The 125,737-nt window shown below is 38.0% G+C and overlaps 1 protein-coding gene across 1 annotated transcript; it reads left to right on the forward strand.

The window, feature by feature from the left end:
- The first annotated feature begins 23,371 nt into the window (after positions 1-23,371).
- FIGN (fidgetin, microtubule severing factor) lies at positions 23,372-120,922 on the forward strand. The gene is made up of 3 exons (XM_062498486.1): positions 23,372-23,566; positions 80,073-80,127; positions 118,677-120,922. Exon 3 carries the CDS (start codon positions 118,685-118,687, stop codon positions 120,920-120,922), a length of 2,238 nt encoding a protein of 745 aa, XP_062354470.1. The 5' UTR covers positions 23,372-23,566; positions 80,073-80,127; positions 118,677-118,684.
- The last annotated feature ends 4,815 nt before the right edge of the window (positions 120,923-125,737 follow it).

Raw genomic sequence — 125,737 nt, forward strand, 5'->3', positions numbered from 1 at the left:
TGGTAGAGAAGATAATAATGGGGACAGAATACTTTTATCTTTAGTTGTCCTCTCCTGGTCATGCTTTCAAAAACTTTTAGCCCACAACTGGCTCAGTTTTTAAACTATTGCTTATGCTTGATCTTTGATAGAGCCAAATGCTGCATTAAGAAACTTGAAGATAACTGAAATAGAAAGCACCTACTCTGGAGGCTTTTTTAAAATTTTATTTGAGGGAGGGAAAGAAGTCAGTGGAGTATAATGATGTTCTGGTGGACAGTAAGTGAAAATATTATCATTGCTTTGGAGAACAATAGAGTTGGTCTCATTCAAAATATGTCTTTCATGTACTAAAATTCCATTTGTTAAAGCTCTGTGTCTTTCATTACTCCCTTATTACTTATTACATTGTAAAATAATTTTTATGTGCTGTTTATTTTAATGAATATTTAAGCAGACTCTCTAATTTTTTCATAAAATATTTTTAATAGAATTTCTGAATAATAAATTATGAACAACAATATTCACTGCGCTTAGAAAATGTTAAATGTAGTACTATTTGCAGACATTAAGCCATAAGTGCTATTTGAGATGTTTTCAAATCATGACCCCTTTCGAAGACAGACAGCACTAAACATTCCTTCCATAGCAACTATATTCATAGCAGCAAGGTCCCAGAGTCAGTCAAACTTAAAAGCCCATCGGGCATTCCATGCTGCTGATAGGTTGTTGGGGTTTCCACTGTCAGATTTTTTTCCGAAATTACAATACAGGATAAGTGAGTTGCAATTATTTTTATTAGTGGGAGGTTTTTGATCAATACTACAGTTTCTGTTAAGAGGGACCTGTGGACAGTGACGCCAAATTTTACTGTAAAATGCTGCTATGTAAATTGCTTTTTTTTTTTTTTTTCCTACAGAGGCTGATAAAAGACTTTTTTTTTTCTTTTTTTCTTTTTTTCTTTTAATTCTTCCTTGCCTTAACTACCTACTGCCAGTTAGGAAGTCCAGCGTTCTGTATTGATGTTTGAGACTCCTAGTTTGTCTTCTGTGCTGGGGTCAGACTGGAATGCATAATATGCCAGCAAAGCAGCGTGGCTGGTGGCATCATGCATGACAGAGAAGGCATGATCCCATGTAAGCATTCTCTGAAGTGGAGCACTCAAAAGACAAAACCTTGTTAATTTCTAAAATGTAATTTTTAATGTGTTTTCATAAATATTGCCATAAATTTGTGTTTTCATATAACTGAAATATCTGAAAGAAAAATAATATTCAAAACATTTAACAAGAATACAATTTTCTTCATTTATCTGAGGCCTTTTTTGAGAAACATAAAACTCTTGAGGAGTGGCAGGAAAGTAGAATATAAAGGCTTCACATTAAAAATTCAGTTTTGTCTTTCCTTTCAATATTTTTAAAGGAGGAAAGAAAAACTCCCAAATTTTAATTTTCAAACTGTAAGTCTGTTTTTACACAGCAAAGATGTGAAAGCTTTTGTTTACTGCACTCTTTTAGTCATGGCACTGCAGTCTAAATGAGCATTTTATTCATGTTGCTACAGCATGTAATTCAAGTACCTGCCTTTAACTTGTGAAGGATACCAGTGGTTTCAAGGTGCCTCTGAGGCCAGAGGTACATGAAAAAGTTAGTGTGAGATAAGCCACAGTGCACATTTGCTTTGTCCTACTGTGTACATTGCCTCTCTCTGCACTCTTACTTCATTCTAACTGTGTGCTACTTCACTTCTAATAAGGGGCAAGATTTTCTGCTCCCTGATATATAAACATCTTAACGTCACAGATATGTGCTTCCCTCACCAGATTCTTCTCCTAATTGAAATAACTTACATGACCTTGGGTCTGGCTAGTTTCTCACATCTGAAGCAGTACCTAGTGATGTACTTGTAACTGGTGAGATTAGAATGATATATTTTAGAAAATAAGAAGTTCTATGACAACTGTTGCTGTCTTGTGCAGAATCTCCTGCTTTAGTAGGTTCACAAAATCCATAGCTTTTTTTGTAAGTAGATGTCTCTGAAGATTTGTATGTCTTTATGTTAATTAATTACTTTCCCCCCTTCATTTAAGCTGCTATTCTCAGATAGGTAAAAGACTGAAACACTCTAAATGAAAGGTGCATATCACAGAATTATTAATTAATGTAACCAAAGATGAGGAAAAAGAGGCCCAAATACTGGTAGACCAGTCCTACATTATAGAATTTTGAAGTGACAGTGAATGCAAATTGGGCAATGAAACTCAAATTATGTGGACCCAACAGAGTCTAGGTACATAATAGAGGAGTAATAGGAATTTAATTTTCTTTTAGAACCTAATGCAGTAAAATCCCCTGGTGTTATATACAGGTAGCTTAGTGTACTAGATGAGGTACTTGAAGACGTAAACTGGTCATGATTTTAGTTAGGTTTGTGACCTTAAGGATGACTCTTACTTCTGGTAAGTTTGTTTGCTTGTTTTTTTCTTGTTATTTTGCACATTGCTATAGAGAATTAGAAACTTTGCAGGAAGAATTAAACTGCCTTGCTTAATTTTTTACTTCTAAAGTATTGCTATTCTAATTTCGAAGAGTTCTATGATCCCGTCATGCAGAAGAAACATTTTCATTCTTCATTTTTTCAAAGGAATGGTTAAATTAAAGATAATAATTCTGTTTCCTGCTAACACTAAGGTAAAGATTGGAGCTTCTTATTAGATTCTATGCAGAATGTAAAGGTTTATACTTTAACACAGAGAGAGGGTATATCACCAGAATATCCCTCTCTTGTTCACTCAAGGGAAAGAAAATTTTTTTTTTTTTTTGCACTTCAGGATAGTCCTATTTTAAGAACTAGTCCATGGAGCAAGAGTTTAACGTCATTGCTTCAACTGCAATGCAAAGGGAAACTGGAACATGAAAATACGCACAAGTAAAGAAATACAGTTCCGGCATTTGAGTGTTTTGGAATTAATTTTCTATAAGAAACAAATAATTTTCCTTCCCTCATAAGTCTTGTATAAAAGTACGTAGTATCCAGAAAAATAAACAATAACTCAGATGCAGGAAAAAACCCAACTGCATTTCTTGCTTTGCTGGGGCCTGTGCCATAGCCTATTTATTGAAAAAGCAAAACTGTCCCTGACGTGACCCTCAAGAAGCCGTACAGCAGAGCAGTGCTGTTACCTGGTGTACAACATGCCCACCTTTCTCCCCAAACCCTCTTAGAATTTTGGAGTGTGCAATAGAAGGGAGTTTTTTTTCAGAGACTGGCTATAAGATTTCATACAATACAGCTTTATGCTCACCTGAAGATTTCAGTTCCCTGACAAAATTTCTCCAAATATGTATATAAAGATTCTTCAGAGAGTGGGAAAGAGGTAAGAAACCCCTCTAGAGCAAACAATGAAGCCTCTTCATTTCAGAAACTGTTTCTCTTCCCAAAGGCAATAGGGATTTGATGGACCTGGCAGACTTAATTCCCAAGCCAAATTCCTCTTACAAACAAAACCCTGCTGGCTAAGCCATTCTTTCATATTCAACGAGCTCCAACACAGCCTCTGATCCAAAGCTGGCAGTTTGACACAAGAAGAGAAGTGATTTCTCAGGTGAATATATTGCAAACCATGTCTCATCTCTAAACATCTGGAGTTTTTTTCTCACATGCTGAACAAGGGGAGTAACATGAGTCCCTGTGGTATCTTCTCTGTTCAAGGGAGCAATGACTCGTCATTACCTTGTGAGTTTTCACAGAGAAAAGGAATGGAGCCACTCAAGAAGTATTCTCTGTTGCTGGTAACTACAAATATCTCAAAAGAGTATCAGATTTAGATGTCTCAAAGGATAGTGGTTAAAAAAAAAAAAAAATCTGCATTCTAATTTCCTTTTGATCCATAGCAGGGTTGCTGCATACCCTGGATGGTAACATGACTTGTCAGGCTGCCAGAAGTGTAAAGGCTCTAAGCTGTTCGAGTGCCATGATTTTTCAGTGACTTTTCTGGGGAAAAACTGGTTTATTACTTTGTAGCTAACAAGGAAATCATCACATACAGCCGCTTTTGTTTCTTCGCTCATTGTTGATCTGCACTGATAGAGAGAATTTATATCCAGCAGAAGCCATGTACTCATCAGCTTTTTCCAAGTGTCTGTTGGTACCTTGCTGATTTTAAACTAATAATTGATACTGTGGAATGCTGTCATGACAGAGCAGTTAAAATTCAGGCAAACTGCATTTGCCCTATGAGATAGTATTTGTTTCTGTAAGAAAGCACAGTTTTGAGATTACACCTGAGCAATCTGATTTCAAATTCCTCATGGCAATCACAAACCAAGTCAGCTTCCAAATGGAGGCAAGTAGGATATATGAAGTTGTTATTTTTCACAAACTGTCCTGCCACTGGAACTTTTTAGACATTAATATGGAACCATGTTAATGGCTTAATGTTAACGTTTACATAAAACTTTTCCTTGGATATATTCTAGGCATTCTCTAGCAATTAATGGGCTGTTCCATCCACACATGGAGCTCCAGCACAGGGCACATGGACTCCTGCAATGAGAGGGTCTACAGGTCCAGCCCTTCTCTCTACTCAACACTGATCATATGCTCAGTGTTTTTACAAGTTCTGAATATGGCTAGTATTCCTTAAGTAGTTCCTCATTATCATGCTTTCCATTCTAAATGTCTTCCTCAGCTTGGACTTCCCCTCTAACATCTTTCTTTGTGATTTGCTCTCTTAGCTATCTTTATGGCTATGTGCTTTATGTAAATCCACAATGATATTGCTTTTACTTTATTCTTTTCATCAGCCATTAGAAAATATTTTCTGGTGTTTTCAGAAGGTTTCCTCACAGCCTTCCTCCTTTCCTCATCTTAGTAAAATTAATGCTGAATTCCCTGAACCTATTCAAGTCTTCCTAAAGCAGCTTTCCCTTTATGTTGTGTATGATTGGTCATCACAGCCTGTACTTCTCATACTTTCAAATGATGAAATTATGTTTTGATGAAGCATTATTTCCAGGCAAATGGTGATATTGAATCTGTGTTTGTCCACCATGTATTTAACAGAACAAAGCCAGTCACAGGTTTTTTAATGTCATTTGGTGCTTCTTGAGTTTCTGCTTGAGGTTGTTCTGCAGGTCTTTTGAGTGTATGTAGAGCTACTTAATATAACCAAAGGTTTTAAACCAAAGAAAAATGGAAATAAAAATGTGCCACAAAAATGGCAACTAAGAAATTGGACAACTTCTCAATTCTTTATGTCAGTAGTTTCCCTAAGAGCTGAGTAGAGTTTCAAATTCAGCCCAACATGATGAATTGGTAAACATGCTGAGCAACCTGGTCTGATCTTAAAGCTCACCTTGCTTGAGCTGAGGGTTGGACTACAGTCCTCCTGAAGTCCCTTCACAGCTGAATTGCCTTATGATCTTTTACTGAGTTAGTTGATGAGAATGAATGATTGATTGAAATATCTGTGATACCTGGAATGCATTTTCTGGCCCGTGTGCTGCTGTGATTGTTAAGAGGCACCAGTGCTCAGGGGGGAACTTGAAAGGGTGTTTTAGTGCAACTAACTCATTTGTGTCACCAGTTTTCTGCTTAGTTCCATTTCTTTTTATCAATGTAAGAAACACTTAACAAATCACGGAACAGACTGAGAGCTTCTGATAATTTTTTTTTTTTAGCAAAATATGGAAGTGTGTCACTTTGAGTTATACTTTTTTTGAGCTATCATAGCATTACAGTTACATAGAGTTAGAAAATAATTTTCTGTCCTAATCATGATTTTCCCAACAAGGTCCTAATTTCACTCTGTAGAAGTGCAAAAACAACCGGAAAACCATTTTAAATTTTAATGAAGAGAAATGTCCTTCTTTCTAGGAGTTGATCTGCTTTTCTATATGGTGGTCAGCTAAGTGGGCAGAGTTCCATCTTCTATTACACTATTGTCATCCTCAGAAGGTTCATAGGCTTCAGCTGCTCCCATGCAGCACAGCCACTCTAAGTTTCTCCAGGAATTTTCTACAGTTGATCTCCAGAGGTAGTTTATCATTGGTTCCAGTTTCTGTGGATAGCCTGTGGTTTAATACAGTGACATCCTGCACTCAATAAAATTACATTCCATGCACTTTCTTCCAGATTGATAGGTATAAAGCTTACACAAAGATCATGTATGACCACAGGAACTTGTACCTGGTGTTATGTGTTTATGACCTTTGCCACACAATCTGGATAGCTGTTCTGGAGTGGTGGTTCATTAACAGTGACTTCACATTTTTTGGTCAATGTAGTGTGCATGGTTCTTAGGCTGAAAGTATGAAAGATGGTATAGTGGATAGCAATTGAGGCCTATTATGTGAATAATTTTGATGTTTGTGCAGGGCATAATTAATTAATCTTACATTACAGTTTTTGATTGCATCTTTTTACTGTGTCACAGAAACAAGTTACTTGCACATAATGAGCACTTCATGACTTACCAAAATTTAGTTTTGTCTCACACATTGGGTATCATAAAACTCAAAGTCAACACCATGCAACTGAATTTGGCACCTCTATACCTCTTTTCTTATAATTTCCCAAGGAAACGCTTAATGGTAAAAAGACAACTAATCTGTCAAATGCGACATGAAATTGATTTGTCATGTCAAGCTCATTTAAACCAACTTCTCATATTCTACTTCTACAATATTCATGTAACTTTGCACAAATTTTTACACCTAAGTCATAATAATCCCAGGGACACTGACAAGCTGTGCAGTAGGTTACATATTCATTGAGGCTGAGTTCCCTGTTCTGTGAAATTCAACACAAGCAAAGATCAACCCTAAGAATTTACTTCAAACCTTTTCTGAAAACTGAAAGATAAGAATCGATGGAAAGTCCATAGAAGTGGACATTTACATGATACAAACTAATATCCGGTAAGCTTTGTCAAGATCCAGCACATTAGTTGCTTCTGGAATCTGAGCATATCATTTGAAGAAACATTAAATTTTCTGCATGTACATATTCCCTACCCATGACCACACAAAACTACTGGAAAAAATGTATCTGTTATGTTTCAAAGCAGAGAGCTGTATCTGTTTCCTGATTTTATCCATAGTTGCATCCTAATACAAATATCTATTCTATTTTGATTTCATACCCTCAGGCAAATGCATTTAACTGCAGTGCACTGAGTGAGAGCTCTGTTTCACAGTCTGCACTAGGATATAAGGTTTTTAAGAACATACAAAGTGTTCACTTGTGGATTCAATCATGGCAGTGTGCCTGGGAGCAGCATTGCAGCCTCTCCAGAGCAAACTTAAATGATTTAGCGTAAAATTTAGACTATAGCATAAATGAAAACTAGGAGAAAAATGTCAATAAAATTGCAAGGGAGAAGTAAAGACTCTTCTAGCACCTTGAAACATTAGCAATTTTATTCAGAAGAAATTGCAGCATATGCACACTTCCGCTGCATGAAAGGTCATGAATCTGCCTTCTACACTCAGTTGAGCTATTATATTAAATAAGAAAATTCACCCTGGCTGTGGCCGTACTTGTGTACATCCCTGTATGTTTCCCAAGGGAATATTGGAAGAGAGGATGGCTGTAATATATTCTCTCTCACCCATGTGCCCTTGCTAATCACAGCCCTTATTTGCCAAGAAAACAAACAAACAAACAAAGTTGTATTCTTAAGTAATAGCAGAAGTATTTTAAGGACATCAGAAGTAATGCCAAACTCAGCTGAAGTTGCAATTACATGTTCCCTTCAACCAGGATGCCCATATTTATGGGCAGTCATACCTGGAGAGGTATCCAGGCTCTAATACTCCAACTCAATGCATGTAATGTTTCTCTGGCATGCCTACGTTGATGCCCATCTGCTGGAGTGGCATTGTGCCACTTGCAAGGTAATAACACAATTTCAGCTGAAGATACTTGCCAAGCACAAAAAGGTTTGTAAGCTGAGCCTTCAAAACACAGTGGTGTGAAAGATCTTTTCCTCTAAAATCCCTTTGGCAAAACATCCACCATGTTATTCCTACATGCATGGGTTTCAGTACTCAATGCCATGTCTCTTCATATCAAGTATAGGATACACACAATGGAATGCTACTCTTATCTCAAAATACAAAGCATTTTTTTCTTGGTGAGACTGAAATTATAGAATCTCAGCAGCAATTAAGAATATATTGAATGTAATAATAATAATAATAATAACAACAGTAAAAATAATAATGGTAGTACTTTCAACTGCATTGCTAGCAGTTGAATGCAGTTAAATTAATCTTAAATTGCAATAAGGAAAAAATTCAGTAATTTCCAGCCAAAGAAACAGTAACAGGCTGAGGTTGAAAAGCATCTCTGGAGTTTGTCTAGTCCAACTCCTTTGCTCAAAGGTTGGTCATCTCAAGCCAGTTGCTAAGGGCTTTCTCAAGTTGGGAGTTGAGTAGCTTTAAGGATGGAAACTTCACAGCCTCTTTGTACAACTTGCTTCAGTGTTTGACTATCCTCGCAGTAAAATAGTAGGTTTTTGTGTTTAAATGAAATTTCCTGTATTTCAACTTGTGTCCATTGCCTCTTGTCCTTCCACCAAACACCATTGGCCTAATTTACTTTTTGCTCTCCCAACATACTTATGCACACTGATGAGACATTGAGTATTTGTCTCTCTCAGCCTCTCCTCATAAAGATGCTCCAGTGCCTTAATCGTCTTCTTGGTCTGTTGCTGGATGAGCCTCAGGAGGTCTGTACCTTTCCTTCTTTCTTTTCCATGTAGGAAAAAATTAGAGAGGCCAAAGCTTGGTTCAAACTTAATTTGGAAACTCTTGTAAAGGACAATAAAAAATGTATTTACAAATACATTAATGGTAAAAGGGAGGGTAAGACCAACCTTTGATCTCTACTGGATGTGGGAGGGAACTTAGTAACTGCAGGTGAGGAGAAGGCAGAAGTGCTTAATGCCTTCTTTGCCTCAGTCTTTAGTGGGAAGATGGCTCGTTCACAGGACAACTGTCCTCGTGGGTTGGTCAGGGAACAGAATGGTCCCCGAGTTATTCAGGAAGAGGCAGTCAGAGAACTGCCGAGCTGCTTGGATGTTCATTCTTCTGTGGGACCAGATGGGATCCACCCCAGGGTCATGAGGGAGCTGGCAGATGAGCTTGCAAAGACACTCTCCATCATTTACCAGCAGACCTGGCTCACTGGGGAGGTTCCAGATGACTGGAATTTGTGACTACCATTCACAAAAAGCGTGGCAAGGAGGATCCTGGTAATTACAGGCCAGTTAGCCTGACCTCAGTACCCAGTAAGGTGATGGAACAGTTTATACTGAGTGCCATCACAGAGCCCTTACAGGATGGCCGGGGAATTAGACCCAGCCAGCATGGGTGTAGGAGGGGTAGGTCATGTTTGCCCAACCTGATCTCCTTTAATGACCAAGTGACCCACCTGGTGGATGCAGGAAGGGCTGTGGATGTTGTGTACCTGGACTTCAGCAAGCCCTTGGATGCTGTCTCCCACAGCACTCTCCTGGAAAAGCTGGCAGCCCACGGCTTGGACAGGAGCACTCTGTGCTGGGTTAAGAACTGGCTGGACAGCCAGGCCCAGAGAGTGGTGGTGAGCAGTGCTGCATCCAGCTGGGATCAGTCACCAGTTCTGTCCGCCCAGAACTGGGCCAGTTCTGTTGAATATTTCATTGATAACATGGATGAGGGAATTGAGTCTTTCATTAGTAAATTTGCAGATGACACTAAGCTGGGAGCATGTGTTGATCTGTTAGAGGGTAGGAGGGCTCTGCAAAGAGACCTAGAATGGTTGGATGGATGGGCAGAGTCCAATAAGATGAAGTTTAATAAATCCAAGTGCTGAGTCCTGCATTTTGGCCAAAATAACCCCCTGCAATGCTATAGGCTGGGGATGCTGTGGCTGGACAGTGCCCAGGCAGAAAGGGACCTGGGGGTGCTGGTCGACAGCCGACTGAACTGTACTTGGCACTGGTGAGGCTGCACCTTGAGTGCTGTGTCCAGTTCTGTCCCCTCAGTTTAGGAAGGACTTTGAGACACTTGAGCACATCCAGATGAGGGAACAAGGCTGGTGAAGGGCTTGGAACACAAACCCTGTGAGGAATGACTGAGGGAGCTGGGGTTGTTTAGCCTGGAGAAAAGGAGACTCAGGGGATGACCTTACCACTCTGTACAACTTCCTGAAAGGTGGTTGAGGTCGGGTGGGGGTTGGTCTCTTTCTCCAGACAGCAACTGACAGAACAAGAGGACATAGTCTCAAGCTGCCCCAAGGGAAATACAGGTTGGATATTAGGAAAAACTTTTTCATAGAAAGAATAATAAAGTACTGGAATGGTCTGCCCAGGGAGGTGGTGGAGTCACCATCCCTAGATGTGGCACTTGGTGCCATGGTTTAGTTGAGGTGTTTGGGCTCGGTGATCTTGAAGGTCTCTTTCAACCTAGTGATTCTGTGATTCTTGTGATGGGATGACCAGGAGACAAGATGTTTCCCACCAGGGCTGTGCAGAGGTAAAGGATCTCTTCTCTCAACATGCTGGCAACACTATTCCTAAAGCAGCATAAGATACCATTGGTGTTCTTTGCCATGAGGCTGCATTGCTGGCTCATGTTCAATTTGTTGTTCACCAGGGCCCACAAGTCCTTTTTTTGCAGGGCCACATTGCAACTGCTTGACCTTAGCACGTACCCGTGCACAAAATCCAGATGCAGGACTTTGCATTTCTCTTTGTTGAACCTCCCGTTCCTGTTGGTCCATTTCTCCAGTCTGCTGAGGTCCCGCTGAATGGCATCCCAACCATCTGGCGTATCAGCAACTCCTAGTTTTTCATCCTCTGCAAACTTGAGGGTGTTGCTCTTCTGTCACCCACTTAGCTAGTCACTTCATCATAGAATGCTATCAAGTTTGTGAGGCATGATATCTCCTATGCAAATACATTCTGTTTATTCCAAATCACCTTATACTTAATGTGCCTGGAAATGGCTTCGGGAATTAGATGCAACACTATTTTCCCAGGGACTGAGGTGAGGCTGACTACTCTGTAGTTCTCAAAATCCTTCTTGTTGAAGATACCTGACTTTTGCTTTCTTCTAATCATCAGGAGGCTCCCTTGATCACTATGATCTTTCCAACATTATTGAAATTAACCTCTCAGTGACATCAGCCAGCTCCTTTAGAACTCGTGTGGGCATTCTACCAGGTCCTATGAATTTAAGTATGTCCAGTATGTTTAATGATCTGCTTAAGATGTTCTGCTATACTGGGTAAGTAATTTTTCTGGAGGTTCCCATTGGTTCTTACCTGCAGGAAGTATATTTGCTGCTTCACAGATCATCATTCTTGGGTTGGAGCTTGCAGTGGGAGCTTGCAGTTCAACTTACTGGAAACATGATAGATTATGAAATAGCAAAATATTATCACAGTTCAAAAACATGACCAAGTCCAAGATGATGAGACTGCATTCTTACCTTCAGTTTTAGGGTATAGGTTTTTTTCTCAGAATTTATTTCAAAATACTGCCCAGGATGTATCATCTAAAGCATGTCCAGCATCGGAACAGGGTGCCAAAGGAAGTGGTTGAGTTGCTATTCCTGGAGGCATTTAAAAGACATGTAGATTTTGCTTCTTGGGACATCCTTTAGTGGTGGGTGTATGGCTGGGCTTGATGAGGTCTTTCCCAAACTTAAAGTTCTATCATTCTAAGTTACATTGCAGTATTCACTATTTTAGATTGAAAAAAAATTGCTATATGTGTTGAGAAGGTTACATTAAATATATATATTATAAATATAAACATGTCAAATGTTATGAAAATGAAAGTGAGTGTTTTAACTACTAATAACCAGCTAGTTATCTAGCTTGCTGATTTTTGCATACAGTCACACACTTAGCCTTTCCTTGCATATACTTCTGTGGTTAATTGCTCCTCCTGTAACGTTAAAAGTTACTAGTTAAAAACAGAGGGAAAAAAAGAGAAGCAGAAGCTGGATTCTCTCTAGTACAGAATGTATAACTGCTAAAGACAATGACACATAAAGAGTTCCATTTTTTTCAGGATTAAGTCCTATATGCCACAATCTGATCTTTCTCAATGACCCTTATTGCTCATTACTGTAATATTCTTTTATTCCATATAAACTTCAGACTCTCAGAACAAACTCAGTGAGGCACAGGAGGCTACAATGAAATGGGTTGTGCATCATAAAATGATGGATCGAGAGGATGAACGTTCTTGTGTATTCATTTGCAGTGAAGCTTGAGAATGTTATCCTGTCAATAAGTCTTCTCCAAAGCTAAATTTTTGCAAGCTGGAACAGGACTTAAAAACTTCTATTTTGCCTACTTTAAGTGAAAATTAAAGTCAAATATGTATTTAAACCTTGGTAGCTATGGAATGTGAAGAGGGTGGTCTAGGTTCATATTTGTGTATGCATCTTCCTCACTAAAATTCAAACCACCAAACATTTAGGAACTTGTATTCTTGACTTTTTCTTCATAAAGATATTTCTTGTTTTGAGAGAAGACACAGATATGCATATCTTCCCTGAATAACGTTTAATGAAGTTTTTATCCTGCTTGGTTCTTTCAGATCCTGACAAGCAAAAGCAAATTTCAAGATTTTCTACAGTTTTGATGTAGAAAACACTGTTGTTTTTTTATGGCTCCATCACAGAAAATCTAGAACAAAACCCCATACATATTAAATTAAAAATAAAAAAAAATCTGTACAGGAGAGTAACACAGGACTGACCTAAAGACTGAGCAGGGCTTGGGAGGAGTCACTCACCATATACAATAACTGGCTCTCCAGAGATGGAGAAGGCATGACCCCTGCATTCTTTGTGGGGAACTGGATATAGATCCTTGATCCAGTGACTATGAAAGCAAGCTATTGAACACGTTTCCAATAATGGCAACTTTAGCAAGTGAAAAAAATGTTTACAAATAAGTACAGAAAAAATAACTAGTTCATTTGCTCTATATGTAATAATTGATGAATTACCAAGATTTTCTTGCATATTACATTTATTTAAGTAAAGGTGCAAAGATGAATTTGAAGTAAATGATACGCAAAGGATGGATTTTGACACACTTCTTGGACCTGTGGACTTGGTCTAACCCAGATGACAGTACACATTTCTTTGTCTAACTTGAGTAAAAATGTATTATTTGTACATACTCTAGCCTATCTAGAAGAAAAATTAGAAAGAGGATTGTTAAGAAATCTGATTAATTCAAACTGCCATGTCAAATCATTAATAGTGGCCAGTTTGGCAATGGTCCAAAATAAGGAATTCTGCAAAGTTCTTACTAGTACTTAAAATGGAGGAAAGGCATTAACAGAGGCAGGAAATTAGTCTGGGGTAAAAGGAAGGGGGGGTTGTGGTGATGGAAAGGTTAAAAGAAAAGGAAAAATGTGATGGAGAATTATTTTGTTTAAAAGCTGGCATTTGGTATTTTCAAAGGGCAAAATGTATTTTTTGTTTTATGACAAATGAATGTAAAAATGTGCGTGCCTTGTGGCCTAGAGGACAAAACAGTAGGATCAATGTTCTTTTTTGTACTCTATGAAGCTTGAGATTAAAGTTCCCACTGATAAACTGAACATTCTTTAAAAGTGACCAGAAGCAAACAGTGTCTGTTTGCTGCTACTTTATTAGAAAGATACCACTGAGAATAGCTAAGAATACTATTTGATCTTAAACAGGTTGACCAAATTATTGCAGTTGGCTCCAGTACATGAGATGCCTTCTGCAAATTATTGTTTCTGGTTATAAACCTTTATAATATCTCAGAATGAATTATGTATGTATTTCATGTTTTCTTTTCTTTTATCAGCCTTGATGTTCTCATTTCAAGTTTCACCCTAGCCTCCTAATAATGCAATATTGAGGCCATTCAGACACTAATTATGCCTCCATGGCTTTCTTGAAATGACTAAATCAGCATCAGTTCTATAATTATCATGAGTAAGTTTGTATCTGTGCCTCACGCCACATGAAAAGCACAACTTTAAATGATTTATGAATATATGCATCTGTAACATGGAATGTGCACTTTCTAACACTATACATACAAGAGGCATAGAGATACTTCAAACATATGTGCACCTGTATGTATGTTCTCAGCTTCACTGAACTCTGCTGGGTATCTTACACAAACACAGCCTGACTGTATAAAAATTACTGCAATGTTATTTTCTTAATAGATGTATGTGTGAGATACCACCAAAATGTGTATATTTAAGCATTCTGACTATTTAAATAGAACAAAATATAAGCAAGTGTTTATCAGGACTAGTGTTCATACTTGATATTTTCCTAATTTTCTTTATGTTTACATGAAGTCTAGCAAGAATGACTGGCAGGACAGAAAGAAGTATACATATCCAAATGCAATTCCTCTATATTTTCATTGTTTCTCCCTTTGAATTATTGATGTTGCCAGTAGTCATTTGTCAAGAAATCAAGATACATATACTACAGTGCTACACTTCTGTATGTTTGTAAACTGTGCTGCATAATGCTTTTATTTCAAGAAAAAGCAAAAATAAAAGAATACTGTAAAATTAACAACTAAACTATTACTAAATTTTTAATAACAAAGTAGTGTAGAATAATAAACATACAACTTTAAAATAATAAATAAAGTATAGACAGTTTTGAGTCACTTATACCCTGCAGAATCACCCATGCATTTGGGAGGTGATAAAGATAAGTAGACCTACACAACATGGCATCTTGTGAGATGGCACAGAACCTCAAAGCCCATTTTGGTCTCTGATAGCAACTGATTTCTGAATTTCTCTCCTCCCTCCTTTCCTCTCTTTCAATACACATTTTTGTTTTGTATGAAAAGTTGTGCTGATCACTGGTATTTTATGACCTACATTATTACCCTCTAGGTAGCAGAATGATAGTGCCAAACTAATTATTGCATTGTCTAATTTTAAATCCAGGTCTAGTGAGATTAACAACTTGCACATTAATTCTGAGCATCAACAGCGTACCTAACATAATGCAATTTCAAATGAAAGAAGCCTGCTTTGAAAACTTTTATATACTTTCTTCTGGATCATCAGCTAATGTAAGTTACTACAGCACATTTGACTTCAATGGAATTATGCCAGTCTTCCCAACTGGATGATTTGGCCTTTTTTTTTTAATTCAGGAAATGTTTCTGGTTTGAGCCATGTGAATGTCAGAGGGGAAAACACTGATTTCACTTATAAATGTAAGATCTCATCTACGTAAGCCCAGAACGTGCCTGTTAAACTCAGTGGATTAATTCCAGATTTTCGTCCCTGTAAATGAGATCAGAATTGGCTTGGAATGTGCTTTTGGTTCCTTGACATCCTCCTCCCCCAATACAAACATTCTCCGTATAGAGAAGGATTTTTCAGTTCTTCCTAATTAAAATTTAAATGATTTTAAAAAAAAAGATAGAAAAAGAAGGACAGTCACAGTCATGGAAAGTGTGAAAACTGCTTTGTAGATAGGTAGAAAACCAGACTTGGCAACATGTTCTTACTTGCTGTTTCATCCTGCTAATTTTTGTGAAGAAACTTATGTGTTGGAAAAACATAGAAGCTCTCTGTATCTGAATGCTGTCAACAGTCAGGCAAATTTGGATCTAAAATGCAGTTTCAGATTCTAAAAAAAAAATATTAATTTCATGTACTGAAAAGAGAAACAGTCCTGGATAAGTGCTGAACTATGTGAATTTAGCCAGAAAATTAAGTAATTGTGTAACACAGTGGGTATAAAGTTTCATTTCATTAGAAAGCTGCTGAATTGAAGAGTCTTAGACAATTTAACTATCTTTTCAGCTGCATGGAAAGAAAAAAATGTCATCAACAATCTCCTTCCCATATGTTTGCCATAATAACTGGCAAAAAACATATAGTAAAAACATTTAGTTTGGCATATTACATCCCCAGAATCAGAATCCTACACACCCAAGGTTGTGGTACTAATGGCATCCTGTGCATGGCTGCTGTAGGGTTATGTTGACACCCATGATAATATTCTGTGGTACTTTGACTCATGTTTAATTCTGATTAAATTGTGCAATTGTATCAATTTAAGGTCAAGGTCTTGAATAAATTTTTTTGTGAGAATGACTAGCAGGTCTTTTAAAATTAAAAAGACTCACGTGCCTACTGGTCTCATGAGAATAGAATTACAAACGATAATCTTTAAAATAAATTGTAATTTTATGGATACTTATTAGAAGAATTTATTGTATTGGTAATTTGCTATGTTATAAGTACTGCTGCCAGTTTAGCGACTTGTAACAGAAGGAAAGAATGCAGCAGCTACTTATATTTGTCCTTGCCTGTGGTACTGTTGATTTGAAGTGAGGAGAAGGTTTCTACAGGATATTTAAGGTTTCTGGTGTCTTACTGTGCAGTAAGGATGACCTGCAAGTTGTCATGCTCTGGCCCTGATCCAGCAAAGCACTTAAGTGTGTGCTTAACTTTGAGCATTCAAGTTCCATTTACTGTAACATGATTACTTCTGTGCACAAAATTAAGCACATACTTAAGTGTCTTGTTGACTGCAGTCAGTGCTGTGTATTTAGCAGATTTGATCTTTCTAAGGAAGTTAGAAGAAAGTACAAGATAGCAAGATTTAATTGTTATATTACACACAGTGGTGGAGGATACTTTTTCTAATAGCACAAAACCCAATAGTTTAAATTTACTTTTTAAAGTTCTTTACTTTCTAAGTGAGACAATCTATTTCTTGCAATGGAAGAATAGCATATGTAGAACAGCTGTATTGCTCAGGTTATCTGAATAGAGAATAGTTTTTTCTTTTTTCTTCTTCAAAAATGTCTTGTCTGAAATGTTGGGGCTTTTGCATGTTGGAAAGTTACTTTATTTTGAATATTTAATTAAGGCTCATACACATGATATTCTTAAAAATTAATACCTAGCAAGAATTAAAAAAATATTTCACTTGTTTGAAAAGCTGTAGAGAATTAAAAGCTTTAGAGATGACTGTGCAGATAGATTGATAATGTTATTTCAGGACTTAAATACACCCACATCAACACTAAAGGCAATGTTTAAAACTGAATGCATATTGCATTACAAGTCATAAACCTTGTTTTAATTTTACTATTAAAATAATTTCGTACTGTGAAAATCAGTAACATGGTGTTGGGGTGTTACTTAGAGGAAGATATTTGTCTTAAAGTAAGGGAACTTTTAGACATTACATGAAAAAAAGTGAGTAAAATTTTGATTCTAAAGCAACAGCAAATAAAGCCCTGTGAGTATTTTATCAGACATGAAGATCCTATAGCATGTAATTCTTTAGAGAAACTTTTTCATGTGCATGTGTGACTTTGAGCAAGTCCACTGTTCTGCTAAATTTTGTCCCCTTTGATTTCAAAGTTGATTCCATTGCAGGGTAAATGAGAGATGGTTTTAATGTACATTTGGAGATGAGATACAAAGACTTTTTGATATCAAATGCTTAAAAAAGCACTTGGAAAAAAAATGCAGTTTCACAAGCATACTATTGTTTGATTTTTACTGTTCTCTGTTCTACTCCCTCTCCAAAATAAAGTCTTGGGGTGGTTTTTTTTTTTTTTTTTTTTAATTTCTAGGCTCTCTCTAAATGAAGTCATTGCATACTAAGCATTATGTAAAATACATTTCTGTTATTGATAATCATTAATTGTGAGTTCTCTAGTGGGATATTTAGAGTCAAAGTTTCCTTGTAAGAACCTGTTTCCAGTTTCTTGTTAGTTTGTCAAAAATAAACAACTGGGAAGCAATTTTCATGCCAAATATCTGCCTTGGGCTATTTTTCAAAACTTTCAGCAACTATGGTCAGCTGATTCTTAGAAGGCACTGAGGGAAAATCTGGTTGGCTAATGTTAAGAAATTTTTGAAATATTTTGTTGACTAATGGCTTGTAGTCAGTCAGGCTTGGTGCTTGGGAAGGCATATTCCTCTTCCACCAGCCTATGAAAGTCTTCCTCTGTCTGGAGAAATCTGACCCTCTGTAAAATTGTTTGCATATTTCATTTACCACTTCTTCAAAGATTCTGTGTGCAGTAGGTGTATTCTTTCCTGGGGCTTGCAGATCTGAGCAGGACTTGCTCTCAGTTTTCTCTTCTCAATTGCCAGTGGTGCTAAAGAGAAATACAAAGAGAATAAAGGTGTCCATCAGATGTTCTCAGTCTTCTTCCTGCAAATCACTGGAAAATGTGGAATAAGAAGCAGCTTGGTCAGAATGCAGAAAAGGGAGACAATCAAGGAAAGTGAAAAAAAGAAAAGCAACAGAAGCAAAGTCCAGACACAGGAAAAAGGCATAAATCAAAGGTCATAAAATGTGATGGTAGTTTAGGACAAGGACTTATGAATGAGACTGGTATTAGACAGGGGTGCAAATCTCAGACTGTGACTGAGATAGGGAATCAGAGTGAAGGATGCTGGCACCAAGGCCACGAAGGAGTTAGAGACAGGAAAAAGAGGAAGAATGTATTCCTAGCTATCATTCCCGTGTCTTGGTCTTGTTGGACTGTTAAATGTCTCTGAATTCTCCTGGCCTTGTGTGGGCACCTCATCCTCCTCTAGTTCAAATAAGGAGAAGGTTTTTTAAGTGATAACAAGTTATTAATGTATTTGTTAAGTCAAATTACATGGATTAGTGTAGTTCTTAACCACTTAATTAACAAGACTGTGGAAAACAAGACAGAGAACAAAAACCCTAAAAACATTCAATTCCTTCCTAGAGTTCCCCAAGAGGGACTTCTGTATTAAAACTTGCTTTTAAAAAATGGAGAAATTGTAGTACAAATGCATTTGTGACCAGGGTAAAAAGTATTAAGCACTCAAAATTCAAGAAATGCCAGAAGGCATATGTCTTTTCAGATATTTATATGACAAACCTCTATATATTGTTCTATTATACAAAGCACTTGCTAAATTAATATTTTTTGTTGGATATTGTGAACAACTTCTCCTCCAGGACTAAAATGCAAACAAGAAGTGATTTCAGTGGACCAATACTTTTATGATGCCAAAAGCACTGAATATTCAGCAATGTTGTAGAGAATGACCAGTAAAGGGTTTGTCTAAAAATCTCACTGAAATCAAGGTGATTGATTAAAACAGAAGTATTGTGTGGAAATGTACAAAGAAGAGAACAAAAATATTGGAAATGCTATCTCTTTAAAACCCCAGAATCTAACACAAAGTCAGAGAAGTTACCTATTTTTACACTGGCACAGCTAAAGTGCAAAAGTGCCTCTATAGATGGTTGTTCTCTATAGAATTATTTTTCTTTCTGACACAGTCAGGAATTACACTAAATATGGTCTATGATCATAGAATCACAGAGTGGTTTGGGTTGGAAGGGGCCTAAAAGTTTGTCTAGTTCCAATTCCCCTGCCATGGGCAGGGACACCTTCTACTAGAGCTGGTTACTCAAAGCTTCACCAAGCATGGCCTTGAATACCTCTGGGGATTAGGTATCCACAGCTTTTCTGGGTGATCCATTCCAGTTTTTATTTTTTCACAGTAAAAATTTCCTCATAATATCTAACCTAAGCATACCCTCTTTTAGTTTGAGAGATCAAGTGATATTTTGTTAGATTAGGTGCTGGCCAGTACCTAAATCAGCAGGCTGTGTGCTAAGGAGTCCAGGAAGACATTATGTGTTCCTGGCTTAGTCACTGACCTAAGGCTTGGATGTGTTTGAAGTGAAACTGCAGATCAGCAGTGTGGCTAGATGGGATTTCATGCCTTGCAATCTCCTGGGAAGAACCTAGAAGCAGAGTGTAGCAATATTTGGAATGTATTACTCCTCCACGTTTAACCATTGTCCGATTGTTTGCTATGGGACTTTTACATGGCATTAGTTCAACTAAATCCTAGCAGGCAATGACAGCTGTGGTTGCCCCACATGAGGTCTGACAGTGGGAGACAGGAGGCATTCCCCAGCACAGAGGGAGGGAGACAGGCAGGAGGCCCTGCCCTGGAGGTCTGCACTGACAGTACACAAGGAGGGTACAGGTGCTGCCAAATTTCAGCATTAGAAGAACTCAGTGTCTGCCAGTTTTAAAACTTGCTCTCATTTACAAATAAAATCCATATTACTAGTGTAAATTCACTAAAGAATCTATCACTGAACACTCTCATTTTTACTATAATTCTTAAAAGCCTTTACTAGACCTACCAAGTAGAAACTACAAAGTTCACATGCATCACATCAACATCCCATAGGAGCATAGTTAGATGGTTTTATTCTTTGTTTTCTGTGATTTTTGTTTTGTTTCCACAATTCACTTGGTTTAAATGTTATTAATCTAGATTTGCTGAAAAGGTCTGTGAACCTTTCAAAGATTCTGGTGCAAGTTCAGAGTTTGTAACAAAATCTGAAACCAGGCAAGTTTCATGTGATTTTGAATTCCATTGTAAATGTTTCACCTAGATGTTGAAATAGGCTCCAAGAAACATTCCCACTTTCAAAGTCTATTAGAATTTCCCATTCAGAAGGATTAGGATGGTGCATTTTAAACCAAAAGAGTAGAACTTATCCATGTACAGATGAGCCCAACAAGGCCTTCACTGCAGCCTAATTCACATCTCAAAATAAGAACCTAATATAATATGTAAGTCTTGTGCTGATTTTCTGCACAGAGATGAACATCAGCCCGTGCAAACATACGCTGCCTATTGTTTCAACTTAAAACAAAAATATAGGTATATACAATGAAAATACTGAGGTTAATGTAATACAAAGATTGGTAAATACTTTATTAGTCAAAAAGTTTAAAAAGCACCCGAGGTTATTGACTAATGCCTTATGGTTATCACCAGTTGTTCTCCTACAGGTACAAGTCACAGAGCTCTGTAATTGTGCAAGAAACTAATCTTCCTCTTGAAAGGAAGTGCATAGTCCATGGTTGAGGAAAAAACAATGGGAAAAGAATCCAGATGCATAAAGTAGCGAAGACAAAAGAATCCTTTTAATGTTTAAGAATATGATTTTTAGACCAAGCTTATGACCTTGGGATCATGATGACTGAGTGCCTGGTGCTGGCAACACTAGCAGAGGCAATATTCTGTGTTGCAGATTTCAGTATCAGAGACTTCTATATGCAAGGTGTAGTTAGGTCAAATTAGGGAATACCAGAGGCTACTGAGGTGTTACCTGCATTTGGAGCAGTTGTCTGCTTGCCAAGGCAGCTGCTTAATACCCACAAGCTCTTGTAGAAGGGACGATGAGCAGCTGTGTGCACAGGCAATGGGCTGACCCAAGCTCTGGGCCCGTTGCTCAGAGCCACCTGATGCTGAGGGCAGGGAAAAGGTGTCAGAAGAGCACGGTGCAGACTGGACCACAGCGGGTGCTGTGGCCGGGTGTCTCGCCTGCTGGCTGCTCTGGACAGCTGTCTAAAGCAATTTCAGTAGACTTTTGTTGCTATAGCTAGGTTGCAAGTTCTAAAAATAGCTCACTACATCCCAAAATTCAGTTTAACCGTGTTTTCCTGTGTATGTTTTGTTTTACCTGGGACATACCAGGAAGCAAAAGCAGTATCTGCTCCAAACCAGCTCCTTGTTTCAGGACACTTGTTATTCCACCTCTTGTCGTGTAGCAGTGCTAGAGTTATCCCCAGCTGTCCAAGTGAGCCAGGAGCACCTTCCATATTCTTAATAAGCAGAAGTCTGTCTAGCCCTTTTCCTCTGTCTTTTTATTTCAATTTTTAGGCACAGCTTTGTCACATGGGCTGGCTATGGCCTTCCAGAAGTGTGAAAGGTGCCTATTTTCACCAGCAGGTAAAAATCATTCTGGATTAACTAAATCACTGCATGGACAACATCAACCAGACAGGCCTTCCTGTCCTTTCTTTTCCTTCTCCATTACCCGGGTAGGATAGGGAATGGCTGACAGCTCACAGTAGCTTCTGCTGGCAGCTAGTTCAAAGTTTTATTTAGGCCTACTATATTGCTGCAAAGCGAAACTGACGGGAAACGAGCCTATTCCCACTCCTCCAGATACTAATCCCCTGGGACTGGTCTCCTCTGCCTCCTCCAAAGCCTTAAATGCCTTTAAATCTTCCCATTTTACTAAGAAAATTTAATTAGTCTCCTCTTATATCCAGGACGGACAGACAAACCTCCGAAGCCATCCTTAACTCCACAGAAAGACAAGGAAGAGAGGAAGTGAAACCACTCCAGGACTTTAAATCAGAGCCCGGGAACAGCATCCGGACAGCGTGGCTTCCTCCTCGTTGGAAGGTAAAAATGTTCTCATAGTCCCATCAGGTGCAAGCCCAGGAACGTGGTTCCGTCTCGCGGGAAGCTCTCACTCCCTTTCCACAGCTGCGGTGGCCGGGAAGCGGGCGCGCAGACGTGTGCGGGGATGGAGCGGGGAGAGCAGGGAGCCGGGCAGAGCAGGGAGCCGGGCAGAGCAGGGAGCCGGGGAGCCCCGGCGCACGGGGTTCGGCCGCGCTGGGGAGACCCGTGCGCGAGAGGCAGGGCCCGCTCCGTGCAGCCTGGCCACCGTACGCCTTCCCTGCCAGCACGAGGAGGCTGTAGAGCCCGTCTAACATTCCCCCCCCCGGGGAATCCCTCTGATGCAAGGGGAGTCCCCGGCAGCTGTGGGCCGGGGTAGCTGAGCTGGCTCCTTGCCATCCCCCGCCGAGCCGGGCTGGGAAGTGCGGGGAGAGGGAGGTGTGGCTGCCGGGGCCCCTCAGCCATTGCCGGCTACCGGGAATTCCTCCCCGCGGCTGTTAGAAGCCGGGGCTCCCCGGGAGCAGCGCGGGGCCGGGGCACGGCTGCGCGGCCCCGCCGCCGCTCGGGCCGGGACGGCACTTCCACCCCGGCCATTTTCCTCAGGCGGGAGGCGGTGGCGACCGGCGAGCCCCGACGCCGCCCGCCCGCCCAGGGACAGGGCGCAGGAGCTGCCGGCCAGGGCAGCCGCGCAGGCCGCTGCCGGCCGAGCCGGGTCACCCCCTCCGGCCCCGGGCGGGGAGACGCGGGGCGGCCGCGGCGGAGCGGAGGCGGCCGCTGCCGAAGGGAACCTCCGCCGCTGGAGCCCGCCCTCCTGCCCCGCGGGCGCGGGCCGCCGCTAGGCCCCGGCCCCGCGCCGCCGCGCCCCGGGGGAGCCCCGCCGCCGCCGCCGCGGAGGGAGCCCGCTGCCCGCTGTCCCCCGTCCACGCCGCCCCGGGGAGAGGGAGCGGAGCCGCGGCGCGGACACCCCGCCGGCCCCCGCGGGAAGCGGCGGCCCAGGCGCGCAGGACCGCGGAGCGCCCCCGCCCCCCGCGCCGCTCCCCCTTTGAAAACTGATCTTTGGCTCTTCGCGTGAAAGTGATTTGAATTTGGCTCGGCGGCGCTCTGCGCAGGCGTCCAGCTGCTGGCATGCTGGCTCCTTGCAAAGCAGCTGTTTTGGGTTTGAAATTCCAACATGGCAGAGGCTGCAGTCAGTCTTCCCTTCAAAAACTTGGAATGATTTCAAATCACAGGCACCTTCACTTAACCCGAGCCCCCATTCATCAGCAAACACATCGGATCGATGCTACTCTAACCTATCGGGTTCTTGTACCAAATCTCCAGGTAAGAGGATCTTTTTCTTCACCCCCCCCCCCCCCCCCCCAGTCTTCCTATCATCGTTTTAAATTTTATTTAATCTTAAAGATCTCCGACACAGCTGCGTGTTAATCGCCTGTTCGTGCCCTAGATATTTTGCCTAATTTGCGGTCGTTTTCTAATACTAAGCACTCCGGTCTGCTTGCCTGATCGTAGTCTGGAAAGTACAGATATACAATCGCAGTGCATGGTTTTTCCTCCTTGATCATTGCCAACAATAGTAGGCAGATTAAGAGTTCGCGATTGCAAGCTCCCTCCTCACCTCCTCCTCCTCCTTTTAATTGGATTTATTTTTAAGTTGCTTTGAAAATAATAAACTGCAGGTAACGCGGGTCTGGACATGGAGGCAACTAACTTCTGACCAAATAAGTGCAAATAAGAATCTCGCAGAACAAAAGTTAGGTTTAAATTGCTATGTCTTGGTTGGGGGGGGGGGGGGGGGGGAGGCACGAATATGTCAGAGGAGCTGTTGCAGTAAAATGTAAGCACATCATCTTGGAGGGGGTACAGCGTGGTGGGCGTATTGTTGGCTCAGGAGGGAGAGAAAGATGTATAATTTAATGGTATATACAATCCACTGATCCTATTACTATCCTCCCTGGAGCTCTTGTTAGTTTCAATGGGAGTGAGTGAAATTGACATGGACTTGCATTCCTGGTCATGTGCTTTTTTTCCCCCCTTTCTTTCTTCTCTTGTGATCTGAGATCCCCTTTTTGTTGATGTTGCTTTCCCACTTAATTATATGCATGTAGGTTAAATGAATACCTGACGAAAGGGCCCACGTTTCAAGGCAGTGACATTTGATAGCTGAGAGGAAAAGTGGCTTTAATGAAAAGCAACCTTTGGAATTCCTGCTTGTGAAAAATCCAATTCAGCTTTTTGTGCTGCCAGCAAGAAATGATCAGTAGCACCAGTGTTTATGGTATGTCCGTTTTGGGATCTACTTCCTTTGCATCCAAATAGCAAAGACAAATTTAAATAGCATGATAATGCACCGAGGACTCTGCATGCAAATATTTTGTAATAAATACCTAATGTTTAATAGTATATTTTCTTGTGTATATGTAAGCATTTTTTTTCTCTTGCTATCATTTGTTTATCGTTTCTGCTTCGATTATGGCATTAGTTTTGTCCATTGTATTGATCTCAGTTGTAAAACCTGAAGTTGCATGTTACCAGCAGTGCACTATACACACCACTGAACTCCAATGGTATGTAAATTAGTAAAACTCGGGGAGTGGAGAGGGCAAAAACGTGTAGCAATGAATATATACACATACACATCTATGTGCTCGTACGTAACATGCCTAAAATGCATCTTTTCCTTTTGCAAACTAGTATTTCTTTAGTAGTTATTTAAACTCCAGCTGCTTTTCCCTCTCTTGCTTCCAGCATAATTATCTGCTAGAGATTCTAACTGATGTGGGGTGAGGGAATGTTTTGCATGTAAACAAACAAAATTACTGTTGTGGCCGAATGCTTAATATGATTTAATAAGGAGTATTTTATGCTCAGTTTACAAGTGTCTAATTCACACTGCTCTGCTCTCAATGCTTAACAGAATGAAATAATCAGGTGCTGAAACTGGCTTCATTTTAATGGTCACTCTCCAGCCCCCACGCTGCCCCCTCCTCCAAAAAAGTCAGATAAAATGGAGCATGGGGAATTTCAATAGAGCTTCTTGTGGTGCAGTAGAAGCACCTCTAGGTATGCAGTTAAGGCTAAGGAAGTATCAACAAAAGTGACTATTATTCTGTTTTGTGCAACCAAAAAAGGGGGTATGTTCACTTTTAATTGTATGTGATAGTAACAAATAAGGATGGAGAGAGACCCTAGGAGAGAGAGAGAGAGAGAGAGAGAGAGAGTGCCTGTGTGTGTGTGCGTGTTTGGGATAAGGGGGAGGTCTGGCGTGTGTGGCTGATGATCTCGTAATAACATATCTGAATGCAGGAAAGAAATTGAGAGAGCAGTGGCACAATGTACACTCCTATTTTGGTGTTGTAGGTGACTGTATTGCTAAACATATCCCAGGTGCTATATGATGGGAATGATCTGATTGCATTTTGCATTTAGAACTTGTTGACTTTGGGACGATCAATAAGGCAACTGTTTATTTTAGATGCACATAATTTGCTCTGAAAAATGTTTTAAGGAGAAGAGCAAGCAAGCGAGAGCGGAACATTTTTTTTTCTTTCTTTTTTTTTTTTTTTTTTTTTTCTAGAGCTGTTGGAGCAAATGTGATTGCCAGATGGGAGATTTCCCTCTGTGATGTTAAAGCTGTAATATATATTCAGAGCAGATTGGACTGCTGCTTGTGATGAGGAGGATATTACATTTATAAATTTTAAATCGGGAATCGGACAGTATGCTGAGAGCTGAAATTGGATGGTGTGGATGGTTTGGACTGTTAAATGCAATTCCCAGATAATAATAATAATAATAATAATTATAGTAGCAGTAATATATGTATGTATAATAAACATGATACTATTAGGCAGCTATATATATTCTATGATGCTTAAGTATGTATTTCCAATATGACTCCTCTCTTTCCTTGCTTTTCTTAAACGTTAAGGATTGAGGGTGATGGGGAGGGGGGATTTAAGAGCCCACTGGTAGTAGAAATCAAATATAATCAGGTTCCTGTTTGGGGAAAAGTTTTGCTAGAATTCTTTCTGCAAATTCATCTCTTTCTGAGTTTTTGTTTTGCCCGTGCATGTGGCCTGACAGTGCCACAGTCGTGAAAGACTGGGAAGTGGGAACTAGTCACACTCGAGCAGCTCTGCTGTTGCAAATTAAAAGTGTGTTGTGGTCAGGAAATGAAAGCTACAATGTCTCTTTTGAACAAGTCGTTTATCAAGAGAAACATCTATCAAGCAGTGACTTGTCACATTGATCCTCTAAAAGTTGGGTCCAAAGTGGAAGCTGCTTTGATGTTTTTGATCCCAAATTTATAAAATTGAGAAAGCTGGAGAGAGTAGAACTGATTTGCACTTAAAAATTGCTCTGCTCTGGGTGTGACAAAATCAAGTATCTCTGATACAAGAGCTGGTTAACTAAAGAGGTATCGGATCTTCTACCTAATTTTTATTTTCACGTGGAAACTTTAGCTTTGCCACACAGGCAATTTCTTTTCATGCTTCTAAAGATCCTGTCTGTATGACTCTCTTTCTGCATTATTTTGTCGGGGATGTATTCTTGCTTAGGAATACATCTGTTGCTTCCAAATGGAACCTTTTTTTGTTGTCTTTCTGATGGTATTTATAGAGTTGTGCTTGAGAAAGCAATTTTTTTCTTCTCCTCTCAGTCTTGTTGCTTCTTCTATTTGTAATCTCAGTTTCCACCTCTCATCCCTGTGAAGCAAAGTTTCTTTTACTGCCAAAGTAATGCTTATTGCAAGTAAGGTATATTTGAGGGTATCTGCATAGCTTAAAACATCTTAAGAGTACTTCTCAGTGTGTCTTTCCCTTCTGATTCTCTTTTTCTATCCATTTTTAGCACAGGAACCATGCTTTCATTCTCAACAGGAGCAGTGTATTTAAAATTGAATGTAAAGTTGAGGTTTCAAGTAAAAAAAAAAAAAGAAAAAAACCCACAAAGTCTAACACTGATCTTTTATCTTCCTTTATTTTCAACCATCTAAATTGTTTAACAACTTCACTAAAAAAGTTTTTCATTTTGCATAAAGTTTGTGTTTGGATTATAAAGGGATCCCTTTGAAGGAACAGGGGTTTGGTTGTTGTTGGGTTTCTGTTTTCTTTTCCGTGCATTTTTTTTTTTTTTTTTTTGGCTAGGGTATGAGTGAAATCTCCCTTAAAGCAGTATGCTTTGACTTCTTTTCTTCAGTGTCGTAAATGAGACTAACACTGCTTATGAATACTTGATAGAGACCCATTTGAAAATAGGCAGCAAACAGCAGCGTGGTGGGAGTTTTGGTGAGTGTTATAGTTGCTAATTAATCATGTTTGAAATGAAGGAATCATAGCATGGTAATAAAGGCTCATTGTTGTTTGATGTTTGTAACAGGATGTGACTCCTACATGAATCTGGTGGGTTTGGAGGTTTTGTTTTTATTTCCTCCCATCATAATAAGATACCTCCACTATGAAATCAAATTGTTTTTATTTATTGCAACATTGTGAAAGTACGGGGATGTTTGCTTATAGCAGCATTTTAGAAATATGAAGGATGTCTTATTATTGATATATTCATCATACATTTCATGGGAAAAATGACTAGTCTTATGTCATGAGCTGTTCTTTAAGTGTTTTTGTAGTTAAGCAAAGCCAAACATTTTTTGTGCTTTATTTTCTTGATATAAAAAGCCCTATTACTTTTTTTTTAATAATTGAAAAATGGCACTTGATGAACTTTTGTGCCCTACTTGCTTATGCATATGTAGTAAGGGATAGCAACTAAAAAGATATTCCAGAATAGTTTGTATAGTAGCCCTTTAAAAATTGAACTATAAAACACTTGGATGGTGTTTTTCTTTCCTTGTATGTCTTTTTTTTTATTATGTGTCTTATTAGATGTGTCATATTTGGACTTTATTTTTCACCTGTCTATTAATAACTGCTATATATGATGGAGAGAGAATCTCTTTCAAACTACAAAGCTTTAGTTTCAGAATTTAATAAGGCTATTTTATGCTGCATGAACAAGGTTTGGAATCTGCTGGTTTTTAGCTTCTCTGTTTCTTTTTAAAATATAATTCCTAGAGGAGAATTATTCTGTATGGTTCCTGTCAATAAGTTTATTCAATAAATGCATACAAGAAGCATTGAATATAACGACTGATCTTTCTGTAGTCTTAATCATCAATTAATAGGCTTATCTGCTTGTTAGGAGTGGGTTTAATGGTACAGAATCAGCATGAGATCTGTCTGTATAAAACACTTGTATGTTGTTTATGACAGACTGAGTTTTGATCTTGCATCCCCAGATCTAATAATAGAAATATTTGGCTCTTTGCCCTCAATCAATATATCTGTTAACAGAAAAAACTTCACACAATACTTTCATAAAGTGCTGGATGTATTGATACCGAGTTGATAAATTTAATTACTGGGGTTTTACATTGATTCATTGATTTTATGATTGGAGGAAATTGTTCTGCAGACATTTCTGAAGTATTGAGGAATATTGTATGTCCATAAAGCTTGATTAATTGATAAATCAGCACTTTTTTTTCCTTCTCAGTTATTGATAAGACATAAAAATACCGGTAAAAAGAATTTGGAATTAGCTAATTAGAAATTCTCATGTATTACTAACAGAGCAGATGAGAAGCAGTACTATGGAGGTGAAGAAAATGAAATTTGAAGTGGCATTGTGCCTATGGGGCCCCATCCTTAACTGGTGTAAAAAATATTTAGCTTTAGAAAGATACAATAATTTACAGTTTTCAGAATCTGGACCGCTGTGGCTTTTTTGTTTGTTTATTGTTTGTTTTGGTTGTGGTGGCTTTATTTAGTTGGGTTTTTTTTCCCCCCTCAGTACTGTTCTTTGAGTCATTGGAAGCTGTTTTAAATTAGATATTATGGATGTATGGAATTTTAGATACGCATCTGATCCAAACGGAATAGTATAGCTATAGCTATAAAAGCAATTTGAAGAGCCGTAAATTCAGGATTGCGTATCCCTGATATTGTTGCAGAGTATTAAAATCTTGCTGCTTGAGATGCTATCCTCTAAGTGGAAACTTATCTTCCTTATGGGAAAGATGACTTCAGGGAACTCTCGGCTGGGAAAAGGCCCATAGTTTTTTTTGTTGTTGTTGCTAAAATAATAATTAAAAAAAAATCCATTACATAGAATTAGTTGAAGGGATATTTTCCAGGTGACAAACCTTACGGGAGTACTTGGCTCCATTTCGGTGAGGTATGCGACCTTTTCACCCTATGTCAATGATATTTTTATAGAGTGTGTGAGAAATGTGAGTATAAAGAAAATTCCTTAAGATCATTTCAGTTTCTATTTTTTTCTTTAAAAAAAAGGAAAAATAAATCTCTCAATCAAAACAACATAAACATCTCCCTTAATGAAGCTGATGAAACTTTATTCCTTTAAAGGATGGTAGCTAATAGAGAAAAATAGAGACAACCACTTGCCAGATGTTACTGTAGGATCGACAAATACAATCTTATCCTTCAAGGAGCAGAGGATCCTATGCTGGAGGTGTAATGGAGGTCAAAGGAACCCTAAGTCTTTCAGTCCTTTAATAATTGTACCTGCCGTCCCCTCGACTGGCATGTTAAAGAGAATGCATATATATATTAATGTTTCTTAGAAGATAATTTGTATTTGCAGCAATCTACTAAGCACAAGTGGACTTCACCACTACTGCTTCTAAATATGTGTTGGGGTTGGCCCCGCTGTGTGACAAATGAGGGAAAATGGAAAGAGAAATAGTTGGTCGGTCTTGGCTACCAAAATCTTGAGAAACTGAGGGAGAGATCAGGCTTTGACAGGTCAGTTTGGGAGTGGGAAGAATGCAAAAAAGTGTTATCTGCAGAAAGCACCACTGATTAAGGGCATACAGAGATGTCTGCAGTGATGAAAATGTGGAGTCTCTGCTTTCGTTTTGCCGAGCTGTGCTGCTCTGAGGTATCGGCACACACAGAATGGTAATAACAGTATCGTGTGTCTGTTCCGATAGTGCTGCGAACTGTACCTGTCAAACATATCATAACACTCAACTAGCTCTTTAATCATATAAGCAACACTCCTTACTGCAAAAGCTATTGTATTTGTACAATAGAAAGAACAGCCATACATTAATTGAATAATGGACCAAAACTTTGTTGTTTAAACCATTTTTCTGTAGAGGAGAAAAAGTTTCATGTGTCTTGGCTGTAATTACAAATAACGCAGCTACAGATGACTGTCACACCACTGGCTAGTTTTTGATTTTTTTTTCCGTAATAGTCTATTAAGTGTGTAGTCTGATATGCCATGCAATACTGAAATAGCAATTACCAGACATATTATTTAACTGTAACTGAGAAACTCTTTTCTCACTTCTCTTATAGTGCAGCTACTGCTAGCATGTTGTTAGTTAAATTTCAATTACCCTGAAAAGTATGTGGACAAAATGCTGAGATTATTTTGATATGATAACAAACTTTGGTGATGTAAGTATGTTTTTGTTCCAGATTCCTTGCAGTCATGTATTGCCTGGACTTTTTTTTGTCTGTTTTTAACCCTTCTGTATTCTACTTTTAATCTGTCCTGTACTCTTTGTTGAAGCATGTGGCTCACCTTCTGTAGATGAATTGCTCAATGTATGAAGATGTATGCCACAGTTTATTTTGTGTGATAATTTAGAATGTGTGCATATGTCAAGCTGGTTACAGATTGGTGATGATAAATTGGTTTGAGTAATATGTATCTTATTTGCATAAATACTTTAGCAGTAAGAGCTTACTGTGGTCAAACTTCATGAACTAAGATAGCGTTCTCACATCTAATTAAGCTGGATCTGAATGAATGATTTTCTGATACAGGTCACAATTGAACTTCTTGTTTCTCTTCTTCAGTGTGATAAAATGCTTTAGGGACACATTAAGGCATGTTTGCATAACTCCTGCTAATCTGAAGGGAATTTGAAAATGAATATTGTGAGGAGATGGGAGAGAGGGCTAAACCTGGTGGGTCACAGGGGTTTGTGGCAGGAGCATATCTTCATGTTTTCATTCAAGTTTTTTTTTTTTTTTTAGTTTTTTTTTTTAAATAACAGCTGTTTGACTTTTAATATGTTGGAAATAAGATCCCTATTTTCATTGGAGATGTTTTTTCCCTTTTTGTCTCCTCCATTCTAGCATACAAGCAAGTCATTAATAAAGCATTTATACAGTGAGCTTAAATTATTGCTTAATAGAACTTGAAGCTGTAGTGTTGCAGAAATATTCCTAGACAGTACAACTGATTTTGTGTGCTTGTCTTCTGGAGACATGGTGAGGGGAAGAGCCAACAATTCCTTCATATTACTGAAAGACAGCAGAGGGTGGATGGGAATGATGAAATTATAAGTAGAAATTATTAATCCCTGATGACAGTATCAATATTGATATTTAAAATATTATGAACTGATAGCCGCACTGTAGAAACTGCTGTGATAGTTGTGCTTTTAGGTGAAAGAAGCTATTTATATGCCTTATGGCTCAGTGTGGCCATGTTCAAAGTATGAACCTACTCATCACAGATTCTGAGAAAGCGCAGGTTAACATCCTCTGTGTTCTTTAGACCTATCTGATTACTTCAGCCTCCTGTGTTGACACAGAGAAAGAAACAGCTAGATTCTATGCTGGAAGAATAAGGTTTTCAAGGACTGACTGATATTAGGTATCCCATTGTGATACCTAAACCAAATTTTAAAAAATCAAGCATCCTTTTCAAGTTAAACTTGAGAAACACAGAAAGGAGCAGCAAAGATGTTTCTGAACACATTTGAAGGAGCACCATTTACTTTCAAAAGAGATCCTTCCCATCACTTGTGGATAGCTCCACCATGAAGAGCAATATCAAAAGAGCTCAGAAAAGTAACTATTCTTTTATGTCTTTGGGAACTCAGATGCTTACAAGATTGTTTCTGAGAAAGAAAAGAATTGATCCTATTTTCAGTCCCTTGTTGTTGGCATTTGTGGACCACATGACTATATACAGTATTGTAGAAATATACTCTTAGTATGTGGCTACAATTCTGTTTCCCCTTGCAGCTCTGAAATAACAGTGCAATGTGCCTGTGTGAAAACTCAGTTTGGAAAATGTTTTTATTAATTTATTTTGCACTATATAAAATTGTTTTATTTGATATATGTATGGAGTTTGCTGAAGATCTTTAAGCTCAATTGATAGGTCATCTGCATTATTACTGCAAAGAAATTAAAATTAAAAGTCTGTGTTGTTTTTTATAAAAATAAAGACTTAAAGTCACCTGTGATAATTTGTGAACTGGCTATCTCCATTCAGTCAGAAAACTGCTGGGTTTAAACATAATCAAATTTAAACCATCATCATTCAGTTATTTTTAATATGGAAAAAAGACTATAAATTTATTCACTCTTCAACTAAATGAACACTTGATATACAAAATTAAGTGGTTTTATGTTTACTGATGTTAGATCTTTATATCATAAGGCTTTATATTAACTTCAGAACTATAGTGGTACTGTATTGAGCATACTATAAATAAGCAGATATTTCATTTTAAAGATAATAATTTTTCATGTGTTCATAGAATTTCTGATAATTTTTTATTTCTTGCTCTTTGCCTTTAATAAAAGCTGTAGTAAGTATATTTTGGAAACTGTTCATACTGTAATTAACCTTTCTTAATCATTGATTTTCATTTTGTTCTTTGACTTTCATTCATTGTATTTCATACTCCTGTCCTGTGTAGGCATTCTTTACATTACAACAGTGATTTATTTTTCCATTTTCAGTTTAAAAATCGTTAGTGGTAACATGAACCATGATGGATATCCATGGTCATCTCATGAAGCAGTGTTATTCAGATTAATGTCAGTAAACCCTACATAACGAGGGGTATGAGGCACTTGCCTTTATTCAGGTCCTAGCATTTGTCAGTGTGGCAGCCATATCAAAAGCACACCTTAATATGCAGAGAACATATTTATTGAAACACATGGTTCAGTTAATATCAGAAGCCTTTGTGTTTTAAAGTTAGATGTAAGTAAAATTTATCTCACTATGAGCTGTAGATGAAATACATCTCATCATGTGCTTACAGAGACTGTGAATAAACAGTGCCTTAATGCAAGACATTTTTAAAGTTTTCACTAGTTAGAAATATTCAGTTATAGTGTGATATGTTATTCATAGGGTACAGAATAACAAACTGACACTAGTATTTATTTGGAGTAATAATTTCCAGCACTAATTAAGGAAAGATGTTTTGTTATTGAGTAATTAGCAAACACCACCCCACCCCCGCTTCCCCAGGATGTCATCTGCTTAGAAATTGTAGAATTCACTACTCTCATTCATGACAGGCAAGTCGATTTTGGCTAAAGTGACTGTTCCTCTCTGTTTCAAAGCAGTACAACAGCTGCAGTTTGAGCTTGAAGAGTCTGAGTGGCTGAGATAACATCACAAATAGTATTGCATCTCAGAAAGTGTAATTCAGCTTTCCACTTTTGGGTGCTTGGTTATCAGAGGCACAGTCCCTGCAATTTCTGTTGCCTTTGGATGTGCAGGTGTGCAACAAATTTTAGAAGCTAGGTGCTATAAGGAGTTTCCCCATAAAATGGTAGGCATTAGCTTTATTTGTACTTCTTAAATGTCCAATCTCCCTCTTGAGGTATTAATGCTGTATGATAGAAGGAAAAGCTTTAAAAGCTGTTTTTCCTGGTGGTTGTAAAAACATATGTAAATTCCATCAGGACAAAAATACATGCATTAATAAAGGTATAAGGAGTGATTCATTTGTGATTTTGCTCAGAGGAAACTTCTGTTTGTCACTGTGTAGGTATTACAAGGAGCAAAATGCAGAGTAGATGATGCTGTTCTAATTGCAAAATCTTCCTTAGTTATCTTCTCCCTCCTCCTGATCCTTCTGCCTTCCCCCTCCCCCTCATGGCTTTTTTAAACAATTATGGGCATTGTGCTCCTTAATGGTGCATAGTTACTGTAAAGATAGATGTCCTCAAATAATGAGTTTCTAATAATAATCAGAGGCAGTTAGATTAAACTGGTTTTGTATAGAAACCTTACAGTGTGAAAAAGTACACCTAAAATCCTGAGACATATTTACAGGAGCTAAGCCTATTTACAGAAAACTAACCCAATTTTGTATCTGTATGTGTGTGGGGTGGAGGCAGTAGAGGTGTATTGTCTGTGTGTGTGCCTATGTTTTTGTCCACCTCCTTTAAAGACTTCAGAAAATTTGTTTTTTTTAGTACGGATTTCTATTTTGCTTTCTGATAACAGAGTATGTTTTAAAATCACAACATACTAATTAGCTTCTGTGTTTATGCTGGACAGCTTTCATCCCTTCAAATGACTTCTACCTGCACTCTTCTTTCGATCTGTTGCTTCTCCCACCGCCCATCCTCCTCCCCCACTCCCTGTGAGGTTTATTACATTTAGATTTGTTGCTTTCTTCCTTGTTCTGAAGTTCTGAAGGCAAGTAAATGAAAGTGATAAGTACAGTAACAGATAATTGTTACTTGAAAGAGTTGTTGTTATATTGGTTGGGAATAGTATCTTTCCTAACAGGTACTGAATCAGCAAAGCTGTACAATAAAAAGAGCAAAAAAGTTTAACTTATTGTTTAGAAATACATATGCTATTTAAATGGAAACAAACCCCCAAATCTCCCACATACCTTTTGGGGTTTGGAGAACAAAAGCTTACTTGTATGCTCCAAATTCCCTCGGGCCTTAATTTGCAGTACCATTATTTAAGCGTGGCTGATACAAACCCATTGCAGAGAAATAGAATCTCTCCTTCCTGGCTTTTCAAAGCCATTCTATGCCCTGTTCTCTCTGCCTACCCGCATCCCCCAGCACCCCCCTCTTCGTTCCCAGCCTTTTGGTCTTACCCTGCCACTGCAAAACTCTTTTGTATTTGAAATGTAGTAAACAGAAAAATAGTGAGCTTCTAAAACACAGAAAACTGTCATTCCACATGGTTTTACTGACATCTGTACCAGCACATATGTAATTCTATCTTCTGACTAACATCAAGGCTATAATCACTTTAATATCTGTTGTGTCCTCTACCAGGTGACCTGTAGTCATTTATTGTAAAGATAAAAGTCCCTGATATAATAAGTTATTTCTTCTTTAAGTCAGATCTTATAGAAAATACTGACCATAAAGAGAGGAGAAACTTGTGTGCACTTAACATGCTTCTGGGGTGCCTGGCTCTCTGGATCTCATCTCTTGGGTACAGTACTGGCATTGTCAGATGCTCAACTGGAAGCTGTTTCGCAAGAGAACTGTGTTTGGGTGTAATCCCTAACAGCTGAGAATAAATACAGGCATCACTTTAGCTTGATACAGCGTTGAGCACTACAGCTGTATTTATTTTGCTGCTAATAAAATGGCAGCCTACTTTGTCATTAAGAGGCTTGTCTTTTTGAAAAAGCAATTGAGGTGCAGTACTGAGTGTTTGAGTTAGTGGAAAGAGCTAAGAAATAGATGAGCTGCATTCCTGACTGTGGGTGGAAGGATGGTGAGTAATACATGCCTTGGCATAGCATCTGCCAAAAGCATTATTTTCTCTTCTTCCTGCCACTATGCTGTTCTAGTTTTGAAAGGTGTAAGGTATTCTGATAAGCAAAGGGTAGGGGGAAGCAAAAGGGAAAAATACTTCCAAGTCATTATAGCACATCTCAATGACCGTGCCTCACACTTAATTTAATTAGAAGACAACTGCACTGTAGAACTGGTCATTTTAGTCGTAGTTAACGACTGGTTCTCTCCTACCCCCACTCAGAACCGATTACATGCCATGTTTTAGAATGTAATTTCTACAAGAAAATGAAATATGAATAGGTATTGTGTAGTTGCAGAAATGAAGTTTTCATGAAAGATACTAACTTATCATTTAACTATGCTTTTAGAGGAGAAATAACTATTTTTCTTCTGGTGTTTCTTTTTTACTATATCAAACAGAAAAAAAACCAACCCTGTATCAAATTGGGATATTTTCAAAATTCTTAAAGCAAAAAACTGCATAGCTATTAATATGTTCATTATGTGGTAGGAAGGCACTGAAGGAAGTACAGCCTTGTATATGCATGTTTCTTAAAGGATAACGATTTTCAGGAGGGATTTCTGTATTGTTGTAATATAATTTACTGGTGTATGGTTTCTGAAATGGTATGGGTAGCTCAGTGCTGGATTTCAGGCAAGAAAGTTCCTAGCTAGCTTGCTGTTGGTAGTAAGATAATAAGGATAAAAATCATGTATGGTTTAAGGAAAAAAAAATCTATCCGTTTGTATTTGTCCACCAAATTCCATTTGGTGATATGTTTGTTGGGCTGAGCTGTTAAGTGTTCTGTGGACTGTGTTTCAACTAGTGTATGATTGACTAGGTATATTAGATCTTTTTATTTCCTGCCAATGCAAAATTTGACCCTATTTTAACCTGAGATGTTTTTGCCTTTAAAAATATCCACACTTCATGAGTACTCTGGTGGGTGATAAAAAAATTGTTGTTATTTGTGGGGTGTGTCTCTATGTTAGAGTAAGAATATCTTACTGAACTGATGTTGAATAGATTTTATTTTCTTATGTTGATTGCAAAGTTCAACTGTGGGAATTGATGTATCTTCTTAAAATTTTAAATCTACATTTTATGAATTGTGCCAAAGCACCCATGAGCTCATTAAGCAAAGACTTTTTCAATTATATCTTGTGTTTATGCATGTATTTATACTTGACAGGAATCCTTTAGAGGTTTGGTTTGCTGTATTAGTGCTTGCAATGTATTAGCGTACATAAGATATGGTAGACGTGTCATAAAACCATACAGTACAGCAGTTTTCTGTGGTTTAGACACTCACTATTTTCCTGTTTACTACATTTCAAATACAAAAGATTTTCACAGTACCAGGTTTAAGACAAAAAGGTTGTACTTAGACATCTAGTGCTGGTCGCTTGCACTGTTATTTTGGTCGCTGCTGAACAGTTCCTTGGCCAGACATCCGGCCTCTAGAGGGCACAGCAGTAATCTCCTCTGCCAGACCCTTACCTGCACAAACATCTGCACAAAGTTTTAATGCTGGCACCTAGAGTGAGAATTCCTCTTGTGTTGCATTAGAAAGTCTCAGTATTCCTCATTATTCCCGGAGTTTTGCTACATTGATTGCCTTTTCTTTCCTTCTTTTTTCCTTTCTTTTTCCTTCTTTAATCTGGGGAATGTTTCTGTATTTGCATTTTTTTTTTTTCCCCTAGTAGTGATCTTTATGAAAGTGGACTCGAATCCATTATATTGCTGACTCACAGATATTTCTTCACCAGGTAGAAACATTTCTTTAGGTATATGCTACTCTTTGCAGTAGTAAAGACTACAGAACCCAGTGCAGAGCATTTGAGACTTCCACAATTAAGTACTAAAGTTTCTTATGTACTAAAATCTGGATAATAAATAATCCAGGTGGGATTAAACCCAGTTAATGCTACTGCAGTCACATAGGTTCAATTGCTCAACCCTTTTGTGAGGTGCCATTTTGCAGTTTTTTATTCTCCTATAGATTAATATTGCTAATGTTGATATTTATGTGAAGTCATACTTGATCTCCAATTCACTGTGATTCTCTACTTTAGTATGTCAGTATTAGCAATCAGGTTTTCAGTAAACCAAATTAATCTGATGGTCTGCTTTGAATTTTCCTTAGATCCCCTCATGTAGAACAAAAAAAGCAAGTATTCCTGGATTTAACACCAGGAATAAAGACATGCCCCATTCCGTAGTTCCATTTTGTTCTGCTTATCGAAGAAAAATCCGTTGCATAGTGTCATTAACCACATGGAGAGCTATTCTTAGTAATGGTGTAAGCTGGGCAATTTTTCCTTGAGAAATTGAATGAATATAGAATTTTAGATATGTATTTAATGATGAGTGATAAAGCTTTACCTCACTGTTGGGTTTCGAAGTTTCTGAGAAACATAAAAATGGAGGAGGATTGTGGTTTTGTTTATTTTGTAGGTTACTTTGCTATGATCAGTTCCCGTTTCCTAACCTTTTCTTCAGAAATAATTCAAATAAAAGTTGTTTGGTTTATGGAGTGTATGATACCTGCTTTATGGGTGGTACTAGACCAAATTTTGTTGGGGAAGTCTGACAACAACCTGTGAACGGTTTGGAATATTTAGGTAGTATGTTCCCATATTGAAGCAATTCCATTTGCAAAGTTTTTCCTTTCTTCAAAATGTCAAAGAGTTTTTGTTAGCCTAAGAATAATGACAGTTTATGGAGATGCAGGGGAAAAATTTCCAAGACAGAGTACAATCTGTGGAAGGGCTACATCAAACTTTTATGTCTTCATCACCTGTGAGCAACAGACAGTTCACTTACTGGAGAAATAACTGTGACATTGTTTTGTGATTCATCTAATCCACGTTTTCCCAGGGGGCTGAGACAGTCACTAGTGTGTCGCTTCAACCTTGACATACACCCAGGTTTGCAAACTTGGTTGATCATTCCATGCTGTGGGGTGGAGCTCTGCAGTAAAACTGCCCAACATACTGAAACTTCAATGGAAAAAGGAGGTGTAACACTCGGAGGTGTAATAGTCAACTCCTTCACAAACCTGATCTCTGCAGGGTTAGGTGTACTCTTAGAATAAGCTTCTGCTATCATGGAAATAGGTTGGAAATATAGTTAGGGTGTCTGAACAGTCTTAAATAACCAAGGTTTTTTGATGATATAGTTGTTTACAGTCAGACACTGGCCCTGCTGTTCTGCCTGAGAGGGAGCATTCTTTTTTTTTGCTAACTGCTTGTATCATTCAAGTATATCCCTTACTTTTGTCCTCCAAACCCAAATATCCTTGGCCTTTCTCTTCTACCCTGTCAAATTCATGGCTTTTACAACTTGTTCTAAAAGCCAAAACAAAATCAGTCTATATTGAAGTTAGTAGGGGAAAGCAAGCAAGTCCTAGAGGCAGAAGTGTTCCCGTAAGGGACACAGTGCCTGGGTGCTGCTGGGGTGCCTGATGGAGAGCCTCTGCCCTCATCACCTGTGCCATCGTGGTGGCAGGCAGAGCTAACTGACTCTTGGATGGTTCAAGACAGCAGGAACAAATGAATATGATGTGAATGTATTGATACAGTTTATAGGATTTAAAAAGAAAAGTTATGTTGGGGAAATAATTCAAAGGCCATTTTCACGGTGAGTATTAAAGCACTAAGCAAGTCCAATGTAAGCTGAGTGACAAGTCGCTGACTTTGGTTGCTGGAGGTATGTGTCATGTCTTTTGTCTGAATTTAGACAAACGTGAATTTTGTCCTTGTGGTGGAACATTGTACCCCTTAAACATAAGACAGGGGAGAAGTTCAGCAAAGGATGTTTATTCACTCTTGAAAAAATGAAAGCATGAGTAAAGCCACCTTGATTTTAAAATTCAGTCTCCAAATCTCTCTTTAAATCATTTTAATAGACACTAAGTTATAAATCATCTAAGCAATTACATGAACAGAGAAGGAGTGGGGCCTAGCCTCAGCGTCAGCCCCAGATGTTTCTTGACTACAATAATGGCTCAGCCCAGATATTTACAGCTTAATTTCTAGTCATGTGCACTTGACCAGAATGGTCCATAAATGGTTCCTTTTCCATTTCCAGTTCAACAACTGAACAACTTAGAGTAGAGCATGATTCAACTTTGAATGATGCCAAAACACAAATAGAGACAATTTACCATTGGAAACTTTCAAATCCATTTCCAATATTTAAAATGTAAGGTAGCTCTTCAACAGAGAATGATGGATTGGCCCCCTTTCAAATGCTGTGTTGTTAATTTTTTTGTAGAGTTGTATATAAAATCAGTTTTTATCCCTGTTTTTAATTTTTTTGTTGTTGTTTAGCTTTGCTGCAGTTCTGAGCAGACTTTTTCCCCCTCCTTTTAATGCTGTGCCATCTAGCATGACTTGCATTGCAAGCCAGTGAATCTAACCTCACTGCTTTCTCCATTCCCGTCCTGCTTACTGCTCCTCCCAAACAGCCCCATTGCTTGAAACCAAACAAATTGAAAATAATGATTGGTAACCATCTGCTGTGCTGAAATTCCATGTACAGCAGTTAACTCCATTTTACAAAACAACTTCAATCTAGTGAATTACAGTGCAGTTCTTGGTGGCAGCAGATAGCAACAAGCAGTTTCGAGTTCCTCAGGACAAAGCAGTTAACGTAGGGAGCATTATGCAGAGTGCAGCTTTTGGTGGTGTTGGGATGATGGGGGGATACTTGTGCCATCAGACTGCTCAGTGTAGTGCCTTTGAAACTAAAGGGAGTCTGACCACAGCCTAATTGTTTCGTCTGCTTAAAAAAGAAGCTAGTCCTTAAAACTGTGTTTGCGGTCTTTCAGATCTGTACCCTTTGGTTTTCTGTTTCTGCAGCTGAACACAATATGATGAAGAACATGTTTGGCTTTCAGTCACTGCCACCTGACTTTTGGAATGCCTAGTGAAAACCTGAACCAAAAATGAGGCTATGTAACTGGTCAAAGCATATTGAAGTAAAATTATTAATCATAGGTTTTCTATTGGAGAAACTTTTATTGATACAGAACTGTAACATGAAGCACTCTAAAAAGTGATGGACTGCCAATCAGCAGACATTCAAATAATGACAGACTATGTTGTAATATTAAAATAGGCACCATTATTATCTGTGTTTTTAACTCAGTTTCAGTTATTTGAGTTTGGGTTTTGATTGTGTGTAGAGAAAGTTGCTTAAAATGGGCAGTATATTGAGTTCAAAGGACCCATACAGTTCATAAATTCTCTGGTGTCTACTGGATTTTTCATCAGGGAGACTTCCAATAAAAATGATCTATTTTAGAAATAATATTGTTTAGTAGGTTGAAATGTGGTGTAATAAAATTAGACCTTCAGTCTTCTAAAGTTACTACTTAGATGGCACCCTTGGGATGGTAAAATGGCTGTATAAGCAGATGAATCAGACAGTTTCACTGATGGATACATTTGTCAGTCTCCGTTACAGATATAATATATTCTTATATCTGTAATCCTGACACTGTTACATCCAAATGAAATCAACATGAGGTTGTCATCTTTAAGCAAATATGTTAAGTGTTGTCTTTTGTGCTTTGGATTTGAAAGAAAGGGGCCCAAGGGAGCCAGCATCATGCAAATGGAACAAATCCCATTTCTTCTGAGCTGTGCTGTTTCCCCCTTCATGGCAGCTGGCTGTGTTATCTTTGTGTGTTTCTCTGAGTGCTGACAATTCTTTCAGTGATCTAAGTTAGGGCACATTAGAAAGTGGAAGCAGCTGTCTGTCGTTATACTGAGAGACGTGTTTGCTCTACTGCAAAGATGAAGGACCATGAATCCTTGACACACTCTCTCCCCCCTCCCCCTTTACTTTCCAACATGATCAACATTCAGACGCACAGATTGTCTGCTTGGACAGTTTTTTGTTCTGACTGACAGCATCTGGCATAGACAAATTTAAAAATACATAGCATGCCATGCTTGGAATTGGAACATCCCTTCTTTATTAATCTTCTCATTTAAACCATTCATTTACATTTCAAGAAAGGTTACAGCTTGATGTGGTTGAAACATTTATTTTAAATGAATAACCTCCTAATGAAATACCTCGAATGAGCACCAAACAGTGAGTGTTTATTAAAAATTACGCCTGATTAGTATGGCCTTGGAACCGTAGTGAAGACATAAGATTTCCCCATTGTCTCAATCTATAATAAAAAAAATAAATGTATAAGTGTAAATTTTTTTTTAACCACAGAGCTAAATGAGAGTAGTGTTTTCATTTGCAACCCCCCATGATTTTCAAGAGTACTGTGTTATAAAGCAGTAGCCTTTAAAATGCTGTTTCTCTAATTAAATTTGGTTTTGCTGGAACAATACATTTAAAGGAAACGTCTAAACAGAGCATTGTTTAGTTTTATTCTGCTAAGGCATTTATGATTTGAGAGACAAGATGCTTTATGATTTGATGAAATCTGAAATCCTATACATCTTTTTTCCTACTGGGAAGTATTCATATATTTGTATACAGTACTTTACTAGTAAAATAGAACTGAAATGGTGGACCACCCACTAAAATGTTTATGCACATGCACATATGCACACGTACATTCTGTGCACTCTCATCTTCATGATCCAGGTTAGCAATGCAGACATGCTTGTCTAGCATTTATGTAAAAATAATATGAAAATTGGCTATACCACTCAGAATATGGACTTGAGTCCATGAAGGGAGGGGGGAACAACCTCTTCTGGTACTAGACATTTTAGATGCTTTATTGGATTGCAGCTTTAACTATTTGCTGTGCATTAAAAAGAAAAAAATCTTCCAGAAGGAGTTGTGGGGGGTGGGGAGGGGAAACCAGTATTATAATAAAATAGAGGAGTGTTCAAGTGCTTGGCAGTAAATATGTAAAACAAGTATCCTGGCTTATTTGGAAAGGAAAGAGAAGCTGTAGCAGACAGGCTCAATTAACAATTGTAAGCAGGAGAGGACTTGTATTCCTTCGGTAAATGTAGGAGAGGTCATTTGCTTTAGGATAAAATCTGACAAATTTCAGATATAGACATAAAGGCTGGAATAAATATGACAAAAGATTTTCAGTTGCACATCAAGCATGTTGTATTTGCAATGGCCATTTGCATTTTTTCTCAGTGAATAGATTTCTATTTTATTAATGTTTTCCTGAATAATATGTTCTTAAATTAATTGACTGTGAAACAAGTATTTTGGGACAATAGGAATTTTAATACAAGCTCAAAATATAATTTTGCTTCTTTTAACAATTCTTTTAGTAATGCCTAATCTATTCTTTTTCTGAAGGAAGCACTAAGATGATAAGTTTTCAGCACAGCTTTTACTATGCTAGTTATGTGTGGTCTGAGAAGTGAAATTAAATTTTATTTTGAATGAAATCATTATTTTTCCCCACAAACTGTTCAATTTACATGATAAACTTATATCTTTATTTATTTATTTCTTTAATGACTAGTTATAAAGGCTTGTATAGATACGCATCTGTAAGCAAACTGGGAATAGGTTAGAGAACACAATTCCCTGGTGTAAAAAGCAAGGTTTAGCAGTAATGCTTTTAATCTGGACTTGTAGAGGATTCGGGAGCATCCATAGATCTGCTTCAGTAATTACCATACCCCAAGTGGCACTGGAAGAGACATTTGCCTAAAAACTTGATGTCTTCATTACACTGTTTACATTTTAATTAGAAACATGAAAATTAGTGATTCATATGGACAACTATAGTTTAAGTGGGTTTGCTCACCATCCAATAAATCAGAGTGGAAAAAAAGAAGGGGGGGGGGGGTGGGAGAAAAAAAGGCAACCCCACAACCTGCATCTGCAAGCAGAAAACCTTCTCAAACCTTACAGTTGCAATAAACAGTTTACTAGGAATCATTCATGGGAATAATGTGTTGGTATTGGAAGCTGGTTAAAATGTGGTTTGTGCTTTATCAGAGAGGAAATTTCTATGTAAATCAGAGACTGTTATTTTAAAGGTATTGCTAATTACACTCGGTATTAAATGTATGTGATTGGGGCGTGCGTAGGATACGCGTACGTAGCTTCTGTGTGTACATAAATACGTACATCGTGGCTATTTTAAGGAGAAGGATTGGTGTAGGAATATTTTGGCAGTGCCGAGCACTACGTGCGGCTGCAGAGCAGCCAGTTTAGCCTGTTCCAGTACGTCCCTATAAATACACGTAAACATTAGTATAGCTGCACACAGAGATGCATATATACAAATACACACGTGTGCGTGCGCAGAGGCAAGCAGGGAGCTGCGGATGATTTCCCCCTGAATTTTGCATGTACCTGTCAGCAGCAGCGGCCCAGCAGCGCTGCGCTCCGGAGCGCCGGGAGCAGCAGCGCTGTCAGCGTCGCTGTCAGTGTCGCTGTCGCCGCCTGAGTCAGCAGCGCGTCCAGCGCCGGTGGCGGGCACGGCCCCTCCCGGGCCCGGCGCTCCCCGCTCCGAGAGCGGAGCGCGCCCCGTGCCCCGTCCGCACCGCGCCGCGCCCGTGTGCGCTTCAGACCCCTGCTCCTGCGGGCAGGGCTGGGATTCCGGCTAATGGCTCAGAGATACAGAGGGTCAATGCACTGCTGATCTGGAGTACTGAGCCATTGCACCAGCTTAGTTGTACTTTTTTTTTTTTTTTTTTTTCCCCCTCCTTCCATAACTTACCGTCTTACTCTCCACATTTCCACCCCCACTCCCTTACGATAAAAGTGATGATATGCAAAACTGCGTTTCTTCTTTTAAGAATACTTAATGGGTTGTATTTCTTCAGATTTCAGTTTGATCCACTCAATTAAAAAAAAAAAAATGTTTTGCTTGGGGGGACATGGGAGAATTATTTTCTACGCTATTAACTTTGTGTTACGTTAGTTCCCTATAGACTGTTTTGGACATTATGCAAATAATATGTGGATAGTCATTTTTTTTTTTTTTTTGAATGGGAAAGTAAGCCTTGGTAGCAATAAGTAAAAACCTGATGGTTTAATATTAATGTTGTTTTTTTTTCTTTAACCAAAAATAAGGAATTTTCCTTCTCTGTTGCTTCCTTTATTGGATTTCTTTTTACTGGAATCTTTAAGATTTGTAGGACAGTCTTTTCCTCTAATTGTCACTCTGCATTCTGTTATTTTATATATATATATATAAATTTACATGTATACGTTTATATTTTTTCCTGTGTACCTCAGATTTTTAGATACGACATGATATACCGCAGAGTAAGCATTTTATAAAGATGCTTTGCATTTACCAATATGAATCATATTTTTGTTCCTTCTTCATTCAAGTGGTGTTTTTAAGCCACAGAGTAATTAAACACAGGTATGCCTTGTGGCTATTTTAATGCTTTAAGTAAGCATTTCTCATGCCAGAAATACACAATAGTTTATCTTTTTTTTTTTTTGCATTTGTTTCACTGATAAAATAATGTTTCACTTTATGTCAAACAGTTTCATTGGATATAAAGATTTGTTTTCCTTTTTCTTAATTTTTTATCAAATGTTTTTAGCACTGTCTCTAATTCCTGGTAATGTGGAAGCACTGCAATGAAGTAACTTGGGTGCACACTTTGTAGTGCAATTGACTTAGTGACAGTGCTATGTCTTCATTTGTTCTGGTTTTTCTTTTTTTTTTTCCTTTCTTCTTTTTAAACGCATCTCTTTGGGTCTAGCATGTTATAAATGTGACTGAACAGAACTGTTAACATCTGCAGAGACAGAAACATGCTGCCTACTTGTACGTACTGCAAAATTCTAATAGTTTTGTGCTATCTGTTAAATTCAGCGTGCTTTTTGCATTGTGGCACAGAACAGTTGTGCTGTGAGGGAAGCTGGCTGCCTGCCAGCCATCGACTATGAAATCCCGGGTACCTGAGAGCTTATCAGTTCTTTTGATTTGTAAAAGAAAAAGTGATGAAAATGTTGGTAAACTGCCATGAAGGTTTAAGGCTGCTGGAATAAGGAGCCGTGTAATCAGATTGGAAAATGGAGCTTGAGATTCTCTGCATGTGAAGCAGTCGCCTGTGGACCTACGGAGATGCTGTGCAAGTGCCTGAGCTGACCACTTTGTTAGCAAATCAGCTTGTTTGCTGCAGCAGCAGGGTAGAACAGGCTAGTCCTTGTGATGGTATGTAACCCAGGTAATATCTCTTGCTTTGCACAATGTAATCAGCTGGCAATTAGCTCACTCTATGTTAACCTTCTTGATTTTTTTTCCCTTTCGTAGGACTGTGCACTTTAAACAATTAACTATAGAAAGTAATCCTTCAAGCAAATCAAAGCAATCCTTTAATTTTATCACCCTGCTGAAAAAGTATCAGGTGGTCAACTGGTCTTCATCAACTGCTGGAAATTCTCAGGCTCACTGTAGCGTGGAGAGGTTCTTTAACCCATTCACATTTAGAAAAATGTCAAGATTTTATATTTCTCACATAATATAATGCTGCATCGTGAAACTGCAATTGGAATTGTTTTAATGAAAAGCCTTGGGAGAGCCCTTTCATATACAGACAGCTTTTACGCTTCTGTTTGTTTAGGCATTTCCATACACTACCTCTCAGAAAGCTTTGATGACACAGCCACTTGTACTGATAATTCCACTGCTTCACCTCCAGTGAACTTGATTCACTAAGGTTGAAGAGAACAAGGCTATCGTTGCTGATCTTCTGCGTTGCTTTTTAATCCTCTGAAATAAAAGCCAGACAATGGTAAAATTTGTGTGGTAGGCAAACTTCCTTTTTGGTGGCAGAATGAAAGTTTTAATGCCATTTGTGGAAAACTGAAGTTTCTAGCTAAGAAAAATAAAATTTAAGAGAGCAGAACATTACATGCCTTGTTTCTATTTGAATGGCTTACCCAGCCAAAAGTTCCTTTGTCTCTTTGACAGTTTTGGGTTTTATTACAGGCTAGAAATTTCCAGAGTCATCCTGTGAAATATGTGATCACTGATACCCTCGTAATATTGTATAATAGCTATATGCCTGGTATTTCATGTAAAAGTTTGCTTCTATTTAAATAATTGTTTGACATGCCTTGCTTATTTCTAAACTTAAATCACTCAACAGTTATGCTTATATGAATAAGAGCAGTGAAATTACTGACAAACATGTTACGAATAATAGTGCTGTGAATGAGCCTTATTCATACTGCATTCATTATAAGAAAATAAATATTGTTAGTAATTTAAGGCTGCAATAAATAATGATCTGAAACTTCTGTCCAGATATTTTGTTTAGAAGATGTTGGAAATGGTCAGCAGCTGCTTTGCTACCCTCTACAAAAAGTCATTTAATTGAATTCCAGTAGATCAGAGCAATAAACTGAATTTATAATATGTGATCTGCTTTTACCAATGGTATTTGTGAAAGCAGTATTGACTGGTTGTGTTAGTCATCTTTTTATCTCTCTTTATAGAATGTGAACATGTTTTGAAAATACAAAGCTAGATCCTACTAATCATATTGCATTTATCATATTTAATGTTGGCTTTGGCTCAGTTCTAATATGTATAAAAATCTGGAATTTATGTGCACATCTGTTTTTTGTGTGTCCCGTTTAAAAAAAAATAACCTGCATACATCATATGCTGCAAAGATCTACTTTATATTCTTTTAGAGGACAAACTCCATTAGATATGCACTTACTGTACATTGGATTGTAAATCTTACAATTTAATGGTAATTCAGTGAGCAGTTATTGCTTCTGTGGCCTTTTTTCTTTCTTTTTTGTCCCATCTCACTTGTGAAATAGGGTTACCCTTTACAAGTGTCACATCCATAGATTCATCTTTTGTACTCTATAGTTGTTCCTAGTGCATCATTCTAAGTGAAAAGAAAAATAGGAAGCCAAAGCTACAGGAGGGGCATTGGGGGAGGGAGGTCTATGCATAGAAATACAGCATATAGCCACAGAAAGACCAAGGCAGTTTAGCATCAATCTAACAGATTAAAATTTTGCTGTAAAGGTACATTTTCTTTAACCTCATTCTCATTCGTTTTCCCCTACCACTGTAGTTGGCGTTTGAATTCCCAGGAAGCAGAAATGGTGTCTTAATGATATGAGCCTTTTTGCCTCGCTTACACTGCTAATACTCTTATCCCTTTTCTGATATGAAATACTTTTTGCAGAAACAATATACACATTTGTAAAGAAATTATAAAAGGATTCTCCTTTTGAAGATAATGAGTTCTCTTCAGGAACTGCAGGTTACGTGAAACACAAATGAGCTCTAAGTGGAGGGATTTAAAGTCCTGCTACAGCATTTAATTTCTTGAGGAAAGGAGTTCAGTTCAAGGTTAGCCTGTTATTGTGGCACTGGCAACTACTTCTCTCATTCCTGTTCTTCTGCCAGCAGTGCTGCACAAAAGGCAGTCATTTTTATTTAATACGTAGGGAGGTATTAATCACTGCAGTGTTTTGTCGCAAAAATTTGTCTGATCAAATTCATTGTTTCACCACTCATGACAATAATAGGTGTTTAATTACTCAATAAGAGCAGTTTATAGATTCCATTTTTCCCGTTTGCTGGACAAATGGTATTGATTTTGTACTTTGATGCAACATGAAACTGTATTAAACACAATTAGAATTCTAAGGCTAGTAATGTGTATCAGTTATGGTAACTGAGCTCCTTGCTAAAGAAACTGCATCTTCTATATTTTCACTATGTTTAAATTCCCAAGAGGAGAAAAGATCTTTAAGGACATTTCTTTTATTGCATGAGCTCTTGATGTCTTTTCTCTTGTTTTTTCACTAGCATTTATGCTTGCTACAAACTTTACATATTCAAGGTAAATGGTTATGTAATATTTTTTTCAGTTAATAGTCCCTTTATAGTGGTAATAAGTTGTACGGATTCCAACCTACTCAACAATTTTACCATTGTCTCATCCTACCTTCTTGCCATACTTATGAACAAGATACTTTTTGTGAAATATAAAAATTACGTACCCCAAGCTTCAGTTTGGACAGTAAAATTTATGAGGCTGGAAAGACAGAAGTCTTTCGCTGTTTTTCCTAGAGCTCTCAGTTTTCTTGAAAAGGTGGCTATTAAGCCACATATGGGTTTTTCTTTTACTTCCTGTATTTTATTTATAGTGATGGTTATTATTATACTATCATGCATGACATGTTTTAGATCTAGCAATACCTGCGTACACTTGAGTTTTTTCTTTGGGTAGAATTTTGGTGGATTTACAAAAGTTGCATTGCCAAAATGGTAGTTTATTCTTTCCCTTGTGGTCAGTACATTTTTAATTGTGGTTCTTTTCTACTACTGGTGCTTGTGTAACAGCTTTCAGTTGGGAGTGTTTAATGTTGTCATATTTTGTTTGCTTTTGTTTCTAAAGAGTTAGAATTAAACATCTTGAATTGAAGGTGAGCATACTCAAGTATCTATAGCTGAATCAAGAAAAGAATAATTATTTCTGTCAATACACATTCCATTTTACAAACTAGCTTAAGTAACCAAATCTTATGATACTTGTTGTTTGTTGGCTTCAAGCTTCTAGGTACATAAGTTAGATAATATCCTTGGTGTACAATTCCTAGTTTTTCTTCTTCTTTAATTTTATTTCTAGGTTCTGCTTATAGTCTATATTTTATCGCATTTAGCTCGGGTTGAATATTTCTTAAAAATACGGACAGAATTTGTGAAAAATGTTCCATGATTGAAAAAATTTTTTGAAGGAAGTGTGTTATGGATAGTAATATCTGTGCTAAATTTTTCCTGCATCTAAGAGCTTTCAAAGTAGAGAAGGAAAATGCATTTATTTGAAATACTCATTGAGTTGCATATGAAGTGTGGCATGTGCTTGTTGGGGAGCATGGTTAGTATGAAGAAACATCCATTGTTTAATCACCAGTTTTAAAAAGAAGGCATACTTTTCTTCCCTTCTTTGGGGATCTGTTCATGTTGCAGTTTCACAGAATGTGTGTTAATGTACCTGTATTCATGATTGTATCATAATAGTTTCACATCTTTTACAGAAAAGCTCCAATTTCTTATTCCTTAAGCTTACCTTAAGAGCTTCAGTGGGACTACTCATGCTTAAACTTAAGGACGTGCTTAAGTGCTTTGCTGAGTCAAACTTTATACTGGGTGGACCTTCTTGTTTCTCCTTTCAGACAAATTATTTATTTCCTATGTGTTCTGAATAACTTGGATACCGATGGCTCGTTCAATTGTTTGTGTTTTAGGCAGTGAGTTAGGTGTTCTTTGCTTATGAAAATCAATACAAATTTCAATTACACAAACAGCAGGTGAGACATTAAAATTAAATGGATGTAGGACACATATTTTAATCTGTGGTGATGGCTTAGCTATCCAGATGTTATGGGAAAATTGAATAAATCTAAGTGGGATTCTGAATAATTGAATATATTGTTCTTATTTATTTGGATTACTGTAGCACTTAGAGGTCTCAACCAAGATGGTGACCTTGTTGTGCTGGTATTGTAAAAACATGTAGTGAGAGACTGTTCTGCGTCAGAGGGGTTACATTCTAAATAGCTGAGACGCACAAAGGTTAATAGGGACACAAAGAGGCGCTGAAATGTGAAGAGACTTGCCCAAGGTCATATAGCAGGTCAGTAGCAGAGCCGTGAGTTAAGCCTACATCTCTGGACTCCTATGCACTAGATTGCTTCTCCAATGATTAAACTATCTGTCTTTAATAGCTATTGAGGGAAGTAATTGTCTTTGATTTAGCAGGGAATTTTGGACAGTGATATTTGTCTGCATTTCTACTTGGTTTTACCATGTCATAGAAAACCTAGAGATATAATTAAATAATATGGGAAAGAACATTAAAAAACATTGTTCTTATTTTGCCTCACTTACTGCAAATTTTGCAGATACTTCCAGAGAGGTGGATGCTGTTTCATGGAGTGCTAGCTACAGCTGCTGGTGTTTGTTGCCGACTTAACACACCTATTTATGTAAAATCAGATGTAGGGCTAGCCACTTTGATTGGCTCTCAGGGAATTAAGTTTTAATTAATTTGAACCAAGCTGTCCTGAAGACTGTATCCTCCTTATGACAGTTCAGTTCAGAAGCTACACTGCTTCATTTCAGTAACTTTATTACCATTTGGCTCAGAGATTGCTATTTCGCCTTGGCCACAGATTTCATCAGTTGCCCGGTTCACCTTTGTCCACACTATACTTGTGAAATGACCTGCTCCTTTAGTGCTTGTCAATAGTAAATTGCTGCATCCTTAGTGTCCAGGCTGAAGCACAGTAAAGAACACAACTCTTCATTAAATTACTGGATTTTACACTAAATTTTTTTTGGATTAAACCTGGATGTGAAAAGTCTTAATTACCATTTAATACCGAGTAATTAAAGCACTGGCCAGGGTCAACTATATAAAGCGCATCGGTTTGAACTGCCACCTGATTAATAGGCTTGGTGATATAAAAAGTTCAGCACAAAAGCATGCTCTGCCAGGGTCACTGCTTTAACAGCTGTAGAAAGTGCAGTTTTTGCTGTAATTCGGGTCTAACAATTGGATCAAAATAATAATTTGTGAGGTGTTCATGGTTGGCTTCTTCAGTGTGACGTCAGGTGAATTATTTGAAATTGCCATCAGTTAAATTGCTTTTGTAGGCTATATTGATGGGCAAACTGGTTTGGCTCAGATATTTCCTTAATTTCATTTACATTCTTCAAAATGAACAATCAAGTAGAGTTTTTTTCCAGACTTGTCTTCCAGATCTGAGTTAAGTTCAGGGACGGTGGTAATGTGCATCGGTTCTGTGTCTATATTTTCAACTGTTTGCATACAATCATTGATCTATTGTAGCTCGGGTGCTGTCTGCACTTTGGCTTGTGTTTGCCTGGGAGTATGTCCACAGACTGATACCAAATAGCTGGCTTCATAGCTGTATTCATATATCCCTGTACATACATCTATATCTATCTATGTATATATACATATATACCCCCCAGTATTTTATTCTGTTATAAAAGCTTTTCCTGTGCCATGCTTAGCCCCAGAAGCTCTGGTCTGCAGGATCATTCAAAACTTGTGTTGTGTTCACATTTAGTATGGTGGTGTTTTGTTTTGGTTTTTAAACTCTTAACAGTTTATTGATGGGGCCTGAAGAAACTGCTGCACCTTCAGAGGACTCAATTAGCTTTTGCCAGGCTCAGTGTGTGTGCAGCAGGCAGCCCATGCATTAGCAATTGCAGGATGGGAGCTATAATGATTTTCACCTACTGAAGGCTCTGTGAGCATTAATTTTGACAACACCCTACAAAGTAGGTAAGTGTGGTTATCCCCACTTTATTACTGAGCCCACCAGAGGAAGGATTAAAGCCTCGATCACACTGATAAGCGTGCATGTACTTAGCTCTAAAACAGTAGGCAGACCTGTGTATTTAAATGAAGAGCCTTTTCCAACAAATTTAAGGAAATATGTTTTGAGCTAATTTTCTAAGTGAGAAGAAGATTTCCATGTCAAAGCTATGTTTTGGGTCTGGAATACTTAATTCTAGCTTAGTAGTTCACGCTTCAGCACACCACTTCCAAATAAACTTCCAATTCTTCTTTTTGTTAAGCACTGCAATGATTACTTAAGATACAGTAGCAAAATTCTTAGCTCATATTTCCAGTGAAGGTTACTGACAGTCATGTGTTTTTGCTGTGAATTCACTTCATTTTTGATGTTAGTGTGGATCAGATGTTTTACTTTGCTTTTTTGTTACTGTTTTTGAATGCAAATTTTGTATTTTGAACTGTTCTGTAGAGTTATAACACACAAGGTCCTTAGCTGAGATTCAGGTCTCTCTATTGGGTGCCCCACTTCTCTGTAAAACCATGTGGGAATAGGATGCAGTTAAATCCAACAAAGGTGAAGTCAGGAGAAACAGTTCTTGCCTTTTTTTGGAAACCTTGGCTGTGGCAGCTCACCCAGCCATGAAAGGAAGGGGCCAATTTGCTCTTCCTCCTGCCTGGCTGGAGGTGAATCCCCCACTGCTCTAGGCAAGCCAAAATTCCCTTCGGGGCAGCTCATAGGCTCCAGTACTCTCTTGGGCACAGGCTGCTGACTCTGGGGTCTACATTCAGGTTTTGCAGGGAGCTGGGATTGATTTCATTCCATCCTCTGTCCTGAGCTGCAGGATCTGGTTTTTGTCCAGCTCTACAAATGGAGCATGGCATGGGCAGCTCAGGACCATATTGCACGTGGTGCCGTATGGGGCTGGCACAGTTGCTGCTGAGCTCCTGTTCCTTTCTCTCCGGATGCTCATAAAGCTCTCCTTTAATTTGTCAGTTGTGGAAAGCACATTTTAAATAACAAATGGGAAATCCAACTTCCTTTTTTTTTTTTTTTTTCCCCCGAGTTTGCTCATTATCTGTTGCTGTTAAGGATAAACACCCCTGCTAGATGGGAATAAAAGCACTGATGTATGTTCATGGGCTCTGATATAACATTCAAAGCAGTTACAGGTTATTTTGTTAACCATATGCCTTTCAGTTGTACTCTTGAAACAGGACTGGCACAGCAATAAATTGAAACTTCAACATTTCACAGTATTTCAGGTTCTGATAAATAGACACAGCAAGCCTAGCTGTTTTTTAATATTCCTACTATGATGAAATAAGTTTAGCTGAATGATTCTGGAGAGATGAACAGTTTTGGCATACTGAGCAAGGAAGAGGGAACTGTGTGATGCTAAGTGATTCACCGATTAAACTATAGAAATTATGCCTCAGGCTGTGCTGTAGTTTCCTATAAAACTATGTTCTTTTCACAACACAGCTGATACACATGAAACAATATAAAAATGTCAGTTATTCAAATTCAGGCATTTGTACACACATTTTCAGAAGTCTTGCCCTATTTTTCAAGTACTAAAATAGAGGCTGAGAAAGTTGCTTGAGTAGTACTGTGATCTAGCAGACATTGACTCTTGTGGTAGTCAGATGAGATTACAAGGTGATCTCGTAAAAGGGTTAGATTTGGAAAGGTAGTGAGGAAAAACAGAAAGGATTTATTAGTGTATTTGAAATTGTTTTCTGTTCAGACAGTAGAAGATTGATGACACAGCAGCAGCTTTCTTTTTTACATTGAATCTAGACTTCTCAAGCATGTTCATACTCTCTGGCAGTATGTGTTGGAAATCTGTCCACAAAGCTCCAGATTATTGCAGCTGAAAAATTTAGAGAAATGAGTGTCGTGATAAGAAGAGCCTATTATTTTCCAAGTCTCTCGTTTCAAGACTTTGACAAGTTCAAAATAGCTCTCCTGTGAATATATGACAACAATCTGAAAATTTTGAGGTCAGTTTCTCTGTCTTTAATGATGCTGGTTGTTTATGCTCAGATATTTAAATACTAGCCACTGGTTTAAGTGTTCATAGGTAGGACGGAATGTTTGGTAGGAATCTGTGTGTGAAAATGCTCTGTAGAGAGTCCCCGAGCTGCATGCAAACAGAACTAAATGACTAGCAGCAGTGTGGGGTTTGGGTTTTTATGTTCTGGAAAACTCTCCCATGGACAGACCAACTACATTGCATTTCAGCCTGCTCTGAGAACATGAAAGCTGGTAACTGGGAGAAAAAAAAAAATATAATTATGATGAAGGTTGGCACCCAATCTAAATACATATTTGAAAGCTCTTTAAGAATTGCATCCTGTTGAATTTTTCAATGTAGAAAACTATTCCATGCAAAATAAGGTGCTGACGTATTTCCATGGAGTGACAGGAGCCCATCTCAATTCTGGTACCTGCTTGACACAGTTTAACAAAAGAAGAAGAAGGAGTTGGCTGAACAAAACATAGAATTGTTTGGTTCTATTAAGAAATGTCACCATTTATCTAAGTAAAACTATTAAGCCATAACCTGCATCTTTTCTTTCACCTTGGTGTATGTCAAGGGTAAAAGTTCAAACCAATCCTATTCATGTATATAATCATGGAGTGCAATTAATTACAATCTAGTTCTTTTAAAGAGTCCATTAAGGAATCATACCAGATGAACAACCACTAAAGTAGAAAATCCACTGCATTAAGAATCACAGGCTTGCAGTATAAACTTTTATATAGCATTTACCAACACTTAGAAGAACATTAAGAGTAATTTGTGTTGTGGCAGTATTCACAGAAATGAAAATTAGAGGAGAAAAAGTAACATAACTATACCAACTATATAACTATACTGGTGTCCTTCTCATTAAGAGAGAATATTGGCTGTCACTGTGGAGCAAGGAAGGCCTTTGCATGATCTTATGACGAAATGGCTGTTGTTAAATAATGGTTTACACATCAGTAAGTGACCACACAGTACTGCAGTGTAGCTGTTTGTGTGGAAAAATATTTTGCCTTCCATTAAAAGAATAAAAAATAATAGTAGAACACCAAACTAATTTATAGTCCTGGAGGGGGATAAACTATGTCTGCATAAGTTATCTGAATTCTTGCATAGCACTGCAGCTGCCACAAAGCAGCCTTAGTAGGCTGCTCACTGAAGCATTGGGCAGCTGAGGCCCATTGGCCATTGCAGGCACCGACCAGGGTGCGTTAAGCACAGCGCTGGAGGAGCTCAGCGAGGTAGGAAGATACGTCTGAAACCAAAATGTACGTCTACAAACATGACTGTAACAAGAGCCGTGCAAGCACAGATTGAAGACCCCCCTGTCTGTCTCTTGGCGTAGGTCAGCAGTAGATGGCAGAGTGTGAAATGCCCCAAGTGTGGAACTGGGCAGGAGCTGCCGACGTGGAGGCAGGAGCGGGATGCACTCACACAGCCGCAGGCTCTGCAGGACAGGCTGCAGTGCTCAGATGGGTCTTTAGTTTCCGAAGAGATGAAATTGTTTGCAGTGTGTAAAGCCATTGGATGAGAAATAGCAGAGTTTTAACTGATTGCCATTATATCTAGCCATTGAAGCAGGTTTAGGGAGAGCCTTTTTTTAATTCAGGGGACAAATGTTAGCTATTAGCTGGAAATATGCTAGTGGATCTAATAGGAATAAAATAAGAAAAGATTCCATAGAAATGGTTCAAACTATCACATTTAATAGGCAGTGATAATCCTTCTGTAGTTTTTTTAATGACTGTCAACTTCTAGAGAAGTAATATTTTTCCACTGTCAAATTTCATAGATTGGAAATGTCTTAAAATTGTAATTTCCCATAAATTTATGTAGACTTTTTCATAAGAATGCATATACTGTTATGAATTCTCAATCAGCAAGTTCTTAAAAGGAAAAAAAAAAATTAAAGTAGAGTCTTCCAAGACAGTCTTCATGGAATCACTCAGTGGAAAGAATCTTACTTATGGTACCTCAAAAAATCTTCTGCCAGAAAAAAATACTGTATTTAAGACAGAGATAAGAGAATGGTAGACTTCAGGGGGAAGAAAAAATTGTGTTTGGTTTTGGTTTTTTTTTTTTTTGTTTGGTTGGAGTTGTTTTGGTTTTTTTGTTTTTTTTTTTTTTTTTTAAAGCTCAAAAGTCCAACTGGTATGATGGAAAGAGAGAGAGATGCTGTATCCTGGCAGTATTTTGTGACCAGTGGAAGGGCTGAGGGATGCAGGCAAGGGTTTTGCTATGGTTGTCCTTTGATACATGCCATGGTCCTGCCCATGGGGTGCTTGACAGGGAGAGTGTTTGTGGGACATTGTGGTTGTCTGCATCTTTTGAGGGTCACCTTTGCACTGTCCTCTCTCTCTCTCCTGCTCTGGGCCTTTTCCTGTCTCCTGGTGGTGGCTGTGGTCAATGTTGAGAGAAAGAGGCAGCAAGTGCAGTTGTGTTTATAAGAGTTGTACCTTGGCTAAGTCAGTCTCTTTTGGAGAGAGGGCTAGAGCAAATGTTTGACTGGAAGAAACCATCACGAGTTTAAGTTGCTCTCCTATCATTTCAGTTGCTTTTCTTCATTTGTGGGATGGCTTTTTAGGAGTAATCTTTGTGTTGCTTGTAGAATAAAAGCCTCATTGAGGAAAACCATGTTTTAGTAAGGCTAAAATAAGTAGATAAAGAAGGTTCAATTTTTTGAAAGTGAGATTTACCCCCTAGATGGACTGTAGCCATGTTAATAATTCCCTTTCAGCATCTCTGGTGTAGAGTACTTGAGGAGGTTGGTTGGTTGGAGGGGGGGTTTTGGTGTTTTGTTTTGGGCTTGGTATATGAGTTTTTTAGATTTTTTTCCTTGTTAGGCCAGGTCATTTCATTAGGAAAACCAGTAAAGTTTTCATCACTACAAATCTTCCTTTTGGTCAAGTTACTTGAAATCTCCCTTCTTGAAATGAAAGGTTTTTTGTCAACTGAAGTCTGGCACTTTGACAGTCATTAGAATGTGAAACAATAAATTTATTAATTACTAATGACAAACAAAAAACTTTCAATAGCACTTGAATGTGTTGTGGAAGCATCAAAAAAATACTCCCTAATATGCTACTGTGACTTACATGTCCAGGTATCATTAAATATTAAGAATTGACTCCAAGTACATCAAAATTAGGAATCACTTTGCACTTTTTATGTTTCACTCTTCTTGCAAGTTGGTAATTGGAGTATTTAACCTTACTCTCCCTCACTTTATTAGAAAATACTATTTCTTTAAGAATTAAAAAAATACTACAGCAGATCAAGCAGTTATTTTGACAAAGAGCTTGAAACATTCTTGCCTAAATTCCACAAATAAAAAAGCCAGCTAAATTATCACCCTGAGCAGTTTTGCACAGGGACCTCAGTCAACCTTTATAAAGGATAATTACACTGGCGTTTTAACATGGGGCAAAGGAAATGATAAAATTAGGGCATAAGAGACACTGTTCCTATTTTGAAAACACAGTAGAATAATTGGTAAGAGATTTTTATTTCTGTTTTGTTATACAGAAGGATTTTTTAACTTTCACATGTTTGAATATTTTTTTCAGGCTCTTCAGCCCCGTGTTTAGTGGCATGAATCTGGGCAGAGATCTCCCAGTGTACTAATAGTACATTTTTGAAGTTGTGGATATTCATGGGTGTTTTAACTCTGCAGCTTCAGTCACATCTCCTCTCAATAACTCTTATCTTTTGCCATATCTTCTTTGCAAAAGGATATTTAAAATTAATTCTAAAAATTAATCTAAAAATTTAAAAAACCCATAAAAATTATAAAATTTTTATATAAATATTCACATTTATACTTTTTAAGGTTTCCTGTGATTAATTTAAAGCTCTTCAAAATTGTTTTGCCAGGAGTTGTTCCCTGCAAAATACAGGCATAAATTCATAGTTTTGTTTTGGTTTATTTTTCAGGATTTGACAGAATTTCACCTAATACTCTGTCCAAACCTGCAAGCTTCACTTAATTTCATCCCCAAATTACATCATTCGACCCTAGGAGAAGTTTCCTCCATTTCAACAAATCGAGCCCAAGTTTGTGTGACAGTGGATAGATGAGGTGAGCTGATGGAGGTCTGGGAGGCATTGCAATCTGAGTGGCAGGTGAGGCAGCTCTCAGTGAATGGATTTGAAGGACTAAATGTGAGGGTCTAGAAAAGGAGGAATTGCCATAGTGGATTACAGCCGAAGTCCATAATGAAAATATCTCAAGTTTATCAGTAGCAATCAGAAAACACATTAGAGAAGGGTGTATGGAAATCATGGTAGCAATCAAAAACAAGCTGTGTGAGAAGAAGTCTATCAATTAAGTCTAGCTCTGTTTCACAAAATCTGTGCTTCCTAAAGTTTTCTATTGGTAATCTTAACCCACATCAGTTTGTTATGATATAATTGAATTGTACACACATCATCAGACTGGTATGAGTTTTCTTTTCCCATTTTTTCCCCCAGCTGTGGATTAATGCAGTTAGACAATACATTCCCTGTGAACAATGAGTTATCTGTCAGCAGACACTGAGAATAAGATGAAGAGCAAGGACTATTTTTAGTGTAATCAAACATCTTAATTGAGTTTGGGATATTTGCTTTGAGTTAGTTATAGTGGCAGGAAAAAAATGTAGGGAAAGCTGAACCTGCATGTACTAAAATTTGCCCTCAATATGGATGCTCTTACAAGGACTGGATGGTTGCAGAGGACTCACTTACATTGTAAAAATATACATGATTCATTTCAATTGGTCTTTTAAGTTTTTAAAATCACATTTGTCCTCTTGCTGCACTGTTTTTGCCAGTGTAAAGATCATAGTTTTATTTGATTATATTTTGGTAATCTGTTAAATGAGACTGGGTCACCTTGCACCATGCAACATTTCACTTCACTGCTAAAACTTAATGCCATCTTTTTATCTTTCACTGAGTGGATGTCAGAGGACACAGCATTAATATAAGACAGGCATCTCCAATATTTCATGAATGGCCTTTAAAAAAAAATCCTCAAAAAACAAAGCTGCGAAGTAAAAATTGACACTAGGCTAGTGAATTTAGTCACCTTTCTCAAATGTTGAATGGTTTTCCATTTCCATTTTCCATTTCATCTTTTACAAAAACTATTCTTTGTCAGGCCAGGCTATTAAAAAGCAAGGTGGTTTCCTTAGATTGAATATATTGTTTTCGTCATGGGATGGAGGGATTGAGAGATTTCCATGAAAAAGTGGTCCAAAACTGAAGATAATATCCCAAAATAAGACCTGTAGTTTTTTAGTGGGTTAGAGTTCACTATTAAAAACTGGAAGACCTGGGCTTTGGTGCCGTTTTGTAATTTTTTGTGTTTATTTCACTTTCAGTGCCTGAAAAATTAGTCTATACTTTCAGCTCTATAGGAATGTCAGGTAGGTTAAATCGGGAGCTGATAAAGTGTTAGAAGAAAGTACATACTACTATGGAGTATTTGCCCCCCCCCTTTTTTTTTTTTGTGTGTGTGTGTGTATTTGTCTAATGTGCTATCCCAGAATCATGTGGCAATATATGCAGATGTGAATATCTATGTGTACATTTATACTTTTTTATATTATACATTTACAGTTTATTTAGATGTATCAAAATGTTGGGTTAGCTACCGCTTTTTGTAGCGGTTTCTCTGCATGCTAATTTTTCTGTGTAGTAGAAAATACTTAATGCCTACCTGCTAAGACATGTGAGGGTGATGTATTTTTTCATTCTTTGATACTTAGGGGTAGGAGAACTCTTGTAAAATTCTGAATATAATGTCTAATCCTTAACTGGACAAATTGTGCCATTAGATTAAGGCATTAGAGAGAGGGATAGCTATGGTGGTGTGTTGGACTTGAGCAGAAATAATCATCTTATAGATGAACATGTACTGAGAGGATGCATTCATGTTTCAACTCTAAATACACATGTCCAACATTTGATTAAGCTACTAGTGAAAGTTGGTATCTAATTTATATGTAGTAGTTTGGGAAAACAAGAATGGAAGAGACCTTTAGGATCATCAGTCCAGTCATCTGCTGCTGCAGATAGCATGCCATATGATTTCTTCCCTGTATGTGTTGGGTTCCATAGATTTATGGAACTCCATGCTTAGCATTGATTATCTCCACAAAATTTATATTCCATTTGGCAAAAATCAGTGTTACTGATTTCACTTACATTAGCATAGTAGAAATGTAGCTAGATATACTGGTTAGGTAAACAGTTGGATGGAGTTAATTCTTTCCTAGTTTCTAAAATAAGTGTGAAAAGAACTGCCACCATTTTTCCCCTCCTCACAATTCTGCTGTCTTTTAAGATCAGAACAAATGCAGATCTAACCCTCAGTATTGCCCCCCCGCCCCAGGAATCAGATGGCTTTAACATGGTCCTTGGTTTCTCTATAAAACATTGGCTAGGATAGGTGGCTTTCCAGGCAGATTTTTTGTGAACTAATAGGTGACCTTTGCCTCAACCAAATGTCACTGTTAAATTTCCTCAGCCCTTTAGACTCAATATGGTTTTTTTGGTTTGGTTATTAACGTGGATTCTTTTTAATTCACATGAGCAAATGTAAAAATCTCTCATGTATGACAATATGTAGATTTGTGGCAGTCCTGAGAAGACCTTGGGTCTGTAAACCAGTGGCTTTATTATGTAATGCTGCATAAATGCTATATTTTCATCTGTGACAGATACAGTCTTGAACCTGTATTTTTCATGTTACTTAACTGTTTCAGAGCATCATGTGTGAGAGAACACATCAAAATGGAAATTGCTTCTAGAGAGGCAGCAATAAATATTGTTGGGTATATTGCATTGTGGGGCTCCATGTGTTTCAGGATGTTCTCAATTCTCTTACCCTAATCAACACTGTAAATACATGCTGCATTTTCTGGTCATCCATTTGTTGGATTAACAATTTGGACCTTGCAGTTTCTGCCATATGTTTTGATTCTTTGCTGTATATAGTCATGGTTATATAAGAGCGTCCTCTAACAAAATTACTCTGAAACCTTCTGTCTTTTTCCAGCTATTCAAAGAAGGGCAAATTGTATAAATTCTGTGCATTATATGTATAGTTCACTTGTAGGTACTTGAAAATTAGGTAGTTAAACTGAGAAATATCTTTACATTCACTTGAAAGTCTGAATCCCTGTGACAGAAATTTGCTATCTTCTCATTTAAATATAGAGAGGGATTGTGTTTTGTTTTTAAAAAGGTACTTATTTTTTAATCTCCAGCAGAGATTAAAATAGTTCATATTGTATAATTGAAATATGTCAATATTTTTGGTGATAAATTATATAAAAAGAAAAAAAATGGGAAAAATACAGCTGATCCTAACAATTTTGTGCAGGAAATTTTAGACAAAGTTGATGTCATATTGCTTTTATTGAATATCCCATTAAAGGATTTTGCTTAAGTCACTTCTCCCTTAAAGTCTTTATAAACAAGTAGTACGTGTCCCATTTTTTATCTACTCTCTGCTTTATGCCGTTGGGTTAGAATAGAATCATAGTTTCCCACCTTGTCTTTCAAGTGACTATTGTACTGTCATGGCCATGAAATTTATTTCAGTTTTGCGCCCTTTATTGTGTCAGTGATACCACTTTGTTTTGTGTGGAGCCTGAGTACTCCTATGAATGACTTCCAGCACCAGACACAGTATATCCCAATTTCCTATGGTATACTTTCCTCTGTGGATCAATATGGATTTTAATTAACATCCTAACAAAACTATAGTTACGCTCAGAGGTCACTCTCCCTGTGTATCTTGCTGGGAACTAGGTCTTCAGCAAGCTCCTATCACACCAGACACTGTCATAGAACCATAGAACAACCATAACTGAAATAGTTTTTCATTTATCCTGAGGCAAAGAGGCTTTTTTTGCTTTCTTTCCTCTTCTGTGGATATGCACAGAAGTTTGCTAACTGGGGGGATGGAGCTGCAAACCTACTATAAATATCAAAGGTGACTTGATAGAGATTCTTGGAAGCAATTTCCACCACCCTTGGAATGCAGTGACACTGTTTCATTCAACTGCTTTTCCACATTGCATTACATTAATAATCGCCTTGCAGGTTTCTTGGCAGCTGAAGAGAAAGGGAAAGTTGGATGATGATTTTGAATGAATGAGGATGAAGATGAACTGTTAGCCTTAAAGCTTGTATGAGGTAGTCGGAACACGAAGAGCTGTGAAGTAGGTCAGTACTTTTGTCTTCTTTTTACATCAGTTGTTCTGCTGAACTGCTTTTTTAAATGTTTAGCTTATATTCACACATAGCACTGGTGTATCTGTGTATCCTCCTTGACTGTACACTATATGAGATTATTTTCAGCTGTTTTAGCCCTTCTGTCATGTAACTTTTGAAATCTCTTGTGCTAATAAGCATCTGATAGATCTCACCAGGAGTCTTGGCTTTATCTTTAGTCTTCCTTCATTCTAACAATTCTGCCTACAGTACATAGTGTTCACAGGGTAGGTCTGCATATTGCTGTTCAGCTGCCAGGCTCTTGAGTAATAAACCCTGCATTTCAATTCTGAATGAGTGTAAATTATAATTTTAGGAATGTTGTTCCTCTGGGAGAAGACAGAGTCCAATGCCACATAAGGAGAATGGATGAGGAGTGCACAGCAGTCTGGAAAATGAGTTTATCACTGTTCAGTTGCTTTCAAAAATTGCACCTTATCTGTCAGTTCGTTCTTCAAATAGAAGAGCTTTTATAGTGCTGGTTCTTTGGTTTAGAAACTTGGACATTTGGTCCACAATGCCATTTCTGTCCAAGGTTCAGTAACAGTTCTGCTAAATAAACAAGTTTGCATTCAACACAATTTCAAGTAATAAACAACCAACCTAATAATGAATTCTATTACTTAATCCAGTTAGAGTTTGAGATGTTTTGTGCTGTTACTTAGAATTGAGAAGTTGAATCCAGCATTAAGCAAAGCCAGAAAGCCCATTTTCTTTTACTGCATTGTGTTTTGATGTTCAGTTGTCTAAATATTGCATTGTTATTTACCCTAGGTCTCATTAATCAAAGTGGTGAATTTGATGCCTCTTATCCTTTTGCTTTCTGAAACTGAAATAAGGTGCCCTATTCCTCACGTTACAGTGCCCAGCATTTCTAGGATTTTCACTTGCATTCTTTAAGGCTTGCAACTAATGTTTCCTACTATGAACACACAGAGAGCGTTATATACAGTGGCAATGGGAAGGAACCCCCCCCCCCCATTAAAAAAATATAATATTAACCTCCCATTAAATAAATTATAATATGTATAATGTTCTTAATTATTATTATCTATTAATTTCATTCTATATGTGTTTTCTGGTAGTGCTTTAAAAATTGCCACCAGTTACCTGGTGATTGATAAAAGAAAGTAGTGATACTGCTGTGTTATAACATGGATTGGAATCTAACTACGTGCCCTTTTCAGTGTCTGCATTATTGTTGTTATTAAATCCATTAGTCTTGAGAATAAAACTTTTAAATTGCTCGATTCTTAGGACTTATACTTTCCCTTAATAAGTTGTCCTTTTTTGGGTATTGCTGTCAGTAATGCTCTATGTGGTAAAAGTACTGCATATACACCATCACAAACTTAGATGTCATTTTGTTAGGAGATGCTGCCTCAGCAGAATGAGAATATTAATCTAAAAGAAGTGTAATTTTTTTTCAAGCAATATAAACAGATCTATCCTACTTAGAGCTGCAGTGTCAATATTTTATGTTGCCTGTGTTGACTTATTCCTTGTAATTTTTGGCATATGGGATAACTTTGAAGATTCCAATTCTGGCCTTTCATTTTAGGCCAGTTCAGGGTATTTCCAGCCCTTATCTGAGATATGTTTTCAGCCCCTGAATAGTTTTCACATATAATAAATATATATCCTGAAATACCTAATGCTGCACTGAACATTGACTCCTTGGTGATGTGGGGAGTAGGCACTCCTCTAAGTTTGTTTCATTCTGAGCAAAAGCTTTAGCAATTAAATTTTGTCCAGTATTCTAGGGCGTCTACAACTGCTGAAGCTTTTTGAGCTTTGACCTTAGCTTGCAGAGCTTCCACTGCTGGAAAGGGAACAAAATAGAAAATATCTACCTGGGAAGGAAGGAAAGTTAGCTGAGCATTTTTAGCAAGAGACAGAGACAGCTTAAGACCCATTTTAGTCAATTCTGGGTTCCTTTCAATACTAAAAAGTTGTGAAGACTTATTCAGTAGGTAATTTTTAACTTTATTACTTCTGTATTTAGATAATACCATTGTAGGGTCATTAGGGCAGAAATACTATCACTCATACCCCCATAGAAAAAGAGTTTCTGATGCAAATACTGGTAGAGATACAAAACTGATTGTGTTGTCAAAGATTTTTGTTTGGAACATTTTGCTAGGCTGTGAAGCTGTGAATCGCCAATTCTTTATGTGTGTTCCTCATTCCAGAGCTCATTCCATGGCTTCAAATACCCATTGTGTGTCTGGTAGAGCTGGTCAGTGACAGCCTCACCATGAAATCAGCTTCTCCAGTTAACTTCTTGCCTGGATTTGTTGTTTCTGCTCTCTAGACTGTAACACGTTTGCTTAGCTTTAGCCTTTGAAAGTATAGGCTCTTGCTCAGAATTTTCTAGCCATATTCTCTTGCTTTTCACTCCACCCCTGTTCAAAATATTAACACCAAATAAAAATATTTGTATCTTTTATATCCTCAAAGTTGTCTGTGGAAGATAGTGCCAAAAATATTCTTTTGTTGAAGGTGTTTACTACTTCTTTGGATAATTTTTCCTTGCCAGTGATACTAGTATAATTTATTTCTTTGTTTCTACCATACATGCTCCGTGGGTTTTTGCTGATTGTCTGCAAAATCATGCTTTTTTCCCCTGCATTTTAACCTGTGTATTTCCACATGATACTTGTCAAAGCAGGTACAATTCCAAGATGTGTTTTTGTTAACTTTCAACTTATAATTTCTTTACTGATCTGTGCTGCTTGTAACATTTCTAGTAATATTTTGAATTCTTTCTAATGTTAAAAGTCTATTGGCTTCTGTAGGTGATCATCCTTTCCATCAGACTATTTTTGCCTTCAGTAATGTCCACTAAACTGCCCTGCTTGTCTTTTCCAGTCCAAGAAAATTCTAAATCCACTTCTCCCTGGTTTTAGTTTGAGCAGCTGTTATGTGTTTTGCTCTATCACACATGTAGAGAACAGCATTCTTCAAATGCTGGAATAATTTCATACCCACCTTCAACTGAATTTATTAAAAGCTGATATGTGTATCCTGTGCTTAGAGACAGTTGATATCTAAAGCACGTGACTACCTTTCTGTTTTACTGGCACTGTTGTCCTGCAGATGTAGAATTTCACTTGCTTCTATGTTATTTTGGGAAGACAGAGTTGGTTGGGCACTGTATTTGCTCTGTTTATTTTTGGAGGGGTGTTTTACTTATCTTCCACTCACTCTATGACAGTGTATGGAGCAAGACATAACCACCTGACATGCACATGAGATCTCTACTTTATTCTGTATCTTTCTCCAAAATGAGACCTCCTCATCACTTCTGCAGATAACCTGTTTGGAGGGACATATAAAAGACACAAGGGCGGACAGCACAAAGGTGAATGCCATGATATTACCATTTGTCTGTAGTCTTATCACCTCTTGTAAGCCAGTTATCATTGTGTCAGTGACAGTCCTGGCATGTGTGGGAAAGTTTTCATTAGTTTCTCTTTCCTTAATGCTAGCCCACTGCAGCAGCAGCAAAAGTAATTTTGCTGGCTTAGCTTTACCCAAGGGTAGTTGCTTTAGTTAGATGATCCACCTGTCACTATTCTAGAGACCTCAAGCCAGAATTACCTGCTTAAATGTGGTCATGAAGAAGGCCCTGTTTTAGGTTGGTACTAGATTTAATAGTTATATAAAAGTTACTTCAGGGATATTTTTTTGCAGGAGAATTACTCTTATCTTTTTTTGCTAATACTTTAATGAATAGAAAAACAAATGTGTGTGTTTTCCAAAGAAGATACTAATACTTTGGAAAGTAAATGTTGCAATGGAGGAACATATTAGTTGTGGGGAACAGGATCCTAATCTCTCATTGCAGTAGCTTCAGCAGTTGATTCGTGTAACCTCTGAAAATTAAGAAAGGGGAAATTGTTGAAAAGAGTGTCTAGGCAGCTCTAGTATAGTTCTAAGATATTCTAGAATTTTAGAATAGTAATTTTAGAAAGAACACTTCTATTTCTCAGGTTAATAGAAAAGCAGAGAGAAAACCCAAAATATCACACAAATGTGTGATGACCTTGATAATTAGCATTTATAAATCCAAGTACAAAGGCAGACAGTTCTAAAATGAGTGCCACTAAGGCAGACTCTTCACAAGATATATTTTAGTCCTCAAATTTTTTCACTTTTACATTGATTGCTTCAGATGATGAGAGAAATTGGAAACATCTTTGCTTTTCAGTGGCCAGGTTTTTTATCCTGTCTAGAAGAAATAGAAATGATGACAGTATTTATGTTGCCATAAGTAACATAAATTACCATACGTAACATAAATATTGTGGTACCTTACTCTGGCCCTTTACAGGCTTACCCTTTCTCTAATGCTGCGATTTACCAGAACAGTAACCAAACTGAAATTATTAATAGAGTTGTCTTTGGGATAATGGGGATTAGAGTAAAGGGACAAAAATTTCTGTCCATGAAATAATTTAAACTTAAGACTCTGTCATATGTATTGTTTATGAAAACACATATTCATATATTTCTGTAGTTCATACAACTGAAATATCTTATACATAGTAGTGAAATAACTAATACTCTGTAGCTGTTATTTTCACTCACCAAAATACTACCAGTGGAAGAGGCTGAAGCAAATTTACACATACCTTCCTCTCTCAAATCTGATATCTATCATGCTCTTTTCTTGGTGCCATTCTTTAGGTGGCTTGTTCTAGGAATTCTTTTTCTAAGAATTCTAGGAATTCTGAAGCTGACTTGGCTCTTTAATACAAGTATTTAATAAAAAAAAAATTACTCCATGTTTATAGAAAATTATATCATATGGACCGTAAAAAAATATGTATTTACTATTAAATATTAAGGCTAGAGAGAGTTTAAGTATTCTTTGTCCATGGTAGAATCAAAGCATATTATTTGACAGATATACAAAACTTGATTTTAAAATGCCATACTTGTTTCTTGCAAAAGTCCAGTTACGTCTTTTGAAAGATGCAGTCCTCAGCCATTAGATTTTTTTTCTCAAATTAAAGTTGAAGAAAAGTACCACAGACAAATTAAAGAAAATATTAACCTAAGGTATTCTGCTTTGTACTGAAGCAGACTGAAATTGCTCCTATCTCAAGTGGGAAAGGTTGTCTCCAATGAATGGATAGATATTAGGAGTTAAATGGGGTGAATTTTTGAAAAGGTTGGATCTGGAGCTCTGCTCATGTCTCTAGTTTAGACAAGTGTTCTTTGTAAGGGTGTGTATTTTTTTCCAAAGTGAGCATGCAACAGGAGTTCATAATTTATGGAAGTTAATTATTGTACTGTTACTGATACAAAGTTAATATAAATCACAAACCGAGTGATCCTGTTAGTGGTTCGCTTCACTGTTAACAGGAAAAATTCATATTAACAAGGTTTATGTGCCTTCACCAGGGTTCTACTCGGCTTAGTTATTGCATCTTATCAATCACATAAGAATATACTTAATTTCATAGTGGTAACTTTCCACTATGGTTTTTCATCATTATTGTTTAGCCAGACAGAGAAAATTAACAGCGGTGCCTGATATGTGTGTGGTTATGTGCCTGTGTGTATGTATCACTATATACTTATATATATAGATCCACAGTAATATATTTACACACCTGTATGCACATATCTACAAGTATGTGTACACATCTGTATGTCAAAGCTTCAAATGTACAAAAATCCATACAGTCCATTGTGCATGAAACCTGTTAATTGCAATGTATTATTGGTTTTAAAAAAGCTTTACTAGTGTTAGAACCAAAATCTACCATCAACAGTTAGGATCACTAGTCCTTCCTCAGGAATTTAGTGCTTAATGGGATTCTTTGGGCTTTGAAATTGAAGAATTTTATTAGTTGCTAAAGCTATTCAGTAAGAGGGTATTTCAAAAAGAAACGTAAATTGCAAAATGCAGTGGGACACTTCCTGAACTGTTGGTATTGTTTTGTCAAAAAATGATTTAAAATGAACTAGAAAATTGCCGAACCATCAAAGTATGGGAAGTGGAAAAGTTAATATATTAAAGAAACACTATCATGAGAAGAAGAAATGCCATTTTTAAAATGATATTTTAAGAAATTCGGTTATATAGAGAATAGGGCAAAATCATAATCTTTTATGAGCCCAATAAAGACTACCTAGCTACTGCCACTTGATACAATACTTTTCTTATTGAATTTAGGGGGAAAAAATGTACTACAAAGGAGTTTTTTGTGCAATATAGATTTAGCTAACTTTTAAACTTAAAAATGGAAGAATGGTGAGACTGTCCTTCGGATGGACGAGTGTGGTGCACAATGCCCTGGACCAACATGTGCATGCAGTAGTGTTCATTTGGGCAGGTCTGGTGGCTCTGCAGCCAGGGTCCTTAGATTTGACATGCTGCTATTGGACTGGTTTTACTGACAACCTATGTAGTTTGGTAGGGGACTTACTGTAGTGCTTCCTTTAAAGACAGAAATACAGTTTTCTTCAGAAATATATCTTCAGATAGGCTTGGGGTGTTATTTTTGTTTTTGAGATAGGCTGTGCAAGTAACTGAACAGAAAGTTAATCCTTCCTATTTTATGTGATGTGCCTGCTTGTGACTGGTCCACTGTATAAGAAGTTCATGTGGCATTTTGGAAGACCAAAAATACAAGATGTCATTTTACTTAAGTTCACTTGTTAATTTTTGCTTAGTTACCTCCAGCATGTTGTGTACAGAAAAAAGATAAGAACAAGTAGTATTTATACTTTGTTTTGTATTGGTGTACCTTGTGGTTTCTCTGAAAAACAATCTACTGAGAGTAAGACAAGGTAAAATATTTGTATTTCCTGGTTTCATGCTTCTTGACTCCTTTCTGCTTCAGTCTATTTTTACATGTCCTTATTTGTGGTGTGTGTAAGTCACTGCAAGGATGTGGGCTGTTTAATTCCTGTAACCTATTGAGCTGTGAAAAAGTTATTGTAGTGTGTTGGAAATATGGGTTTTCATGCCATGTTCAAATGGAAGAGAATACTTTATATAAGGAAACCTGCCCTTAAATGGGAAAAAAGCTGACAAGACTTCCACCTGAAATTGTAATCTAAACTTATTTCAAGCTTCACCTATGATTGTTGCATCTGAAGCATAATGATGAAACTCTTTGTAGTCAACTGGCTTTGCTTATTTGACAGAATTTTAGAGACAATCAAAGTCTTGTCTATGTTGGTAGCAAAATTCCCATTGACTTCAGTGGACTCTGAGTTAAACTCCTCTTAAACAATGGCTCTCAGTCTGTGGCTGCTCAGAGCTGCTTCCTTTCCCGTGTGCTGCCACTCTGTCTCTGGCTTTCCACTTCTCATGAATCCCACACTGCACAGAAAGACATTTGCTGGCAACACCTGAATTTAGTCTGAGCTGGCCTCAAAGAGGTTAGCAGAGCTAGGAGTGGACAGACCAGATGTTTGACAGTATTGTCTACACATCTACAGTATTGACCCAGCATCTCTCTCAAACTACTTTGGGGGAAATTATTGCACATCAAAATATATTGCTTACATTTTTAATTGAATTTCACCTATCATGTCACCTTCAGCTAGCATTAAATAACATGAAAAATTTCACAATCTGTGCTTGTTTATACCATAGTGGTTGTAGTTAGGAATTAGAGTACCATTATTAAAGCACAGTCTGTCTCCCCATCAAGTCTTTGTTTCCTTACAAAGAGCCTTGTCGTGGCTCTAATACTTTGTAAGAAGTACTCCCTATGAGCCAAGTCTACCTTTTACCCACCTCTGCACCCGGCTCTCTTCTCCCCACCACTTGGAGGAGAATGTCAGAAACCAGTTGTCTTCTTCCCACTATTTCTTCCCACCTGCTCTACTCCTCTGTACCCAAGTGCCTCCCAAAAGCACTTGAAGGCTTCTGAAGGGAAGGCGAGTCCAACTGCTTTGGCAGCCTGCTGCTTTAGCAGCTGAAACCCAGCTCTCTCCTTTGGCACAGACAAAGCAGATCACTCAACCCAATACACTGACTGTAGTAAGCATGGGAAAATGAGCCAATGGGAATGTGATATTAATACCTTGAAATACTGCGAGGTATTATGATTAATGCTGCATTTGCTATTTGCTTTAATATTTGACCAAGACAACACTGCTAATTTCTTTTAGCTCAATGTGAAATTTAGAGTCTAATTGTTCTGATTGGCAGAAAAGGGAAAGCTGCCAAAAACACATACTGATTTACCTCCCTCTTGATTCTGTTGACATCGCTGAAGTTGCACAGGATACTAATTGTTAAAGAAAGTTACTTTGGGCTTCGATTTCTTTCTGCAGGTGTATGTGTCTGATGTAGAAGCTCAAAGTTTATGATCCTCAAAGTTAATGCTGTGAAGCTGATGAGATGAAAGAAATATGTAACTCATCTTTTGCAGCTCTGCAGTGTCATGCAACTTTGGGGATGGTGGCTTAATTGATCTTTACAAATTAAAATCACAAATGAGCCCACTAGAAAATAGCAGTAATGGTTAAAGGAAAAGGCACCTCTGAATTTGATATAGACTATTTAAGTATCATAGCCTACAGAAATTACAAACTAAGTATCTGGAGAAAGTAGCTCAGCACTGAACATCTGCAGACTCAGTTATTGAAGACTGTTCATTGACATGAGAGTGGACTGGTCTAATCTAAAATCCATTAGGCTACCACATCTATCATTAAATCAGGAAATACTCCTCTTTGGTCCATATGGTGGTGTAATGCATGGATGGCAGGGTGATGTGGGGGAACCTCTCACTGCCATGAAAATATTTATCATCGTAATAGAGAAAATACTGAAGGCTCTCACATAATGTGCAGCAGAGACTGGAGTCTTAATGTTCCTGTCCCCTTAATATTTTCCAAGAAAAATATTGCAAATACTTTTGGGAGCAGCAGGAACAAGGGGAATGGCCTTTTTCCCTATCTTTGTCCCTCCCATATATAAGAATATACCAACCTCTTAATAAAGAATTTTATTCTGCCTTTTACAGAAACCTTTGCTGTCTTTGGTTTGCATAATTCCTTTCTGCTACAAATAGTTTTTCTAAGAATTGGTGGGTTATACATGGCCTGTTTTATCCCTTTGCCATATATGAGGCTGTAAAGATATTTGCATTTGTCATACTATATTTCTAGATCTTTGCCTGAGCAGGCATTTATAAAAAGATTGAGTTTTTTGAAGGAAATACTACACCCATGTTTGCACTTTGTATTAGGACAAGTTTTTACAATATTTAATGAACAATCACCTGATTCAAAATGCATTCTAGTGCAGGCGGTTTAATTATGTGTGTAAGCAGAAAGATTGCAAGATCCAGGAAAACACTTAAAAACCTTTCAAAAAGTAGAATAATGTTTGAACCAGGCAGCTTCCTAATGTCACTTTTTTGGATAGCTGATTCTAATGCAGTGGTGCTGGTTAGTGATATTGGTGGGGTTATGGACTGTTACCTGAAGGTAAAGGAATAGGATTCATGGTAAGAGGATGTACTTTTTATCAATTAATTCCTGGATGCATTTTTCAAGTACTTCTAAAGCAAAAGAATGAATTTTTGCTATGGGTTTGGTCAATGCAAAGCTCAAGATCTCTTAAAATTGATGAGTTTTATGCATCTACTACTGAATACTGTTATAGCCCAATGGGCATGCGAGGTACAATGGCTTAGTCCTTTTTCTTTTCAGTTTGTCTTGTCTTGCTTAAGCTCTAGGTGAAGAGGGGACACGTGGAGAATGACACTCGCTTAACTCATAAAGTCAAGGTGATTTGATTGTGTGGCTGAGTGTTATCCAGGCAAATCAGTGCAACAGTTGCCAAGACAAGATCTATCAAAGGACAGACATTCCTGAAGTAACTTTCCAGTATTCTCCAAGCTATTTTTCTTTTAATTTGGTTTATTATTTTTGCGTTATATTTTAAGGCATCATGGCAATGATTTGGTAAATCACATTTGGGGAAAATTAAGGAAGAGGGTAGAGGATGTCTCTCCTCTGTCTCCTTATTCTGTGGCAGTCTAAAACCTTATTTGCCTCCCTTAGGTGTTTTTGTCAACCTATACAGAACCCAGTGCTGGTGGTATCACACACTGCAGAGCAGACAGAGCCTATTTTATTCCTGCTTAGCACTGGATTCACGCTTTACAAAGAGTTCTAGCTGAAATCTGGCCTTGGAGAGCTGGCCTTCTCAGTTGGGGTGGCAGGGAGGGCTAACAGTTTCCTTGGTTGGAAGGCATCAAATTGAATAAACAGAAAACGGGGGCCTGGAGAGTGGGAAAGCTCTTGATGGTGATTAGTTGTCATCCTGCTTGTCAGAACAAATGAAGAAGAGGAGCACAATGTTTGCACTGTTTGAACAAGCCTCAGAGAGCAAATTAGATGGTAAATGTGATCATAATTTGCCTGCCTTTCTTGAAACTCCCATGGTGCTATTAGTGTTTTTCTTTTTTTTTTTTTCAGTAAAAGAGCTTTAACAAATACATACTTCTCTGGAAACTGTAGTGTACCGAGGTTGTTTACAGGGGTGGTGTGTGAAGATTTCTGCACTTTGGTGATAGTGTTTACTATATCTACATGCTGCAGGCTGGTGCAAGGTGTGTAATGCCAATGGAAAACATAATGTATTTCAATATTGCACATGATGTGGGAAAAAAAGATGTAGATAGCTATCTATACACATATATTTTTGATAGGTATGCACATATAAAATAAGCTTGCGCCTGAGCTTTATGTTGCACTTGGTTGAGTACTCTTGATAAGCCAATTATGGTATTTTTTGCAAGATATCTGGAATGTAAATTCTTCTGTCCTATTATCCTGTGATAATGTGCAGTGGCAGCCTGTGCCCCTTGCTGAACTGTTGGCACACCTGAGGTGACCACAACTGTTGCTAAATAAGAAAATCGGTGTTTCTGTGTTATGTGTATATAGAAATGTGGAATAACCTGTAGCATTTAGATAATGAGTTTGGGGTGGAGATGGAGAAATCCTACTTACAGTTTATTTTACACATGAAAGTATTTCACACATAGCAGAAATTGTTAGTGTAAACAAGTATCAATTAAGAGAACAAGTATGAGCATTGTTCAAGAATGAGGTAAAAGCTGTGATGTGAAAGACTCTCTTAGGCAAAGACAGATGACTGACAGTGAAAAGATTTAAAGTATTTCAATTGCCTTGCAATGAAATCTGAACCTGTGGAAACTAATAAAAATTGACTGAGCTTAATTAGAGACCTATAGGTAGCAAAAAACCTTGTTTAGAAACCAAGCACTTGAACTGTCATATCTCTGTAGTTACCCAGCCAGACAGAAAAAACATCAGACTGCATCCAAAGTCAGAATTTTCCTCAATATATGGAAAAAATAAATAAACTAAAAAAAATATGCAACAATAATTATGAATTCACTGAATCATTATGACATAAATCATAATGGCAGGGGAATGCTAAGGAGAGCATATTTATATTTTTATAAAATCATTTCAATACACCAAATAGTCCGACTGGTCTTGCTGCTCTGTATTAAATTACATTTGCCTATGAATCTCTCTTCATCTTTTTATGCAACTTGGTGGGGACTCGCTGCCAAAGGGCCAAGGCCAGAATGTCAGCATTGCCTAACATAAAAAAAAAGAAACTGTGCCCTAAAGTAGGGAAGGGAAGTTCGTGCTCGCTGGCTCTGGCTTGCCATAGTGCACAGAGCTTTAAGAATTTCAGTGATTCTTGGAGTTTCCTGTAGAAATGCACCTTGTTCCACATCATCTCCAGCAAAGCTCTGTGATGGACATAGATATTCTCTATTGATCTGCTGGGCCTACTTCAGGCAGAAACATGTACTTTTTTTTGTTCCTGTGTATTTTGGATGAGCTCAGAGCGTAGCAGTAGAACAAATGAAGTGTTTTGCTTCAGTCAGCCACTGAACAGTGCCAGCTATTGTATTGTGCAAATACAAGCTGGTAAGAGTGTTCTTTGGTGGGTAATGCAGTTTTTACCAGTATTTTAATATACTGAAGTTCCAATGAATCAAATTATGTATATAGTACAGCTGGCAACGTACTAGCATATTATATATTAGTAATGCACAGTGGCAAGCAATTACATTTCATTTTTCTTTATTGACTATTTGAGGCTTTAAAATATTCATTCAGCAAGTTAATGTCTCCCTTTTGTTATTTTTAAAGGTATGAGTACTTAGCAGCCTCATACACTAATGATTTTTAAGCTGTAATAGAAAGCATATAGGATATGAACAGTGATGTGAAATAGATTAATTAAAATCAATGTTATTTCAATGAATACTAATTGAATTATTAATGCTTGGATCAGGGTTTTCCCCCATTTTGTGATTATTCAGCTTGTTGGCTGATGTATGCATTTCTGTTGATGATAGCCATTTCTCCATCTTCCTTGGTTGTTTTGTGTTTTTTTTTTTCTCTTCTCTCCTGTCCCTCATTAAAGGAATACATTATCGATACCAAGTAGGAGATAGGGACTCGTAGCCAATTTAATTTTTGCAGTGTTGTCTCTGTTGCCTTTTCCAGTTGTGAATACAATATCACACAGTGTGTTGCAGAAATAGCCTAAGAAGCTCTTCAAATGTGCAGTGATCAGAAGTGGGGTCAGCTGGCACTGGGAGGGCTGCGGTGTGAGGCTGTAGCTGTAATTGGGAGTGGCTGGCAGAAGCTGCCAAGCCCAGGTGCCCAGCTGTGCCTCTGCAAGCCCACTGCTGCTGGGCTTCCCATCCCACTGGCCTCATGCACTTGGGTGGAGGGAGAAGAGCTACACAGAGCCTGCTGCCTTGCTCTGGCTGAGGAAAGCTGCTGTCTCCTTCTCTTTGCTCTGACTGCTATTAATAGCCCTTCCCCCAGGCTACTGGATCATATGATTTCAGTTGAAATAGATTAAAAGTTCCTTTGTTTTGGTGCCAACAATAATGTGATAATTTTTTTGCCAGTTCTCCAGGGTTTTTGTTTTTGTAACTTGAAGGCATAAACTCAGGGTCCAAGGGAAAGATTGTTATTCCATTGAATTTAGAGTGGGTTCCCCCATCCCCTCATTTTAACAATTATATTATTAGAAAATAGTCTATTAAAAATATGTAATTAATCTCCCATTATTTCCTGCAAATAGAACTGGTTTTTGTGCACAGAGACAGCATCTCTTGGGTTTTTTGGTATGTTTTCAGAAATTTCAGTATTTCAACAACCAAAAAGTGTTGTTTTTGCAACCATAGTGAAGGTAAAATAAAACATCTTCCCCCCCATTCCCCTTCCCCATAATTACTCCCAAAAGTGCAAAACTGTTTGAAAGGATTCCCAGAGTTGAGGATTGTCACCAGGGCCTTGGCAAATAAGCAGTAATATTTTGGACTGCTGTGAAAGAGCTATAATCATAATATTGAGACCTTTGGCTAAAATATCTATGGCATGAGCTTCCAGTGCAGAGCTGTTGCAAATCCCTGTAAAACATAAATAAGGACAGCATGCTGGTATGCTATAAGTCTTCAGGGAAGCTAATGCTTTTGAATAACATTTTTTTATATATTATTTGCTGGATTATAGTAATATATCCTGGATTCTCAGATACATCTGAGCTTTATTGCTATTCTTTTCTAGCTAACTAGGTTTGGGTCTTCAGCTGAAGGCATTGTAAGTCTCAATAATAGTGTGTAATGTTCTTGTCTTCAGCAGTATCTGTTGTTCTGTCCACTATGTGCAGTAGGGCTTTTTCCTTCCACTGTGATTCAGCAGTCTATATTACTTCAATTATTTATTATGTCTGCTGCTTATAGACACTGCATTAACCTGTACTGAGATTTGCATTTCTGTAATGCTTTCTGTCACACTCTCAAACGTTACAGATTTGCTATAAACCACAACTTAAATTGGAAAACATTTTGGGCATTTACCAAGAGTTTCACATATTTCCTATATTGTGGGCCCCCAAACTGTACTCAGTTCTCCAAATAGAATCTCTCAATAGTGGAGGAAAGGGCCAGAATCACCTCCCTCAGCCTGCTGGCCACATGGCTCTGGATGCAGCCCAGGATGTGGTTTGCTTTCTGGGCTGCCAGAGTACATTGCCAGATCGTGTTGAGGTTGAGTTCAATAATCTTGGAGGTCTTTTCTAACCTAAATGGTTCTGTGAGTCTGTGATTCTCATCAACCAGCACTCTTAAGTCTTTCTCCTTAGGGCTGTTCTCAATCCATTCTCTACCCAGTTTGCATTTGTGCTTGGGATTGTCCCAGTCCACATGCAGGACCTTGCAGCCACAGGTTGCTGAATTTCATGAGGTTCACACAGTCCCACCTCTCGAACCTGTCAAGTCCCTCTGCATGGCATCCCTTCTCTCCTGCATGTCAGCCACAGCCCACAGCTTGTGTCATCAACAAACCTGCTGAGGGTTTGCTGTGCTGTGCCCTTCTGCTAGTTTGCCACTGTTTCTGCAGCAAAATGAGAGCTGTGCTATGTTTCAGCTACTGTGTATCAGTTGGGCTTCTTAATGTAAGGTAAAGGTATATTTTGTGTTGCTGATCTGAGCAGGCAATCCCAGCAACTGAGTTGGAGGGGATTTGATCCTCAGAGGAGGAGAGGTGATATTGGAAAAGTGAAGGTCTTAAATGAGGTCTTAAAGCATAGTAGAAGAGTGACCACATTACATTAGGCAGTGTCCATTCAGGAAATTAGCCGGTGTCTGACAATGGTGAGTAATAATCATCTGGTGAAGCTGCTGTATTGTGATGCTACTGCTTCCAGCTTGTGTTTCAAGGACTTCCCAAACTCGAGGCATTTCTCACTGTACACATTGCTGAAAAAGATGTGAAACCCCGATGGTCCCAACAGTAGCCCCTGAGAAATACCATCTGTCACTGGTCTCCACCTGGAGACTGAGCTGCTGACCGCAACTCTTTGAGGGCAACTGTCCAGCTAAGTCCGTCTCCGCTAAGTGTTCCATTGTCAAATTCACGCCTCTTTCAGTTTAGAGACAAGGATGGCATGCGGAACAGTGTCATGTGCTTTGCACAAGTCTGGATAGATGAAGGCAGTTGTTCTTCCCTTATCCATCAGTGCTCTAGCCCTGTTGTAGAGGACCACCAAATTTGTCCATGATTTACCTTTAGTGAAACCATTTTGGCTGTGTCCAGTCACCCCTTTATTTTCCATGTGCCTCAGCCTTGTGTCCATGAGCATCTGCTCCAAGATCTTGCCAGGAACAGAGGTGAACTGACTGGCCAGTAGCATTCTGAGTCTTACTTTTTCCCTTGTAAAAATGGGGATTATTTTCCCCTTTTCCAGACAGTAGGGATTTCACCAAAATGCAGTGGTTCGTTCACCAAAATATGATGAATAGTGGCTTCGCTACTTAATCTGCCATTTTCCTCAGGACCTGCAGATCTTTCTCATCAGGTCCCTTGGGCTTGGGCAGCTACCTTCAGATTCTTTAGATGTTCTTGAACCTGATCTTCTCCTACAGTGGGTGGCTCTTCATTCTCCCAGTCCCTGCCTTTGCCTTCTGCATCTCGGGCAGTGGGGATGGAACATTTGCTGGGGAAAACTGAGGCAAAACTGTGATTGAGTACCTTAGCCTGCTCCATGTTCTAGCGAGATTTCCCCTTTCCTTCCAGAGAGGGCCCACATTTTCCCTTGTCTTTCTTTTATCACCTCCCTATGGAATGTTTATTTGTTGCCTTTCACATCCCTGATCACACTTAATTTTATCAGGGATTTAGCTTTCCCAACCTGATCCCTGGTTGATTGAACAATTTCTCTGTATTTCTCCTAGGCCCCCTGTCCTTGCCTCTATCCTTTGTAGTCTCACTTTTTCACTTTGTCCAGGGGCATCTTTCATCCATTCAGTTCTCCTGACATAGTTTGCCTGACATCATCTCTGTTGGGATGTGTTTCTCCTGATTTTGGAGGAGGTGGTCTTTGAATATTAATGAGCTTCTTTCAGCCCCTTTTCCCTCTAGAGCTTTATCCCATGGTACTCTCAATGAAGATTCCTGAAGAGGCCAAAGTCTGCTCTCCTCAAGTTTGCTGTGTGCTGTCCTTGCTTCCCTAAGGATCTTGAACTCCACCATTTCATAGGTGCTGCAAGGTTTCTTATGAGCGTCGCATTCCCACCAGCCCCAGCTTGTTGAAAACCAGGTCCAGTGTAGCACCTCTCCTTGTTGGCTTTTTTATCTCTTGGGGAAGGAAGTTATCATCAGTGCATTCCAGGAACTTCCTGAGCTGCTTATGCCCTTTTGTGTTGTGTCTCCAATAGGTATGAGGTTGAAGTTCCCCCTGAGGACCAGGGCTTAGGAGCATGAGGCTTCTGTCTGTCTGCAGAGAGCCTCATCTGCTTGGTGTTCCTCGTTGGACAGCCTGTAGCAGATCCCCTGTATAAAGTTATCTGTTCTTGTTTTCTATTTAATCCTGACTCTTAAGCTGTCAGTCAGCTTCTCATTCATTCCCCAGCAGACCTCCGCATGCTCCAGCTGGTCAGTGATACAGGGAGCAACATCCCCTCATCTTCTTCCTTGGCTGTCCTTCCTAAAGAGCCTGTATCCTTCCATTCCAACACTTCAGTCCTAGGAGCTATCCTACCATGCCACCGTGCTGACAATAAGATCCTAGCCCTGCAGCCTTGTGCATGTCTCTACCTCCTCTTGCTTATTCCCTATTCTACGTGTATTTGTATAGGGGTATTTAAACTGGATTCCTCAGGGAATCTTACTTACTGGCTGGAGTGGCTGGAATTCCTTTATGCTGTTCTCCTGCTGAACCTGAGGTCCCTCTCCAGGCTCTGATAATTCATTGCTGCCATTGACATCAAAATAATAGGAGTGGGATGGATTTAAGTTCTTCCATTACTCCTGTATTTCTCTTTTTCACTATTCCCACCCCCCACCTTGGTTTCTGCCTCTGCTGATTTCCTTATCTCTGTCACTTGGTCTGAATGAGATTTCTGATATTTGTGTAAAAAGATTTTAGTGATATCTAGCCATTCACCTAAGTAGTTACTGCACATCAAAGATAATATTCTTATTTTGTTTGAGTAGCACTGAGAACAGCTTGTGCACTTATCTTACAACTTGCTGCTGCTGCAGTGGAATGGGACTAATCAGATGTCTAGAGGAAAGAATGAGGCAACTCACATATGGGACTTGGCATAGTACAGTGTCCAAGTCTTAAATATCTCCTTTATAAACTTCAGTTCCTCATATCTGTTCCAAATAACTTTTGTAAATAGTAGCTAAAAACTTGAATTCTAGACTTTGATCCTGCTCTAAGGATCTCAGAGAACTTGTTGTTTAAATGGGCATCCCATCATATTTGAATATGACCACTTTACAGATTCTTAGGCAAAGCAAATGCAAAAATTTTAAGCTGCTGTTCTTCAGTAAGATAAGAAATTGTTTAGGCGTATCATGGGTTCAAAATTCCTATTCAAGTCTGTGTTCTAGAACATTTCTCAGATTGTTTTCATAAAAGCAAGAGAGAAAAGGGTATTTAGGTTTGACTTCTTGACCATTTGGTATAAAACTAACTTTCAGCTCAATCTCAAACCCTTTTTACTCTTCTCTTAATTTCTCTTGCTGAAAGATACATTTTAAAGTCCAGGCATTACTTGTTGTATCCATCTAACTATGGATTCTTCTTCCAAGCTTCATCTTAAGAAGGACTGAATTGAGGAAGAGAATAAAGGGGTATCATCTTGGGGTAAGGGAACTTATTTTTTAACTCCTTTGGAGTTATTTCTCTCAACTTTGAAGATACTGTTCCCATTATATGTATGAAAATCTCATGATTTGAATTTGATGTTTTTAATAGAATTCCCCTGTAGGGAGGAGGGAGAACATATCCTAGATCTTCCTCACTTGAAGATAAAAATAGTCAGAAGCCATTTTGTGTTAAATGTCTGTTTTTTATTTCAAGACACAACTTTGTAATATTATTTTTGCTCATTATACCAAAGGAAGATCTTTTTTTCATATAGTCCTTTGCAGTTGGGATGGTAACTGTTTCAGGTAGCAATTCCTGGCCTGTTCAATGTCCTGGGCTTTGCCTCCATAAGGAGGCAAGCCTTTCAAACTTGTTGGCTCATTGGAATGATTCTTGATTTGGGACTACAGATTGTCCAGAATAGACTCTTGGGCTTGGGACTTTGACCATTGAGTACATACTTTTATCATACAAATGTGGAATGATTGAACAGTATAAAGCAGAACAATTTTCAGTGCCTTCTCTTATGATGCTCTCCCAGAAAAATCTTTGAGATTCATCAACATGCTATTAGATTGCTTCTTTTACTATCCTTAATTGGTCTTCTGTAACTAAAGTAATTTCTGTTTGAAGTATTTTATAAAATTTTCTCTCTCTGACAATGATTCCTTTCCTCCTCCGTGTTGAAAGTACTGATTTTACTTCTTGCTGTCTGTATTGGGTTGACAAGACATGGTATAGCTGTGCAAGAGAAGATGGAACTGCTTACCTGTATTTTTCTCATTTCTAAGCTTAAGGATTGGCTCCATCAGATTTCAACTATTGTTTATCTACAAAATTCTTTGTCTTGTAGGCTTGTAAAGTTAAGAAAATAATAGTTTTATTACTAGTTCAAGGGTAAATAAATGGAGAAGCACATTTTGGAATAATTCCTGAGTGGAGGTGGGGGAGCAGAGAGAGAGTAGAGTTATATATTCTTCCTAGACTTTTTGGGAGAAATTATTTTTTAAAGTAACTTTTAGTCATTTCTGTCTCCTCAGTTATGGCAGAAAGCCTGAGCTTTAATGAAAGGTGATATCAGGTGAAACTGGAATTCAGCATTAGATCCAATGTGATATTTCATGGGACTCTGGTGTCCATATAGAGAAAGAGTAGGAGTCTGTTGTGAAAGGTTTAGAGTGGTATATGTACCCATCTGAAAATTAGAAGTAAAGACTACATTTGTCTTTCAAAGGAGGATATTAAAGGGGTGCCTAGAATTATTTTGCAGAGGGGAATGTGTTGTAAAGCATGATCTTGTCATGCTCCAAGAGGCTTGTTTGGACTTTCATGGTTTGTTTTTGTTTTGTTTGTTTGTTTGTTTGTTTGTTTTCCTGGTATGATGTGGTTACTATGTAAAGAGTTGATGGAAGAAGTTAAAGGTTGTTTAGTCATATTACTGGAATGAATGAATAAATGAATGTGAGTAACAATACAGTTTTAGGGCTTGGTTACTGATTATAACTGAATGGCATCTATCAGGATATTGAATCAATATTCTGGGTCAGAGACTGCAAAATGATTGACTGCCAGTTTGATTCCAGAGCCAAGGTGGCCAGCAGAACAGGGGAGAAGTGTGTAATGCACAGACAAAAACTAGGAAGTGAATGAGTAAAAGAAAATACGCTCAAAAAATGCTTCCTTTGGTGGCCTGTTTTCTTTTTAGAAATATTCTACATATATGCAGCTGCCAAGTGGAGACCAACTGATTAAGAAAGGATAGGTTTCTGTTTGACTTAGTAGGAAATACTCTTTTTAAAAGACAGAAATTGTGTAAGCGTTTCCTACATCAGGAATCTGAGCAGATGAAATTATACTTCTGGATGATTCAGCATCAGCAGCTTTTTTGAGCTCTCAAGTCACTGGGACCTTTTGTCTTTGCTTGGAATATATTATATTAAATTTAACATATTTTGATATGTTAAGTTTTTGTTCCAGTTTCTCTACTTCATTCAATAATCATTTAATCTTTGTTTCCTTTGTCTTGCATTTTGTCTGTAAAATTCTTGAAAGCTGATTATCCTTGACAGTAACTAAATTTGTCTTAGTTTTTACCCATAGTGTCAGTCCAAATGCTTGTAGGGTTTTGCTGATACCATAAACATTTTTGTTTAGGCACCAAAATCCTTATTGGAGGTTGACAGATAATGCTGTCTCTGCCATCATACTTTCTCCAACATCTCAGTTTTAGATAGCTTTAATAAGTTTTCTCTTAGGGACCAAAAGCAAGAGATAAATGTGTTTATCCTCTTTAAAAGACTGGTCAGGGAAATTTCTCTGAAATACAATGAAATCTCATTTCCTTCCCAGACTTAGTGGTTCACAGTATTCAGACATCCAGCAGAAGGCAAAAATGTTAAAATGTAGTAATGTAGCACACCTGCTTTAATGTGGCTGATAGTAGCTGTATGGTCAGTTATGATCATATTTATTAGATAGTTTTTCTCCTCTGTCAGAATTCTGTGCTGCTTCCTTGTCAGAGAGACTTCTTCTGATGGACCTTATTAACAGAATATATTCTATTCTTTGATTAGAATTAGGTTCCATGATAGCTCTACCATTGTATCATTGCAAACTGTTCCTCTCTAGTGCTTCAGACCCTGCTTAGGCACCAGCAGGCTGATGGAGGTGATTCTCCCCCTCTACTCTGGGGCTCGTGACACCCCACCTAGAGAAGTGTTTTCAGGTCTGGGGCCTCCTTGTAAGGTTGGTGCAAGTCCAGAGGAGGGTTGTGTAAAGTATCTGGAGCACCTCTCCTGAGGACAGGCTGAGAGTTGGAGTCCATCCTGCAGAAGAGAGGGCTCCAGGGAGACCTTAGAGGACCTTCCAGTACCTAAAGGGGCCTACAAGAAAGCTGTAGAGGGACTTTTTACAGTGGCATGTAGTGACAGGACAAGAGGAAATGGCTTTAAAGAGAGCAGGTTTAGCTTAGATATTAGGAAAAAATTCTTTACTGTGAAGGTGGTAAGACACTAGAACAGGTTGACCAGAGAGGCTGTGGTTGCCCCATCCCTGGAAGTGTTCAAGTCCAGGTTGGATAGGGCTTTGATCAACCTGGTCTAGTGGAATGACCATTCCAGGGGGATTGGAACTAGATCATCTTGAAGTCCACCTTCAACCCAAGCCTTTCTATTGTTCTGTGTTGCCAATGACACTATGGGTCTGGCGAAAGCATTGCAGAATTTTCAGCAAAGGTAGAATCTAGTGGGTCTGGAAATGTATCCAGCTGCTTTCTTCAGTCCAGTGAAAATGGGAGCACTGCAGTTGACAGCAAGCTTTCTTGTACAGATCTCTGTCCTTCTGGAGCAGGGGCCAGAAAAATGACACTAGGTTCATTCACCAGCTCATCACACTGCCCTTGAGGAACTATTACAGCTCAACAGATTTATCAGATAGATTAATCTCCTACTCTCTGGTGATTACCAGTGATCTGTTTTGATGTTTCTTATTCTGGCACGTTTCCCACTGAAACCCTTTTTCATATTAAAGTGGAACTAATTAATTCTAGGGCAATACTGAATGGTTACTTTCAGGTTACCAGTTCAGCCAGTTTATGTCTGGATGCTCTAAGTTCCACTGAGATAAACCAATTGCCCAGACAGTGTAGTAAAGTTTCCTTGCTACTGGATATATCACCTTTTAAATAAGTGAGATCATAAGTTATAGTCTTAAGCATTTATTGTTCTGAGTTGCATGGTTTGGTTTTTCTGTCATGAAGATGTCATGTTTGTCTTTTACTGAAGATCACCTGTATTTATTTCTTCAGCAGTACTTGTAGGTAGACAGCATTCTTCTGCGCAGGGATCATAATCTGCCACGTGCTAATAGCACATGTCACTCTACTCCAGAAGTGGCATCATTGTGGTGACCACCTTTAAAACAGAGTATCTATCATATGATAGCAGCTGAGAGGCATGAGGGTGACATACAACATTGTACAACAATAAAGATGATACTGTGGGAATTATGTACAATCTTTAGTCAGCCTGTCCAAGCTCTTTTAGCAGAGACAGTAATATAGAAAATGCATTTATAGCAAAGTAAAAAATTAACCTGCCCTACTTCTGCAATTATCAAATAATGAAAACTTGTGATTTTCAGATAATCAAAATAATCACTGCATCCTCAACCATAAATCTTTACATTAAGGTGTTGATTTTTCATTTTTTTCTTTTCTTCTTTTTTTTTTTTGTAACCCAAGTGGATAAGATTTAATCCTGTGTTGAAGGTATTTTCCAGTGTTGTATTATTCTGACAGCCTGGCCTAAAGTACTAAAAATGAATTATTTCTCTCTAATTTTTGAAAATCAGCTTTTAAAAATATGATTATGAAAAATTTATCCTTTAATTAGTTCCAGAGAAAATTCCAGAGAAATTGGAAGATTTTACCAATATGAATCTTCTCTAAAGAAAAGCATTTTAAAAGAACCAGGTTGGAAAGCTGCTGTCTTGATTTCCAATCCCAAATTCAAGAAATTCCAATTTGTCTTTAGGGCAGGCATATTCTTACAGAAAACATGCAAGGTTTTACAGTGAATTATATACTTATTTTGCCAACTCAGTTGTGTGATATTCAATATCTTAAAGAATGAACTCCCTAGGATTAGGCACTTGGTAGCCTTGAGCACCTCTTTGTTCTCTCAGATTTTGTGCTTAATTGATTTGCTACTCATTTTTCAGGTTTTTTTGTTTTGTTTTGTTTTATTTTCATTGTCCTACCATTAATAGATTATTTTTTATTCTTTTTTATTCAAGCATAGTACACTTGGAGCTCTTAGCATATTTCTTCTTTATTAGATACTAGGCTGACAAAAGCCAACCCCAAAGGGGCTCTGCCATTTCCAGTTGTGTCTAAAGTAATCTCTATGCAGTTGTGAGCAGGAACTGTCCCCAAAAGCGCTGAGTTGATCCTTGTGACTGAGAAACTGTTACAGTGGTTTGATGGTTTGTCATAACTGAGTAGCAAAAGGACAGAAGGTCTTGAAGAAGATGAAGTATATGATCTTACAATTCAGTCAGCAGAAATAAGGGTATTCTAGGGAAAATTTAGATAAAGTGGGAGAGATTCAGTCATTCCTAATCTCCACTAGATTGACAACAGTGTTTCTAGGTTATGTAGCATTTGAGTCAAGGCAGGGTCTGTTTTTGCCCTCAGTTGTAAGGAAGCAATATACCCTAAGGTACCTAGCTCCTTCTCTAAAAGAACTAAAACCTGTATTCCACAAAGAGCTTGGATCATTTGGCAAAAGTGGTGACATTATATGTGGCTTTGTTGACCCTTACCCTTCTGGTATTATCCAAAACAATGGATATTTCTGCATTTTATCTCATTTCTCAGGTGATAGCCACTGTACTGTCTTATAGATTGCCTTGAGGTTGTTTCCTTGCTTCAGTGTGATCCAGCCCATTTTCCTGTTCTCATAACTTGTAAAAATGGCTATAGTCCAATAGAGGCTGGATAGTATCCTAAATCTCCTGGCAACACTGCTGGGAGAAGAGATCCAGTCTTTGTGCTTCTTGCATCTGGTGTCAGACTGAAGGTAAATAATAGCCCAGCACATGATCCAATGGGGAATCCAGCACACAGCTAATCTGAGGGACTATTCTGTGTTTTTGGGGTGATCAAGTATTCTCGAGGATTCACAGAAGGCAAGTTGGGTTGGAAGGGACCCCAAGCTTTTGTTGCAGAATATAACTAATTTTAAATTAGGTCAGAACAGTCAGAGTCTGATCCTGTTGAGATTTGACATTCTCCAGGTGTGGAGGTGCCCAGCCTCCCTTGGCAGCCTGTACCAGGGACCAGCAATGTTGACAGTGATATGTACTATGTCCTTTCCTTCAGCATGGCCACCAAACACATACTGTTTTTTCAGTATATAGATTTACGACATGGTGCATTTCACCTTTTATTGTCATAGAGGAACACTAGGCAGTAGGAAGTATATGATTTGAAGGTACAATTTTTGAAAGTACTCTTTTGGCCTGGGGTGAGGGTCTGTGTAACTATCATAGTGCACAGTGGTGAAAATCAGGCACCTCTGCCTCTGAGTGAATCACTTTGCTTGTTCTTTCTGGAATTGACACAAACAGAAAGGTGGAGAAAAACCGATGCATAAGCCGTAGTTATTTTCTGAAGGGAAATGATGGTAGCGAAACATATTTAGTATAGCAAAGAGATTGCCAAGGGAGGACGTTGTTTATTTGAGGTTCTTGAAAGCTATAGACATCAAGGAAGCAGAGAAATTCTCCAGAAGGGGACTTGGGGATGTTTCTAATGGTTCCAGAGAATTAATGGGATAATAAAATAATTAAGAAAGCGGGAATTTCACCCGAGGCTGTCAAATTTGACATAACTGATAGGAGGTGGAATTTCCTAGGTTATACTTGAAGAAGAATTAATTCAAGAAGTGTCAATTGGCCGATAAATCATTTCAGTTGGAAATGCAGAAGAGGTCTGTAGCTTGCACAAGAAAAATCTGTTTGTTTTTGTATGTGAAAAGATCACAGTGTGGTATGCCAAACTCTGTTTAAATGTTGGCAGAGAGGACTCTCTGAACAAAGACTGTTTCATCACTTTGAGCACAGGCATCTTGTGGATTACTGTGCAGAGTGAATTTTATTTGTATTTCAGTTGTTTTCTCTCTAATTTAAAAATGAATTTTCCAAATATTCTTTTTCTCTTTTATAATTTGTATTTTATTTTCTCAACTTCATGTTTTTCGCAAGCTAAAGTCAGCAATACGGCAAATACTTGGCTAAGAGCTTTGAGTGAATTGCTCTTGTTTCCAGACATCTTTATTGCTAACCTCTGTATTTAATCTTCCTTTTCTTCCCCTTCCTTGTTATATTTCTGTCATCCAAAAGAGGAGTTAAACTGGATGGGATATGGGATGACTCCTGCCCTCTGATTTTTTTTAAATGTTTTCTCTCTTCAGAAGGGCTGCAGTTGTTTTCATTTTGTTTCTGCTTTTTCAGATGAGAGACTACCACAAAGCATATCTGTGAGGGTGATCACTGGTTTTCTGTGCTGTGTGTGATATTCTGCAGCAGTGATAATACTATCAATGCAATGCTACTTCTATCAGTGAACTAAGAGTTTTGTTATTTCAGCTTCTTGTCTGTGTAGTTTTTCTGCAGTTTCTGTTGTGTCCCAGACTTGTGACAAGGGCTGATTTTGCCACTAAAGGGGATCAAATCACTGGTTGAGTTTGGAGGGAAGGTGATTTCCAGGCTGTTTTTACCTGGTATTTTACTTATGTCATTTTGTAGTAACTCGGAGAGCCTACTGGATTTTGTGGACTGTGCTGTGTTTACAGTTGGTGTCAGTGTTACCAGTAAGTAGCCAACAAGGCCACTGAGGAACAGGGGTGACATTATCAGTCATCTTTTCTCCTGTCTGGACTTGCAGGCAAGGGAAGTGCACTCACTTGTCTGAGCTGTGTAGGAGGTTATATGTGTACATAGATAAGAAGAAATTACCTTTATTTATGGGAAGAAATCCTTCTTCTATTTGGAACTGGCAGGCTAAGCAAAACAGTTGCAGTTGTCCTTCAGTAAATGCAAGATTGATGCCAGTCTTACCTCATGCAAACCTTTAAACAGTTATTGCCAGACAAGGTGATTTCTGTTCGCTGGCTGGTTGGCTGTCTTGGACATGGTTTCAACTGCTTCTTTGAAATTCCCATTGAAAATTTTTGGTTTTAAAATGAGGCAACATTTTAAAAATGCTCATTTTTGAAATTGCCCATTGTATTGGTAAGGTAGAACAAGTATTGGTAGCAATTTTGTAGCAATGGTTTACTTTTCATTTCCTTGCTGTGCAGTAGGATTCGTTCTCTTCTGTGGCATTCTCTTCTACTTGAAAAGCTTGACACTAAGTGGATATATATTTTTAAATATAGACTGGAAAGCTATTATTTTTTATTTAGCTTTTACTGTGTAATGGAATTTGTGACAAGGTTATTTGCTTCAATATAATTTTGTGTACTGATTAGTGTTCTTTGGAAAGGGCCTTGAGGCGTGTTGCTCGAAAGATGCTATATAAGTAGGGAATGGAAGGGTAAACGACCTTCATTTAAATGCAGTCAAGTAATCATTATCAAAGTTTTAAGCAATTTGAACTGCCTAACAGGAGGTATGATGACAATAATTGCCAATGTCCTTAAAGGACAGCTGTACCCATTTGATCACTGCCACATGCTTGAAGTTCATAAAAGGAAAACCACTTTGTGCAATCTCTATGTCGTATTTGAAGATAACTATTTTAAAAACAAACAAGCAAACCAGCCAGCTAATAAAAAAAAACAAATATCCCCAAAAAAACCTAAACAAAAAAACCTACCAAACAAAGAAAACCCAAAAGCCACCCCAAACCAACCAACAGAAAAATATGTATTTAAAAATGGCTTTTTTGAAGGTCTCTGCATGTAAATCAACAGAGTTTTAGCATACAGTAGTGTAGGTGCCTACCCCAAAAGGCACGAGTAACTGATAAAGTTAAAAAAGAAAGTGCATTAGGATTTAAATAGGAGTGAAGCAGGCAGTGCATATCAAAGAAGGAACGGAACAGTTCTGCCATGCAAGTGAAAGGAGTGCTGGGCTCTGCAATGTTGTTCTGAGCTTAATCTTTAGGTAACATGGGTCAAGGAAGTGAATTATTCTGAAGGACTGAGACAAAATGTATTCGTATTTCCATTTACACTTTTCCATACCCAGAATCATCTTGAAATATACCCCATATGGACGTCCATGCACAATCAAAAATGGATTTTACCATTTTCTGAAGTGCATATAGTGAAGCTTCTCCCAGCTTGGAACCAATAGTTTGTTTCTTAGTGTGGCTCTGTGCCAACTTAATATTTCCCATCTTTATCTTAATGTTCTTATCACTAGTCCCACCAGCTTTCCACAGGCTAAGAAGTGCTCTGTAACCATTCTGGGATGTATATAAAACACATAAAGGCCTAGGGAATCTCTTAAGTCTGGTCTGCTACTGTCACTATATATTATAATATAGAATGATAAAGTTGTGTCTTAACATGAGCTAATTATTTTTGTCCTTCAGGACTCCAGTTGGCTGTTCAATAGTGTTATTGCCCTGGGAGTTACAAATCTTCCAATCTTCAGCATAAAAATATTTATGGCTGTGTTATGCTTATTTGTTCTTGTGCCAGTGTTGTCTTTTTTACTTCAATAGTTCATCTCCAGTGTATATGCTTTGCTTATTATATTTTTACAGAGAGACATATTCCTATTCAGTCTTGGCAGAGTAGACCAAGCCAATGTCTTTATTCTCTGTGAAGGTGCACTTTTCATTCCCAGTGTCATTCCTATAGCCCTTCCTTGTCCTTTTTCCAGTTTGAATTAATCTTCCCTCAATAAAATCAAAACTACTGTTCTGGTGAGGTTTCACTCTGAATGACATTAATATACCTGGGAAAAAAAGCATCCTGCTTATATTCTGCAACTGCATAGTTTGTTTTCATATTTACATCTAATTAGTTGGTGAATGTGCATCTTCCAGTCAGATATACATCTTCAATCTTTATACATTTCAGAGTTTTTCTTCTTTGTGCTTAAGTGTCAACTTGTACTTTTTTCCCCCCCTGTTTCCTCATAGTTGATAGTACTACTTCCTCTTCATTACCTTTGCTTACTTGGACCATGCTATTTTACCAGCATGATATTATGATTTTTTTCTTTCTCCTGTTGGTATCTCCTAATTTTGTGTCATCTGCAGACTTCCACTCTGTGTTTCTGCTGATGTCATATTCATATTCAGTAATGAAGTTAGGGGAGTTTTGCAGACTGATCTATGGGGAGCTTCATTACCAAGTTTCATTCAGTTCATTAGATATCCTTTCAATACTGTCATTATATCCCTTTTAGTATTTCCCTAACTAATTTACAGTCCTTTTACTAATTCCTATTTTTCCAGCTGTGACAAGTTAACACACACCCACCCACCCACACACATACACACACATGTGTGTGTGTATATATATATATATGCTGACATGCACTTCGATGATTCAGTAATTTCCTTTGCTTAAAATCAGCCATATTATCAGAGAAATTAGCTTGGCATAAATTACCTTACATCAGCCATTGTGAGCTTCATCCCATTCTTCTGTTATATCTATATAAGTATTTAAGCATTGAATTAATAGAAGTATTATTGTCTGGATGAATTCACCTCTTGTGCCTTAAACACCACTGACTCCCCCTCAGTTTCTGCCAAGTCCCAATAAAAATTGTGGAGATTTAATGAATAATTTCTACGACTGCTCCAGCGCACTTCATTTTTCCCCCCTATGTCTGTTATTTTGACATGACCTGTGTGTTTTAGCCAACCTATCCCTTTCTATGTTTTCACAGTCTATAACGTCATCAGACACCCCTTTCTGTCTATTTTTGTTTTTCCTAAAGAACAAATGCATTTTGGTATCTGTGTTCCAGCCCTGCTTGATGTTTCAATATATTTTGCTTTCCTGCAATAGCTTTATTCATCGTGCAGCACTCCAGACTTTCCCATTTTGTTTAAGAACACAAGTAGCAGAGCAACAAACCTTTAAAGTATTTCTTACTGATTGGATCCAGTTCCCTAATGAGTCTATTCATGAACCATGCTATCTAATTGATGGTTATTTGCATCAACATTAGTGTTTACTTCTAGATGTCCCTCATATCCCCCCCCTCCTCATTCTTTAAGCCTTTATTGTGACCTTGTTTTCTTGATTTTTGAATCAAATCCAGATGTTGAAAATATGTACCTTTCCCAACAGTATTCCTTTCTTTTCTAGTTTGCCACAATATATATGCATAGATGTGTGCTCATTAATGAAGGGAGAGATCTCAATATAAATTTAGAGAAACAGTGTGTAGATGCAAATTGTATTGCAAAGGTAAAATTCAAAATTTGCCTTTCTGAAAAGTTTTCTTAGGTTTTTGATAGCTCTTTCTTTGCTTTGGATTTAACTTTTTTAAACTAAAATTCCAATGAAGACTTCTGAAAAATTTGGAATATGTCTCACTCTTTTTTAAGTTGACCTACCATGTATCTTACATGTGAAAAAATAGGTATCTAATACACAGGAAGTTGCCATAGATATTTCACTGTCATGACTAAATAACTTATTGTCAGTGAAATGCTTCAAAGTTTTGCTGTTCCTCTGGAGTCTCCCAGGCTACATCCATATAAACTAAGTGGAGCCAGGGTATACACTCAAGTGTGGACTCAAGATCACTAACCTCTCCGTTCTGTGCCACTTGTCCTCCAGGCAGGAGACTGGGACCTGGCCCACTTTATTTGTTAGTAGCAAACAAGTTATTTCTGAGGATAAATGTTTGCCATGTGACTTCCTATCTAGATGTCTCACAAGAAATATTTTTCCCCCACAGCTAGATGTAAGAAATGTTTCTTTTATTCTTAATTCGTAAGAATAACTGATAGTAATCATGGCAGGTAGGAAGTGTTTAGGATAAACATTTATGCCTGAGCTGTTAAGTTTTCCAGCCTTGAGCCTATTTGGATATTTATTGTATTGAGTTATTGTGTAGAATGGGGAGGAGCAAGGAAAGTCTGTTTTCCTGAATTTCTGACAGAGAGTCACTGTCCCAGGCTCTGTGTGAGTCCTTTAGACTAAGACTGTTGTTCCTGCATATCTGATGAAAAGACACTGTCCTAGTTTTCATTCTTTCAACATGCTCACAACTCTACTCCACAAATTTTTCATCCAAAGTCACCCTCTTTGTACCTTACAGTCTTTTTACCATGAGAAAAAGTGCTGCTGTTCTCTCTGGACCATCAGGAAGCCCTCTTCTCTGTCCTCTTGAGGAGTGAAACTATCCTGTTCTAAATGAACAACTGCATGGAGAGGGAGGAAAAAGGAACCTAGTTTAGAAAAAAAAAAATAAAAAAAAAATAGGATGTTTCTTTGAACCAAACAGATTTTGCTTCAGCCTCCTGAGATTTTCTTACCACTGTTTTCCAATGAAGCTGTATTTACAAGATTATTTTGGCATCAAAACTCAGCTGCATTTAATTCCACTGCATTGCACTTTTGTTTCTTTGAGCAGACATTGATGTGTATATCAGCTCTACAGAGTTCTGAAAGAGATTTAAGAAACAAACATCATAAAACAAACATGTCAGTAAAAATTCAATTATAAGTCAAAATGTCTTGTAGTTTAGATTGAAGAAAAAGAAAGAGAAAGCTAACAAAAGAACATATGTATATTTTTAGCCACAAAAAGGATTTTATACATTTTCCATGCCACAGTGCTATATTATCTCATATAATAGGTGAAAAAAGAAATGCTGCAAAGAGTAACTTGTATGAGGATGTTTTTTTACATAAAGCTAATTAACGAAGACAGTTCAGATGCTTACAGAGATAACATAGGTAATTTTAGTAAGAGAATTGCAGAAAAGCAACAAATAATTAGAGTAATGATGAAATTCTATGACTCCACTGGGGATATCTTTTTTCAAAAAGAAAATAGCCTTATCCAAAGCTGAAAACTGTAGAAATGGAAAGCAAAATTTTAAAATTACTAATAGACCGAAAGTCTATGCAATGCCACAGCAAATTTCATTCATGCCCAAATAGGTTTTGGAGTCTCCTTCAGTGAAGATGCTCAAGAGCTGTCTGGATATAATTCTGTGCCGTGTGCTCTTGGGTGACCCTGCTTGGCCAGATGATCCACTGTGGTCCCTTCCAACCTGACCCATTCTGGGATCCTTCTTCTTTTGAGTTCCTGTATTTGAGGAGATTCATTCTATAGTGAGAAACTTTTTAGTGTCTTATTTACTACTTTTGCATCTTCTGATATATTTAGCAGCACTGCAGATAGAGGTAAGATAAATACAATTAGAATTTTTTCACCATTCTCTCTTTTGATACATATGATTACAACGCAACTATTCTCTTTGCTTCACCAGGAGGTGCCTCTGAGAATTACCTTGTTCAAAGCTACGGTTCTTGATTTCAGGTTGAGTAACGGTGTTTTCAATGAGAATCTGGTGATGATCTTGAGAACTGACCACTAGGAACTGCAGTTGTTCCTTAGTTTGTACTTGTCCTGGGAAAGTAACTGCTATATTTCTATTATCTTACTTAGACATTAGGCATAATTTTGACTTTATAGAAGGCATCAAAAATGTTGAACACATAAATATGCTTCATTTAAATCGTAAGTTACTTTGTTGAAGCTGAGTGTATGTTTTTTCCTGGTAGTAAACTGTGTGATAAGAGTGCAAAGAAATCTCAACCTCGTTCTCTATCTTGGCCAAATCCTTTCAAAGACTCAATTGTAGTATGAGTAAGGTAAGCGATGCTTTGAACTGATGCAGTATTTCTCACTAGTGAGGGGAAAGTGAAATTAAACAAAGTATTTTTCCTGTGTAAATCTCGTAATATTGCAGTTATAATGTAGATGTCATGAATCATCAGACAAACAAGTCTGTGAAGTTGCTGTGTATGAAACAAGTTATCTTATTTAGCCACATGTTGAGACTAGCTCAGTTTCTTCCTTGCATGTGGTATTTTACCTAAGCAGTAAGTTAATTTGAATACATAAAGTAGTAAACTGCTACCTCTTGGAATCAATTTTACAGAGACATTTAGTCAATGCTGTTTGGAAAGAATAAGTTCAATGTATGCTGTCATACATGAATAACATCTAAGTTATTTTCTGGACCAAACGCATTGAAGCATTAGTGTACACTTCTTTTCCTGAAGTGTCTGTGAGCGCTTTCCTTTAGATTGTATCTGACCATTTCTGTGATAGGCTAGCTAGTGCATGGATGGCTTTTATGTGTGAGTGGCTACATTTTATATTACTTAGAATAAACAAGGTTACATCTTAATAATGCTTTAATAGGGCTTTCATTGATTATGTGTCACTCCTGTTAGTTCATAGGAGTTTCTATTAAGCATTTACTTGGGTGCATTTTCTGTGATTATGGCAAGCATTCAATGGTTGGACCTTGTTCATTGTCTCTATTTAGCATTATCTCCTTTTTTATCTTTATACATCTGTGTGCATGAAGTGTTATTTCTCAAGGAAGTTTACAACAGTGATAGGAATATTGCATTAAAAAAAATGGAAGGAAATTTGTGCCCTGTTACAGATCATACTGATAGATATGCATGCCTGTTTATTTGAGAGAATAATTTTTTCTTAGGCATTCACAGTCTTTTTAAATACAGCATGCAGTGCATCAGTTCTATCAGATACTGTGTGTAATGTGTTCACATAAGCCTCTCAAGGCACAAATCTTCAATGGACAGGAGCTGGTTTATGTTCTAGGCTTTCTAAACACTGAACTAACTATACCGACTGTATCAATCTGATAGTTTGGGGCTAGAGTTATAAAACATATAAGTGCAGGGCTGTATGAAAGGTGAGATCTTTGTATTTGAATTTTACTTGAATTGATCCATAAAGTTATTTTTAGCAGTTACATTCTCATAACATCTACATAATCTGGTTTACTCTAATCTGATTTTTCCAAGCTTTTTAAGCAGTGCTGAAAATTACTTTAGGGAATAGATTTGCTTTCAAACTGAGTTTTCAGAATAAAGTTCGGGTCATTGTGTTCCTTAAGAGATTGGCTGAATGCCACTAATAGTATGTTGTGACTGTTTTTAAACCTGACAGTTGGCTACAATACACTTGAGTAACTTCCAGTTTTATTGTCAAGCCAAGGTATGATTTCAGTAGAGATGGTATCTGGCATCCACAGAAGATATTATCACCAGTTAGAAATAAGATGCAGTTCATCAATTTTTGCAGGTTTACTCATTAGGTTGTGCTCTGCATTTGAATTAAGTTTGTAAAAAAATTATTTTAAAATGTAAGTTTGCAGTTTAGAAGCCTTTGAGGTGTGACATGAATATCAATATCAACAAAGCTCGTGGAGACATTCAGTATCCCAATTTTGGAGATGCTTTAAAAAATGTTTTCAGATTAAGATAATTAAAATTCAGAATTAGTCCCATTGACCTGAGGAAAAAACAGATTTGTAGACAAAGACAATGTCCTTTACTAGATTAGTTGTTCTGGATGGAAGTGTTGAAGAAATACTTGCTTAGCATCTTTTTTTATAAAAGGCATATTCAATACTACCATTACTTATTGTGTAATACGGATGGAGTCAAAATGAAATTCAGCACCAGCACATTCCTGGTTGCTGAGAATTGCTAAGTGAAGAACACTACCAATATATAAAGTGTCACTTCCAAATCTAGTTTTATAAACACCTCTAGAGAATCATGCCATTGCACAGACAACAAGCCTTTGAGATCGCACCTTCTCAGGCAGTTCTGTGTCTTCCTAGTTCATTTTAGATTAACAGAATTAATGGGATGACATTTTTATCATGTCTTACTTCTCAAATGTTAACACTTGCTTAACTGTGGGCCATTGATATTCTTTTTCCCTCTGGTTTTTTTTTTAGGTCTCTAAAAATTTGCCATTTCAAATTACAAAACTCCACATCGCTTAAAGCATGTACATCTTTCTTTTTTCCCCTTACAAAATTTCATTATTATAGAGTAAGATGTTAGAATGGTGAATCTACACAGATGCATATGAATAACAAACCTGATTCTCCCCTGACATGTCCATTCATTTAAATAAAATAGTGCTGCAAGACAGTTGGATAGTTGGGTCTAATAGTAAACTACCATGCTGTAGCTGTGTTTATAAAACTTGTGAATTTGAGCTGTACTATGGAGGTCTTCAAAACATTAAACATTTGTGAACCAATTTATTCAAACTCATGAACATCAAAAGTCAAGATACTTAAAGTTGTTAAAGAGAGCAAAAGATGCAGATGTAGGTCCATGATGAGGTTTTGAAAATCACTGGTTTGTGTCCTGAGGTGATATGTGTGATCTTGACTCTTCAGGAGCGGTGAGCCAGTCATTGCATGGAGGGATGGAGGGTGCATTTAGATATAAGTACCCGACCTGATGATTTACCAAATGAGATCTTTTACTCTAAAGTGCAGCCAACCTCCTGATGCCTGCCTGTGGCTGGAGTTAAAGGGGAGGAGCAGAATTCAGGGACTGATCTCCTCCATGACTGAGTTTGATTCTGCCCAGCTTTTGACATTGGCACAGCCAGGACCTGAAGGACTGCAGGCTGAGGGGGGGACGTCTTGGTGGCAGGGGCAGTGTGGCTGACCAAAAAATTATGTGAAATAATACAGAAGTCTGACTTGCTGTTATGGCAGAGTGGAAGTTGTTGGGGTGCAGTTTCTGATGTGGAGTGAGTTAATGGTGGAGATGAGGTGTTTATGCACAAATCCAGGTATGGCTCTACAAGCCCATGTCTGGCTGCCATGTGCAGCAGCAACAGCAAAGATGGTCACGCCTCCCATGTTACAGAAATGCATTAAAATTTATAGTATTTATTTGTAAACTCACAGATCATGTGCCATACCGTGTAAAGTGTGATTTTTCTTTTTTTTTTTTTCCCTTCTGGTTTAATGTTCAGAGTTAGTGTCATCCTAATTAGTTTCCACTGACAGAATAAATATTGTTCCATCTGTGCACTATTACTGTCAGCAACTGAAGGTTTGAAACACTTGAGCAGTGGATGTCAAGTAGTCTGTAAAGGGACTGGAAAGCAACTCATTTTGGATTATTTTGCATATATCACCATTCAGAAGGAGGTTATGGGAGCAATTCTCATCTGTACTGCTATCATCCCAAAATTATGCCAAAATTTTCTTCCCTTTTTTCAACAGAATTTATTTGATAATGATCATGAATAATAAAATTAAAGGATCTCATGCCTTATGACAACATAAAAGCCTTTTTAAAAATTTTTTACAAGTTTGTAAATATGTTTTTAAAGGGAAACATCTATTACCAAATGGTGACAGTGGGCTGGATGAACTAATATCCTTATTTATTAGACATTACCGAAACAAGAGGCAGAGCAACCTGTCAGGAATCTTCTTTCTTTTTCCTGTGCACTTTATCACATAAAAGAAAATACACATTTGTAAAAGGTAACACTATTTAAGCCTTATTCCTGGAAATTTATTTGGCTGTGATTAAAGCAAAATTTAAAAGCAAGTCAACACTTTATTTAGAGTTCATTTTGGTGTTGTTGTGGAGGGCTTTCAAAAAACTAGTCAGGCAGGAGAAACAGGCACATAGACTTCTCTGTAAGATGTATATCTGACTTCAGGCTGCAAGTCTGTCTGACATTGAAAATACTTCTTGTGAGTAATAATCCTTTACTTAATGTGATGGAATTTTTCCAGTTCAACTTCTTGTAGCTTGATTAAACAAATTAATTTTTACATAATTGGAAATCAGCGCAGCTCTTCATAAAGTTGTTGCTCAGTATTTAAAAAATAGTCTTAGAAGAACATTGACATCTCAGCTATTTGAAAGAGACAAATCCCAGCAGCATCCGTAGGAAATGCTATGGACTATATAAATCCGATTACCCAAATTCTTTCTTAGCTGAAACAGAACAATATGTTATGCTATCTATGAAATGTATAGCTAATACCCCCGAGTAGCCAAAAATATTCAGTATCTGCATATTATACTAATGACTAAAGCTGCCCAATCCCTTTAGTTATCTTTTCTTTTTCTTTAATTCTCAGCAACGTTAGTGGTAAATGTAAATATTTCATTAGGAATTCTATAAGAAAATTTCATTTGCATAAGGTCGTTATAGTCAAAAAGCATGCATTCAGCTTTGGACAGTAATTGACTGTAAACCTAATTTTCAAACCTATAGAAACCTGTGCAGAATTCCTGGGGTGTGTTTGGGGTTTGTTTGTTTGATTTTTGGGTGGGGGTGGGGGTGTGGGGAGTGGTTGTTGTTGTTTCTTTGGAGTTTGAGTGGGTTCTTTTGGTTTTTTTGGTTGGGTTTTCCTATACATTTAAGTTATGACATGTAAAAAAAAAAAAAAAGATGCACCTGCTCCTCTGTGGTTTTTAATGATGCGAAATTGCACATTTCACTTTGAGTATCTTGAGTTTTCTCTGATAAAGAATAAAACTTTTGTATACATAAAGGAGGAAAAGCTGCATTTATTGGGAATTTAACAATTCAATCGTCTTTACTGGAAGCTTGTGTTATTTTTTTAATAAATACTGCTATCTAGAGTCAATTATATGGCAACTTAAAAAATTAGAACTTGTAAAAAAATGGCCTTAGAGAAATGTTATTCTACATCATGTTGAAATACTTAGACTTTTGTTGTACTGAAACATATGTTCTTTGGGTTTAAAAAGAGCTGAAACCATGGATATTGGCACAATTAGGAAATTACGTTGTGTCATTGATTGATAGGTAGTTGAATGAAAACAAACTGAAAGGCTTGTAGAAGTAAATATGTATTCTACTGCTTAGACAAATGCTCTTGTGTTTACCTGAGTTATAGGAGAGTTACGGAGGTGAGAAGCACCTTTCCTTTCCGTGTTCAGTTTGTTCTTGTCAGTGTTTTCACCATGCAGTCAGTCATAAGCAGAAGAACAGGCTTACCCTGAAAGAGAGAGCAATTTAAAAATTTCACAATTTCACAACTTATTTGCGTCATCTTTACACCAGAAGCAAACAAGTGAACAAATGGAAACCCATCAAAATTAAATATGTGCTGAAAAGGCATGCTGGCCTTTAATGTTGACTGTCTGGTGAGGACCCCTTTTTTAAAACCAGTTTCAGTAACCAGCTATGCCAAAGAGATGCTCATCTCTGAGAAGTAATTTAAAGGTTATAATTGGACAAAGGCATTTTTATTATATTTAAACCATTTTGTTGATTCTCCCCCCACAGTTTTTTTCTCCCCATTTATTATGTGCTCCCTAAAGGCCTCCTACACATTGAAGTCCACAGTGAAACTCACTAGTGGGGATGAAGCAGAGAAGCCACTGCAGGACTCCCTGTTTCAAAGCTGAACCAATATTCACCATTGACACATTCATTCATCTGTGCAGGGTCATTGGAAATCCTCTTTCTCTAGTTTTGCCTTCCCTTCAGGGAGCAATGCTTAAAAGAGCAAACCCCTGGTGTGAGGAGATAGAAGAATTCTCAGCGTGGCCAGTGGTGCCAGGAATCGAATTAAAGTTGTCCATTTGCAGATGACTGTATACTCAGCTCCCAGTGTATTCAGCTGTGGGGCTTGATGCTGGCGTTTTATTTGAAATGTTGATGATGACACTTGGTTGTATGAAAAAAAACTGGAGGCCAAAATATTTTCTCAAAAAAAGAGAAAAAATGCTGAATTTCAAAATGTGCATAGTTCCTGCTGTTCCTTTTAGGTCTGGAGGTCGTTAAGGATCACATGCCAGGGAGGTAAATAATTACAGAATTTACTTCTTTGGGTAATTTAACACTTGTCACTTACTCTGCTATTGTTGACATCTCTATTTTGGCATAAATCAGATTTTGACATTATTAAACCTGCAATTTTGTTTTTCTTCACACGCATTATCTTTTCCATGTGAAAGGCACTGGGGAGACATGGGCTGCCATGAAATCTGAAATGCCTGCAGTCAACTCAAAGAGCACCTCTTTATTTCAGTTTCATTTCCTGTTAATAGAGATGAACTTGGTGCACATTTGGGCACATTTAGAAATTGTCAAACAGAGATTCTGTAAAAGGAGTTCTAAGAATTTAAAGAAGTCTCTGTCAGTTTGGAGGATGAAAGGATAAGCATAGTTAACCATTTGGTCACCTGCCCAAGTTCCCATCCCAGCAAACATAGTCCCTGCACGTGTGGGTGGCGGAGGAGTTGTCGCGGTATATCCCTGTCCTTCGTGACTGCTAGAAGGTTTAATTCTTGTGACTAATTTCAAAGAAATCTCAGGCAAAGGGTATTTCTGTGAATAACGGTGGCACGATCTGCCACCAACATAAATCGCAGTTTCTTCAAGGAGCATCAGGAAAGGAAGGTGGAAGAAAGAGTTGGAGGCTACAAATTACACCACTGCCTAATTATGCAGCTTTATTCATATGACTAACGAGTTATCCACATGCATGTTAGATGCACAGAGGCCTGAATTATAGACATTCATAACAACTTGAAGAAGGGAGCCGGGGAACTGTTTAAACAATTTAAATTCTCTGTCATAGCAACTTGTGACTTTAGATAAAGTCATCCCAGAAATACAGATTAAATTTTCCTTTTCAACTAAATCACACAGGTGGTATCTTTATGCAGTGCATATAAAAGTAAGCTCATTGTTCATCCTGGATCCAGCACTTCTATACCCAAGTATGTTAGGTGTTATAAAGAGGTAACATTACAGTGAGATATTTTAATCTAGTTGAATGACCTTACACAAGGGGAAGCGATTTTCCAAGAGGGGCAGCACAGTAATGAGGGTGAGGTGTGTCCTAAAACGCCCCAGAGCTCATTCTAGCTTATCAACTACTGCTACAATTCCTAATTTGTGGGGCACTTGTGCTTTTTCTGGGCAGTCTATCATTTAAAGTGCTGTGAGAGACAGTTTAATCATTTTAAGAGTATGCTGTGTAACTGATCTTAGAAGTGCCCAGTACTCACCAGAGATTTATTGAAAAAACATTTCTACCATGACTGCCTTTCCTTTGAAAATAGTCAAAATATTAAAAAAAGCAGTCATGCTCAGCAGCAGTTTTCATTGATGCATTTAGAGTATTCCTCCTCTTTAGCATCCAGACCTTTTTTAAGAAATGTCATCGCTGGTTATCCTCAATACAAAATGCCCCATCAACCCTACCTTGGTGCAACCTTACCTCTTAAATATCAACCCATGCCCCATAACCATTTGTTATCAAGTACCTTTTCGTTCAGTCATAGCAAACTCAGATTATTTTATAGAATGAAAACAAATGGATAGGACTCAAGGCAATTTTTAGTAAATCAAATATAGGATATTTACTTTAAATGTTTTGGATGCATTCTTGAAAAGGTGACAAAAGATTTTTGCATAATAACGTGCCTAGATAATTATGTGCCTAATGAAAACCATGAGAAGTTAAAAAAGAAGAAGACACAAACAGCTAACAAAAAAAAAAGAAGTTAGGCCGTAGGCGAATTTAAATTTTCCTTTACTTTAGCTTCGTATTTAGAAAATACTTGAGTATAAAGGTTCTGCCTCATTTTCCTGTCATTTGTGGCCTGAAGTTTCTAAAGTCCTCATAAATGTGATTTTCTTGTTCCTGCTGTCTGCTTTACTCTTTATTCCCAATATTAACTATATCTTCAGAGCAGCTAAGAATATGGTGGGTTAGGTATTCACTTGTCACTTAGCAAGTGCACTGACATAGGCTGAGATGGGATTTCTCAGCCAATGTCGCATGAATTTCACAAGCCATTGGGACTGAGTGTGTTGAAGGGCTGTGCTCTATCTGCAGTTAAATTCCTGAAGTGAGTGGCAATCACCCAACCTGGCCTTCAGTACATGAAGAAACCAGAAACAAGCTTGATAGGTGGTAGGAACAGGATGCTGCTTTGTTCACTTCAAAAACCTTTGCTGTCCTATTTTCTGACCACCCTTTAGCACTGCTGCTCTTGATTTGGCACAGCTTTAAGTTTGAGATAGAGGACAGTGCAGAAATGCATGTAAAGAACTGAGGAATGGGGAAGAGGAGAAGGAGGTCATGCATGTCAGATACAGGAACAAAGATGCATCTGAAAGATCTGTCTGAGATCTCCTATCTTGTTGCCAGTGAATAAACTCTTAACATGGCTTGAGTATAAAGGGAATTAATGTTTTTTGGAGGTTTTTTTAAATATTTTTTGTTAAATAAAACTATATCATTCTCTAGGCAGAAATAATATTGCAGTATATTATAGTGGAGCAGGAAGATTGCTGAAAAAAGGATCACTTAGAATTTCTCAAAAGGATATGTATTCAGGATTGCAGTTGATGCAGTCTGTACTGGGATAGCCCAAAACATGCGGGTGCTTTTCTGTTTGTGTGATTTTCCTGTGTGTTAATTCTGGACTAGGCATTGAGCCATCACTAGAGATAAACATAATCTTTGCTCTGTGAGGGGAAATAAATCTATGTGTACATTTATACATATGTATATGTGGAAAGAGAGAGAGATTCTCTGAATCAAAGCTTTATAATTCTTCTCTTTAAAATCCACATAAAATACACATACAGAATCAAAACTCTAATAGTGAGGAACATATTTCCCATCTCATGCTGCAGGGCATAAGCTAATCTGCTGCAGAGATCAGGCAGGAACCCCCCTTCAACCCTGTGTTCTTTTTCATTACACGACTGGCTGTTTGCATTATGTTTTTTATTAGAACTTGATTGTTTAATGACAAAGATGCAGAGTTATGCTAAAATAAATACAAAGCTCTATAGTGGAGAAGGAGAAAATGGACTCAATGAAAAATATAGACAAGGACTGCTAGATTCTGCTGCTCTCACCTCAGTCCCTCCAAAGCCTGCAAATGTGTTCCTCACTTACACATGCATTTGTTTAGTTAAACCCCATCCCCCAGAAAAACCTACAGCTGTGTTGTATAGGGCCTGGTGGTGTTACTTTTGCTTCCTTCATTTCATAAGGAGATATTTCCATAAGAAATTTCAGTTAGGAAGGTTTGGTACTAGACTGCCTTTAAAGAAAGATCTGCTAGGTAAGTCTGTGTGTTTAAACCAGTCTGAAATGCAGGGAATACTGTCTTCCTTAAGATAAAAGATTGCAGTTCTGTTGGACAAATGTTCTCATCTACTGCAACTTATCTATTATGTAGCGTTTGTAAATGTGTTATAATAGAATAGTAGCCTTGGCAGTCTGCAGAGTTAGTTTGTGCGCAGTTATTCGGACAAGTGATTGCTTATATTGAGTTTATTTTTGGGTTTGGGGTGGTAGGGGTTTGTTCCTTTGAAAAAGCCTGGAAAAAAAAGCCCATGCAGAACACTAAGTGAAACAATTTCAAATGGTATTTCATCCAAGCTGCTTTCTACTCCACAAGAAGAAAAAAAAAAATTACAGAATGGTTTAGGTTGGAAGGAACCTTAAAAATCACCTAGCTTCAACTTCTCTGTCATGGACATGCCATGCCCTTCCACTAGAGCACATTGGTCAAAGTGCATCCAACCTGCCCTTGAAAACTTCAGGGCTGAGGCATCCACCGATTCTCAGAGTAACCTGTTCTAGTGCCTCACCAACCATCGCTGTAAAGAACATCTTCCTAATACCTAATCTAAACCTGTCCTCCTTCCTTCGAAGCCATTCCCCCTTGTCCTGTCACTACATGCCCTTGTAAAAAGTGCCTCTCCACCTCTCTCGTAGTTCCCCTTCATATACTGGAAAATCTCTGTAAAGAGAGCACCATAAAGAAGAGAGAACAGAAATCTGAGGTGTTCTGTACTCAGAGGTACCCTTGAGTGGTACACTGTTTATGGTACCTTTTGCTGAAGGGCAAATTGTGGTTGATGTTGGGTCCTAGTTGGAGAAGGTGAGTTGTAATACTCTTAATTTAATTGATAGAGAAGGAAGTGTCTATGCTGCTGTAGGAGGTGTAGAAACTGAGTCTCGTTTCTGCTGTTTATGCTGTCCTGTGCTGGAGTTGCTCTGTCACAAGCCACTCCAGGGCTCAGCTCTGGTTTTGATGTCAGCAAATATTCCCACTTGAGCTGTCGTCTTCTGCTTGGCCCTGTGGAGAGTCCTCAACCTCCACACCATGGAGGCTCTAGTTGATGGCAGCACCTTAAATATATGGGTGTTAAGGTTCTTCTCACTTATCCTCTTTATAGGATGCTGCTGCTCTTTCTGACCAATTCAATGTTTTGAGGCAAATTCTGCCTGGAGTTCAACCTGTCCCTGTAGCTTCACCTCCTTCCTTGACTTCCTACACTTTTGCAGTTTCTTATGCTAGTCCATACTCATGTATATATGACACAGCATCTCAGTGTAGCAGCCTGGAGTGGTGTAAAATTCGGTACATCCTAGTTCTTCAATGGAAACTCCACTAAAAGTCAAATCAGACTTTTGTGATCAGGCTAAGCAGGCTTAGAGATACCAGGAGGAAAAGTCTCAATTTCTTTTGAAAATCAGGCATTGTTTGAGGTCAGCATCTTAGGTGAGCAGACTAGTATTTTGTAGACTTGATAAAATATAGAGGATCTGAGGCAGAAAAGTGGTTCTCTAACTTACTGTTGTTGTTTTTGTGGTAGTGTTAGGCTAAGGAGGGAATGCACTGAAGGTTCCCCCCTGCTTTAATTTTGTGTTAGGAATAAGAAAGGATGGTAACCATAGCTTTATAATGATGCCTAAAATACCTCCCCTGGATGCTACATTTCTGTCAACCCCAGTTTTAGACTACAAAAAATATCATAATGTATGATATTGAAGGACTTGCTGATGAACAATTGATGCTTCAGAGCATCTGTGCTTAGTAAAATCAACAGTACAAAATGCATATTATGCATCTTGGACCATCGGGTTGTCACTCACAAATGATGTGAAGTTTAATGCATTATTCACAAGTACAAGAGGAGGCAGTCTAAAGCAGTTGTGGAGTCTGTTATTTTCTTTTATCGTATTTTATGTTATGTTATTTTGCAAAGAGCAGAAGCTAAGTATGTGACTTAAAGGTGCAGAGTTTGGAATTGCATGATAGGATAAGCAGCAGCCACACTAAAAATGTTGGATCTAAGTAAAATTCAGTTTAGACTTAAGAAACTGGAAAGTATTTTGATCTTAAAGCTACAAAACCCATCTGGGAATGAGTTAAGGGTGTGTTGAGATTTTTTTTCCCTTTTTCCACTTTGTAGTGCAAAGAAGCACATACCACAAAATCAAATGAAACTGGCATTAATTTGGTAGTCTCAGGTCTCATTGTCCTATTGATTCAGAAAGCTGCAAACAGATACGGAGGCTTAGAGGCTGCATTTAGGGCTGCTGAAATTTGGGGCTCGGGTATAAAAAGGATGCAGTGAGAGCACTCATTCAGTAAGGAGCCCTTCTTAACATGCAATTCCAATATAAAAATCTTGATCCAATAGAACTGATTTTCATAATTTTGTTGGTGGTTTTATTATTGATTACTCATGTTTATGCACTTCTTTCCAAAGTCTTGGCTGCCAACACAAACCTTATCCAGCAGAATCTCTAGTAAGCAAAACAACATTTGCATCCCTATGTATTTCTTCTAGTGGGAGAGAAAAAGGTTGTCTTGGTCGCTTCTTATTGATAACTTTAAATATTATGTCAAGCTGAAATCAATCGTATGAGAGAGCAGAAGCTATTCCTCAAGATTCACTCTGGATATTTAATTAGCTAGAGTTTATACATGCAATTTGTTTTCATTTTTGCCACTTTCAGCATTTGTTAGGTAGTAGTATTGATGCGACTAGTGTGGCAAGGTGTACATCTAGTTAAATTGAGCCTTCTATTGATGAAAACTTAGCTTTTGTGGGTCGCGGTCTTTTATGAATAATATATGTCACAATATTACATTTTCAGACCTATGATGTTCTTTACATTAAGAATTTGGGGGGCTTTGGTGCTAAGTAGGTATTAGGACAATAGTATGTGAAATGTAGGAAACCCAGCATTAGCTATATATGTGCGTGTGTGTAAATATATATACATTAATTAGATATCCATAATTTTATTTTGAAACCAAGCAATTTGCTGTTTTTTCTCAAGTATTTTCAGCTGTTACCATGGACGGAGAACTGACAAGTGTTTTTTCAAGGATCTCCTGTTGTTGGCCATTTTTGTTCATTATTATTCAGCTGGTGACAACAACATTTATGATTTGTATATTAATGACTGGAATTCTTAAGAGATTGAAGAGCAGTCAAATAAAGCTGGGTGGGATTAACTTTAGGCATGCTTTGTGGTTGATACCAGACTCGCAGTGGTCTATACATTCCCTAAATACTCTCTGATTAAGTATCATTTATGGACCTAATTCAGCCTCGCAGTCTTTTAAGCAGTTTTAAAATTTTCTCTGGAAATATTGAATCCCCACTCTTTTCAAATATATTTTCACAGGGAGGAAAGTCTATATTGCAATAAATATCTATCATCACAGCTAGCAATTCCTTGAGCTTAATTATGACACTACTAAATGTGAAAATCTATTCAGTGCTAGGAACACTTTTCACATTACATTCACGCTAAAGATTGGCTGTTAAGAGCTCATTACTGGTAGTTTTCTAAAGAGCGGTTTATTAAACACTGTTACCTAATAAGCATCTTTGGTGGTGCAAATTGCTGAAAACAGTAATGAGTCTGATTAGACTTCATTTCAATTACGACAGCTTGTCTAGCAAAAAAAAAAAAAAAGAAAAAGAAAAAAATGGGGGGGAAGAAAAGAAATCTCTCCTTGATGCTTTGGAATCTGGCTACAAGGCATTAGATGGTTTAAAAGGAAAATGCCACCTCTGTGTTTCCTTTCCACAGTTCAGTAATGAATAGAGAGCTGTCCAAGTAGCCATCCAATTTAACACATTGGAAAACTAGATGGGCAGCATTAGAAGCACAATCCTGTTTGCTTAAAAATTCTACAAAGGCTTTTCAGTTAGTATATCTAAATAGGGTCATATTTAGGTTTCCTCTGCTTCCCTTGTGTAATAATATAAAACTGTAAGAAGAGAGAAAATTAAAATGATTCACTCCTACATGCTTTACAGAGGTTATGCATTCCTCTGATTAGTGTAATGCACCTTTCAATTGTTATCTGTAAATCTTTTACAGATCTGTAAATTTTTTACGTGCAGTCACAGAACTCTCACAGCATTCACAGTACCTCATAACCCAATCTGGTCTTTGTTTTAATTTTAAAAATTATTTTTCTGGAGTAAAATCGACTTTTAATAAATGTGCAGTACTGATATCAGATACTTCAGTGACTATTCTATTTGTTTATGAACTTGTTTAATTCTTGATGCTAAGTGTGTTTAATTATATTAGTGCTAAGCACTCTTTAAGTAGTTCCTGTGTGCTACTTACACATTCTGGATGAAAAGAGAAGTGTTAATAGAAAATATAATTTAAGCTTATAATTGCTGAATACTCAGTAAGATTCTAATGTTCCTGTTGATAGTGTATAGCATTTTTAATACTAAATCCGTGTGGATGCACTTTTCTAATATTATGTAATTCAAAATTGGATGGAAACTTCTCTAACTAAAACACTCCAATAAAGTATGCCTGGAGAAATAGCAGAAGGGGGATGCACAGGGAAGAATGCAGGGCATCCTCCTGAAAGCAGTTTGTTGGACTGGTGTCTCAGAATGTGCCTGAAATCAGACACTGTCCAGTTTGGAGCAAATTTTAGGAAGGCTCACATTCAATAAAGTTTGAATGCCACCTAATTAGATATAGGAAATGAATCAGAAACGGAGCTAGTGCAGTGAATATCAGAACTCTCCATCAAGATTTTAATGAAATATTTTCTGTGATGAGTTTTTATTAAACACACGCCCCAAACACTGGTGAATAAGATGTAATTTGTGTAATTAACACATTTTAATGTGGTACGTTTATCTCCTTTGCAATAAATTGTAAACTTCAGTAGTTCTTCTGACTTCAAACCAGAGAAGTGACAGAAGAATCAAGCCCATGAACCTGTGGTCCCCAAAGCCCTTTTCGGCTTCTTTTTGTGATGTTATCTTTCCACCTTGTTTTTGAAATTCTTACAGTTAGCTGTTACATATTGTATTTATTTTGTGAGAGGGCTTTCATTAGCGTGCATCATCAAACATCAAGTAAAATAGTGGGGAGGCGAGGTGGGGGGGAGTTGGGATTTTTTTTTAGCAGCATACAAACACAAGTGCTATTATTCTGCTATACAAATGTGTGCCTGTAGTGCGCTTTGAGATGCTAATCAGTGGAGCTTGACTTCTGTACCCTGAAGCAAATTTTAAAAGTATTTCATCATTAGGTGACTACATATGCAATAAGACTATGGACAAAATTACAGAAAAATAACGCAGATTATTGTTATTTAAGCTATCAACATACTCAGCTAGTTACTGATACAATCACTGTATGGCTTAGATTTTTGTTGTATCTTGAAGGCTGTTTACAGAAATGGCTAAATTTTTGTGATAGCTGCAAAGGGATGTGACATTTTATCAGCTGGGCCCTATAATTTCTTTCTGTTTTTAAAATAGCATGCTATTTTTTTTTTCTTGTCCTCTTTTTCTGCCTGTTTACCCTCTCAGTTCCATACTGTATGCAATACTAAGCCATTAGGATATGGCTTAACTTTTCCTGTTGCAGTTGCAGATGAACTTTATGCTTTTTTTTTTTTTTTTTTTTTTTTTGAGAAAGGAGAACCAACATCTAATATGACAAGTTAGTCTCTTTTCCTTACCATTCTCTGTAGGAATGTGGAAAAAAAATCAGTATACACAGAGTTCAGTTTCTCAGTTGAGACATTCTTTCTCTGGTGCCTTGGTGCCTGTGTGTCTAAAATATATAAATGGGGAGAGAGAGAGAGAGAGATTTCTATATTTGTCTATAGAAAATTCCCTGTTCCTCCTCTCCCGGTCCCCCAGATAATTTGTCAAGCCAACTGAACAATCTATATAGTTCCTTTCAAATGCCCAGGAAATAATACAGTGAGTCCCAAACCAAAAGCATGCAAAAAAATGGCAATCTTCCATTTTTCCAGTAGCTAATTCAGATACATTTTATTGAGTGAGCAAGAAAGAATCTTTGGAATTTGTGAAATACAGTAATTGAAAGGTTTAAGTGGGGGAAAGATTTATCTCAGCTTAGTTTTTCTAGGATGTCAGTTCTTTGGTTGTGGTTCTGCTTTTAATCTTGTTTCTCTGCTTTGGGGGGAGCAGGAAGGAAAGGAAGGGTCAGCTGCTCGCGCAGCCGAGCCGGGAAGGAGCTGTGCCGGAGCTCTTTTTTCCCTAAGAGCGTGATTAGTACAGTTCTGATGACTTAGCTTAGGTGTTCCCTACCCTGGGGAGGAAATCTCAGGTTCCCTGGGGTAACATCATCCCTTCTTACAACAACGTGATCTCCCATGTTGTAATGCAGACGTTGTTTGTTTGGGTTTTTAATGGCGACACCAAATCAGTGTACGGGTTGATAATACAGTCCTTTTGCACAGGATATTCTCTTTGGAAAGGCAGTGTGTGCCAGCAGTAGCTGCTCTGATGCGTGCAGTAGAGAAAAACGTGTGTGATGTGTGTCTGCTGCGATGGGAAAAAGGGAGAGAGTGGATGAGCTCTGCTAAGAGCTCCCTGCTCTTAATCCTGGGCCATGTCAGGAGCATTCTAAAGCAGTTTATCTTCATATGTCGTCTTGTATATAAGAAACAACACTAAACCCACCAAAACTCATTTCATATGTAGCTTTTTCCACAGCCTTCAGATCAAAGTTATTTTCTTCAGGCTGGACTAAATTATACACAGGTCCCAGGAGTGAAGGACACTGAATTAATGCACTATGTCAACCAGTCCTGGTTATAGAATATTTTTACTGAAGTGTGAGACGCAACATCCCTTTACTATTTCATTAAAAATTAATGTGCAGATTGCCAAAAAGCATAAATAACGTAAACAATTTTTGTGAAAGCTTTGTATACTGTGGACACATGTTAAGGATATTTTTTTCTTGAATATCAGATTACTTCTATATATACATTTAATCACTATTTGTTCTCATTTAGCTAATTAGCAGAGGTACTCTAATCTGAGTAAAGCAACTGTTCATACCTATCCTACAAGGGTAGGTTTTGAAATAAGTGCTTTAAAAGGAAAGCGTATTCCTGGTTCCAAGCTGGATCATTGTGCTACTGGCCCATATAAATTTGCTTTTTCATTTATGCTAGTTGAATGTAATGGGTAAAACCTGAGCTTTACCTTCATATTTGTAAAGCAAATAAAGCTGGCTAGATGAATCTCTGGAATTAACGTTTTGTTGCTGTACATAAAGCTGTGAAATACATACCTACTTTTTTAGATATGATGAGTTAAAAATATATTAAATTATAGTGGAATTTATACAGAGTGCGGCTGCTGTTAATTGAAGGGAAATGTATTTTAAATAACATTTGCTGTCTAACTTGGTCTTACATTTTAAAGCAAGGTGATTTTCTAACATTTTGGAACAACATGATATAAAAATAATTCGGCGTCAGTTAAATCTGTGTTTATTGTGCACCCACTTTGTTCAAATAAAGTACATCCCTGTATGGCAGTTTTAACCCCATTTATCCTCATGCACAAGTGCTCACCTGTTATTTACTCACATAAGAGAAGGTCGATACTGCAGAACAAGGGGAGTGCTCTGTTGTGACATAAAACATACATATTCATCAGCTCTGCTGTCCCTTTGGACACGTGTGGTATGTCCTGATGATCTTCATTTGGCAAAAGGAAGTGAGCTTAAGAAGGAAATTGTCTTAATGGATTTACGATACATGAAAAAGGGTTTTAGAAAAGCTTTTTTAGTGGCAAGGAACTAACCAAAGCAATAATTCTAAGTGCGAATGAAAGAGTAAAAGGAAGCAACTTGCTAAAACATGATTAGCAACAGAAATGGAGAAATAACAAAATCCAATATTTGAAAATTATAATTTTCAGATATTAAAGTGGTTTTTTTTCCTAGAAGCATTTAGGTCAAGATTTGAATGTTCCATGACAGGCTCCCTAGTGCTGAAAATTTATTCCTTTTGCTTCTCACTTACTTGCTAAAAAACAAGTTCAGGGTTTTGTGTTTCACCTGCTTCAGCTGATTATGTGAGAAACACGATAAAGCATGAAGGTATTTTGTCTGCTCTGCTTTTAAGGATTTGTGTTACGCTCTTTCAAGGTAAATGTGCCTCAGACTCCACTTCTTGAAGAAAAACCAAATAGAAGGCTACTTCTGCTATTTTTGTCGCCTAAAAAGAGAATATATGTTTTGCTGTACTTCTAAAAGCTTCAGTTGAGTTTATTTGAGCCTTGAAATAAGCACTTCACTGGGAGAACAATCACTCCATGTCGAAAATATTTTGCATTTTCAAATATACATAAATACTTGTGCCAAGTGGCCAAACTCTGTATTTGTTCATTATATTTTATGTGAATATTCTAATTCTCAGACTCACTAGTTACCCTACAGCAGTTACATTGATTTTCGTGTTTATATGGGCATAAATTGCAGATTATGTGGTATATTAAATCTTTTAAAAATGCATTATAGCCATAAGTGTGTATTCAGTGAGCTGCAAAAGGTAATTTTTTCATGTTAGTTATGCTTACATTTGTTTACAGCTATTGTTCTTGTGAGTATTCTCTCAGAAATTATTATGATCTTATTCATCTGGCACTGACAAAGAATGCTAACTCTTTTAAAGAAATGGTAGTGTTCAGAGCTACTTGACAAAAACAGCTTAAAAATGTTTAAATCCTGGCAAAACGAAGCATCATAATAGAGTAAAAGAAAATTCAATTATTGTTTTCCTTAGTGTGTTTTTTAGTTGGTTTAGAAAAGTGCTATGAGCAAATTAATGTGGCAAGGGCAAACTGACATAATAAAATATTTCAAAGATAAACTGCTTTTAATCACAAACATGACAAATCTTCTCCATGGATGGGTTCCAAAGCACGTGTGCATATCTGGTTTTGCTTATGGTACACGGTGATTGTGCATCAATGCACACAGCAAGGATGTTTTTGTGTCAGGAACCACTGCTGCGAAGAAACCAACCACTCTAAGGTGGGCATTGGGCTGAGAGGTCCCAGGAGTGCCTCAGGAGCAGCTCCAGTCCCTACCAGCCATGGCTGTGAGGATGGCTCCAGCTGCATCCTGCTTCTGCTGGCAAAATATGCCAGTGTCATCTCTGGACGTAGCTTCCCTTTGCTTGCTTGGCTATTATTTCTCCTTATTTCTGTTTCTTCAGCCTTTGAAGCTAATGGATCTTCTAAAGGCTGCTTAGCCAGAAATGTCTTTGTGATTATCAAAGGCTGCTGTATGTAAATGGCAGGGAGGGGGCTTGTGGGAAGAGAACTCATTTGCTGTAGATGTATTGCAGTTTGCTGTTGTAAGGTGTGAACAGGAGATTTTAAAAGAATAATCATTTGTCAGTATTTAAATTAGATAATTGGGGTGTATCAGTTTGGAATTAGTTTTTAATTTTGTAATTTAGTTCTTAACCATTCCAGGCTCGCATAAAATATGTTACATTTTTCTTACCGCTTTCATCTCTAAGTGCTGTTGACATATATGTGATCCTCAATATTACTCATGATTTGTTTTGTTTTAAAGATTGAAATGCTTTCACTATCTTTGCTAGATGGAAATCATATTGTAAATACCCTGCCAACAGCTTGCTCCCACTGATGTGCAGGGCATGAATATATAAGAAGAGGAAGAACAGACCCCTACCAAGAAAATGCTGAGAGCATTTCCAGGCCTGTTTTTATGGGTTTGTGGTGCCGCTTACTGAAATAAAGCTTACAAAGTTGGGACTGTACAGCTGGGCATCTCAGTTGGAGGCTCATTCTCCCACCGAGTCCTTTGACGTCAAAGGAGTTCCTCATGGACTAGAGCAGAGGTCTTCACTGAGTAATTAGAAAATAAATGTGGGAATCATTTTCTTTCAGTTTTTTTTTCCCTTGCAAAACATAATTAGCTCAATCCGCTCTTCAAAATTCTCCCTGTTTCCAATTAAGATAGATCAGTTGCACTATCTTCAAACAGCTGAAATTATGCTTATTAATAAAAAATTGAGTGTAAAAGAATTGTTTTATCTTGAATTAATTTTTATTATTATGGGACATATGACAGTATACAGTCTTATAAAATATTATCAGATTTACTACAAATCCAGGGAGCTGTGTGTCCTACATCTTGCACAGCGGTTACAGTATGACTCATTTATTCTGCTCTGCCCCATACTTGAAAAGGACTTTAAAATGTGACTTTAGGGCCTGATTCTCAAGGTACTAACACCTTCAGCCCACACTGAAGTAAGGGTTTTGAGGTATATACTGGCATGTTCCCAATGAAACACCTATTCAAGTCAGTAGCTCTTTTGGCAGAGCCAATCTCCGCATGTCCACAAGAAGCAAATCCTTGGTTAAAATCATTATGGTCTGTTGTGTAAATACTCAGCATCTTGAATAACTGGGGACAGAGCTGAGGGTAGTAGTTCAGTGGGCAGGGACAGTTTTTGGGGTCCTAGGCTAAATGTGTAAGCAATCCAAAGTGATGACGTTCACACGCACTTTCAATTGAGTCTAGAGGGAAAGTGTTGTTGGTACCTAGAGCTGTGGCTTTGGAGTTATTTCTTACCTTGCAGCAGTGTGGTCCTACCTGTCTGCTATGGACACTTAGCAGAAGAATCCATTTGCTTTCACCCCTGATGCAGTGCAGTCCTTTTCAACAGGGCATTAGGTAGTTGCTTGGATCATATTTAACAACAGGCCTAAAGTTAAGAACCAGCTTGACTCCTGATGCTTGCAAAGGAAGCTGCAGATTTGTGCTAGGTAGGACCTCTGCACTGCAGGGGTGTTTGGGGCAGGAAAAGAGAGATCCCAAGAAAAGAAGAATTACTTTCTTTTGTCTCAGGTATGTTGAAGGAACAGTTGAAGGCCCCTGATCCAAACTGAAACTTTGGTAGCTGGTCGGGAAGGTTGGTGTACTGCCTTAGTTCTAGTGCCTTGTGCACAGCAGCTCTGGGACATTAGGGTTTTTTTCCACCAGCGTCTGTAGAAGTGCAGTGCAATCTCTTCCAGTATCTTCAGAAATCTCTTTAATTTTATTATTTTATTAGAGCTGTGAATAGATGAGAGCTTTACTGAAGTCCCAGTATCCTTTCTCTAAAGCACATTGTTGCTAGGCAAGTTGGTGAGATGGGACGCTGTAAAATCTTTGTGGTGGTTTTACCCAGTGTGGTCCTATTTCTGGACTGTGTCTCCATGCCTGTTTTCTACAGAAACCCTTGTATTTAAATTGAAATAAAAGGCTAGTTATTTATCTTTTTTGACAGATATAATCCTGTAAGGGGATGAGAAGTTTTGACCTGGTGCTCAGGGCACCAGCACTGGGGGGGTTCTTTGTATGTACAAACTCATCTGAGCTCCCAGCAGGATCAGGTCCTGTTGGACAGTGAGGATGTGTAGGATATTGCTTGTTCCTTTTCGTGTTCAGATTGCAATGTTAGTTTTCCGTAACTCTGGCACTTTTTCCTTTTATTTCATTTTTGTTTGTTTGTTTGTTTTTAATTTGAATTCATGTATCTGAATATGTAAGTGGCTTTTGGCCATATGGAATTATTATATGTGCAACTGATGAAGTATTGTGTATTAGATTTTCTGTTTTCAGGCTAAGCACAATATTAGAAGAGGAAATATGGTCAAACGCTAAATTTGAAGTAATTCCATAATGAAATTGTTGACTATAATTACTTTAAGTGTAATCTGGATAGATCCAACTGTAGGAATTGTGGAGCAGGGATGTATAGCAAGGCTGTCAGGACAAGGAAAAATAGATACTGCTAAAATAGCCTACCCTGCCTCTCTATATAATGTATTAAATTTATCTTAAAAGCAATTCTCTGATAAGTACATACCTGTACTTAAAGAACAGAATCCTTTCCTTTTGCCTTTTACAGCCCATACCAGCACACTTTACACAGTTCAAAAATGTCGACAGTTCAGAGGATTCCTAAGTTAGCAAAGAATTTTTTTTAAAAATAATACATTCAGCCTTGCATTGCTTCTGGATTTTCAAAAAGTTATTAACCAAATATACTATCTGCAGTACTGTGGTTTATGTCAGAGTTTAAATTACGCTAAAATAAAAAAATGCAACCTCTAAATATGCCCTCCCTGATTTACCTGATTTTAGATGTTTATATCAGCATTTGGACTCATAACAAAAGAAATGCAGAAATAGGTATCAGCTCAAACAAAAAGCAATTAATAAAATACAATTTGAAACATGGAGAGGAAGTGGCTACAAACATTAAGCAATTTGAGGCTGAGGGTGGGCAGAGGGAAGGGGAATGTTTGCATAATTAAAAGTACAACAGCTGCTGCTTCTCCTTTTTTTTTTGTCCCAAATCAGACATTTGACTTTTGTCAAACAATTTGTGAACTATTATCAAATAGAGTCAAACCTAGCGGAAGTTTTCTGCTTATTCAATTAATATCAAATTGAGGAAATGGCTCTTTGTGCCCCCCAGTCTAGACCATTCCAGCAGACTTAATGTAAATTCGGATTTCTTCACTGCTTATTAATGCAAAAAAAATATGCTTATGGTTAAATATTAACCTATGCTTCCAAATAACACTAATGATTGCGATGTGCTGGAATAAATGCTCATGTTTCATGAGATGAGAACAGTCCTGTTCTCTTAAGCTTATCTAATCAAAGTCTAATCCTGCCTTTACAGCCTTTGTTAAATGCACTGGTATTTAATATGCATCAATAAATAAACTTTCAATTATTGTTCAGTGAGCATATCCAAAGATAGCATGACAGTGTGAAACTACTGGTCTATCTAGCAATTATTCTAAATAAAGAATGCCGATTTATGTGATTTTTCCCTCCTCTTATAATGGATAATTTAGATTTTCTGACATTCTTTTGCAGCCTCATAATAAGGAAAAGAAATTAATCTAGACGAATAAAATTCAAGGAATTGAATTTTTGCACAATCGAAATACATCTCCTCACTGTGACTATAAATTTATTATTTTGTTTTAAGAACACATGATCCATTCTAAATAAAAAAGACCAACTGATGAAATTTTTTAAGTATTTGTATAAGGTATTGTGAAAAGTTTACAGAGTAGGTAGTGTGTGGTGTTGAGCTCTGACCCAGTACATTCTTTTATCTCTTTAAATTGAATAGGCTTTCTTTTAGAAGCAGTTAAAAACAATGTGCCAAAAGCATATTCATTAGCTACAGTACAAATGCAGCCCTATGAGGTTCTCTGCCCCATCCATGTCTATTTTGCCTTCTTTTTCCAAAGTTCTGCTGCTGCTTTAGTGCATTCTTTGCAAAGAGTCTTTCCCATGGCATCTGTTCATTAGTGAAACATCAACCTACTCAAGTTTTTCTGCATCTCTGTAACAGGAGCCTTCAGTGTTTTGGTAACCTTATAAGCAAAACATTGCAGAACACAGGTTTTGTTTGTTTATTGGTTTTGTTTGACTTTTTTTAATGGGGCAGTGAACTTGTATGCTGTCATGCAGTTCTACGTTACATGAACATTAATATTTTTGGCTTTTAAGAAAGCTTGTGGTATTTCTCATGACATTAGAATGATTTCAGATACTGATTACTGGCAATTGGCTCTTGGTGATTTGTTCTTCAGATTTCCAGCAGAATTTAATGACGTGTGATTTCTGGAAACTTCTGATAATTTCTCATTAAAATTGCATTTTTTAAATCCAAGTATTTAAATACATGGTTTCTGTAATTTCTCCCATTTTCGTGATATACTTACTCCCTCTGAAAGGTAACGGTTGAAACATCAGAAACAATTAGCAAAAAGAATTATATTAATGCTAAATGATAGAAATAAATCTGACAAAACCTCAGTCTCAAAGCAGCATTTGTCAAAAGCACTTCTCTGAATTAACTTTTCTAGGATAACTGTGTAATTGTTAACAGACATTTTTTATCAAGTTGTCAAAGTGTTTGAAAAATGAGAGAGAAAGAGAATGCTCAGGAAGTAAAAAATCCACAAGTAATCAATGGCATGCTCAGGGAGAGTGAGATTTGTACTAGTTGTACTAATAAAATATAAGGCTCAATTAGAGGTACTTTGCCATTTTCAGCCTAAATTTAAATGATTTGGTGATTTGCAAATACATGAATCCAAAAAAAGAAAAAAAAGGAATCCAAATGCAAATGAGTGTAACCACAATAAAATATAATTGCAAATGAATCTGTTGCTTTATTCATTTATTGTGTAATTACTGCAATCCTTCCCACCTTGTTTTCAGTATTTCTTAATCATTAAGTCGGAAGCATGACAGCAGTGCCAGCCCTGGCATGATTCTCTTTGACTAAAACCTTGTAAATTAACACAATTAGCACAGCATCATCCTGCTAATTAACTTCCAGTGTCTGGTGCAGTGGTTTTGCAAACAAGGAAGAGGGAGTCAGAAGGGAATAAACATGCCATTCTGTTACCAAACTGTGTGCTGTGTTAGGTTTAGCTCAGCGAGGCTAAGCTGGCCATGTCAGATGCCAGAGTCAGGCAATGAAGAGCTAAAGGGGCTGGGGAGAGAAACAGGAGGGGGTAGAAGCTGTCAAAATAGACTGCAGTAATTCAGAGGGGAGCTAGTGCCACAGATGCTTCATCTCGACTAGGCCTCCTCCTTATCAGGGAATCTGTGCCAGAGGGCACAAGACTGTTTGCAAAAATCACTTTTGGTAATACGAGAGAGATTAAGGAGGTCTGTTTGATACAGCTGTACAAAACCCAGCAATGTGTCTACCATGCATAGGTACAAGTTGGAGGGGGTTATCTTAACACTTGTAAATTGCTCTTACCCATTGCAGTGGAATATGAAGAGGAGAGATAATTCACATCCCATTATTAAAAGATTAATTGCTTTGAAATGACATTTGCATTTATTCTTTTTTTTTTATTATTATTATAGGTTTGGTTTTGGTTTTCTATTGTTTGTTTCAGGGATTTTTTTATAGCTAGCTGTGGAAGCCACAGAACTTTCAGGGACTTGGCTTCATTTCTTTTTCCTTTTCTTCATCCTTTTTTTTTTCCTTTATTTTTTTTCTTTAACCCTCTCTCTTTGTACCCTGGAGGCTGTGAAGCAGAGGGGGGGAAGAGAAAGCAAGCAAGGAGACCGACAGACAAGTCATGCTTGTTTTTTTTTTTTCCAGACCCTCAACAACAGAACTGAGAGGCAGAAAGGAGCCAGTTGTAATTCATACCGAGTTGTAGGCTTTGTGTGATGAAAGCGACAGAGCGCTGCCTGGGAGATTGCTTTGCTGCACTCCACGAAGCAGATTTGAAACTGTCGTGGACCACTTTAGATGAGAGTTGGATTATGGAATGACCTGCTATGTCTGTGTCATATTGTTCTGCGCAGGGTGCATTATACTCTGCTAACTAGGTGTTCAGTACCAAATAAGAGAGGTATCCTAGATGTGATCTGTCAGCTGTGTCTCATATTTTTATATTGGTTAAAATATAAAACTGAAACAGTGATGAAAGAGGACAGAGCAGTTGGATGCCCTGTATGTTTACAGTGAATCTCCACTCTGAGTATTTAAAATATACTGAGTTTTATTTAATTAGTTTGAGAGCTATAGCATTGCCTATATTTTTTTAAACAAAAAATTGACCCCCTACTGAATTGGCAAAAAATTCGTCTATGTGTGTATGTGCCTGTAACAATCCAACCATACCACTTCTTAAGGGCGTTACCTTTTCTTTCCTTAAGGACTTGTGGTGTTAGGTACAGTGTTTCAGAGAGCTTCAGACGTTCACAGACTATATGTTTGAGAACTCATTTAAAAACACAAGGAAAAACCTGAGGTCACTGTTAACTTTGTTGTTTCCTACTGCCGTAGGCTTGAAGATGCAGTGGACGCCAGAGCATGCCCAGTGGCCAGAACAGCACTTCGATATCACTTCAACCACCCGGTCCCCAGCCCACAAGGTGGAAGCCTACCGAGGGCACCTGCAGCGTACATATCAGTACGCCTGGGCCAACGACGACATCTCGGCTTTGACCGCCTCCAACCTTCTGAAAAAGTATGCAGAAAAATATTCCGGGATTTTGGAAGGCCCGGCTGAGCGACCCATTCTCAGCAATTACTCTGAAGCTCCCTCGGGGCTGGTGAATGGCCGGAAGAATGAAAGTGAGCCTTGGCAGCCATCCTTGAACTCGGAGAGCGTGTATCCCATGAACTGTGTCCCAGATGTCATCACCGCCAGCAAAGCTGGGGTAAGTGCAGCCCTCCCTCCCGCAGATGTCTCAGCCAGCATTGGGAGCTCTCCTGGGGTGGCCAGTAACTTGGCTGAACCCAGCTACTCCAGCAGCACCTGTGGAAGTCACACCGTTCCCAGTCTCCATTCAGGGCTCCCATCTCAGGAATATGCCACAGGATACAATGGCTCATATTTGCATACCAGTTACAGCGGCCAGCCAGCACCTGCACTTCCATCCCCTCATCCATCCCCCCTGCATAGCTCGGGACTTTTACAGCCCCCACCGCCGCCACCACCAGCCCTCGTCCCTGGCTACAACGGGACCTCCAATCTCTCCGGTTACAGCTACCCTTCCGCCAGTTATCCTCCTCAAACCGCTGTTGGCCCTGGGTACAGCCCTGGGGGTGCCCCGCCACCCTCGGCTTACCTGCCTTCAGGAATCCCTGCTCCAACCCCTCTGCCCCCAACCACTGTCCCCAGCTACTCCTACCAGGGCCACGGTCTGACACCAATCGCGCCGTCTGCCCTGACAAACAGTTCAGCCAGCTCTCTCAAAAGGAAAGCTTTCTACATGGCAGGGCAAGGAGAAATGGACTCCAGTTATGGAAATTACAGCTACGGCCAACAGAGATCTACACAGAGTCCAATGTATCGAATGCCAGACAACAGCATTTCAAATGCAAACAGAGGGAATGGTTTTGACAGAAGTGCTGAAACATCATCCTTAGCATTTAAGCCAACAAAGCAGCTAATGTCCTCTGAACAGCAAAGGAAATTCAGTAGCCAGTCCAGTAGGGCTTTAACACCCCCATCCTATAGTACTGCTAAAAACTCACTGGGTTCGAGATCGAGTGACTCGTTTGGGAAGTATAGCTCCCCAGTAATGAATGAGCATGGTGACGAGCACAGACAGCTCCTCCCTCACCCAATGCAAGGCCCGGGACTTCGTGCAGCTACCTCATCCAACCACTCTGTGGACGAGCAACTGAAGAATACTGACACACACCTCATTGACCTTGTTACCAATGAGATTATCAACCAAGGACCTCCCGTGGACTGGAGCGACATTGCTGGCCTAGATCTAGTAAAGGCCGTCATTAAGGAGGAGGTTTTATGGCCAGTATTGAGGTCAGATGCATTCAATGGACTGACTGCTCTACCTCGGAGCATCCTTTTATTTGGACCTCGGGGAACAGGCAAAACATTAATGGGCAGATGTATAGCTAGTCAGCTGGGGGCCACGTTTTTCAAAATCACTGGCTCTGGCCTTGTCACAAAGTGGTTAGGGGAAGGAGAAAAAATTGTCCATGCATCCTTCCTCGTGGCAAGGTGTCGCCAACCCTCGGTGATTTTTGTTAGTGACATTGACATGCTCCTTTCCTCGCAAGTGAGTGAAGAACATAGTCCAGTAAGTCGGATGAGAACCGAGTTCCTTATGCAGCTGGACACTGTACTGACTTCTGCTGAGGACCAAATAGTAGTAATTTGCGCCACGAGTAAACCAGAAGAAATTGATGAATCTCTTCGAAGGTACTTCATGAAACGACTTTTAATCCCACTTCCTGACAGCACAGCGAGACACCAGATAATAGTACAACTGCTCTCACAGCACAATTACTGTCTCAATGACAAGGAGGTTGCACTGCTTGTCCAGCGCACAGAAGGCTTTTCTGGACTAGATGTGGCTCACTTGTGTCAGGAAGCCGTGGTGGGCCCACTCCATGCCATGCCAGCCACAGACCTTTCAGCCATTATGCCCAGCCAGTTGAGGCCAGTTACATATCAAGACTTTGAAAATGCTTTCTGCAAGATACAGCCTAGCATATCTCAAAAAGAGCTTGATACATACGTTGAATGGAACAAAATGTTTGGTTGCAGTCAGTGATGCTACTTAAAAAAAAAAAGTAATGAATGTTGGCACACACAGAATCTGCTACATAGGGGTAGAGAACCCTTTTCAGTAGTGTTAAAATTGCAAAGGGTACTGGGAAGACTACGATTTACCTTGCCTCTAAAGAGCCAGGGTATACTTGAAGGAAAAGTGCATCAAACAAGAGCTGCTGATCTGAAAAAGCCACACATGACAGAAAGCGTGTGTTGATGCTCAGTTCTGTTCAAGCTAGACAATACTCACCAAGGAGCAAGGTGCAAGTGGGTTGATTTCAGAAGGACATGAACCCTGTGTGTTGATTCCATTCTGCTGTTCTTGAGATTTAGTTGCTGTCAAGTGCCTGAAGTGGTGCTTTATTTTTTGTTTGCCTCACAATTACATTGGTGGCATGTGCTAATATAAAGAGCTTTAACTTCAAACATTATTGGACTAAAGAGATGAACGGTTGTGTTGCGACAGAGAGCCAGATTTTTGCTATTCTAAGAGCAACAGTATTCCTCAATCCTGTCTGTTCTGTGGTGTTAAACTAAGAACAGGTAAAACAGGGTAATGGTAATCTGGACCTTAATTTCTGCAGTTCATTTCTTTTAATGTTCTGTCTGCAAAAACTCAGGAAAGTGATTGTGATTTGTACAGTACCTCAAAGGAATGTGTTGAAAGCACTATGTACTGCTGAGAGTTATAGGCTAGGCTTCAATGTTACTTTATATTAAATATGTATGTTTACCTCAACAATTGGAATATGGCAAGGAAAATTACTTTGAATGTATCCAGGAAAAAACTAAAGCGTGATATGACTGAAGCTTTACAGTTTTTAAAAAAAGAAACAGAAGCATTTCCCAGTGTTCAGGAACGGTTCTTTTGCCAATTTCTCACATCAAACCAGAGCAGAATGATTTTTCTTGTTGGCAAACTGTAAGAGTTTTCAGCATATTGCTCCTTGATAAGGTGATACAGTCTTTAGAAGGTGCATAGATGAATGAAAGAGCCACTTAATAGGTTTATGTTAACATCTGAAACAGTCAAGCATAAGATTTGGTAGGATTCTGAGAGGCAAATTACCTTAAGCTGTGACGGCTGGCCTTTGTTGCATGGCTCTAGTTGTAGTTTTGAGGCTATTTTGGTGAAGCTGTAGGGAGTGGAATCAGTGTAGGTCGCTGGCAGAGCTATGGGTTGCAGAGCTGTTTATAGCAGTGCAGTGGACTGTGACCAAACAAACAGTACAAATAACAAAGCAAAACTGAACCCTCAAGGTACATTTACTTCCCTTCCCAAACTGTAAAGTTGAGTTTTTGTTGTGTACGTATGGCTTCATTGTCCTTAATGCAATCTTCATTTAGCATCCATTAGAAATCTTTCAGGCTGGAGTGTGCCCACCATTATTTCTACCTCAGTTTTGTTACGTTTCTCTTGGAAAGCAAAGTAATGAATAGGGCAAAAACCACCACCAACGCAAGTCAGATTACATTAGGAATGCAAACCTGCTAAACAAGTTTCAGAGAGCTGCTGTTTTTTCCCCTGAAGTCAAGTTTTTCTCTGTGTTAGTGCTCTTTCCCCCCTCCTTTTTCCTCCCCTTCCCCCCCCCCCCCCCCCATATACATATTCTGGTGTCTTCCTTCTGGAAAGACTAGCTGGCATGTGTGGCATTTTGCTCAGTTCTCCCTCACCCCGGCCCCCCTTTCTTTTTATCCTTTAATGCTTTCCCTGCAACTCTTTTGGTGACAGCTGACTGATGTTGGGTAATGTCTCTGAGCAAGAGCAGTGCATGTTGCAGCTGCCCAAGGCCTCTGCCATCACATGAACAAAACAGCCTTGCTTTTTGAATGTATTTTTTGTTTGTTTACTTTAAGGAAACAGTAACAAAACTGTTGCAAAGCACTGGCATTTAATGTTTCTCTTAAGTAATGTACGTCAAGACCATTAAATAAATGCACTGAAAAGCCCCAAGAAGAGAGATACCAATCTGTTACTAGGTCATGTTTGTCTTCTCAAAAATTGTACAGACCTTGTCCATTTTGTTAAATCAATGGAGACGTTTAGCATTCAGAAAGCTAATGAGGGATTTTGTGATATTGCTGGAAATTTATGACTCTTGATTATTACTTTTCTTTATTTTTCCTTTAAGATATATATATATATTTAGATAGAACATGCTAAAAACAGAGCAAATAAACCAAAATCTAATTTAAGATGGATTCCTGGCAAACATTTTGTCTATCTAAAACTTTATGTTTTAAGCATAAAAGTACCATTTTAAAAACAGTGCCTTTCATTAAGGATCTAGAAAGTAAGACTTAAGTACATCACCTGCTTTTCTTCTTTTTTTTCTTTTTTTTTTCTTTTTCTTTTCAACAGCAATTACAGTCTATGATCCTTGTTATGACCCAGTCTTTCTGCTTCCCCAAACCTCCATAGGCTGCTTCTTCACCCCGGTCATTCCACCATCCTCATGTCTGGGAGATGCTGATGTCCCTATTAGCTGTAGGTTCACACTGATCACACTGGCAAGTACACTGTTGCAGATCGCTGACCCAATTTCTGTCTTAGACATTGCCTTTCATATCTGCTGTTGAGCTGTGCTCATTTAAAAGGCTCAGACAAGTTTTGATAAACTATTTCTTCCAACTGTACTACTACCAAATTTTTTTGCAGCTTGTAAAATGAAAACTACGTGAGTGTTCTTTCCCCACTCTTTTTATCCTGTAGCAGAACCAAAAGCAAACAAAATTATAGACAGTCCCTTTGGCTTCCAGCTTTAAGTCATTCTCTTTAAAAAGTCACTCTGGGAAATGGATTTTTCAGATGTTAACCAAAGTGAGAAGCAGGCAGAAACTGAAATGGTGTGAAAAAAATGCAGGTTCCACACACACATGTTCATGTTCTCCCAGTCTCAATTCAGCTTTAGGGCAGCAGAAGTGAAAAACTTCACCCTCACCCTATCACAGCTGCTGTAAGGGGAGGAAAACAGAGCCAGATTGTTACCCAAATCTTTCCTTATCAGCAGCTGTCCTTGGTATAGCTTTGGGAGGGTGCCTGTTGAATTTGGTGGGAACTGCAGCAGGAGGCACATCAACCCTTCTCCAAATTGATTTCTGGCCACTCCTTTGATGGAATTCAGGCTGAGCTGGCTAAATCCCCTGCCATGTCCTGTCCTTCTTATTGTTTTCCTTCCTTCCCCACGTTCAGCCCCTGTTTTGTCCCTAGTGAGCAGGTTTTGGCAGGCTGCTGGTCCTTCACCCTTCTCAGCAGCCTTCTAGTCAAAGAGCATCCAGGAAGGCTGAAGCATGATCCTGAACTTGAGCGGGTTCCAAAGAGTAGGATTGGTTTTGAGAAGAGAGACAAAATATGCTTTAATGGTGTTTCTGGGATTAAATATTTGCTGGTCTTAGACATTTCCATGGTAGAAAACTGTTGTCTTTTACTATTGGACAGAGCTGGAGGCTGCTGCCACAGAAATGTCCAGTTGGTTGGCTGGGGCTTCCTGCCACTGACACAACCCTGAATTTTAAGGAACCTGAAATGGTTAAAAAGCATCTGCTGTGTCAGCCTATCACTGCAGATGCTTTACATCGTTTTTTATGTGTGAGTTCCATTCTGCAGCTACTCCTTTTCTTCCTTGTACCTTCAGTAATAATTTCTATTGCAACAAAAGTGAAATAAATTGGAGGAATATTCCTGCACATGGAAGAATCAATATCAATTCAAGGAGGAGTTCATAATGACCTTATGTGAGACAGAAATGGAAATACTCTGTACTTCTGGCATATTTCTCTTCAAAATATTTAGAACATTAGTGACAATATATAAAAGTTTGCTGACTGAGCTGATCAATGGAATGTGAAGGCAGTTTACTTTAAGACTATTTACTTTCACATGGATTATTTATCTATTAGTCAGTCTGTATTCTACTCAAATGCAGATAGATGGGCAAAATGTTTTCTTGAGCATTACAAACCTACCAAGGAGAAAATCAACCATCTGACTAAAATACATAGGCCAAACACCATCTGGGTGTCTATGCCAGCTGTTTGGAGGCTGTGCTCTGTAAAATGGTACAAGGTCATGTTTCGGTGGATTTTCATAGGCTGTTTCTTTAGGGGATTGTCTAGTTAAAGAGTTACAAATTAATTCCTGCATCAAGATGTTAATACATTGAAAGCAAATTTGGGGATATGACCAGGGTTTTCACTGTCTGCAAATACAAATGACTTCAGGTAAAGGGCTGTTCTTATAATCCTCCTGCATTTTTCTCTCAAGCACTCCAGTGCGAGAGTTTATTATTCAGATCTGAAGGATACACTTTGTCACAAAACAAGGCCACCAAAAGTTGTAGGGCCTCCTACACTTTCACTTCGACCAGTTTGAAGGTGGTATAACCCTTTTGACTTAAAGGAATTACTCCTGATTTCTGCCCTTGTTAGAAAAGTCATCACTCCAATGTATAATAATCTATATCTGTTGGTTTTCATCATCAGCTCTGAAAGCTAACATTGTCCTCACAGCACTAACTCCTTCCCATCTTGTATGTGTGCATGTGTGTATATAATATTTATATGTGCATACACACCATGTCCAAAAATAGCTTTGTCTCTTTACTTAAAAAAGAAAAAAAATTGAAAAAAGGAAAAGTCATTTAATTGTCTGCAGATTTATATGAAGCACATTAGTAAACATGGAGATATTAGTATTTCAGAATTCAAAAAAAGCCCAGCTGTGCTGGTGACTAACCAATACATGAACTGAAGCTCACACTCTGCAAGGACCTTTGGTTGACATTCGATTTTGAACCTGCCAGATGCATTTTTGTGA

The sequence above is a fragment of the Cinclus cinclus genome, chromosome 9 (genome assembly GCF_963662255.1).
Source record: "Cinclus cinclus chromosome 9, bCinCin1.1, whole genome shotgun sequence".
In the NCBI taxonomy this organism is placed as follows: domain Eukaryota; kingdom Metazoa; phylum Chordata; class Aves; order Passeriformes; family Cinclidae; genus Cinclus; species Cinclus cinclus.

Coding starts and splice junctions, on each gene's coding strand:
- FIGN (XM_062498486.1), top strand. CDS start 118,685: ATGCAGTGGACGCCAGAGCATGCCCAGTGGCCAGAACAGCACTTCGAT.